The sequence below is a fragment of the Sceloporus occidentalis genome, unplaced genomic scaffold (assembly GCF_023333645.1).
Source record: "Sceloporus occidentalis isolate IW3139 unplaced genomic scaffold, rSceOcc1.0.p SCAF_8, whole genome shotgun sequence".
Lineage (NCBI taxonomy): Eukaryota > Metazoa > Chordata > Lepidosauria > Squamata > Phrynosomatidae > Sceloporus > Sceloporus occidentalis.
In genome coordinates this window covers 33,209,143-33,316,443 of record NW_028316988.1, presented here as the reverse complement: position 1 = coordinate 33,316,443, position 107,301 = coordinate 33,209,143, and the positions used below count along the sequence as shown (strand labels likewise).

The following is a 107,301-nucleotide window of genomic DNA, read 5'->3' as shown; positions in this document are numbered from 1 at the left end:
AGTTGCACAGTATTAGCAACCCTCTGGATTCTCTGGAAGAGAGAGCTAAGGATGCAGTTGAAGAAAGTGGACAGGAGGCTTTCTAGCAGAAGAAAGTACCTTCCCAAATGGCAAATGCCAGGACTCTTTGGAGTGGAGCCAAGTGGCATCAAACACAACTGCGCAATGTGGATGCACCCCGGGGCTGCAAATGGCGGCAGTTCCCTTCTTTCCTTCCAAAAGCAGCAGCCGGCGGTCGCTCAGGCGGGAAGGCACCCAGCCAAGGCACCAACATGCTGTTTATTGTCTATTACTTAAACATTAATCTTGTTTAAGGAGCCGGGGCAGTGAGACCAAGCAAGGGAAGGTTGCGATGCGGGGCAGGTGCCCCATGGCTGGCACTGGCTCCCAAAGGAAGGCTGGGCCCTCCTCCCTTTCCCCTACTTTCCAGAGGGCTTTATTGCCTCAATTAAAAAGCCCCATTGGATAATAGTTAACTTTAACTGCCTAGGCCCTGCGGCCGATGCCTCATGCGCCGGCGCCAGCTAGGAAACCCCCCTGGAATCAGAGACGCAGAGAGGGTTGACCCCTCCAAGAAGGCAATGGGGCATCACAGGGTGGTTTGGCATCTGGTGCCCATGGGATGAGTACCCCGTTGGCAATGGGATGTGTACCCTGCCGGCGAGGGTCTAGCAAGACCGTTTCCATGGGGCAAGGAGAAGGGTTTGGACCTCAGCCATTATAAAAGCGTTTTCAGGGGGGAATGTTTTGTAGGTAGTGGCAAAAATACTCTTCTACTAATTCATTTTAATTAGAAAGCATGTTGTGAGCCCAAGGTGTTCCCAACATGCAAAATAACTGTGTCAGCTCAATAACAGTGACTGGGTAATGAATGCGTCTTGTGCAAGTCATGCTGCTGCAATGCTCTGAACTGTTAACAAAGTCAAATGCATGGCGATTTCTCTGCAAACGCATGGAGCAACCTTCCACTTGAAATTCCTTCAAATGGATTACTTGCAAAAGCCAGGAGGAGGGAATTTGCTTTGAAGCATTGAACACTTTTGTGGTGTCAGCCCACGAGTGGAAGCCTAAATGCTCAGTCACAAGGCTAGAAACATGAGGACTGAAAGGAAAGTTCCTGGAGTGGGGGAAAGTATTTTTATGGGGGGGGGCGGCAAAGGATGGGAAGAATAAGGACTGAATTGTATTAGTCCTGAGCAGAGTAATGCCATTAAATCCATGGGATTTAACTACATGTTGACTCACTGTTCCACTGATCCACCATTCAGTGGGTCTACTCTATGTAAGCTGGCTGGCTCAGAGTCTCTTCCTTGGACTACAACTCCCAGGCTCCACTTGGGGGATTCTGGGAGTTGTCATCCCCCCAAAAAAGGAACTTTCCTGAGCCCTGGCCCTCATTACAACATTTCTGGCTGATGGGACAATTTGGAGTCGATGCGCGTTTCGGTTCCACAAGTCTCTGCATGCCCCAGACACCACCCAGACCTGATCCTTCCCCTTTTGCAAAGCATTTTGGTTTCTGTAATGAAATGATAATAATGCTAATCATCCTCCGCATTGTCTCCACTTCACAAAGAGAGTGAAAAATCAGGTTCTGGGTTGCACATTAATCATCATGGCTGACATGGGAGCTGCCTGGAGGCCTTTGGAGGAAGAGGAGGAGGAGGAAGATTGGGGGGGGGGGTGAGAGATGGCTATTGCTGATCGTGGGGGAAAGTGGGGTGAAGCCAGGTGAGTTGAGGGGGTGCAGGTGGGTGGCAGCCCTGGAAGCCAAAAAACAGGTCTGAGAGAAGCCAAATTGTCTGGGGTTGAAATAGGCTGAGAAGGATCTAGGAATCCAATGCTACGCTTATTTTCTTTTTGCATGCATACATTATTGTGGTTTTTTTGTGTTTTTTTGTTTTTTTGCATACATAGTTCCTAAATTTTGGGAACTCAAGTCAGCTCATAAGAAGACCAGAAAAGTAGCGGGGAAAATACAAATAAACACATAAAAAGGTTACACTGCTATTTATGCCCAACTTGACTTTGTTTTAAAAGGACAAGGTCAAGAAGCTGCAATGTTGGTTAACTACTAGGTCATCCTAGTAGTTTTTGGCCAGATTCTAGGTGCATATTGGATTACAAATCCCAGAATCCCTGGCTACTGACCCTGCTGTTTGGAGCTTCTGGGAGTTTAGGCTCCGCAACTATTAAGGACCTAAGTTGGGGGACCATGAATCCAGGGAACAACCAGAAATGACCAGGGAAGTGTTGTTGGAGCAAAATTCACCTGCCCCCAAATCCGGCAATGGCTTGGCTCCTCTGTTGCCTCCGCAAGAAGGAGGAAGCATCCCTGGACTCCTGCCAGTCCCTAGGATTTGCATGTCCTCTGAATCTGGAGTGAAGCAGGTTGGAGTCATGCCTCCTGAGTTAGCAATGTCGGCCCTTGGGTTTGCCTTGTGTTGAGCATCACTCAGGACTCACTTTCCCATCACGCCCTTTGCTACGGATGGAAGGGTGGACGGTGGGTCCCATGTCAATGGGGACAGTGCATCTGCTCCAGGTTTTATTCCAAAGCTCTCCCAAATAGGTTCAGCAGCTATTGTGATGTGTCTTCAAGCCATTTCCAACTTATAGCGACCTTAAGGGGAACCGATCACTTGGGTTTCTTGGCCATGTTTCTTTGGAGGAGGTTTGCCACCATGGCCTTCCTCTGAGGCTGAGACAGAGTGACTGAGCAAGGATTTGAACCCTGGTCTCCAGAGTCTTAGTCCAGTGCTCCAACCATGACACCACACTGGCTCCCTCTCTGTGTGCATTTTCCTCATTTGTTATACATGTTTGGATTCAGATGACACACTCAGAAAGACTGCGGTGGATGCTTAATGTCTCCTGCTCCAAAACATCCCATGTTCCTCTCCTTCAAACATCCCCAGGAACCTCTCCTGGCGACATTGCAAGCCCCTAAGTCGGAGGTTTGGGCCATGAAATCTCATGGCATAGGATAGTTGTCTTGAAGATTCCCAGAGGAAAGCTTTCCATTGAACTTTGCATCTGAAATTTAGACCAGCAAAAGTGCCAATGAGGACATGGTTGCTGCTGTGTGCTTGCAAGTCATTTCTGACTTATGGAGACCCTAAGGCAGCGGTTCTCAAGCTGTGGGTTGCGACCTCTTTGGAGGTCCAACAACCCTTTCATGGTGGCCATCTAAGACCATCTGAAAACACATATTTCCGTCGGTTTTAGGAACTGAGAGGGAAATAATCTTATGGTTGGGGGTCACCACAACATGAGGAACTGTATTAAAGGGTTGCGGCATTAGGATGGTTGAGAGCCACTGACCTCAGGGAACTGTATCATGGGGTTTCTTGGCAAGGTTTGTTTGGCGTGAGGGCTTGCCTTTCTTCTCCTTGGATCCTGAGAGAGTGTGACTTACCCAATTAAGTAAATAAGTAGGTTCCCATGAGTAAGTGGTCTCCTGGAGTCCTATTCCAACCCTGAAACCTGTGTCTACACCACAATGGCCCCCTTCACCTGTGACCCCAACAGCGGAGAGTATTCTTTCTGGATGGAGGTCCAGCACCTGGAGAGCTCCAAGGGCAGCTGCAGCAGAAAAACCAAAAAGAGCCCTTCTCCATTTGCCTCTCCTTCCCAGCCATGATTCCAGCTCCTTCTCCCAGCAAGATTCCAGCCAAGGACTCTTTCTTCGGATGCATCCCAAGATTTCACCCAGCTGTCGAGACAAAGGGCCCAGTAAGGTGCCGGCAAAACATTAGGAACAAACTCTTCTAGAACATGGCCACATAGCCCAACCCCCCCCCCCCAAAAAAAAAAAAAACCATGGATGCCGGCCATGATAGCCTTGATAAAGCTTCCAACCTCTTTGTCCTATCATTTGAATGAAAGAAAACTCAGCGTGAGTCAGCTCCAGCACCTTTGCTGCGTCTTTCCCCAAATTTAACAAGGCTCTTCATCTACAGGAAACGTGGCAGCAATAAATCAACTGGGGGAACATTAGTACCTTCGCATTTATTGGCATTTATGCGCAGGCAGATTGGAATGAGGTGTTTTGCTTCAGAGCCTTCCATCTCTGACCATTTTGCAGCTGGACCAAAAGCAAAGAGAGCCATGCAAACTGCCCACAGGAGTGCAAATAAGTTTTAAATAATTAATAATAAGAAGGGAGGCCTTTGGAGAAATGTGCCATGCTTCCCTGGCTGCTGAGTCACCTCTTTCACTTGGTGGGGCTTCAAACACATTCCTTTCAATGGAGATGTGAACACGATGGAGACCGAAGAAGACAGAAAAGGCCACTTGCAAAAATGAATTGGACAAGGATGCCGCTTGCAGCTGGCTTGGCAGCGTCTTGCCAAACATGAGAGTCATCTGCTTCCTTGAGTGAGGCATTTCATGATTAAAAAATGTTCTGCAATTGTGGCTTTTTCTCCCTCTTAATGCAGCTGCGGAGAAATCATGCTTTCTGTACAGAGAAGAGCAGCCCAGCACAGAAAGCGGTTGTTTCCTCCAGGAGCTGAGGAGGCAAAAGTCCATGGGTTTATGTGGGTCTGCCCTGGGGTCTTCAAGACCCCAGCCCCCTTTCTCTTGACACCATCATTTTTTGGCATTTCCCAATTTTGCACCATTTCCGCCTGTTCCAAAAGGATAAAGGCCTCTAGGCATTCCAGGTGGACAGTTCCTGAGTCTGCAAAGAAGGGACAGTTTAAGTAATTTAGGCTGCATCCGCACTGGAGAGATAACCTGGTTTGACACCACTTTAACTCTTTCTGGCTCAAGGCTATGGAATTCTGGGAGTTAGAGCATGTTGTGGGGTCCAGAGCGGAGCAGGGGGTCAGTTGTTTCCAAAGGAAAAGTTAATTCTCCCAAGCTTTGACGCATAGAAAATGTCTGTCTTCTCAAGCCACTTCTTAAGTCATACAGAAATGAAGTTGCAGGTTCAATGTTAATGAGGGTTGTTGGTGCACAAAGGCATAGGAAAGTGGTCTTTGCACATGGAGATGAAGTGTCAGATCCAGTTTGGCAATGAGACTGGCATGTGGGGAGAGGGATGGATGGATGTAGGGCACCCCTATGGAGATGGGGTCATAAAGTGTTGGAGTGCGCATAGTATTTATTTACTTATGGTATTTATACACCGCCTTTCAGCCCTAAAGGCTCTCATAGTGTGTAGTCTATGTGTAAAACACACACACACAGGTTCTGCTGTTTCCTCCTTCATGGGATGTGGACGATTGTGCAAGAATCCCGCACAAAGGCCTGGGGAGCAGCTGTCAGTCAGAGCATGGCAACGGAGAGAAAATATTTACCAAGGAAACGGATGGAGAAACCAAGCCGGGGAAAAGGAGTATCGGAGGGCAGAAGGAAGGGGGGCTCCAGCCTACTTTCACCCTTGGAGCTCCTCCTAACATACCCATGAAGGCTTGCTTTCCTCTGGGTTCAAAGTGTGTGGGGCTAGTTAAGCCTTTTCTTGCAAGAGGAGGAATAGTTTTGGCACACTATTTCTAAACCAAACAGTCGGTTCCAAGCACTTCTATGCAACTCTCTCTATGTCTCACACATATGCGCACACACATACCTTCTCCCACTTTCTGTCCCTGCTATTCTTTGGATGCATCCCTCTCTGCAAGGTGTTTCTTTATTGCCTTAATTGAAGCATGAGCATTTCCCCCTAGATTCTGGGTAAAGCATGCCTCGACATGCAACACCTTACAAAGCTCTGGTGCCACAACTCTTTGCATACTTTTAGCTTGGTTTTCCAAATGAAGCTTCTGTGATAAGAACAGTTTCTCACACGGGAGGCATCCCATGCAGAAACGGGATTTAAAATGGGATTTAAAACCCATTTGTCTGGGTACAAATAAAGTGAACAACAACAAATCTGGGGTTAGAGTTTTACAGACCCAAGTGCTGTGCCAACATACGAGGAGCATTTGGTGATACCAGGCGGAGGCAATGCTCCTATCCTTGGCTCTTACTACAACTTCTGTGCCAGGCATTTTTTCCCATTGAGATCAGCATTCCAGCAGCAAAGGCAACATTGAATAGAGGAGGAGGAGGACGGACAGGAGGAGTTAATCCAGGTAGTAACTAAACCATGGTTTGTGGGCAAAGGGTAGATATGCCTCCTGGCTATGCTAGATTCCTGCAAGATTCATTCCAGCTCTTTGGTTGGCTACCAAAGGACATTCCTGGGCTGCATTCACACTGGAGAAATAACTCAGTTTGGCACCGCTTCTCAGCATCCTGGCTGAAGGCTATGGAATTCTGGGAGTTGGAGTTCGTTGTGGGCCTGCCAGAATTCCATAGCCTTCAGCCAGGGTAGTTAAAGCGGTGCCAAACTGGGTTATTTCTCCACTGTGGATACAGCCCAGGAAAGTCCTTTGGTATCCAACTGTTCGTCCATTTGGCTCAGTAATGTCAATGCAAGTAGGAGAAGCTTAGGGGCCTTTCCCATAAAGAGGAATTGGACCTGGCATCCCTCCTTCCTGATCCAAAGTATGCGCTCCCAAGCTGCAATGGCCCATCCTCAAGCTGTCCATATCAACCATGTGCCCCGTGCATAAATGCACGTCCTCCGCAAAGCCTGGAGAAGCCACACAATGGCCGGGCTTAATGTGCCGCCTTTGTCCAACTCACATTAACCACGACACAGAGATAAGATGCAGCAGGTCACACGGTGCGCAGATTACGTCACGCTACAACTTCTTTGCTGAGCGTAGTTGAGTTCCACTTTTGCATGGCAGGATTATTCTCCTCCCTGTTCTCCCCCCTAAAACAACAACACCTCCTCATTTTACATAATGGCAAATGCATACATATCTCTGCATGCGCCACAAACTCTTTGCAAGTTTGGGCATGCTGCAGTACACAGGCGCATCCCAATGTGTGACGGAGGGGAAGGATCAGTTGAGCAGAAAGAGGAAATCCAGAGACTGGTAAGGGATGGATTGAATTCTTCAACAAGGCAAACGGGACTAAGTCAAAAGGAGGTTGAATTATCTCCCATCATACCTTCCCTGACCTCCACCTTGGGACATTCTGCCAGGGACAAAGAAGACCATGGGAAAGGCAGCAATTCTGATGGGTTTTGGCAGCAACAGGAGAAAAGACATTGAAATTATGGGCTGCATCAATAAGAATAGAGAGTCCCTATCAGGGGAAGATCTGACCCCAAGACAGGTCCTCCTTAGGGTCACCACAAGTTGGAAAAAGGCTAGAAGGCACATAACAAAAACAGCAAATGTAACTTTGCGATCACAGAGTTACACACTGGTTGCATAATGACAGCCCATTATAGTGTTTTAGAATTGAATGAGCTACCAAATGAATGCAAGCAGTATGCATCCATGTGCAACTGAATGCCATGCGCCATGCATTTGTGTGTAATGCACAACCGTGTGAAATCGCACCGCATGCACAACTCCACTTTTGCAACCTTGCGCTAAATGAATGCAGCCTTGGACAAAAATGCCCAACCAATGCTGAGAAGGAGCTTGTAAATGGGTAACACACCCATTAGGATTGTGGCCACAGTCTTGGGCAGTGTGTCATTTCCCAAACTTTCTTTTTTAGGAGGACTTTTATCCTGAACACAGCCGCAGAGAAAGTCATAGGGCCCAGCTGGACCGGAAACACAACACACACTTTTTTGTGTTGTTTGCAAGACAGTATTTATAATATTTGTCAGGCAGGTGATTCACAGGTGAGAGGTGGCAAACAGCAATAGATGTGTGTGTGTGCAATAAACAGAAGCTGTGCACCCAATCGATGGTGGCTTTGGCCTCAGGGTGCAACCGTTTCCTGATGCCCGGTGGGCCTTACCCTCCAATTCACCCGCCTGGCACCAAGGCGGCTCTGCAAACACACCAGTTCCTGTCAGTATCACAAAGCAACACCAAGGAGGCCTGATTGCAACTGTGGGAAAGGTGACGCTGCTTCTTAGCAGAAGGGAAGTCAGTGGCCAAACCCATGCCAGGGTTTAACCCCTCCGTGGCACTCAGGGCATCCTGGGCATGGAAAAGGGTAGCTCCCAGCAAGCCTTTCAGACATCTGTCTGACCTTCTCTGAACTGACGGAAATGGACCTTGCCGCACGAGCTGTATATGTGCTTTTATTAGTTCACCCTGTTGTGGTCTTTAAAAGGCTATTCCTAACCATTATCTATTGAAGGCCTCACATTCCCAGCCCTCCAACTGTTCTGACTTGGCAGAAACAGTCCCAACTAATCCTCTGCCATCCCACTTTTCCAGCTCCATTCGTCCTCCACATTTGCTGGGGTTAGGGGCACAGGACCCCCGTGAATGCGGGGAAACCACAAATAAGAAAAACACTTAATGCTGAAATTATCCCCATGTGATAAACTCCATAGGGTTATATCTGGGGCTGAGATTATATGCTTTGCCCAGTGGTTTTCCATGCCCAAATGAGGAACCAAACCCTGGTCTCCAGAGTCGTAGCCCAATGCGCAAGGCACTGCGCCATGCTGGCTCTTGTACATGATCTACGCACATGTTTCCAAAGTCTTTCCCCTCCCTCTTTGTTTTGTGAAGCAGAGCACAGACTCACAGATGGTCCAGATTTCTGTCTGCAAGCTGCATTTTTTTCAGCTGAAAAAGTGGAGGGGACAATGGAGGATATGGTTTACTGCCCTTGCCACATTGGGGCAATTGGAGGGTTTACTTCCAGGGGAATTCAGAGAAAGAAGTTGACCGTTAGCCTCCTGTTTGCAAAGAAAATGCTGGGTGTGTCTGGTGTGCATGTGTTAAAATTCCCCATTGATTTGGGGACCATGGGCACATTGGCTGCCAGCCTGCTGCGCATGAGTCTGGATGCCTCCTTCTCCTTTCCATCCTCCCTTCCTTGCCCAGCATGCCAGTCGAAGTCAAGTCCTGCCGCCAAGACAAATGTTATTAACCACGTTTTGCAGCTTCGTTGCTTTTAAAGAATTGTTTCCATGAGAAACCAGCTCAGCAAATACACCTCAGCTGCGGAAAAGGAGGAGGAGGAGGCCAGAGGTGAAAGGAATAATAGGCACATTCCAGCAACATGAGACACACACAGAGAGAGACACAGACACGCACATGAACAGCGTTAACTCTCCACTCGCCGCCACCGAACAAAGATGTTTACAAGTTTGGGATGCCGAGATTGCCTGGGTCTTTCTGACGCGTGTCTCTCAGTTTTGCCCAGAACGTGTCACGACAGGTCTGCCTCTGCAAGGCCTCCTCCCCTGCTTTCTCTCCTGGCAAAGTTACAGCCCTTCTCCAAAACATGGGCTAAAAATCTTCTTCAGTGGTGGAGCACTGTGGACCACTGACCATATTAAATCATCATATAATCCTAGAGCTGGAAGAGACCCCAAGGGACCATCCAGTCCAATCCCATTCTTCTGCCATGCAGGAACTCACAAGCAAAGCATCCCCATTGACAGATGGCCATCCAGCCTCTGTTTAAAAACCTCCAAAGGAGGAGACTCCATCACCTTCCAAGGCAGCAGCATTTTCCACCATTGAAAAGCTCTTGCCATCAGGAGGCTCAAGGCAACCCAGTAGTCTTCCACGGCTGAGCTAGGATTTGAACCCGACTTTCCCAGAGTATAGCCCTCTAACCTCTAGATCATGGCCTCATTCCCACTTACAAACAAAAGTGGTTTGTGATCCAAATTGATGGATCAATTCGAGAGCGGAGCGTGGTTCCCACTAGATTTGCCCCCATCGCATTTTTTCCCCATGTAAAATAACCCACTTGTGGTTCACATTCACTAATGAACCGGTTCAAAATGGAACCGCTCCATCCGGCTGAAGGGCAAATATAAATCAATTCCGATCCGCATCTGGTTCACAAACTTGCACAGAATTGATTTATTCAAAATGATGCGGATAACATCAGCATCAAAAAGATGTGGGTTAAATGGGTCTAGTGTGTGCTTTAGCGAATAGATTCAAGTGGGAACCAGGGTCATTTCAACCAGATCAAACCGATTTGCAATCCGGTTTAAAAGGTACCCATTGACCAATACGAGGGGGAGATTAATTAAGGTTTCCTGATAAGGACCGGCCCAATCGCTTCCAACTTTTCCTTTCATTTTCCAATGTAGATAGACAAGTCCCTCAGGCCAGGATGCTGGCTTTGGGGCAGGAGGATCTGGGCTGCCAGGTGAAAAGGCCTCTCCCGCTGCCCTCCTTCCATCCAGGTGACCAGTTTTGCATCCGATTCAAATCTGGTCCCAGAAGGGACCGCAGTCCCCTTCGTTTGCATCCGCTTTGGTTGCTCTGCTTCCCTCTCCCCTCCGACACTTTCCTCGCATCCAGAAAGCAGGAGAAAAACCCATTTTGGACAAGCTCAGACTTGGAGCCGCAGGGGAACTACTAATACGGGGGAGATTAGCGAATTGCAATGGCGGAAGTCCAGCTTATGCAACCGTCACTCACTTTGGGTGGTTTGGGTGGAGGTCTGGAATTATGGACAGTAGCAACCCCACAAGGACCCAAATATCCTTTCTGACGTATGGCAAACCCCATGAATTTCAGAGGGTTCTCATAGGCAAGGGATCCTCAGAGGTGGCTTTGCAAGTCCCTTCCTCTGAAATACAGCCCACGGTTGGTGGTCTCCCACCCAAATACTAACCAAGGCTGACCCTGCTTAGCTTAGTTTAGGCCCTGTGCCACATTGTGTGCGGTGTGTGTGTGCATTGAAATTGCCTCTTGACTTAATGCTGGCCCCATGAAACAGAGTTTTCTTAGGCAAGGAGCTTTTATTTGTGAGCCTCCTTGGGTCCCTCTCTGGGAGAAAGGCAGCATCAAAATGAAACATAAAAATATTTGCCAGTTCCTTCCTCTGAAATTCAGCTGATGTTGTTGTTAACATTGTGTGTCTTCACATCATTTCTGACTTAAGGTGAACCTATCATGGGGTTTTCTTGGCAAGATTTGTTCAAAGGAGGGTTGCCATTGTCATCCTTTGAGGCTGAGAGAGTGTGACTTATTGCCTAAGGTCACCTAATGGGTTTCATGGCTGAGCTGGGATTCGAACCCTGGTCACCAGAGTCATAGTCCAATGCTCAAACCATGACACCGCGCTGGCTCTCTGATACCATTGTACATGGCCGCATGTTGTGCAATGACGTACCTTGTGCCTTTCGTTGTGCACCGTCACATTTCTCTAAGGAGGTGGCATTGGGCAACTGGGCCCTGCTTCTTTTCCTCCTTCTCCTTCTTGAGCAATGATATAACAATCTGATAAATGGGGATGAAATCACTGTATTGACACAATGAGTAATATTTCCTAGTTACCTTTCTGGAGGACTCCCTTTGGGAGATGTTGTGCCCTTGTCTTCTTATCACTCCTAAAATGATCATCAATCCCAACCCTCTGCCCCCTCAAAAAGTCAATGCAATATGGCCCCCAGCCTCTGGAACGCGCTGCCCTTTGAGCTCCGCTCGGCCGCCTCCCTCACTCAGTTTAGGAAGGGGTTAAAAACATTCTTATTTGAGCAGGCTTACCCCTGACTCTCTGACCCCTGAAGTATTCTCTCCTCGCACCCTTCCTCAGCATGTTAGGCTGGCATGAGTGGTGCTTTTTATTGTATAAGGTTTTAATGTTATGTTTTTTGTGATTTTATATTGTTATGTGGAATGTTGGAAACCGCCTTGGTCTGAGAAAGGCGGTATATAAATAAAATTTTACTTACTTACAATACTAAACGGCAATTAGTTGCTTTTTAAACACTAACAAGCAAAGGAACAAAATGGTTTTAAAAAGTAATTTTCCAAGGTCTGATGAATCCAGGTGGGAACCGTGTGACCCTCCAAATGTTGTCAAGTGTCAGGTCCTGACTGGGGATGCTGGGCTTCAGAGTTGCGGTTCAGCAACATCTGGGCTGCATCCACACTGGAGAGATAACCTGGTTTGGCACCACTTTTTAGGATCCTGGCTAAAGGCTATGGGTTTCTGGGGGTTGGAGTTTGTTGTGGGGCCCAGAGCGGAGCAACTCCCAGAATCCCATAGCCTTGAGCCAGGAAAGAGTCAAAGCAGTGCCAAACCAGGTTATTTCTCCAGTGTGGATGCAGCCCTGGAGTGCTTCATGGTCCCCAGATCCTTTAATCCAGAGACTGCTGGGTTCTTAGACGGTGATGTCATCAGAGTGATGTCACAAGGGGCATCCCTGAAGGACATCCTGAAGCAAGATGCCTTGAGCATCAATTGCAGTTGCATGGGGGATGCCTTTCAAATATAAAATGCCAAGGCCGAGGGTAAATATATATCTATATATATATATCTACACACACACACACACACACACAAAGATGGCCCAGGCCTTGTGTGTGTGTCTGTGTGTCTTTTGGGGAGGAAGACTGTCTGGAGCCAGGCGAAAGAGGCAAAAGCAAAAATATAGTCAGCCCTCTACATTTGTGGGTTTGACTTTTGTGAATTTGATTATGCATGGATTTGGGTACTATGTTCTCTAGATCCTCCAGCAGAACCCTATTGGAAGTTGACCATAGAGTTGCGATGGATGACCTAGAGATCCCTAGAGAAAATACCTCTCTAGGCATTTGCAGCATGATTCTATGGTCAATGTCTGGTGAATGTTGGCCATAGAGTTCTCCTAAACAAACCAGTGTTTTTTTTCTTTGCATCTTTTCCACTTTTCTTTGGGGTCCTGTGTCCCTAAACCCAGCAAATGTGGAGGGACCACTGTGAACGCACAGGCAGCTTTTGTGCGCTATGTGTGAGTGTTGTTCTTCGAGGCTGGAGTCAAACCGTATCTGGGTTGAGTGGCATAATGGCTTTTCCAGTGTTTGCTTTCCCCAGATTTCGATGGGGGTTTCCAGGGCCGACTATCTTGGCACTTCACACCGGCCTCCCTTTCTCTCCTTTAGCTCCGCATCAACTCTGTCAATGATTTCTCAGCCTAAAAAAGAATCCTCTCTGATTTCATCCATGGAAGGAAAGCAACAGGCAAACGCTTTATCAGTCTGCAGATGCTGCTGCCGCAAAGGCACAACCTTGAGTCTATCAGCCGTCCGTGTCTTGGATTGTCGGAGGGAGCAGGAATACGTGAAGACATTATCTTTGCCTTGGAGAGCCTCTGTTGGCGCAGTAGAAACGTGCGCTCTGGACCCCACAACATTCTCCAACTCCCAGAATTCCATAGCCTTGAGCCAAGGCAATCAAAGCAGTGCCAAACCAGGTTACTTCTCCAGTGTGGATGCAGCCTGAGGTTGCTAATTCTCCAGTTTTGGAGGGCTCATTTCAAGCAAGAGGAAAGCCCTAGTGAAAGCCTCCAACTATAGTTTTCCAGCACATTTTAATGTCTAATATTTGTAACTTTTTCAATGGTTTGATTGGTTTTTGTCATACTCCTGAGTTGGTTTGACTGTTACACGATAACCTGGGTGTGTGTGTGCAATCTGATTTTTAACCTTGTTGCATCCTGGTTTGGGGTGAAGGGCCTGGGAATGAGCTAAATAGGCTTTCTGCTCATGAAATGTCAGCATTGCTTTGGGGAGAAATGTTAGGAAGTCCAACGACATAGGGTTGCCAGACTGAAAACTAAAAAGGGCTCCTCTCCTTTTGACCGTTGCACAGAAGGAGGGATTTCTGCAAGCGTTCCTTGTTACCAGCTCAAGCAACCATAGTTCTGCCTCTTTGATGGTTGCATAGAAAGAGGAATTTGTGCATCACTTGTTCCCTGGTTGTGCATCAAGCAACCCCGACTGAAATCCCCCTTAGAGGGAGAGGAGCCCTCCCCAGTTTTCCAACTGGCAACCCTACCAAAGAGCCATCCCCAAGTCCTGTGTGTCTGGCTGGCAGTGGGGAAACCTGTCCCGAGCGCATGGGAGGTCAACCCTATTTAAGTAAGTGGAAAGATTCTCCAGATAAGCCTGGGGCCACAACAATCCAGCACACTTGCCACCGAGCTGTTTACCCTGGAAGCACCTTGCAGGGAACTCTCGGCCCCCCTTCTCTGCTGGCTGCCTATGCGCGAACATGGCTGAAGGCCACAGGGCTCCAGCAGCCAGACCCACATCTCAGCCTCCACTTCTCACTTGTGTCTTGGGTGGCCTCAAGGAAGAAGGGCTTGGCCCTCCCATTGGCCAAAGCAGAGCCAGCTCCCTCCCCCATTGGCTCCCCAGGCCTGTCAGAGTGACATGTACCAGGTGAAAGCACCGCCCCCTTGAGGACAGGTGAAGCTTTTCTGCAACAATTTGGGATCCTTAAGGCTACAGAGCACCTGGATTCCTCAAGACCAGCCTCAAGACAAGGCATGCTTCGCAGTCCCTGAGCGCTTGCCACGCTGCCCCCCAAAAGGCCTGGTTTTCCTCCCCTGGTTTGGTTCTGCCACCCAGCAAAGTGGACTCAAGGGAGCCAGGCAGGATGAGCACCACTGGGATTGTCCTGAGCACCCCACTTCCGGACGAAAGCCCAGCCTTCACCCCCCTGAAGCCTGTCACAATGTCTAGGGAGGCCAACGAAGACCCGGCCGTCTTCGAAGACATGAAGCCCCCCGTTCGGATGCTGGAGAACCCACAGGATTTGGCACAGGTAAGCCGGCCCTTGGGATCCTCACGGCACCCAAATACTCTGGATTCGCTGGTGGCAAAATGGGAGGCTACTGTTCGGTCAGAGGGCTTCCTTTTAAGAGGTCTGACACTGTTCTCTTTCCAATTGGAAAGGTGGTGGTGATGAGTTGTGCAAAAGGTGTTGGGAAATGGAGGCCTCCCTTCGCATGAAGGTGTTGGGGGGTCACAGAAGTTTGCTAAGGAAGCAAGATATTATTCATGCCGGAACAGAAGATTGGGGTTTGTCTGGGATTGGGAAGGCAAAGATTTTTTAGGGTGCGTCAGTGAGACTGAGTGAGCCGTACATTTTCTTATGGAGAGAAACAATCCGCTGCGAAAAAAAGTTAGTTTGGCGAACCTCCGCTTTTGGCTTTGGCCTGTTTGAGCCCTTTTCAAAGTTTTGGGCAGAAGCAGTGTGCTTTGGGTAGGGCCAAAGAGGCACTTTCAGGGGAAGGCCAGACCGAATAAAGGGAATAAAGACAATGGTTCCAAAAGTCAGGCCTCCCTGAGTGCATTTTGGTGCTTTTGGAGCAAAAAAAGGTTTGGGAAGGGCTGCCTTCCTTTCTCCGCAAAGAGGAGGAAGGTGTTTTGGCCAAGTGCCCCGAGGGAGGAGGGCCTGGCTGGACGGAGAAGGGGGGCATTACGTGCCATTCTTGGGCTCTTGTTTTCCGAATCACCAGAATGGAATTCTCCTTGAGATTCTCCAGGTTTGGAGGCTTCCCTCTGAGCAGCAGAGGCAGCAAGGAGAGAGAGAGATAAAGGGCCGGATAAGGAGGGAAGGCAGACAGGCACCACATTGCTGCACACAAATGCATGCACACCCCACATGCGCTTCATTCAGGCAAGAAGAGATTCCTGTCCCTTCCTACTTTCATTCTTGCTGGGGAGGAAACAGAGAGCAAGCAAGACGGGGGGGGGGGGAGGTTGCAAAGGCCCAGCTCAGGGCCTGTAACTTTCCTGATTCCCTTGGCCTTGTAAATCAGTGTGCAATCTGAATTGATGGATCGATTCGACAGCGGAGCGTGGTTCCCAATACATTTGCCCCAATCACATTTTTTCCCCTGTAAAATAACCCACTTGTGGTTCACATTGATGAATGAATCGGTTCAAAATGGACCCACTCCAGTTGCTCAAAGGGCAAATTTAAATCACTTTCTATCCGCATCTGGTTCACACTTGTGCAGAATTGATTTATCCAAAATGACATGGAAAAAATCAGCACGTCAAAAAGATGCGGGTTAAATGGATCTAGCACATGCCCCCCCTCTCCGAATTGCTTTGGCGATTTGATTCAAGTGGGAATCAGGGTCATTTAAACCGGTTCAAACTGATTTGTGATCTGGTTTAAAAGGTAGCGGGAATCAGGCCCTTATGACCTCCGCATTGGTCTCCTCTTAAAATTTAGCCAAAATAGGGGTGGATGGCAGGTGGGATTGGTTCAAAGCAAGATGTTGGAGTGAGAAGAGGTCAAAGAGGGGATGGCTGCTCTCTCCACATGAAGAGAAATGGTGCCAAGTACATACCCTTCAACAATTCATGGCTGAAAAGCAGGACATGCATGTGGCCAAGCAACATCAGTGTGGTCAAGATGGTGCCCGTTATTAAAGAACGTGCAAGTTTGCAGAGGCTACAACAGTTTGCTTTTGCCTGAGCCTCCTAGGAAGGGCGGCATTAAGCCCCTTCTGATCCACTCCTCCTCTCCTCCTGTGATAATTGAGTATAAATTGCTTTTGCACTTTGAACTCAGTTTGCAGCCCTTGAAGGGCAAAAGGAGACAAGAGGGAGGAGGACAGAGAAACTGGGATGTTTTTAAAAGAGCTGAAAAATGAGATAACAGAGGAAAAACTGAGGCTGCCTCAGACAAAATGGGACCATTGGAAGTGCCAGAGGTTGGATGCATGGAGATGCTCCATGGGATTATGGCCACAGACAATCTCTCCTGGGCATCTGGCTCCAATGGGGTCAGGAGCTGGAGTTTATCCCACGGAGGCAAATTGCTGTGGTTGTGAAGGGGAGAAAAATCAAACTGATAAGCCCTATGGCAAGATGTCCCAGGAGAAGCAACTGGGAAGGGAGCAGCCACCGGTCAGCTGTAAGATACTGTGCAACCTCTCCTCTCCAAAATAATGGAAAGCCAACCTGAGGAAGGGCAGGGAGCCTTGCCAACCCTCTGGGTATATGGAGTTTATCACATGGGACAGATCTCATGCAGAAACTGAATTTAAACTAGAGGAATACAAAAAGTGGGTAGATTTTCAAATGAAGGAGAAAGATTGCGACATTAATCTGAACAGAAAGTTAGCAAAACCAGCTCCTTTTCACCTTTGCGAACTTCCCAAAGTAAAAAGGAGTAGGTTTTGTTGACTTTCAGTTTGGGTTAACGTTGTGTTTTTTTGCCTTTACACAAACATGTCTGAAAAACTACCCGCTAGGCCCATGTAGTAAGCTAGCAGCACATGGGAATGGCTTTCCATGCGATGGGAGAAATACTCCATATGCAGTAGGCACTCTCTACATTGTGGGTCTCATGAGTTGCAGATGTTGCCCCTTCCCATGCTTGCTTTTGGGCTCATGGCTTCCTTCTCCACCCAAAAGACCCAACAAAGGCCACCAAGGCTTGGGCTGGGCAGAAGGAGAAGGCAGACATTACAAGAGGAACCACCTCCTGCCCTCCATTTTGGGCATTCCAGGAAAGGCCTGCTGCAGCTCAGAGGGAGAAATGAAACTGACTCACACACAAATCCTCTCCGCTTGCAACTTTTCCCAAAGATAGCAAGATCATATCAGGGATCAAAATCCACCTCTCTATCTTGTTCTCCTTTTTAAAAAATGACATCCAGGATCATGTGGGCCCCACAGAAGAACATTGGCTCTTGGCTTCACGTGGGAAGAACCGATTCTTGTAGATGTCATATTCCCATTTCGGTGGATTCTTTCATTTGTGCATGTGTGTCTTTTTGTGGCTTGACATCTCAAAGTCTCCCTCCATTTTCTCTTTCTAAGGGGAAGCAGCACGTTGGTTAATGATTAACCTCAGGTGCCAAGGCTTCCTGGCGCCATTTTGTTGGCAGCGAACGCGGTAAAGTCAAGGAGCGGTGCCCATGCCAGGGCTGGGGCCAGAGGGTGGTTTGCAATTGACTTCCCAAAAGAAGGCAGTTTAAAAATCAGTGGCATTTTCGTCCCTTGCCCCACAATTTCTGTGAGACCCCCTTGTTCCTCTTTAGCCTGGCTGCAATGGAGGAAAGGAGCCCAACTCTCCCTATAGATGCCCTTCCCCGGTTCCTCCTGAGACCCTACGGATCGCAGACTCTCCGCTAAAGTAAATTTAATCCATTTATTCCCCAACTTTCACCTAAGATTAGATTTGGGGCAGATAAAAAAAGGACCATTTTAAAGAAGCAATTTAAAATAAACACCTGAATAAGCTTGCTTATTAAAAACAGCAAGAGGCATCATGATGTAGGGGTTTGACTGCAATCTGTGGAGACCAGGGTTCAAATCTTGGTTCGGCTATGGAAACCCATTGGGTGACTTTGGTCAAGTCACACTCTCTCAGCCTCAGAGGATGGCCATAGCAAGCTCCCCTCTGGAGAAACTTGCCAAGAAAAATAGGGTTGCCTTAGGGTCGCCATGAGTTGGAAATGATTTGAAGGCATGCTAGAATACCATTAAAAACAGCATGAATTTAAAAGCATCCAAAACACAAGAATGTGGATTAAAAACTAAGCACAAGACCCTTCTGCTGCAACATCTTAGTAGCCCCAAGCTTCTCTAAATAAGAAGGTCTTTGCCTACCTTTGGAAGAGGGTTCCACATTTTGGGTGCAGCCACAGAGAAGTCCCTCTCAATCACATCTTCTCCTTGTGATAATGGTGGGATTCAGAGAAAACCTTCCTCCAAGGATCCTAAAACTTACGTAGGGTTCCTACAAGGAGAGAAGGAAAAAGCAACACCTGTGCCTGGAGAAAGAGGCTGGAGACAGCAAAGAAATGGGCCAAAGTGGGCCCAGAACCTGTCCAAAACAATGTAGAAATAATGCAGTTTGGGAACACTTTAAGTGCCATGGCTCTATCTTACAGAATCCTGGGATTTGTAGCTTTGTGGGCCGAGAAGGCTAAAGACCTTATAAAACTAGAAATCTCAGGATCCCATAGGAGGGAGCTACATCACTTAAAGTGGCCTCGAACTGCATTTCTGAGCCCAAAAATAATGCAGGAGAGAGGGAAAATGGCTTTGTATGTTGATGCACAGAGAGGACACTGAGGGTGCATCCACACTGGAGACATAACCCCGGTTTGGCACCACTTTTCAGCATCCTGGCTCAAGGCTATGGAATTCTGGGAGTTGGAGTGTGTTGTGGGGCCCACAACAAATTCCAACTCCCAGAATTCCATAGCCTTGAGCCAGACAGAGTTAAAGCGGTGCCAAACCGGATTGTGTCTCCAGTGTGGATGCAGCCTGAGGCATCCTCTGGATGTGAAGGTGGCAAAGGGAGCTGCCGGCTGCCAGGATTTCCTGGAAGGCACAATGGAGAGCATCTCCAAAGCCAAGATCTCAGCCGGATTCGCTGGCGCCTTTGATCTCCGGAGGGAAGACTTGGCTTCACCTGCCAGGCCAGGTGATTTCTTGGGTGACTGACAGCCTGGGTTTGCGCTTACAACATGCATCTTGTTGGAGTCTCACTGAGGCAAGCGCCTTTCTTGGCTCTTCTGAGGTGCACTGTCTCTTACCTTTGGAAATCAAAGTGATATTAATTGACATTAATTGACTTCTCCTAAGTATAGTCTGTGTATTCTCGCAACTCCTGGAAACTTTCGGTTTGGAAGGAAAAGGCTAGAGCATATTTGGCCCTCTATATTCGCAGATTCTGCGTCCGCAGATTCAACCGTCTGAAAAACTCCAAAAGCAAACCTTGATTTTGCCATTTTATAAAAGGACTCCATTTTGCAATGCCATTGTATTTAATGGGACTTTAGTATGCATGGATTTTGGTACCCAAGGGGGGTCCTGGAACCAAACCCCAATGGATACCAAGGGTCCACTGTATGGCTTTCTTCTCAAACCACTGTTTCCTAAGGAAACTGGACTTTTGACCCGTCTCTCTATGGGCCCTCATTTTGTCCTTTGCAAATGGGCTTCCTGTGTGGTTCCACTGGAGATGATACAAAGAGGGCATTTGCATCCTTTCCAGAGAGGAGGAGGGGAAATGCAAACTGACCTATATATGTGTTGGCGGCGAGGAAACAAGGGGCTCCTCGAACAGTCATGCAGAAGCCTCTCTCTTACTGACTGTTGGCTTGACAGGAGAGTCCATCTCTTTGAAACCCAGGTTGGCTATGATATACACATCAATGCACAAGGCACATCAGTGTGGAAGAGCACCATATGTGCTCCGGTTCTGCGGCCTTGATACAAATACGCTCATTCCACTGATTGTAGGGGCATTTGGTTGCACATTCAGTGCTACAACATGACAATTCACCAATGAGGTGGTGTTCCACAGCTGCGGCATGAACGTAAAGCTATGCTCCATCTCCTTCATATGGGATCCAGTGTGTGTGTGTGTGTGTTGTGTGCCTTCAAGTCATTTCCAATTTATGGCCGCTCTAAGGTGGAGCTAACTAGTGAGAATGAATGTACTTTACTGGTGTTACATGTTCTGTTGTTGTTGCTTCTCCAGCCCAGCAAGGAGCAGCCGCTGGTGCCAACCCAACATGGCTGCCTCCAAGGGCCTCAGCGCTCTGTGCGCCATCGTTCTTTCAGAGCCGGTGGAGCTTCCTGGCCGCGCGCTTGCGTTCCTGACAACCTTTGTCCCCCTCCCACCTTAATCCCTTTTATGCGTCAGTTCCATGTTGGGACAGATATACCCACACACACATATATATCTATTTTTCTGTGATGGAATTGGCCAACCTTGGAGGGGAGCCAAGAAGGATGAGATCATGTACGGAGGACTCAGGTTCCCAACACTTTCACGCGGAAAGCAACACGTAGCCTTGTAGTAGAGGTTAACCCCTTCCTTCGTGGAGATTTCATCTTGCTCCTCTCTTAGAAGTCCATGGCCCCTTGGAACATGGCAACAAACCCCATGCAAGCAGTTCATTGCCCTCTTAGTGAGCACTCAGGCTGGTCTTGGAAGGATTGTGGCATGTACCCTTTCCATAAAAATCCTTTGAGGAAGGAAATGGGGAGATGATAAATGGAACAGAACAACTTGGAAGAGGGCAGAATGGATAAGGCGGCCCTCCGTTTTGGAGGTCCAGAACCTTTGAAGTCAACCAGGCGGTTCGAGGAGAGATTTCTGCCCTTTCCACCTCCATTTTCTGTGCCTGTATTTTACTATTTTCAGTGCAAAATAATTTTTTGAAACGCCTTTCTTGGGTCCTGGCATAGGATCCTAGAAGGGGTCCAAAGAACCAGTTTGGGAATGCAGGAATACACAGCTGAAGCACTCCCAAATGCATGGCTAATGAAAGGGGAAACCAAAGACTGTCATTACACCAGCCCCAGAAGTGTATTGGAGAGAAGGCGAAGGGGGCAGTCAGACTTCCGGGACTTCAACTCCCAAAATCCACTGAGGCGTTCACAGTCCAAGCAAAGGAACATGGCTAGGATCGGACTGGGACCACAACCATAACCAGCAACCTGAAAGGTCCAAGAATATTAGAAGATATAGTTGGATCTGAATTAATGGGGGTTACAATTTCAGAGGAGGAGAAGGCAGGGATGGCTGGTTGGTGGAGGTAAAAGAGACCATGAATCCACTTTGGGTTCTAGTCTGAACTTGAAGTGAGCTCTCCAATGTGCCACTGAAACCCATCATCCTCCACTATAACCCCAAAAAGGTTCAGGTTCACCACCTTGAATGTCTCCTTAAAGGTTCAGATGAAAGGGCAAAGGCAATTTTTGCCACCCTCCTGACATGGAAGATGGTGGAAAGAGGGTGTTAATGGCTAGCCGGGGGGCACCATCGGAGGGTCCTTTGCCCGCATACTCCTTCTGTGCCCCCCCTTTCCTCTGCCCATCTGGGTTGGTGGGTTTAGGGGTCTCAAGAAGGAAGAGAACGGACGAGAGACAGAAACTGGCTGAGCCTGAGGTCAATACCAAGACTGAATGATCAGAGAAGCAAATATTTGCCTTGGTCAATATTTTACCAGGGAGACAATAAAGATTGACATTGAGCCAAACAAGGCTGTAAGTACATTCTGTTTAAGAGCAGTATCTTTTTGAAGGAATGCGGGCAAAGAGGCCGAGGGCAGAGCTTTTTAATCGGTGCCTTTTCCTCTACATCGCTGGCAATTGCTTTTTGGGGTTGGTTTGGGGGTTTTGGAGCTTGAAAGCAACGCAAGGTTTCCTGTTGCTTTCCAATTAAGAAAAGGCGGAAGAGGGGAGTTTTCTGGCCCTGCAAGGCTGGGCTGTGTACCTTGGTCCCTCTCGCTATCTGCCTTCGGGGTTTGCTGCTATCAGGGCGATCAAAGGCTGGGATCTTCTATTATGTGGGATAATCCGTTAGGAATGTTTGGACAGGGAGGATCCTGGGTACAAGGAGTTACGCTGCTGGCACACTCATTGCAACCGGCCCTATGGCCAGAAAGACAGAAAGGAAGTACTAGGACCACCAAGAAAGAGAGGAAAAGGGCCAAGGTGGCCATGGCAGCCCAGACTTTCCAGGTCAGGAACATCCTGGGCCCTGAGATTTCAGAGCCAAACCCCAAAACCGAGGTTGATGTCACGGGGGACCGACCCGGATGGTGTCATTCCCCACAATGCATTAAACATCAACTGCAAACGCCCAGGATATGTCATTAGCATCACAGAGGCCAAGCCTCACGAAGGAGAAAACGTTTCTCTGGGTGGAAATTATGTTTTCCAAGCTCTGCCCTAGAAAACAAAACACACTTTCCCAAGCTCTGTTTTTAATGCTTTTGCAAACACTGCTTTTAAGGACTAATAATAATAATAATAATAATAGCATGGGACGGGAGGGTCAGGGAATGAAGGCATTCCTCTCTAATAAGAATTTTTCCTGTACAAATGAATTTTTCAACCTTCCAATATTCTAACATTGCAAATAGTTCACACCTAGAACCTGTGTTGCATTCCCTTGGTCACTCTTTGCCTACCCCCTTTTCACTGGTATTTTTATATGCTCAGCTGAACAGAATTCGTATTGAAGGCAATGTTCGACAGTGGAAGGAGCTGTTGCCTCAGAGGTCAGTGGAGTCTCCTTCCTTGGAGGATGGACGGCCATCTGTCACACAGAGGTTTTGGATGGCATATTCCTGCATGGCAGAATGGGGTTGGACTGGATGGTGCCTTGGGGTCTCTTCCAACTCTTAACACATAGCGCTCAAAGGGGTCCCAAGGGACACCATCCAAGCCTTCCTCCCTGGGACAGAAGGCCATCCAGTCTCTGCTTAAAAACCTCCAAAGAAGGAGACTCTACCAGCGTCCGTTGAGGCAGCTGCAGCATATTCTCTTCTTAAACAGCCCAAACCACCAGGAAGTCCTTCTTAACATTTCAGTGGAATCTCTTAGACCCTTCCTCCGGGTCTAAGAGAGATTCCCACCTCTTGGCCTCTTGAGCCGCTCTGTGTCAGGCTCTGAGCAAAGACCACCCTTTGCAAGAGCCAGGAGCAAGAAAGGCCAGAAATGCCAAGCTCCCCAGGCAAAGTGCTTCACTTCACGGCTGAGGTATGTGCGGCATTTGGATCCGGCTTCAAGGGTTCCTTGGAAGCGTTGCTCTTGTGTTAAACACACACACGCGCACACACACACACACAATCGGTCAGAACTGTTGCTCCTCTGCATGTTGGTGGTAGCAATGGGGGCCATTAGGGGCCCTTGGTCTTCCAAGCCCTGTACTGAACAGAAAACACATACACTCCCCAGCTCTGTTTTTAAAAGCCCTTTGCAAGCACTTGCAAGGAAACATGGAAGTTGTAGTCCAAAGGAATCTGACCCATTTACTTGAAAGAGTCTGCACTCACTGCTCCAAGAGGCCGAGAACACACAATTTGTGTGTGCAATTTCCAAGGCAGTGCTCTTGCTCTGAGATTCCTTCTCCTCACTCTGATATCCAAGGAGCTTACTGGAGACCCACTTGGAGTCATAATCCAGTTGCCAGTGCTATTGCATATGTTACTGAATTACTCTTTCCCCATCTCTCCCTCCCTCTCTCTTTTGCCATTTAGGCTCGCTCCGAAATGGACAAGTACCTCTCGGGCCAAGCACTGCCGGTGCTGGCCGTGCCAGACAAGAAGTACCGCCGGGAGAGTGCCTCCGTGGTGGACGAGTATTTCTCCACGGAGAAACCGTCCTCCATGCCCTACAGCGTGAACATCAACGTGATCCTGCCAGACACCACCCACCTGCGCACTGGTCTCTATCGGCCCACCAAGCCCCTGGCGCCTTTCCCTCAGATCAAAATGGAGCCGGGAACCTGCTTTGCGCAGCCTTGCTCCTCCGCGGCTGGAGGGGCCACCCAGACTCTTCCGGACTTCACCAGTGTCTTCAGCATGCCGCAGTCGGTGGCAACAAACAACATCTTTGTCAAGCAAGAGATGCCTTCTGAGATCCCACTGTCTTCCAGTCTGCTTTACCAGTTGCCAGTTGGCAGCGGTGGCAGCAGCGGAGAGATGACCACCATGGCCCACTCCACATGTGGCACCACCGCCATCAGCACCATCAATGGGGTGGCCATGTCCACCAGCAGCGGCTCCGGGCTGGACTCCCGACACGTCCGGCTGGGAGGGCAGGTCAAGCCGTTCCAGGTGGCGGCCTCCCCAGGGCAAAGTGGATTCAACATCCCTGGGGAATTCTACCCCGTGCCAGGGGTCAGTTTGCCCCCTTCGCCCCCCAACTCCCAGCCCGGGAGCCCCGAAAACCAGCCGGAGCTGATCAACACCATATCCCCTCCGCCTCCTTATGAGGCGGCCTTTGGACTGAAGCTGGCCCCAGCGCGCCAGATCCCAACGCTCCCCAACAGCATCGGGACCCTCGCCCAGGCGCACATCGTGATGCAGACACCTAAATACAACCGGAGGAATAACCCAGAGCTGGAGAAGAGACGGATCCATCATTGTGACTACCCAGGTAAGGAGGCCAGAGAAACCATCTCAGCTTGGTAGCGGAAAATTCAGGAGTGCTTTCATGCAAAGGAAGAATACAGTCAGCTCTCAGTAGCCATGGATTTTTTTATCCATGGATTCAAGTGTCTGCGGCTTGAAAATACTTTTTAAAATATATAAATTCCAAAAGCAAACTTTGAGCATCTGTGGATTTTGGTATCCATGGTGGTCCCTGGAACCAAATGCCAGTGGTATACCAAGGACCTGCTGTATATCATAACAACAGTAACAACAGTAATAAGGTTGGCACATTTGGGGTCCACTTGCCAGCCTTCTCACATTGATCCATCTTTTCTGTTCTTTGCAGGTTGCACAAAGGTTTACACCAAAAGTTCACACCTGAAAGCACACCAGAGGACTCACACCGGTAAGTGAGCATTTACAAATGAACAAAAGCGACGGTGAATTCATTTATAAGGGGAAACTTTTCCCAGCATGTTTTCTACGGGAGAATGCTTTTTAACCATGCAAGTTAGCACTGCTATCAAATCTGTTAAAAATATATTCCGATTTATTGCAAAAATCTGATTTTTTGCCCAATGGCAGAGCTGGCCCTGGCTGGGGCTCCCAGGTGGAAGGGAGGGCTTGAAGCTGGTTTGGAAGATTAGCATCATACAGATTGAGTCCCCCTTATCTGGCATTCTGAGCCTGAAGTAGTCCAGAATCCAAAATGGTCTCCATAAGCGGCTCAGATAGTGGCACCTTTGCTTTCTGAGGGTTCAAGCGTATATACTTTCTTTCAAACTTTGTTTAATAACTTTTGCAAAGTTATTAAAACATTGTGGATAAAATTACCTGAAACATAAATGAATGCCATGTTTAGGCTTGGTGCCATCTCCAAGATATCTCATTATGTATATGAAAATATTCCAAAATCCGAAAACATCCAAAACACTTCCGGTCCCAAGTATTTTGGATAACAAGAGAAACCCAGCCTGCAATACATAAAAAAACAACAGCAACCACATATTAAGCTATTGAATATTTTAAAAAGGTGAAGGTAAAATGATCTAAAACCATGTATGTATTCAGATTTTGGATGAAACCCTTTAATGTTGAAGCAGTCGCCTCGGGTAGTGTGTTTTCAGAGGTGTCAAAGAAGGGTGCCAGGTGCAAGACTGGTTCTAATGCCATGGTGCCAGTTGGTTAGCTGTTTTCACGCTGGTGTTTTATCAGTATGTTCCTTGTTCCCTCGTAAATCAGCTTTATAGCCACCGTCTTGGCCTTTGGGCTGTGCTTGGTTTTATTATTGTTGTTGTTATGCTTCAACCAAGCACAGCCAAGCAGCCAACGCTGGCAGCAGCCCCAGGAAGGAGTCTTCCTTCTGGGGAACAAGAAGGAAGAGAGGGTGGCATGGAGATTCATAGGAATACACTAGGCTCTGGACCAGGGCAATGATGGCCCATGGAGTGCCATGTGCCAACAGATGAAGCCATGCTCCTCCTTGCTGGGTCTCATAATTTTTCTTCCATGCATTTGAAGAAGACAGCAGAAAGTCACAAAGGATCCTCCTCTGAAATAAATCATTCTTAAAGATACTACAGTGGGCCTTTGGTATCTGCTGGACTTTGGTTCCAGGACCTCCTGTGAATACCAAAATCTGTGCATGCCTAAGTCCCATTAAATACAGTGGCATAGTAAAATGGTCTCCCTTCTATGAAATGGTAAAATCAAGCCTTGATTTTTGGAATATATATGATTACCGCACAAGGAACTAGTGATGGAATTGATGTGGCATTACAACCTATGGCTCCTCTCCTTTTCACATGACGTTGTCACTCATCCGTTGCTGATTAGCTGTTATACCATTATTATTGCATAATTGCGAATTGATGGGCATCTCTCGTTGCATGATAATAACAGTATAACAACAGATTGGCAACGGACGAGGGACAATGTTGTGCAAAAAAGGAGAGGAACCGTAGGTTGTCATTCCACTTCAGTTCCATTTCTTCATGTGTTAATCATAATATTTTCAAAGTGTGGATGATTGAATCCATGGATACAGAATTCATGAATGTGGGTACTGAATGGAAACTTCATTTGGGGGGAACAGATTTCTTATTGAGGGATACAATGTCCTAACCCCATCTTTTGTGGTTCCATCCCTTCATAGCTTTCTGACTTTGGGAACAAGAGTCAGAGCAAGAGGAAACCTTTTTCCCTTCCTAAGAGGGCCCCGCATGGAAATGCGCCAGTTTCTTGGCCTTGCCGCCTGGATGGGACACATTCTCCCAGAAGCGTCCTTTCCTGGAGGCAAGGCCTGTGGGTCTGCAGGGGGTCCCATTCCTCCTGGCTCCAGCAGCCTTGGGAGATTAAATATATAACCGGCCCGTCTGATGGCGGCTGGCGGGCCCATTGTCTGTGGCTGCCCTGCCATGTTGTCCGGGGGAAGGAGCCAATTTGGGGGACAATGGAAAGCATTCCGTTTCCATCCAGGAAACCAGTTTGGCCATTGTCTGGGAGAGAGCACTGACCCTACCTTGGACAATGGTGGGGCTGGCCTTTTGGTCGGTGTGCTGAAAATAAGCCCCAGGTGTAGCTCTGCCGAAGGAGAACCGGGGGGAGGCTGTAAAGTTCTCTGCAGCCGGCTCATAAATTGCTCAGAGATTCTTTTTTAAGGGGGTCATAAAATGCCATTTCACTGCCCAAGGCCAAGGCGCGCCTCGCCATTCTGGCCTGATCCGGACGCTGACCTGCTTTGCACCTGTTTGGGTGGACAGGAGCCCATTCCGGCCGCACCTGCCTGGGGATAGGTGTGTGCCTGCTTCCAGAGCATGAATGGATGTGTCCCTGAGGAACACATAGATTGGCCATGTGGGCTCATGCACAGCCAAGTTTGACCAGTAAGAGTCCAGTTCAGGGCCCTGACCAGTTAGAAAGCTGGCTGGATGAACCTAGTCTGGTTGCTCTTGGTCCAGCCTACCTTACAGGGTTACGCTGAGGATAACATAAGCAATTCCCTATACTCTACTGCATTCCACAGATGGAGCATGGAATACAAACACAAATATAAATTACATATGTTGATAGTGGGGCCTCTTGCTTGATACGTCTGCATTAAACTTACAGGGCAACCTGCCTTCGCACACCCTTTTACATCTCTACCAAGGGTGCTATCAAAATTAACACTAGCCCCTGGAAAAGTCACTGTTTTGGACAAACCCCCCCAGAACCCCCCAGCCTTTATGGCCTGCATCCATACCAGCCACCTTGAATCTCATTTTGGGAGAAAGGCAGGATATAAATTCCATAAATAAATAAATACTGTCACTGGTTGGCAGGTTCTTTCTTATTGATCGATCAGCTTCATTCGTATCCCCGCTTTCTCCCAGTGTGGGACCCAAGGCAGTTCTGGGAGATTAATAGTCCAAAAATGTAACTTTTCCAGGCTCTGAAAAAGGCACCATTAATAGGATCAACAAGGAGAGAGAAGATCCCAGAATCTTGCTAACTGTTTGGAACGGATAATGGAAATCTACCTGGTTTAGTAACCTCTGTCCCACCCCACCACCATTTGGAAAAATTGCCTCTTTTTGGACTATAGCTCCCAGAATCCTTCTGCTAGCATGGCCAAAATCCTACTAGCCATGCTGCCTAAGAGATTCTGGAAGTTATTGTTAAGTTAGGCTGGTCCTGCTGCCACAAGGTTGTGAGTTCAAACCCAAGGCTCCAAGGTTGACTCAGCCTCCCATCCTTTTGTAGGTCAGTAAAATGAGTCCTCAGCTTGTTGGGGGCAATAGGCTTATGCATTGTAAACCACTTAGTTCACTATAAAGCAATATAGAAATGTAAATGCTATTGCTACTGTCCCCAAATGTTACATCTCCATGCTCAGTTTTCACCCCAGAGAATGAACCTTCTCCTTCTAATCCATAGAGGACTGGAGGAGGAAATGCAAACATTTGGGTTTGCACACATTGGCTGCTTGCTCAGGCTTTGCAAAAGGGCCGCACCCAGACCCAGTCGGTTGCAATGGGGCCCCAGAGAGGAGTGTGTATATTTGTGTTTGTGTGTATGTGTCCCGGAAGCATGACAAGGCAAGGGTGCCACGCACAAATAAATCTGGCTTGAAAACATGTGAGCAAAAGCTGTGGAGACTTGGCTGCTTCTGCCGCCTCTTCCAACGGAGGAGCAAAGCAAGTGGGAATTTGGGCTGTGTGTCTCCCTCGCCAACTCTTTGCGTTCGTTGGCCAAGATTGCTGGGAAGTAATGAGTTGCGAAAACTCAGTTACGTAAAACTACATATCAAAAGTAGCACAACCGAGTGGGAACAAGGTTGTTTCACTGGTGCGAGAGGTAATGTGTTCTAGCACTTCCTCACATTACCTTGAAAGCGTTTTGACAAGAACGTTTCAAGTTTCACATTGGTATCTTATCAGCCCTAAAGTATGTTTTTACATAATGAGAATTAATAGAGAGGAACTAACAACAAGTAATGCCACAAAACATACCCAAGGGTAGCCATGTTGACCATGCAGCAAAGTACCAAAACATCAAAAGTCCACAAAACAGTGATAGCCTTATTGGGCTGACCCTATGTACACATGTAGTTTGTGCATTTGGTTAATCCAATAAAGGTGTGTGTGTGTGCGCATGTGCACACACACACACACACACACACACACACACACACACGGATTTAAGTAATGCCACAAGTTACTTTTAAAAGGTCACAGTGAATACGGACAATGACTTAATTCTCAAAGAACGTACTGTAAAAAGCAGCGAGGACAATCACAACCTTTCACCTGTTGCTCTGGTGCATCTCTACAGCCCTGGATTTGCTACGATTAACTTAGGAGCCCAGCCATTTATAACTTTAGTTACCGGCTTTTGTGTCACCGTTTTTACTAACTGTTCTAACTTTTCTACCTGTTCGCTGGATTAACATCAGTACTAAGAGGACAGATTTTCTTTCCTGGGGGGCAGGAGACGGTGATGCTGACCATTCCCAGTAAACACCTGCCACCTTTGGGAGCCTAATGGTTGTGTGCTTCCCAAGAGTTGAGGCGATGCATGGTGCCCTCCAACATCTGGCAGAGGAAAACAGATGTGGCCAAGCAATGCCAGAGTGTGGTTAAGGGGGCAAAAGGAACTAACATGGAAAAACAGTTGAGCTAGGAAAGGCTGGAGCAGTTTGCTTTTGCCTGAGCCGACAGGGAAGGACAAGATTCTTCCTTCTCCTTGTTATTGAGTCAATGGGGTTGAAATGACTTTTGCATTCTGAACTCATTTTGCAGCAATGGAAGTAAGCCGAGGGCAATGGGGGGAAGCATAGTTGGAGGGCATGCTGATGTCCTGATGGGTATCTCTTCTCCTCCTTCCCAGGGGAGAAGCCCTACAAATGCACATGGGATGGCTGCGACTGGCGCTTTGCCCGCTCGGACGAACTGACCCGGCATTACCGCAAGCACACCGGGGCCAAGCCCTTCAAGTGCCTGGCATGCGGCCGCTGCTTCTCCCGCTCGGACCACCTGGCTTTGCACATGAAGAGGCACCAGAACTGAAGAGGACATCCCACCCTCTCCTCCTCTTCCTCCGTCGCTCCCCTTTTGTACATAAGAACCTTGACGGCCCTGCGATCAAAGGCCACTCACACATCTGACTCTCCTGGCTTGGATTTGCTGATGCCACAAAAAATCCTGGGCAACATCATGGCTCTCAAAGAGAAATGAATGTCGCGGATGGGAAGCCTCCTTCTCCCAATTTTGTACTCCGGAGGAACGTGCTATTTATTTCTGCTTCTTTAAAACTATTGTCCCCTTTTAACTTCCTGGGAATAACCAGGCTCAGGACTTGCAGGATGGCAACCCTTCCATGCTTAGGGCCTGGGTCTGAAATTTGCCTCTTTGCTCCTTTTCTGCCAGAAGTGTGTAAACAATATCCCTGCTATGGTTTTTATCCATGGATACTACTGACTTTATATGAACCAGTTTGGAGGGTGGAGGAAATCCTTTGTTTTTGGTACTACAACACAGAGACCTAGAATGCACTGAGAGGCCACCCTCTTGACCCAAATGGACTCCTTTTGGGTTCTTCTACTGAAAAACTACTTATTCTCTTTCTTCTCTCCTGCTGGCTCCTCTCTTTTGCTGGGCCTAGATGTGGATTTTAAAGCCTCTGTGGGAAGGACTCATGGTTTGCCTTAATCCTTATGTAAGTCAGTCATTTGGATTGTGTCTCCCCTACCTCACAAATATAGGATCAGAAGGACGTTCTGCTGGCCCCACAAACCCCAAGGCAGACATGGGATGGAGTGGCCAGTCTGGCATCTTCTCAGGCCTTTCCAAAGTTTGCTACGGACAAGCTGACACTTCAAATTAAACAGCAGAAAAGAGAAGAGCAAAATCTTTCTAGTGAGAGGAACCACCTGGAAGGAGTGATCTTCGGAATGGGTTGAGGAAGCAGACTTGTGGGTCTCTTTTTGGCCTTTCTCTTGCAAAGGAGGACTGGGCCGCCAGCCCTCTCTGGGACACAATCTTTGCTTCTCATGCTTCGATTTTGACAAAGGGCTGCCTGTCCAGCTTTGCAGCTAAAGCATCCAGCAAGGATTGCGCATCATGACTATTGTTGTTACTGTTATGGGCCTTCAAGTCATTTCAGACTTTATGGTGGCCCTAAAGCAAACCCTATCACGGAGTTCTCTTGGCAAGATTGCCTTCAGGGGGGCCTCAAAACAAAAGGAGGTGCAACTCCCTGGACGGAGTGTGTCTCTTTGCTGTGTGGTGTGTGCCTATGAAGTTGCATGCTTTCATAATGTGATGTCTTCACAAATTGGCTGGGAAGGAGGGCAATAGAGTTGTGGGAGATGCCAAGCACACTTTCCATTTGCTTCAGTTAGAGTCACCCTGAAGCAAGCACTGAATCCGTTGGGAAGGGAGGGCTGCATGGAAACCTATGGGGCTGTGTGTGTTTTGTGCCAAAAAAGTCTTCCTTCTGCATCTCTTCTTCCATGCCAGATTGCACAGGAAGATAGGTGCAGGCTGCCTTCTCCCCCATTCTCCCCCCCCCCCCAATTTTTGGAGAAAAGGTGCCTTTGGTCTCCTCTTCGGTGACATCCTTACATCTTCTCAGATGCCCAATGAGTAATTTGAGCAGTTTTCATTGTGACAAAGTCTTGGGAAAAATGCAATGGATATTTGCAATTCAGGGCTTATTCTGTGCAAAATGTGTGTGTGTGTAATTATTTTGCACAAAAAGTAGTATTTTCTGTGCAGGAAACAAGGTCTTTTCTGTATAGAAAATAATATATCTGTGAAGATTTCTTATTTTACCTACAGAAAATGCTGCTTCTTTTGAAGAAAATGTTGCTGTCTGTGCAAAACTAAACCGAGGGTTTGGGTATCCCCTTTGGCTTCTTAGCTTGCCCCCCTCCTGCCCCAAAAGGCTGGGTGGGGTTTTGTATATAGAAATGATAACTGTACAGAGTTTTGTATATGCAAACCATAAAGGATAACGTTTCCCTTTTATATAAGTGTGTATGTATGTGCGTGTGTATGATATACCCACAAAAACAACACCTTCAGTGGGTGGAAAGTTTATATTTTGCTTCTAAGATGTAATTGCGTCGGCATTTTGTAATAAAACTCTAGCAATGACAGGGGAGCAACACGCATCCTTCCAAAGGCTGAGACCCCATTTTCTGCAGCAATCAAACCAAACAGTCCAGTTGCCCCTAATGCAGAAAGGGATACAGAAGGGCAACCTGGGGCCACTTTTGTGGCCCACAGATGTTAAAGCAATTTTTTTGTGTGCAAAAATGCCTCAAATGCCCACAAATTGTCTATAGGGAGTATGGGGCAGCATCTTTGCCACCCTTTATGCCCCTGAGGCTTTTTTCAGCAACAGGAGATGAACAGGAAGGGACTTCAGGGTCAATACTTGTTGCAAAAATAGGCATCTTTGGAATCTAAAGTAGCCAAAGGACTCTCCAAAATATGCTACCTAAAGGGAATTCAAGGGTACAGTGGAGATGTATGGTCCTCACAGGTTTCCTGGGTGTCCAGCCACCAATCACTGTCCTCATGGCATACATATTCCACCTAGAGGTCAATGGTAGGAACTTAGAATGGCTTAATATGTTTGCAATCTTACCTGGACAGGATGAACAGGTATGTTTAAGCTCCTCTTGGGCTGGCATCGAGCGTCCTGCAAGTCCATGGCTGTCAGGTCCAAAGGTGGAAGAGAAAGGAATAAAGTTAATCCCTTGCATTTGACAAAGAGCTCGGTGGCATCTGCAAGCTGTCCATATACACAACCCTTGAGCCATTGACTGCCCCTCCATCACACAAGGATTGTAGGGTCTTCCGGAGGAAGTCAAGGGGAGAATTGCATTTTGGAAATGAGTGCGAGAAAGAATCTCTCTCCCCAGATATATATATATATATATTAATTTTTAAAAAGACAAATAAAACACAAACAAAATGGCCTTGCTTCTTGTTCTCTGCAGGAGTTAAAACTCCACGTGAACGTTGTTTTTAGAACATATGTATATATATTTTATATCTCTATTTCTAAAATGGAATAAAATAAAACAGGTGCGTATCTCCACTGTGTTTGGAATCAAGTGTTACAGGTGGGGAATGCGACGTGTTTCCTGGAAATGGAGGGCACTGGGCAAAGTGGACAATGGGCAAAGGCCTGGCATGGCAGACCGGACCTTGCTTTTTTTGGGGGGGGAGCAATGTCTGTTGCAAGTTTGGGTTTCCATTGTTTTGGAAGAAAGATATCAAAGCTAAAACTGTTAGGAATCAGCTCTCTTGTAGCAGAGGAGCCTTCCTCAATCTGAGGTTACTGCCTCAAAATAAACAAAGCAGGTAGTTTCAGGTTACAAACTTAGACAAAAGTTTACTAATGGCTTTTGCATTTACATATGGAGAGCCTACATCCTAACTAGTGAAGGAAACTATTTTGTGGTTGTTGTTGTGTGCAAGTCATATCTGACCCTAAAGCAAATCTATATTTAATAGGGGAACTTTATAAGCTCAAGTAAAGCAGCCGAAAGGGCTTGGGCAACGAAAAGCAGGGGTCAAACCGAGAATCGGTCTCCAGACTGCAAATATTGCAAACCAATTATGGATTTCTTTGCAATGAATTTGCACCATCCACACAAGATGTACACATTCAAGAACTAACAATATAAAAGGTGGTAGCAGATAGCAACCGAAGGGGATTGCAGAGGGTTACCTGACCAGGTAACAAGCAACAGCTTTAAACCATTAAACCACTACGCTGCACTGGCATTTATACCTCCGTCCCATTTTCCAGGCTAAAACCCCTGCCCTTCGATTCCTTATTCCCAAATCTTGCACAACCGTCACAAAATGAAAGCTTGGGGGATTCCTCCCAGGACAATCCCCGCTCCACCCAAAATCCCCAGGCGATGAGACACGGGTTCAATGGCTCTGACTGGCATTGGCATCATTTCCGCGAAACTGGAGTCCTCTCACCCTCCGCTATTTGTCTGTTGCCTCAGCGACTCTAAGTCTACAAACAAACTCTTTGATTTCTTTAAAAGGAAAGGCAATTAACCTCATTATATCAAAGGTGGAAATTCCTGCAGAGAGAAGGGAGGGAGGAGGAGGCAATGAACCTGCACAGAGGCAGAGAGGGAATTCGCACTCGTTGCCTCTGTTACCTGCCCTTAAGTTGATTTCAACTTATGGCAGCCCTAGATGCTCATTTTGGTTCTGGTACCAGTCTCCATTTCCTCCATTCTGAAAAACTGAAATGCTCCTCTGACCTAAGGAACATTTACCAGCAACAGGACTGTTATTTTGCCATATCCCAGGCAGTTTGGCCCTATGCTCTACACACACAGAGCAAAAACACACAAACTACTTTGAAACTGAATTCCTTCCTCGTATTGAATCAAGTTCCTCAACCTTATCCTTTAGATGACATTTAAAATTATTAAAGATTGCTTGTGTATTAAATGGTCCCAATTGCTTCCCAAAAGGACCACACAGCAAACCAGAGACAAAGCAATGCAAGCATTAAAACAGGCCAAACCAAATATCAGATGTCTTGGCAAGGTAACCCAGCGTCCATCATCAGTTGTGCGGTTGTTTGGAAGACTGGCAATATGCAACATGCATCGCTTTATTAAGAAAACGCTTTTGGAAAATGCCTGGAAACACTATAAATTACCTTATGGCATGTACAGGACTGAAGTGACAACCATTTAAGGTGGCTTTGACTTGCCTTTTTGCAAAGCTTAACACAATGGTCCCTCTACATTCGCTGGGGTTAGGGATGAAGGACTGCCGTGAATGTGGAAAAACCACAAAGGGTTCTTTTTACCTAAGAGAACCCCTCTCTAGGAATCTCCAGGTCCTCCAGTGCAACTCTATGGCCAATAGCTGCCAGGGGTTGACCAAAGAATCACATCTGAGGACCTATAAACACCTAGAGAAGTGTTTCCTCTGGTAATGCCAAAGTCCTGAAGGACAACTCTATGGTCCATGACCAGCAGAGTTGCGTTGGAGGATTTAGAGATTCCTAGAGAGAATCATACTAATCAAAACCACAAATCATCAAATCTGCAAAAGCCAAAACCACAACGTGAATATAGTCCGCCCTCCATATCCATGGATATTTTTTATCCACAGATTCAAGCATCCACATCCACAGTATGGAATTACTTTAAAATATATAAAAATTCCCAAAAGGAAACCTTGATTTTGCCATTTCATACCAGGGACACCATTTCACTGCTACGCCATACTATTTAATGGGACTTGAGTATCCATGCATGGAAGGAACCCAGCGGATGCCAAGGGCTCCCTGTAGTTATTTTTCCAAGCCCAGGGCTCTCCTTATATTCAGGGAAGTCAGCTTTAGTACAGATCTATTTCACGTTCTGAAAAATTTGGCATCAGGAGAAGAAGCTTAACACAAAACCAAGACCTGCGCAGCAATTCCAAGTTTTCCAAAGCTTAGTCTTAGTGTCTATGAGTATCCGGCAGCACCCTCTGCTGGCAGAACTAAGTGTGCACTACACACACAACCAAAGGGACAGGCAAATGGTTGTGTGACCGACGGATAGAGTAGAAAATCAATGCCTTTGTTTCAAAGCACTGGGTGACATGTAAAAAATGTTTTGGCATTTAAAAAAAAATCACTGAATTTTATTATCTATTGTACAAAAGCTACATTTTGGTGCAAAAATAGGAGCTTTCGGGACAAAGCCAAAGTTTTGTACCTTTTTGCACCACAGAAAAGAAGTGGAGACCACATACCTCTGTAGATTTGCATCTTCTTCCACCACAGAAGAGCAAATACAGACCAGGTACTCCTGCAAATTCGCACCTTTGCAAAGAGCCAAGATAGTAAAGCATTGAAAAGTGCACAACATTTTCATAATTCAGCCCAGTGGGGAGAGGAAAACTGAAATTATTCCTTATGGGCAAGAATGAACAGGAGATTTACACTCCTAATCCTAGCCAAGCGCCAAGAAAAACCAAGCTAAGACTGGTTTGGACCTGTGGATCCCTTCCCTCAACCCCCAAATCTGACCCAAAAGCAGAATTGACCGTGCAAAGGATTAAGAGTAGTATGACATTGGTAAATGGAGATAAGCAGTTTCCCTGGGCTGAATTTGCAAGAGAGAGAAGATGAGAAGATACAACACACACGCAAAGGAGTTTTTGGAAAACCATGTTCATATTTGACTTCCCCAAAAGCAGGAAAAGGGGAGCAAAAAGAAAGTTTAAAAATCCCAACAGGTGTCTGTGATTCAAATGGGATCCCGGCAGTTCTTTGGACCTTCATTGTAAACCGAGTTCGAATGCTGTGCTTCCAAGGCTTCTGCCAGGATCCGGTTCCTCTCTGCAGAGGGATACGCAACCCACCCGCCCCGAAACACACTCCCAAATTCATTTCTGTGCAGGTCACCAAATTGGGAGAATCCATCCATTTTGTCCACCCCAAGATTGTACCCAGAATTTAGAAACCCACTGATACACGCCTCACATCTGAGTTGTTGTCACAGTTCTCCGTTCCGCAAAAGTCCTCCCTTTTTGTTTTCGCACCCCGCTTCCCATGGTTGTCATCCACCCCAAAACAAATGGTGTGCCCCCTTTTTGCAAACCACCCCCCAAAAAAACTAACAGGGAAAAATGCATCAGTCTGTAATGGGATCAGGCCCATCACAGGTTGAATGAGACCAAATTAAAAACAGTCATCCTCCCACCTCTCTCTCTCTCTCTTTCCACCTTGCATACATATCCACACACACACACTTCTCAAAGATCAATGGAATTTCATAGTTTTTTAAAAATGGGATCTTGCCGTCAAATTTGGCAACACAATTTGATGAAATCAAGTCTCTTCATAGTCAGGGGAAGGGGTACAAATGTCCGAAGTTGAAGGGTTTGCCTCTGCCTGCAAAAACCTATACTTGAATCAAGTCAGGCAAACCCCGTCCTGAATTTCTGGGCATCCAACGATGGATTGATTCCAAGCCCAATTTCCAATGCAGACTCTTGTTTCGGCACTTGTACATCAAAACTCAATTATGCTTTTCCCAAGTGCTTCGCAGTTCAATGGGATTGTTTTCGGTGCTCAGAGGAGGAAGCCTGAACTCCTCAAACGTCCCTGGGGTCAGCTATAGGGAGATACGGACCAGGTAACCACACAGAAAAGAGGTGGAGACCAAGCACCTCTGCAGATTTGCACCTTTTCCCACCGCAGAAGTGCAGATATGGACCAGGTACTCCTGCAAATCTGCACCTTTTTCCGCCAAAGAGAAACTAGGAGTAGGGTGAGGGCCAGGTTTCTTCACATCCATCTTTCTGCAGGAGCCATTGCCTGAGCCAAACAACGTCCATTCTAGCCAACAAGACATCCATCTGGCTTGGACCTCTGGAGACCCACCATCTGCCCCTCTGGTCAGACCCCCCACCCCACCCCTGCCCCACCATTGCCAGACATCCCCAAGAAAAGACACCTTCTTTGCCCCACGATGCAAAACTAAGAAGCCAACAGAAGGATGACCCTCTGGCTCATTTGGTGCAGTGGCAAGGACCAGGGTGGGAGGGGAGGCTCTTTCGATGCTGGCTCCATCCATTTGCAGCAAAGGCAAGAATCGGGCGAGGGTCCGACGGGGCACTGGGGGGCAGCTCTCCTCCTCCTCCAGTGGCCAGACTGGGGGGTGGACAGGACCAGGGTCAGCCTCCTCACATCATGATGTGCCTCCGGCGGTGCAGGGCCAAGTGGTCAGAGCGGGAGAAGCTGCGGTCACAGTCCGAGCAACGGAAAGGTTTGATGCCTGTGTGCTTGCGGAAATGCCGGGTCAGCTCATCGGAGCGGGCGAACTTCCAGGGGCAGCCCTCCCAGGTGCACTTGTAGGGCTTCTCTCCTGCAGAGAGGATGGCGATTGGTGAGGATTTATTTTTTGTTTTTCTTCTTATTAATATTCAGTTACACTCATCCTTCCACATTCGCTGGGTCAGGGGCAAAGGACCCCCATTGTGCTGGAGGAGCTACAAATGCCTAGCCGAGTGTTCTCTCTAGGAATCTCTTGGTCCTTCAGTGTAACTTTTTGTTAAAGCTGACCACAGAGCTGCGCTGGAGGACCTAGATGTTCCTAGAGAGAATGTATTAATCAAATCTGTGAATAATCAAATCTGCAAAAGTCAAAGGCACAAATGTAGAGGGACGAGTGTAATATAATATAACAATTAATATTATATATTTTATAATATGTATAATATAATGTAACAATTAATTAGCAACCCCTATTCCATCCATGAGGTCCTCCCCCACAGGTATCCTAGCAACCACCTCCATCCTCTGAACCCGGGAGTATCCTAGCAACGCCTTCCTCCCCGGCAACCCACACGTTCGCTTTGCTCTCCTTCGCTGAGTCCTTCATTCTTCCTCCACGTCGGAGGGAAAATAAACCTTTTGCAACTCAGTGGCTCCTTTTCTTGGCTTTTGAAGGTCAAACAGGCTGGTAGCCAAAAATGGGCTGAATTGCCCACTTGTGATTTAGGAAAGGCTCCCTGCTTACCTCTCCTGTCTGCATTTCTCTCTCAAAGGGCTGGGAAAGCCCTCTCCAGATGCTGTTGGACTGCAGCTCCCAGCAATACTCACCATTGCTGGGAGCTGTAGTCCAACCACAGCATTTGGAGGTTTAAATGATTCTGATCATGGACCTAAAATGTAGCAGGGCTCTTCTCTGTCTTTGGCCATGCGAGTGCCATTTGACTGCAGCTCCTATCATTCCCCACCATCGCTATCACACCTGATAGTCTATGCCACACAGTATGGGGTCCCTGATTACCTAGGACAGGCCTAGCAAGGAGGAGACCTTAAACCCAGGATTTGGGGCATCTGCAACTGTGGCCCTCTAAATAAATACTGTTGGGCTACAGCTTCCATCCTTCCTCACCTTTGGTTATGTTGGCTAGAGGCAGTGCAGTACATGAGCCCTAATTGTTTGGATCTCTGCCTTAACTGAGGGGCTTTGATTTCCAGGGGGAATAGGATGCACTGGAAAATGAGAGGCCTTTAAGCCAGAGGACCTGCTTCCCATGCACAAAATCCTGGGTTCAGTCCCTTGCAACACCAGTTTTTAAGGCTTCAAAGAAATGCCAGCTGGAAGTACAGGGTTTATCTGTTTTGCTAGATAAACCTAACACCTGACATGATGGATGCAAGAGCAGTGCAGAAGCCCTCGGGGTTACCTGGCTTCAAAGAAACATCTGGGAGCCTGGGAATGGTCTCTTAACACCAGGGGACCAAAGGAGTATTTGCAGCCCAGGTTATGGCCACCTATGCCTCCCCAATGCCACCCCCACAAACACACCTACCTGTGTGTATCCTTCTGTGTGCTTTCAAGTGTGAGCTCTTTGTGTAAACTTTATTGCAGCCGTCAAAGTCGCACTGGTGGATCCGCCGCTTCTTGAGGTCTGGGGAATCTGTCCATTGCATTCGGCTGGTCGAATGTCTGGCAAAGAGAAAAAGGGGGTCACAACCATGTCCCAAAGGCCTTGACCACTTTTTTATCCAGTTCCACTTCCCCACAACTTCCATGCAGCCACAACAAGGGTGTCACACACCAAGCATTTGCAAAACCCACAGAGAAAGGTCAATAACCAGAGTCCTGCAAGGCTCAGGTGGGGTTTTGAGTGTGAATCCTTGGCTTCCACCAGTATCCCAAATGCATGATCTCGGTTGCGGACTGTGAGGTGTAAGGAAGGGTGTGATCCAAAAAGCAGAACCCAAATCAATGGATTGAAGTTGCAAGAAAGGAGATTCCCACTAAACCTTATGGACTTTGAACCCAAATCAATGATCTGAAATTGCAAGAAAGGAGATTCCCTATAAACATTATGAAGTTTGAACCCAAATCAATGAGTTGAAATTGCAAGGAAGAAGATTCCCATTAAACATAAGGGAGTTTGAACCGAAATCCATGGACTGAAATTGCAAAAATAGGAGATTCCAACTAAGCTTTATGGGGAACGTCTCCTCTTTCGGGAGTTTTTTTTTTTTTTAAATCAGATTGGATGCCCACTTCTCAGTGTTATCTTAATGGTGGATTCCTGCATTGGAAAGAGGTTAGATTAGATGGCACCTGGGTCCCTTCAATTGGATCATTCTGCAAAAATGGATATGTGTGCAATGGTGTACATACTGCACCCAATACTTTGAAATTGCAAATGGAAGAGGGTTCCCTGTCTGAGGATACTTCTGAACTCTACCTCCTTCCTGATCATGAGAACTAGAAGCATGCCTTCAGCCTGAAAGAGAAGCCCATTTGGGCATAGCTAAATCCAGCTGTGGGTTTTGCACCCCAAATCCCTGCCAGTCCCAGACTCACTCTCTCTGGAGGTCCGGGAAGGACGGGGGGCCACTCTCTGAGGCACTGGTCTCACTGTCGCTGTTCCCATCAACGGAGCAGATGGAACCGGGGTCGACTTTCACTGCAGAGGAAATAGAGAGCCAGCAAATGAGAGGAAGGGCTGGCAGGCCAGGACGGCTCTTGGCAGGCTGCAAAATACCAGCAGATGGATGGGCAACCCAGCGCCAGCCAGCCATCCACAGCCATACAAGGCTCTGTTGTAGATGGCAAAAGCTAACACACATGCACACCCCACACCTTTCCCAAGTCCTCTTTGTCATCCTCAACAGTAAATCCAGTTTCCTTTAGTTACACCTAAAGTATTTTGTTTCAGATAGGGAGCAGAATGAAAGGAAAAAAGGGAATGCACCACTTCCGATTGCAACTGGGTAGTGTCATTTTCAAAGACTTCTTCTTTTCTTCTGTTTTTAAATTCCCTGCAAGAAAAAAGCTAGGAAAGAATATTCTATCTTGGCTGCCAAAGCATGAGGGCGAACACTAGTTATCAGTTTTTGGAAGCATCAAAGGAAGTCTTTGAAAATGGCATTCCTCAGCTGCAGTCCAAAGTATGCACAGACCAGAAGGACAACGGAGAGATTGGGAGCAGCCACCAAGAAGGCCCCTTCCTTCTCAAAATCTTTTAAATCTATGGTCAGTTTAGTTGTGTTTTAAACTCTTGTAGAATAATGCATTTTAAAGGTGTGTCTCTTTTAACTTTTGTAAGACACCAGGAGGCCAAGACTGGGAAGAAGGCGGAATTAAATCAATACATTAATTGTATTCATTTATTTCATTTGTATGCTGCCTTTCTCCCCAGAAGGATCTGAGGCAGATCACAGATAAAAACATTTAAAAAAGCATTTAAAATAAAGTTTAAAAGACTATAATTAAAAAAAATTAACCTGATGATGAATTCAAACCAGGGGAGCCAAGCTGCTTGTGTGTACACACTTATAAATTAAAAAATACACATACACACTAGTGGTCACAGCTTGAGATGACATAACTGCAAAGGAGGACCTCAAAGCGCCACAAAATGAGGAAATTCAAGGAAAAATGTAAGACATTACCCAACAAAAAGAGAGCTAGAAACACTCATATAAATGTAAATTCATGCTTCCTAGTCATACTGAGAATGGAGGATATTTTGGAATTCCTCCAGGACATAAGGTTGCAATGTAGGACATGTCCTGGAAAAGGAGGACATCTGGTCACCATGGGCCTGAGTCAACAGAAAGCAAAGCAACAGGGCCTCACCCATCCCGGTGTTTTTCCCATCGCCGCTGATCAGGGGCACTGTAATGGCCGCGGTGACACCGTCGCTGGGCATCGTGGTGTAGACCACAGGCAAGGACTGAACCACCACCGGGATGGTCTGGAGGTTGCCCATCTTGCTGGGCAGGTTGACCGAAGGGATGGTATGGATGACGTGGAGGATCTGCTGCCCACTGCTGCCTTGGGTGGAGGCAAGGATGGAGCCCGGCGAGAGGACGGCTGGGATGGCCGAGGAGGAGCCCAGCCCCGTGGGGGTCATGGAGACCAAGGGGGTTGGGATGGGTGGCGTGGCAAGCATGGGCGAGGAGCGGACGGAGGAAGGCAGTGAGGAAGACAAGGAGGAGGAAGAGGAGGAGGAGGAGGAGGGAGCCGGGTGCAGGGGAGGCTTGGCTTTGTTGAGGGACAAGTCCACCGGCTCGGCTTGGGGCTGGTTGCAATCGCTGGCCAGCAGCTCCTCAGGCGGCTCCGTCTTGATGTCGCTCAGCAGCACCGGAGGATCGATGGAGCTGCCCTCCAACAAGGACGAGGAACTCATCTTGGACAGAGCCCGGCCCTGGGCAAAGCCTGCAGCCTGCAGAATGAAAGAAGGAAAGAAAGAATGAATGAATGGAGCACATAAGAGATGTATAAACAAACTCAGAAGGCTGCACTCCTCAGGATGCCCACAATGGGGAGCTAGCAAAACACCCAGATTGGCCCCAATGATGGGAAACACTTTCTTGGGTTGCACCCGCACTGCAGGAATAATCCAGTTTGACACCACTTTAACTGTTACCTTACAATGCTATTGAATTCTAAGTACTGCAGTTTGCTGTGGCACCAGAGGTGGTTGAATGTCTCACAAAACTATAATTCCCAGTATTCCACATCAGTGAGCCATGGAAGTTGGACTGGTGTCACACTGGATTATTTTTGCAGCAGTTTAGGACTACAGCTCTCTGAACCCACCCACAGCCCTGGCCAAAGGAGTACTCTCAAAGCTGTAGTCCAAAAAAGAGGAACTTTCCCATGCTTTTGGAAGGGAAGATGAAACAAGGCTGGCGCATGATTTCTATTCAAGGCTTTGGGATGTGGGCTCATTGACTCCCTTCCCATACAAAACTGTATAAATTGATTTGACTTGTACATATACATACATACCCAATCCTATTATAAAGGGCATTTTATTTTTAATACTTTAATAATGTATGAACAGAAGGAAGGAAGGTGATCAGGGAATGGTAGAGACATAGCTCTCCTGACAGAAGACCCCCTTTTCCTAAGACTTTGCAAGAGAGGAGGAAGACAAAATGATGAAGCCAAGCCTCACCCTTAAAACAGCCCAGATTACAAATGTTAAAACAGCCGCAGCCACACCCTGCCAAGGACACTGGGAATTGTAGTGTGTGTTTGTTTTCCTTTGTCTCCAAAGGAATGCAGCAATGTTTAACAGAATCCTTTCCAGTCTCACCAGAGAAGAATTCTTACCAATCCGCCACAGTTAAGACTATTTGGGGAGGAATAAAACCCCCAGAGATTCGCACAAAGGAATCTAGTTGCACCTTTGAGACTCACTGATTTATTTTAGCAGGAGCTTCTCAGATTCCAATCCATTTCTTCAGATGCATTGCTTGAATTGTGGTTGTTATGAACACCGTCAAATTGACTCTGACTTATGGCAACCTAGGATATTCTTGGAAATATGTATCCAGATGAGGTTTGCCCTTGCCTTCCTCAGGCTGAGAGAGTGTGGCTTGCCTAGCTGGTGAGTTTCAAGCCACACTCTCTCAACCTCAGACTTTGTTGGAGTACAGCTCCCAGCATTCTGCAACAATGGCCATGATGCTTATGGATGTTGGGAGCTTCAGTCCAACAACATCCGATACCAGATAAATTCCAACCAGTGGTTCCCAAACACTGGTTCTCCAGGTGTTTTGGACTTCAGCTCTCAGAAGCCTCAGCCATCTTGGCCAATGGAATGGGATTCTGGGAGTTGAAGACAAAAACATCTGGAAGGCCAAAGTCTGGCTGCAGGGAGAAACAGATTGGACCTTAAGAGGAGATGTTGCCAAAACTGGGAGGGCAGTGTGCCTGAGCTCCAGAGGGAGGGTGCATTCTCTGCAGAGGTCCAAGAATGGGTCCAAAGGGCCCAGCCATGCCCAGGGATGAACCCCCACCCCCACCCCAGGGTGTTGCCCAGAGAGAAACAGCTTTTTGGAGCAACAACCTGTTCCCATCACCGCCAGGGTCTCTGGCATGGAGGGCATGGGAGGGAGGGTAGGTGCGTGGGATGCATCCAGAGACAGAGAATGCAGCCCAGGGGGTGCCCCCATCTCCAGTCCAAGGGGGAGGCCATGCTCAGCCCCAGGGCACAGATGCCAGGGCTGAGGGAAGAGGAATGCCAGCTGGCCCACTGCCTGGGAGAGCCATGCCAAGGGGTGGCCAAGGGGAAGAGGGGGCTACTCCTCAGCCAAATGGCCCTTTCTCTGTGTGTGTGGACTGTGGGATACATGAAACATTCAGCAATGGAAAAACAGAAGGGGTAGGCAATGCAACAACAGGCAAGACCCCTCCTTAAAAAATGTCCCAGCCCTGTGCATGCCACCCACCTCCCCCCATGCGCCTGCCCTGGCTCCTTCCCCACATGCCCTGGACGGGTGTTCCCATGGCACTCCCAGGACTGGGTCCAAGCTGCTCAGGCGCAAAACAGACTCGCCTTTGGCAGGACAGAGCCAGCTCCTTTCCCCCAGCCAAGATGGACAGATGGACGATGGACAACAGCCCTCCTTGTCCAGCCACCCACAGACTGGCAGACCTGGCTGGCTCCTTGCAGCCCTACCTGCCATCCTCTTCTTCCTTCCTTCCTTCCTTCCTTCCTTCCTTCCTTCCTTCCTTCCTTCCATCCATCCCCCCCCCCAACCTGTTGGACCAGCTTGCCATGCCTCTCCTCCATATCCTCTTCTGCTTCCCCATATTGCCCCATCTCCCTTTCCAATCTCCCCCCCCCCCCCAGGAGGGTTTGGAGACATATAGGAGAGCCCCCTTCCCTGCGACCCAGAGCCTGTCTCCAAGGTTTGAGGGGCATGGAAGGGGGCAGCCAGACCTCTCCTTCTTTCCCTTTTATCTGGTCCCAGCCATGTTCTTCCCAGAATTCCCCTAGCTAAACTCACTGAGTGTCCAGCCGTGTCCCTCCCAGGACCCTTCAGCCCTATCCTTCCCAGAATTCCCCAGCCTGGGAGTTGCCACTCAAAAAAGCAACACTTTTCCAGGTTTTGCTGAGGGGCAGAGCCTGGCACTGAAGCTGCTGCCTCAGCTAAAGGGAGGAGGAGGGTGTTTCTTCCTTTTTAAGGTGGGGAAGAGGGACAGATTTATGGCCTTTGCTTTAATGGCAAGCAGCCTAGGACTTTCCCAAGATAATAAAATGTCTGCCCACTCTCCCTCTGACCCCCCAATTGGGCAAGCTCTCTGGGGTCCACCTAAAACCCTTCCTGGGAACATAGAGACCACAGGATGTGGCAAATGATGCTCAGGTACCACATGCCCTAGTGACTGCAGCAATGGAGGGCAGTCAGCCCTGGACCACTTCCACCAAGACCTCTGGTGGGGAAAAAAAAAACAAAACCATTTTCCAGCAAGTAATTTGCCTTTGTCATTGCCATTGCCATTGCCCTCCTTTGAGGCTGAGAGAGTGTGGTGGGCCCAAGGTCACCCAGTGGGTTTACACGGGTCGTCATAAGCCAGAAATGGTTTAAAGGCACACAACAACAGCAGCAACCTTTGTAGTGGGAGGCTGAATTGTGAATTTTAAATTGTGAGTTTAAAGGCGGATTGCTTTAATATGTGTTCATCTTATTTGTCCTTTCAAATTGATATGCATTGCAATTGATGTTGTTTGTTAATTGTTATTGTTCCCTGCATCGATCCATGGGGAGAGGTGGGTAAGAAATACTAATACTAATACTAATAACAATAGGTTTAGCCTGTCTGTCCCTCCTGACACCAGGTAATAAACAATACTGTGTGCCACCCCAACTCTGCAGTGGCCTGAGGACCAGCCTCCCTGCATGGGAAGGAGACCCCCAAAACCTCCTTTTTGACAACTCAGCAACACAACCGGAGGCCTGGGTTGGAAAATGACCCAGTCAAGATGGCCCAGAAACAAGGACATGCAAATGAACTGTGATGCCTGAGCTGAATAGCTGCTCAAACTGGTCTTACCAGAAGGCAAAGGTCTCAGCTGCCCAAGGAAAGCAGGCTTCCTCCCACTAGAGGCTTGGGAAGTTACCTTTTTTGGACTACAACTCCCATGATCTTGGAGTAGTAGTCCAAATAAATAATAATAATAATAATTATAATAATTATAATAATAATAACCATTCCCTAATTCTCTCCTCTACCATCCTATCTGGGCACCCAGAGATCATGGAAACCATGCCAGAAGCGACTGATACAGGAAATGCCTGGAGCAACTGCCAAAGAGAAGAAGGGCATGGTGCCAAGTGAGGGGCAGGGAGGGCTACCCAAACTTTCCAAAGGAGGCAGGGAAAGGGGGACCCAGAGTTCCAGAAAGCTTCTCCATCTGAAACAAGGAGGATTGACAGCAAAGTGGATTCAGCCTCCCAGAATCCCTGAAATGTTGGAAAGGCAGCTACGCTGGGTTTACTCCAGAGCAAAGCAATGTTCTTGGCAAGTCCTATGGAATGTCCCTTCGGCCTGTTTCCCTTCTCAGGGCGGGTGGATGCGAACCAGAGCACCTGAAAAGACCATTTGGGTGCCTGTCTTGCTCCCTTTGGCAAAGTCAGATGGCAAATTGGCCCAGTGCCCACACTTTGGGGGTGGCCAAGCAGGAGTAGGTTCATGCACCCCCTTGCTATTCCCCTCCCTCAAACCCATTGCAAGCCATTTGGCCTAATTCAGCCAAGGCCAAAAATCTGCAGGAGGGAGGAGACTGTCCAGTCCACAAACACACCTCTTGGCCTGAGACGCCCACTCCTTCAGTGCCACACCAAGTGGGTGCTTAACTGCTTCAGTGCCAACCCCAAAACCCAAGGCTGCTGTGAGGGGTCTGACTTAGGGTCGCCATTAGTTGGAAATGACTTGAAGGTGCACAGCAACAACAACAACAACAGCAGCAGCACCACCACCACCAAGCAAGGCCTGCCTTTCTTCACAGGACTCTGTGGCTGTTTTGGTTTTGCTGAACCGAAGGAAGCTCAGAGAGTTAACTAGCAGCAAGAGAAGGGATTCTTCTGCAAAAGGAGGAATGCCAGCGCCATTCAAGTTCTGCTCCTCAAGGAACACATTCCTAGGCTGCACATTCTCTCCTTCTAAGCATATAGATGTACATATATGCCTTTGATGCTTGAAGGTCTCAGGGTCCTAGCGAAGAAAACAAAGCGGGTCATCCAGTCTGCAGCTTCGGAAGTTTGCATTCTGGGACTACAAGGGCCAGGATGCACCCGCCCTCCATGGCCAGGGCTGGACCCTGCAAGCCCATCATCCCCAGATCAGAGCCAAGCAAAACACTTGGTTCCAGGTTCTTCCTGATCCTGAGTCTCTGTGTGGGCTGCCTGCTTTGAGCAACAAAAATAAAGATTAGTCATTCTCCAGCGTGGGCAAAACATCCCAAACCAGAAGCAGCCTGGCCTCAAAATGCGACCCACAACTCCCAAGTCCCAAGAGGCACAAACTGAGGGAGGAACTGCAACTTCACTCCTTAGTTAGAAACCAATCAGTTGGCGGACTTCGATGCCATAGTTAGATAGATAGATAGATAGATAGATAGATAGATAGATAGATGCATGCTGTTGGCCTTGCTTCTGTTGGGAGAGAGTTGCCTCTGGTGGCAAGGGGCACAGCGTGGCCAGAGCTGAGGAAGGACTCCATGCCCCCAAAGGATCCAGTCAGGGTCCCCTGAAGAGAAGGGAGCCCTTGCCTGGCTGGAGTGGAGGGCCAGGGGCCCCGGAGTCATGCAGGGGAAGGCGAGACAGCCAGGAGCTGTCATTCCAAGGGGGGCTGCCTCCTGGCTGTGGGCTGGGCTGGAGGGCAAGGGGCCCCCGAGGCAGGCGATGATGGCTCCCAGGGCCGCTCCTTCCCAAAGCCCTGGGGGCCCGGGGGCCCTGCTCTTTCCCTCCTCGCGGGGCTCCACTCACCGGCCAGGAGGGCCCTTCCGAGGGCAGGATCATCCCGGCCAAGGCCAGTCCTCCGGGCGGGAGGTCGCCAAGGGAGGAAAGGGGTCGCCCCAAGGGCCGCCGGGGAGCCCTCCGGAGCAGCAGCGGACGACTCTCGCTCGCTCGCTCGCCCGCTCTTTCCCTCCTGGCTTCCTTCCTTCCTTCCCTCCTCCTGCGGCCAAAGCCTGCTGCTGCTGCTGCTGCTGTGCCCACTGGGCAGCCCCACCCGAGGGAGGGGGAAGGGGAGGGGGAGGGGGGGGAGGGCGCCCCGCCCCGCCCCTCCCTCCCTGCTCGGGCCCAAGAGGCCGAAGTAGGTCACCCGGAGAGCAGGAGGAGGAGGAGGAGGAGGAGGAGGAAGGCGGGGCAGCCCTGGCTCCTTCTTCCAGACCCACTCCGGCCTCTCAGAGCCTGAGTCTCTTGCTTCTTCCTTGTCTCTGCAAAGCAGGACTTGGGGGCAAAGAGGGGGCAGCCAAACTACTTTTTTGGGGAGACCCGTTTTAGGGGAGCAAAGGCAACCTCCACAAAGAGGAGGGCATTTTTGTGGGCCTCTTGACAGGGCCTGGTAAGCCCCCAAACACTTTCTGCTGGGCTCTTATCTATCTATGGTTCCCCCTCCGTCCTGGAAATGGGAGAGGAGGGAAGGAGTCCCTCGCCCCCTTCACTGCAGCAGCTTCCCCACTAAGCGCTAAGAAGTCACCCGAGAGACTCAAACTACAAGTCCCTCTCGTGGACAAGTCAAGGGCAGTTTTAGATATGATGACCCAGGGATAAGTCAAGGGTAAAACTTGGGGACATGTGACAAAGGATGTAAAGGATGGTGCAAAGGAAAGCAACGCCAAAGGACTTAGAGACTCCCAGTTGCCATAGCTGTTTGCACTGGCCCTAAGGCTAGAGGAATGAGAGCACAGACAGTCCTTCTTAAAAGACAAGAGAAAGGACTCAGGGAACATCGGAAGGAGTGGCTCTCAACCTGTGGGTCACAGCCCCTTTGGGGGTCAAGCGACCCTTTCACAAGGGTCACCTAAAAGCATCGGAAAACATGTATTTCCAGTGGTCTTAGGAACCGAGACACCCCCATTTTATGGCTGGGGTCACCACAACATGAGGATGTGTATTAAAGGGTTGCAGCATCAGGAAGGTTGAGACCCACTGATCTAAAGCATATACTCTATATAGTCACCGCTGGCAGAATCTCTTTTGCCAAGAAGTGGAGAAGTGATATCCCAGCCGCCCCATTGTTCAGTCAGTCCTGGACCCAGACTTGTGGGACCTCTCCTTCCATGCATTTGCAATGGCAAAATTGCAGTGAAGCTTTCCTAGAGATAATGTGGGAGGGAGAAAGAAAGAAAGAAAGAAAGAAAGAAAGAAAGAAAGAAAGAAGGATTGGGAGTGGTCTCCCATCCCACCCTCTGGGCCCAGTTCCTCTAGGGCTGGCCGGTGGGAAGAAGGGCCTCCTCCTGCTGCTCTGACCCACCCTCCCTGCCCTCCCAGTGCAAACAAAACCCTGAAGGGGCCCAGTCTGGGGAAGGTGGTTTGGGATGGGAGGAGAGGGGGAAAAGGGGGTGTCTGTCTGTCTATTGGGGCCCCATTGTTATTTATGGGCAGCCCAGGCAGCGGGTGACAGCTTGGCTATTCAGGAGAAAGAACAACCAAACAGGGCACCCCTCTCCAAATGCCTTGCCCACCATGGAGAGGGTACACTCTGGTGCCTCTCTCCCTTTTGGCTTTGAGACCAGCTGGGAAGAAGGAGGAAGAGGAGGACCAGGATGGTGGGGGTCATCTGTCAACCCTGAAGTGGGGGGGGGGGGGGCTTAAAGAGCTTGCCCCCCCCTTATCCCCTTCCTGGACTGGAGCCAGAGGCTGCCATCTGGGGCCGGCAATGGGGCACAGCTTTAGGGCCCAAGAGAGGAACACCAACGGCAACCATGCTCAGCTAACAAGAGCCAGTCCTTGCAGGGGGGGGGGGGGGTGTTTGGACAAAAGATTCTGCCCCAATGCAAAAAGGTTGCCCTGTGGGTCTTTTGCAAAGGAGATGGGAGTTCCGCATGGCCCCAGGCTGGCACACAACAGGGCATCTTCAACAAGGCTGTGGCGGCCATGCAGCTCAGATCCTACCACTCTCTTGGCAAGGCTGCAGAGAGCTAAGAGGATCTCTGGATGCAACAATTAGGATGTGTTGTTGTTGTTGTTGTCAGTGAGGAGGGAGTTGTGGGGACCAAACCAAAATAGATAATCTATGTAAATGGAAATATAAACCCATGCTTCTTAGTGATGCTCAAAATGGAGGACATTTTGGAACTCCTCCTGGAGAGAAAGCTGAAATGTAGCACATGTCCTGGAAAAGGAAGACATGCCTGGTCACTCTCAATGGCCTGTATGCCCTTCTGTCTTTTCTTTGCCATCTTGGGCAAATGCCCAGCACCCGATGGTGGACTCTGAAACTTAAAAATGTCCTTGGAAAAATCCAAGCACCCAGCTGGAAGCCCTGACCAGGCCAACCTTTTGAAGCCACTGAAGTAGAAGTGAGGAGCAAGAGCAGAGAAAGAGGGAGAAGGATCCTGGAGGCAAAAAAGAGCAGAGCAAGAGTGGCCACAGCACCCAGAGCAAAAACCAAGTGGGTGAGCCAAGGGAGGAAGAAGAGCCAAGCTCCCAAAGCCACCTCTTGCAGGACACTAGCCCCCCTCCGCCACAGTCTGGGAAAGAGCTGGGACTCCCCTCCCTGCCATGGGGGTCAAGAGGCCATTCTGGCACCCCCTGACCACCCAGCTGGACCCCGCCCCAGCCAGAGCCAATGGGCAGAGGGGCAGCGCCAGCCCTGGGGGCCTCCTCCCTCCCAAGGGCAGCCAGGAGGACAAAGCCAGGCGGATGGGACCAAAGCCCAGGCCTCTTCCGGCCTGGAAGGCTGCCCGGCGGGCCCCTGGCCAGAGAGAGGGAGGGAGGTGGCTGGCCATTAAGGGCGCCACACAGGAAGGACCTCGGAGGGACTGAGAGCCCCAAGGGCCCAAATCCAATGGGGCACAACAGCAGAAGCAGGGATTCCTGCTTGTCATAGGCTCCTGGAGCTGGAAGGGATCTGCAAAGGCCATCCATTCGTTCAACCCCCTTTCTGCCAAGTAGGAATACAGTGAAAGCACTCTCAAGACATGGCCTTCCAGCCTCTCTTTTAATTCCAACTCCCAGAATTCCATAGCCTTGAGCCAGGGCACTTAAAGTGGTGCCAAACCGGGTTATTTCTCCAGTGTGGATGCTGCCATCATTGTGTGGTGGCAGCTTGCAAGAGAAATCAATTCCCCTCTCCTCTGGGTTTGGGAGAAGTTACATTTTTTGGACTTGGGCTCATGAACCATGCTGGCTGAGGAGTTTTGGGGAGTCGCAATCCAAAAAGTTAAATGTCCAAAGCCTTTTCTTTTTGCTCCTGCTTTGGTTTTTGAGATAAAAGGCGGGGGTCTCTCCAACTCAGACACACACTTCCTGCAAAGCCACAAAAGACAGGAGCGTCAAAGGGTGTGCTTCCCTGTGAAGAAACTCGCTTCGCAGGTCCTGCCATTTCAGGATGTTGCCCAACAAGAGAGGAAAATATTCCACAGAGGTTGGCTCCCTTTAAGAGTCTTAAGAACCAGTCCGGCTCCATGGAGCAAGAAGGCAGGAGAAGCAAAGCTCTGCTTTTACTGGGCTGTTAAACTTATTTAATATGGGTGCAAGCTTTTGAGTTATGCAGAACTCTTTTTCTACCCATTTTTTCCTGCAGCAAACTAGGGTTAATTACTTGTCCTCCTATGAGAGGATGAAATGGTCAAGGAATTACATTTCTACCATCCCTGCATGATATATTAAAAGGAGGGACACCCTTCTCACAGCACAAGTGAGGACAGAAAGAGGGATCCCAATTGCCCTGGCATCCCTCAAAGGTCACAGCATGCCACCTGTTCATGCCACAGACAGAGGAAAAGAAGGAAGGAAGGTAGGTTGGTTTCCCTTTTCTTCCCCAGATATTAGGACAAACCTGACCCACCAAGAATCTCATCAGCTGTGATTCCAAGAGGCAGACTGGAATCCTGTGGGTGTCTTACATATGCATAAATTCCCCTATGGAAGTGGCTGGACATTTTTGTCCATTGCAAAAGGCCCACACTCAGTTCAGAAGCAGAGCTGTGCATGCTTCCCAAGTGCGCACAATTGCACATTTTCATGTTCATCTAAAGGCACACATGCATTCGGTTGTGCAACATCACCATTCATCAACAAGGTGGCATTGCACAACTGGCAATCAATTCGGTGACTGCAAAGTTGCCCTCCATCTCCATGATAGACAATGCTAGCCAATATCTTCCCAACGCTCAAATCCTAGGGAAGAATACATCCAGAGACCGGTGTAGGGAGTTGCTTTCTTCCCGATCAGGCTGCCAGCACCTCATGCCTAAATAGAAGCTGCTCCCCAACTTCCGTTTAATTGGCAATGCTAAGGATTGAACCCTGGGCCTCAGGTGTGCAAAAGGTTATTCCACTTCTGGGCATTTCCACCTCTTCCCCTTCCAACTCCAAGCTGGAGTGCGTTCCCATTAAAAAGTAGCCAAGGCATGAAATTCAACCTTTAATGCCACAACTGAAATGCCAGTCCAGATACGCATGCAGTTAACAAGTGCCCTCTGGGCATGTACAGAGTGCCCTGCCTAAGCAATCCCCAACTGCCGCCTGTCACTGAAGATAGAAAGGGAACCCACCAGGCACCTCTTTAAGAAGAATCGCTCGGGTTGCATGAGGAAACATTGTGAGCGCCCTTGTTTCTAAAAAGGAGAGCCACTCACTTCCTCCCCCTCCGCCCCCAAACACATTTCTAAAATGCCGCACCACTTCCGCTGGGAATCCAAACCCTGCTGAACTTCCTCCGCTCTTGCTCTGAGGTTACAAAGTGCAGCATTTCTGACGGCAGAATGGGGAGGAAGGGAGGCAGGGGCTGAGCTGGTTGCTGGTTGTCCCCCTCCCCACCTTTGTCCCGGCTGGACTTGGCCATTTAAGTCATTTCAGGCTGCACCCACACTGTAGAAATAATCCGGTTTGACACCACTTTCGCTGCCATGGCTCATTGCTATGGAATCCTGGGCACGGCAGTTCGTTGTGGGACCAGAGGACTTGAAGACACACAACAACAGAAGCCAAAGGTAACAGGAAAGACTTTTCTGCCTTTGCTAGAGACTAGACTCCCAGAATCCCCCAGTCAGGCATTCTGAGAGCTGAAATACAAGACATCCAAAGGACAGGTCCATGTATGAGGGTCACCCCACAATGAATGGTAGTGTGGACCTGTGTCTTCAAAGACTGAAGTGGGTTTGCTCAACACCTGGCATCTGATCCATGAAGAAAAAGAGTGTTTTATCATTATTACTGTACACTGCAAGGCAGATGTAAAATCATGAAATGTACTCAGCAGTCTCGGTTTGCAAAAGATTCTCTGAGATGCATTCATTTGCCAAATTTGCAGGGATTTAGAAGGACATGCCTGGCTCTGCTCTGGTGCCACAACAAACTGCCATGCCCAAGATCCCATAGCACTGAGCCATGGCAGTTAAAGTATGCCGCCTTTCTCCAAACCCAGGACCCAAAGCGGCTTCCGTAACAATAAATTAAAAATGTTTATAAAAGTTTGGAAACCATTTTAAAAACACACATTGAAACACTAACAGATAAAACATACATTAAAAACCTAAGCTTAAGCAGGGAGGTTTCCTTTGCTGGATCACCTGGTCCAGAACGGGAAATTTTTCCAAACTTGGGGAAAGAGTCGGATCCCATGCCACACTTCCTTTTGCACCGCCAGACTCCTCTGTGTGCCTCAGTTTCCCCCATTTGTAAGAAAAGAACACTGCTACTCACCTGCCTGCCTTTGCACCTTTCCAAGGGCTAGGAAACCAAGGTGTCCAACTTTGACGCCGCAGTTCCCCGGATGGTCAGCACCGGGCCCTTTGCTCCCCTTCCCAAAGCCTCTGGGGACCCATCTGTGAGGAGAAGTGAGGAAGGGTCATTCTTTCTTGCCAAGCAATTGCCCAGGTGAATAATTCCAAGTTTGGCAGGCACAAAGTCCCAGATCATCTCCCTTAAAAGGAATTTCTATCCCAATAGAATTTTTCTACTTCTATCCATCTGCAGGACAGAAAGAAATCTCTTTCCTATCACCAGGAAAGACATAGTTTGCGTCTTCTCCTTCCAGAACCATATCTGCATCTCCTGGCATTTCGATTATCATTAGGATTGTGCGTTACTTTTGTAACTGAGTGCAAATACATGGGATCGAGCTGTTAGTCTCACTAACAATGCTTCAGGGTTCAGAATGCATTCACACCTGAGGATATATCTATGTTGTTATCTCAGAATCATAGAGCTTGAAGGAACCCCAAAGGCCATCCAAGTCTAACTTTTCAACATGTATGGCAGGGCTCTACACTTCCCAGACTTTGCCCCTCCAGGTGTTTTGGACTCTAACTCCTAGAACTTCTAGCCAGTTTGGCCAAAAATTAGGAATTCTGGGAGCATCTGGAAGACCAAAGTTTGAGAACTACTGGATTATATGGTCCTTGGGTCCCTTTCAACAACTCCATCATTCTGTCTCAGTTTTCTTAGTGCAAAGAAGAGCATTTGTCTCTAAATTGTTGATGGAGTAGAATCATGGGGGGAAATAGTCATTTTGTGTTTTTACCTAAATATCAAGTAGATAAAACTAAAAATAAAAGCTTGGTCACAAGGAACTGGGAAGACCACCTCTGAGTATCCCTTGCCTATGAAAACCCTATGAGATTCTTAAGTTGACCGATTAAAGGCACACACACAACATCTCACTCTTAAAATAATACTAATTTGTGAGCTAAGGATGGGATGGGGAATTTCTCAGCCTCCATGTCTAAAGGAAACCCCATTCCAAAATAAAAAGATTAGGCCCAGAAGTGCTGATGGTTAAGACCAGCGCAAGGTCACCCCATTGCTCCCTTTTTAAAGATGGGCCTTTACTCCATTTTGGTGGAGCCTCGTCCTCCTCTGCCAAAGTTATTTCTTTCTCCTAGCCTCCATCGGTGGCTTTGCAAAAAGCCTGAGAAAAGCTGCACCGCCACAATCCCATCGCCATCGATCGCTTCCCTCTGTACATTACTTATCTCCTGCGGACATGAAATGTGACCTTTAAAGATTCCAAAACCGCAAGAGTTTGTTTGAAGGAAAGTCACAAAGGTTAAGCATCTCTCTCCATTTAAGTCCCTGGACTTGTTTGTCTTGCTTTTTAAAGGGAAAGTGACCAGCAAGGATTGGCCTTCCAACTTGGGGGTAAGTGGGGGGGTAGAAGAAGGCTGGAAGGTTTTTTGGGGGGATCCTCTACCAGATGCAAAAGGGTGCCCAATCCACTGGGGGCCCAATCCTACGCACCCACATTCCTGGAGAGGGCTGGCAAGGTCTAGAGGAAGGTGAGGGCTCTTTGGAGAAGCCGGCAAAGGGCTTGGAATTAATTGCAGACAGGCCAATAATCAGATTGCCAGGCAGGAACCGCCTTTCCCAGGAGACTCCAGCGGCGGCTGAGGAGGGGACCTCCCTTCCCTTCCTCTCCTGGAGGAGGAGAAGGAGAAAAATAAGGCAAGTCTACAGTGCTGGGGAATCATGGAAGGGGTGTGTGGGGTCCCTCTCCCCCCATCCTCCCACCCTGGCAACTGGTCAGTCAAGGGGCACCACTCTGGCAGGACTTCTTTGCATCCCTCGGTTTGCAAAATCAGGAAGAAAGCCCTTGCCAGCTGAAGGCAGGATAGGCTATGCAGTGCATGGAGAAGCAGGACAGTATGCACACCCACCACATGCATGTACACACAGACAGACAGACAGACAGACAGACAGACAGACACACCTCCAACAAGACTTCTTTGCATCACCTGAAAAGTCCTTGCCAGATGACGGCAGGATGGGCTACATTGTACATGAAGAAGGGGAGAGTGTGCACAACCATCACATGCATGCACACACAGAAAGAGAGAGACACACACACACACACACACACACACCCAGGCTGGCTTTTGTGTCCACACCTCCAGCAGGCCTTCTTTGCTTCCCCTAATTTGCAAAACCAGAAAAAAAGGCCATGCCAGCTGAAGGCAAGATGTGCTACAAAGTCCAAGGAGAGAGTGTGCACAATCATCACATGCATGCGCACACAAACACACAGACAAACAGCCCAGGCTGGCTTTTGTGTCCACACATCCATCAGGCCTTCTTTGCTCCCCTGTGTAGCAGGATGGGCTACACAGTGCAAGGAGGGGGAGGAGGCGAGTGTGCACACCCACCACTTGCATGCGCACACAGACACACACCCACACCCAGGCTGGCTTTTGTGTCCACACCTCCACCAGGAATTTCCTCCTGGGCCCCAGCAGCTCTGCCTCGCCCTCCTTTTGCCGGCAGAACAAGCCAGGAGGAGATGCTGTCAGGCAAGAACAGAGATGCTATTTTGAGGCCGGCGAGGAAGAAGAGGGAGGGCTGCTTGCTCTGTTGCCAAGGCAACCGCATCCACCCGGCAGCAGAGGAGCTGGTACTTGGCCCAAAGATGGTTGGCACCAAAGGCAACCAGTTGGGACCAGCAGCAGGAAGGAAAGGCCTTACACTCTCCTTCTCTTCCCTCCTTCCAGCCCCACCATTGCAAAGAGGGAAGCTGAGCCAGGCATGCCTGCAAGTAGGAATTGCTCCTCCTTGTGAAATCTGGCTCTGCTCCACTGCAGGGTCCTATGCATAAAAGGAAGGAGAGAGGAAGGTGGGGGTTTTTTGGTTGTGTCACCCCAAAATTTTACAACACCCCCACCTCAGTAACTCTGTCTCTGTTGGTTGGTAAAGGCCATTTACCTCAGCAGATGTTCAGAGGACACAGAATCATAGAGTTGGGAGAGACTCCAAGGGCCACCCAGTCCAACCTCCTTCTGTCATGCAGGAACTCACAGTCAAAGCAGTCCCATAGACAGATGGCCATCCAACCTCTCTTTAAAGACCTCCAAAGAAGGAGACTCCTATCACTCTCCAAGGAAACATCTTCCACTTTTGAACAGCTTTCACTGTCAGGAAGATCCTCCTAATGTTTAAGTGGGATCTCTTTTCTTGCAGTTTGCATCCATTGCCTTTAAAAATAACCAACAGACATGCATGCTTTTAATTTCCTTCCTGTGGTTTTTATGTTTGCAGAATTTGGTTACCTCTGATTGTTTTATATTCCATGAGGCATCTGAATTGAGCAATTATAACAGTTTAATGTCACTTTGACTGAATGACCCCATTCTGGGGATGCTGGGAATGGGAGGAAGAGAGGTAAACTGGGCCATTTTTAAAAGCAGCTGAAAAGGTGGGAAGACAGAGGAGTGATGGAGACCATCCCAACCTATCACAGCTGAAAAGGGAGAAAGGAGAGCAACACAGAAGTGCCTTTAAGGTGAACCAGCCTGCTTTAGCATGGAGCCATGGCAGTTAAAGTAATGTCAAACTGCACTGACTCTGCAGTGTGGCAGCAGCCTTTATTTCAAAGGAAGGAACTGACAAAAACCACCTCTGAGGAGACTTTGCCTAAGAAACCCCTACAGAAAATTCATGCGTTGGCCATAAGTCATCAGGCAACTTGAAGACCATTATTATTATGCAGTTTCGCATCGATGGCCATCTCTCATCAATGCAAAATTGCATGATGATAACAGTATAACAACGGATCAGCAACGGATGAGGGACGATGTTGTGTGTAAAGCCATCTTGAACCCCATTCTGGGAGAAAGGCAGGATATAAGCCCAATAAATAAATAAAGGCCACCGGGGCTGTCTTTCCAGTCCTCTCTCTCATGTAGAGCAGCTAGTGAAAATGCAATTTTAAAGGCAAAATTTTAGAAGTAAACCATCAAGATTGGTACCCGATATTTTATTTTGCATCCAGTGTTTAATACTGGGGTGTGTGTGCGTTTTAATAAAGAGAATCTGTTATACGTGTAACTGCACTGTTTACTGTTGCAACCATTATTGACTTTTCCCCAACCATCTAAACACACACAGAGAGAGATGTGCTGGTATCCTATTTCTGCTCCCCTTTCCCAGCCCATCCCCAGGCCTCAAAGTCATACCAGATTGACTGGAAATGTCTCCCCCAACCCCCAGTTTTGTTTCCAAACTCCTCGGAGGGACAGGAAGGGTGTGGGTGCTGCCAAAGCGGGTGCCTCCCTTCTCCTTCTCCTCCTCCCAGGCCACCCCACCCACTCCAGCCGCCTCCGCCTCTGCGCCAGCCCTTCCTTCCCTGCAGACCTCACCCAGGGCAGCAGCCCATGCCTCCGCACCCACCATCTGCACAACAGCCAAAGCCTCCTCCTCTGCCCCACACATCTCCCACAGCATTCCCACCACTGCCACCACCACGAAGCTGCAGACCGCTGGCCAAAGGAAAAAGGAAGTCAAAAGGTGCAGCAATGCGATCCCGTTCTTGCTCTAGTTGTTGCTTCCCAAAAACCAGATGTTCCAACTGTACACATTTCCCACATTTTTAACAAAAGGTCCAAACTAACCCAAAGTCTCCTTTGCTAGAAGTATAGTGTCTAGAGATCGAGGGAAGTAACAGTGCCACTCTTATTTTGTTTGTTTTTTTGTTTTTTTTATTTATATACCGCTGTTCCAAAGATCATAGCGGTGAACAGCAAGTAAGCTAATTAGCAAGTAAGCTAATTTGCCCCCAACAGTCTGAGTACTCATTTTAGCGACCTCGGAAGGATGCAAGCCTGAGTCGAGCTTGGGCCCTTTTGCTGGTCTTGAACTCGCAACCTTGTGGTTTCGAGTGAATGGCTGCAGTACAGGCATTTAACCACTGCGCCACCAGGGCTCCTTTTTTTACTTTGGTCAGGCCTCACCTGGAATAATCCTGTGTCTAGTTCTGGGCACCACAATTCAAAAAGGATCCTGACCAGCTGGAATGTATCTAAAATGGGAAGGGTCTGGAAAGCACCAAGTCCTATGATGCAACAGTTGGGTATGTTCAGCCTGGGGAAGAGAGGGTTAAGAGGTGATAGGATGACCCTGTTTAAATATTTGAAGGGGTGTCCTATTGAGGATGGAACAAGCTTATTTTCGGCTGCTCCAGAGACTAGGATGCAGAGCAATGGATGGAAGCTATAGGAAAAGAGATTCCACCTAAACATTAGGAAGAACCCCCCTGATGGTAAGAGCTATTTGACTGTGGAATATGCTGCCTTGGAGTGTGGTGGAGTCTCCTTCTTTGGAGGCTGTTGTTAAACAGAGGCTGGATGGACATCTGTTGGGGGTACTCTGGTTGTGCGTTCCTGCATGGTAGAAGGGGGTTGGACTGGCTGGCTCTTGGGGTCTCTTCCCACTCTAGGATTCTATGCTTTTGGCTCACATCCACCATCTGTGCCATTTGCATCACAGGAATCTTTTCTGTCAGACAGTGGGGATGGGCAACTGTGGAAAGCAAGGGGGCTGTGTTAGCCCTCAGAAGACCTTGCAGCCCCCCTCCACAAACCACCTGCTCCCACAAAAATAAAAGCAAAACCTTTCTACCTTCAAATACTCCAAACACTCTCCAGGGGACATGAGGGCATGCTTTTTGTCTTCTATTTGTCTTCCTGGGCCCCTAGATCAGGGGTAGGCAACCTATGGCCCACGGGCCGAATCCGGCCCGGCGAAGCCTTGGGACCGGCCCCAGCCTGGTCCTGCCGCTGATTGCCATCGGGGCCTTTGGCCTCTTGCGCGAGGGCAAGGGGCCTTTGGCCTATCAGGAGGAGGCGGGCAAGGGGGGGCAAGCGGTGGGCAAGGGGGGGCAAGCGGTGGGCAAGGGGGGCAAGCAGGGGCAAGGGGGGCAATTGTCTATAGAAGCCTCAGAAACATGCATTTATATTAACATTTTAAAAAAATTTTAAAAAGCATCCTCCTTTTGAAAATTTTGTCCTACATTTGTCCCGGTTATATATATATATATATATATATATATATATATATATATATATATATATTGCTTCGGCCCCCCAGTTGTCTGAGGGACAGCAACCCAGCCCCCGGGTCAAAAAGGTTGCCTACCCCTGCCCTAGATGATAGTTTTGAGGCCAAAATACGTTTTTGACAAGTTTTGCAAAATGTTTGCTTTGACCCTGGGTGTCAAATGGCTTGGGGAAGCTGCATATGGCCCACAGCCCACATTTTGCCCATCCCAGTCAATTTGAATCCTGATCCCAAAGCCCTACCTACCTGAAATGTTAAACATTGCCTTGACTGTTTTTCCCATTCTCCTGGGAATCCAGACAGCATTCAGTCAAGCTCCGGAGTTGAGAAGACCAGTGTCTTATATGCTCTCTGATCTGTGAGACCAGCAATTCCTTTCCCCAGCATGCCAGGGACTGTTTCTTCCCTGGAAATGCTCCGGGGACCAGCAACCAATGGCCCAGGGACTACCATGTTCCAGTAGCACTGTGAGAGGCAGTGAGTAACCTAAGGGTTACTACACACAGAGGAGCCAGGAGCTCCAAGAGGCTGCATGCCCAGTACCAGCACCCCCTTGGGTCATGCTGCCATGGGTCATGCCATCCCTGGGAGGGCTCTGCCAAAGGCACTGGCATGGGCAACACAGAGCCCAGAAGGGGAGAAAGGACACTCAAGAGTCCACTCCCTGGGGCCAAAGCAGCAGGGGCCATAGGACATTTGGCCCCAGAAGTAGGGCAGTTTCATGTTTTCACTTCCCAAGAGGGGCAAAGGGAGAAAAGGAAGCAGATGGAGGCCAGGTCAATGGGGCACACCCTTGAACCTATCCTGGCTGCTGGTGACACGCCAACAATCCTTCCCTGCTGTCCCCACCCAGCCTCAACTGTCTTCTTGACAAGGTGAAGAACTTGGAGCAAGGCAAGCTGAAAAGGCAGGGAGACTGATCCCGGCAGGAGTGGTGCATCAGGCGTGTCCCGCACCCACCTTCCCTGCAACCTCTCCTTAACCTCTGAGCACCCAGCCCCTGCCAAAACTGGAAAAACACAGCACTGTTCCTCCTCCTGCACCCCACCCACGGCCATTCCTCCTCCTCTGAGCTGGGTGTGCTCCCCAGGGCTGCCTTTGCATGCCAGGCCTTGCATGCCTGGCCTCCAGCATCCCCCTGTGGCACGTGGCTGGCTGTGTGGGCAGAAGCTTCCAGCTGGCAATGCCATCTGTGGGGATAGAGGGCAGGGAGAAAGGAAGCTGCACAAGTACAGAGAGAGGGGGGAGAGAGGAGACAAAGAGGCACATGGAGTCCCAAAGCTGGGAGGAGGAAGGCGGCGAGGCTCCCTAGAAGTGACCCATTTCTTTATTTCAGGAGGTTGGCACCCTGCTCCTAAAATACACGGGTGCAAGGAAGCCCCACAGACTTTAGCACCACTTTTCCTGCATGCTCAAGCTTGTGGCTTTGAAGAGGAGAATTATTCCATGGGGAGAAGAGAATGTCTTCTGAAGATACCCCATTTGCATGCACCCCTAATGACTGTACCATTGGCACCAGCAGGTAGCATCACACCTGCCTGGAAACGTAAACCTTTTGCACCCTTTGTGACATTTCCTCTCCTCTTCTGGACAATAGCAGAGAATTTTTGTTTTGCAGTAGACCAGATCACGTTTGATATTGGAAACTAAGCATGGTCAGTCCCAGTTAGTCCTTGGACGGGAGACTGCCAAGGAATACGGATGCCAACCTGGCACACCCCAGGAACGGCAACAAAGCAAAGGCCGCATGCATGGATCCTGCCTGCCCACAATCACAGCCAAGAGATGCCATCATCATATTGGGAAACCTGTTCCAAGCCCCACTCTCTCTTCAGCTTCAGAGCAGAGCTTGCAAGGCTTGGAAGCAGTAGCTCTGAAATGCAACATCGTGGCTGCAGGGGACACTTTGCTTGTGGTCCAAAAAGTGGACACCGGGCTGGGATTCTGGGAGTTGGGGGCCAAGGATGACCTTTCCCTGGTTCAGAGGTGTACTGCTTCCTTCTTAGGAGGCTCCACTCCTTTCCATCTCCAAAGTGGGTCAATGAAAGGAGGGATTTGGCAGCACATGGGTAGCAGTTGGTGAGATGGAGACCTTCTTGAGATGTCAGAGGGGTATTTAAGGACACCTGTTCCCTCACTGCAGGTTAGCCAATCTGAACCCAGCCTGATCTGGTTGCACTCGCCCCATTGACCGAATGCCCGTTCCCTCATGTGATGCCCATCTCAAAGTCCAAAGTGTGCCAACCGTTCTCAGCTGAAAACACAGTCAAGGGAGACAGAAGAGACCAGCAGAAGAACCTGAGCAGGAACCAGGGCACTCCTTTCCTCCCTTCCCAAAATCTGACAAGGCCTTCTTGCTGGTGTCCCCCAAGGTTGCAAATTCCTCTCCTTTCACACAATTGCCAGGAAAACAAGGAACACAAACAAAAATAAGAATATGCCCTGAATTTGGTAACTATAATATATTTAGCAATTGCATAGCCTACAATGGGAGCTATTTAAATCCATGGAAATTAAGTAGGTAGGGTTCTGAAATTCCAGTTTTTCTATTTGACAAATAAAGTCCCTGGTGTCCTTTATACAGGATGGTATGTCCGAAACCATAGGGGCCAGAAAATGACCCAAATACTGTAAATGGCTAATGGTTCATGGACAGAGTTATTAGCTGTAGCAATAGGTCTCTCCCAGGGGAAGCAAATCCCACTTTATGGATTTTTGGAAGTCTATGAAATGGTTTGGATGCCTTAATACAACTGTTGCCTAAGTATTTAAAATTTTTGAACAAACATAGTTGCAGTTCTATACGCTATCTAGTTACATGTGAACCATTATCTTACAGTTATGTTTATACTAGTTATAACATAGCCAGTCAAACTATATAATATGTTATAATTACATTGTTGTACAGGGCATCTATTAACAAGGTCATGCCAATTTGCTATAAAAGTAACTTTGTTGCAGTAGTAGGCTGCCAGATTGCTAATTGCATTATAAGAGAACGAAGAAGACAAAGGTGGATTTGTGCATTTGGACTGTTTTAATTATTTGTCATCCCTCCTGCAGCCATTAGGGCAGTGATTCCCAAACTTTTGTCTTCCAGGTGTTTGGGACTACATCTCCCAGAAGCCCCAGCCAGCTTGGCCAACATCCAGGAATTTTGCAAGCTGAGCATCAAAACATCTGGAGGACCAAAATTTGGGAATGATTGCATTAGAGATGTCTGTCCAAAACACACTGCAGAAATAATCCAGTTTGAGGTCACTTTAATTGCTCTGGCTCAATGCTAGGAAATCCTGGGAACCATAGTTTTGTGAGACACTGAGCCTCCTCTACCCAAAAGTTCTGGTGCCACAATAAACTACAGTTCCCAGGATTTCCTAGCACTGAGCCAGGGCAGTTGTTTTGGACCCAAGTTGTGATTTCTCTTTGGATGCTTCTTGCAGGAAGCCAGGACAGAATTTTATTTCGTTAACTGGTGCCAAGAAGCAGCTCCGCAGATGATGGTGTTCAGGTGAGGAGTTGAGGATCCATGTGGCACCACTCCAAACCTATGTCCCCCAGGCACCAATGCCAGCATATGGGCGGCATCTCTGCACCTGACAGGGAGCAAGGGGAACAATTATAAGCCTCAGCAGGCAGCAATGCAACCGGGCGCCTGGCTGGCAGCAGAGACCAGACGCTGTACTCAGCAATGGAGTTTGGCAGGTACCTGGCTGTGGTCCTGCAATGCGGAGGGAAAAACCGGAGAAGACTGACGTGGCAAAAAGAGGGAAAATGGAGGAGGAAAACACAGACCCATCTCTGGCCCACTGCTTTCCATGCATCAAGGACCCAGAATTTTTTGTAAGCCATTTAAAAAAGTAACTAGAGAAACTTAAATATAGGAATTGCACGAGGCAACAATGCAGGGAGGGCAGTATGGAAAATTCAACTTCTCTCTTTTGCTGGAGGTAGAAGGTATCCTTTTGCAAGACTGAAGAGCTGCTGTGCTGGAAAGAGGAAGGAAAGAGGGTTTTAAAATGGGGTTTAAAGTCATGCAGACTGCAAGTCCCAACATCCCTGGCCAGCACAGCCCAATGGTGAGACCTGCAACAACATTCAAAAGGTCACATAATCCCCTGGTTTAAAAGAAATAAGGAGCTGGAGATTTCAGACCAGGTAGAGCCAGCATGATGTAGTGGTTTCAATGTTGGACTACGACTCTAGAGACCAGGGTTCGAATCCCTGCTTGGCCATGGGAAGGCAATGGCCAACCTCCTCTGAACAAATCTTGCCAAGAAAACCCCTATGATAGGTTTGCCATAAATCAGAAAAGACTTGAAGGCACACAACAATGACAACAAAGCTAAAACAACACACTGGAGCCATGTTTTAACACAGTTTTTATGCAAACTTTCCCATTTCATATATCGCCATGCATCCAGGTACATCTCAGACCAGCTCCTTGCTATGTGGAGATCTCCTCCTCTGCATGGAGATGGACATGTTCTGGTTTTACTGGGACGAACTGGGGAAAAGGGAACCAGTGTGGATGGAAAGGGCACAGCATGAGCGTGAGCATCATTCACCTGCCTGAAATATTCATGGCTGAAAAGTGATCTGTTGGCAAGATAAGAACTTGTCAAAAAAGGAAAGAAAGCGCTGCTTAGTGGCTAGAGAAAGGGACAAGAGAGGGACCAAAGAGGGAGATTTATTAGACTGGTGTGGGCAACTGCAGCAGCTCTAGAGGGCATTTATTCATCGTTTTGCATCTGGGATTTGTGTGCTACATCAATAGAAGTATAGTGTCTAGATCAAGGGAAGTAATAGTGCCACTCTATTCTGCTTTGGCCAGGCCCCACCTGGAATACTGTGTCCAGTTCTGGGCACCACAATTCAAAAAGGATGTTGAGAAACTGGAGTATGTCCAAAGGAGGGCAACTAAAATGGCGAAGGGTCTGGAAACCATGCCCCATGAGGAATGATTTAGGGAGCTGAGGATGTTTAGCCTGGAGAAAAGAATATTAAGAGGTGATATGATAGCCCTGTTTAAATATTTGAAGGGATGTCATATTCAGGAGGGAGCAAGCTTGTTTTCTGCTGCTCCAGAGAATCAGACCCGAAGCAATGGATGCAAGCTCCAGGAAGAGATTCCACCTCAACATTAGGAGGAACTTCCTGACAGTAAGGGCTGTTCGACAGTGGAACAAACTCCCTTGGAGTGTAGTGGAGTCTCCCTCCTTGGAGGTCTTCAAACGGAGGCTGGATGGCCATCTGTCGGGAATGCTTTGATTGTGATTTCCTGCATGGCAGGGGGGTTGGACTTGTGGTCTCTTCCAACTCTATGATTCTATGCCCAAAATGCCCCCCCCCCCAAAAAAAGCCAGAAGTGTCTGAAAGTCCACTTTTCTTTCTGGAAAAAAATGTAATTTTATGTCTGCATTGAAGAGTGCAGAGGACCTTTTGCACTTGCTAGAGATACCTGACTCCTGAGAGGCAGTTCACCCATTTTGTCTGGCTAGAAAAGGGACAGAGGTCCCAAAGGGACCAAGGGCCACAGAAACAGGGCTGCATTGTTGCCCACCCCTGACCTAAAAGCTCCTGCCAAAATGAGGAATGCCCAAGGTAACCAGGGGGGTGGGGGCAGATTTCTGCACAAAAGGATTTGGCTTTTCATTTCTTGGACTCCAAACAAGTTCCTGGGCTCCAAACAGAGGCATCAGAACCCACCTGATCTTGGAAGCTAAGCAGGCTCAGCCTTGGTTAGTACTTGGATGGGATGTTTCATATGTACGTTTCATATACACCTTATACACAAAGCCTAAAGGAAGTTCTATACACAATGTTTTAAATAATCTTGTGCATGAAACAAAGCTTGTGTACACTGAACCATCAGAAAGTAAAGGTGTCACCTATGAAGAAAGTGTGAGATTATGGAGCATTTCAGAATTTGAGATAAAGGAGACTTAACCTGTACTATGTTTTAAAACTGTGTTAATACAAGGCTTTTTAACAGGACTGTTCAATGGTTTTTCAACCTTTGTATCAAACAGGTATTGGTTGTACTCTGTTTTTAATTGGATGCATGCTGCCTTGAGTCTCAATTCCAGGGGAAATGCTGGGTCTAAATTAAAACAGATAAATAAAGAGATCCATCTTCCATCCTAGCAGAGCCTTGCAAAACAGGAGTGACATGCAGCATGCCTCTGCAAGGACTGGGAGACCTGAGTCGGCCGCGCTCAGACACATGAATGCAGCCAAGATCCCATTTCAAATGTTCCAGGGCGGCTCAGCGCTGGCTTGGGGAACAAGATCCGGAGCCCAGCCTATGCTCAGCACCACCCTTGGGTCACTTCTCTCTCTCTTTTTCAATACACAGAGGTCATTTCGGTTATGGAAAAACAGCCAGAGCTGCCCAGTTGGCTGCAGGCAGGATGAAATCCTCAGCAAGGTTGTGGGTCAGGGGCTTCCAAGGGAGACGCAGGGGCCATTCACATGTTGTTTTTTAGTAAAACGATGCTAATCCAGGTTCACTTCTGGCTTGGATGGGGAAGGTGTTGGGGTCATGAGGAGGAACTGGTGCAACTGAGTCATTTGGATGGTCAATGTGTTTTTAGGTTGCATCAATAAAAGTATAGTGTCTAGATCAAGGGAAGTAATAGTGCCACTCTATTCTGCTTTGGTCAGACCTCACCTGGAATAACACTGTGTCCAGTTCTGGGCACCACAGTTCAAAAGGATGTTGAGAAACTGGAGCCATGGGTCCAAAGGAGGGCAACTAAAATGGTGAAGGGTCTGGAAACCATGACGTCCTATGAGGAGAGACTTAGGGAGCTGGGGATGTTTAGCCTGGAGAAGAGAAGGTTAAGAGGTGATATGATAGCCCTGTTTAAATACTTGAAGGGATGTCATATTCAGGAGGGAAGCTTGTTTTCTGCTGCTCCAGAGAACAGGAGACAATGGAGCAATGGATGCAAGCTCCAGGAGAAGAGATTCTAGCTCAACATTAGGAGGAACTTCCTGACAGTAAGGGCTGTTTGATAGTGTGATATACTTTTCTCAGAGTCTGGTGGAGTCTCCTTCTTTGGAGGTCTTTACACAGAGGCTGGATAGCCATCTGTCAATTGGGGTGTTTTGATTGAGAGTCCCTGCATGGCAGAAGGGGGGTTGGACTGGATGGCCCTTGGGGACTCTTCCAACACTATGATTCTATGAAACCACTTCTGAAATTTTAAAAGCAATAGGATTTAGGAATGCACTTTTTGCTTGCCTGCATCCAAGCCAAACCCAACCCAGGAAGGAGGCATGGCAGCATCGCCACCGCCCTCCCGAACCTCCCCATTCCCCCACACCGGCCGGCCGGCCTACATAGGCACACCCTCCCTGCTCACAGCTGTGACCTTCCGAGCATGTCACCACTCTGCCTCCTGGCACTGCAGGGAAGGAAAGCTGCTCTTAAAGAAGACGGAGGAGGAGGAGGAGAAAAACAGCAGAGACTGGAGAAGCAGCCAAGGGGTGGGGAGCAGAGTTTTCTTGCCACACAGAGTTTACATGGCTGAGAAAACTGGGCTTTCACATCCATGGGTGGAACAGGAATACAATCCTTTCTCCACCTCCTCAAAAAAAGGCATAAGACCCAGGCCCAAACCCAAGGAGAAGCTGCAGCTTGTATGACAACTGCAGAACAGCTGCAGCGCAGAGGGTGCCAGGTCCTGGGCAATGCCAGTTGAATGGAAAGGATTATGAGACCCCTCTGGGCCAAGGACAGTATAGTGGGCCCTTGGTATCTTTGGCTGGGATTTGGTTCAGGACCCCTGTGGATACCAAAATCTGTGGATGCTCAAGTCCTATTAAAAACAATGGCAGAGTGAAATGTTGTTCCTTATACAAAATGGCAAAATCAAAGTTTGCTTTTTGGAATTTATATAGTTTTACAATACTTTCAATCTGGGGATGCTTGAATAGGTGGATAAAAAATCTGTGAATATGCAGGGCCAACTGTAATGTGTCTTCCAGTCTGGGAGGGGAGCGGTCTGGATAGCCATTGGGGTCTTTTCCAACTCTTATATGACTCCCCGCAGTGCACACACCCTACACACATACCCCTACACACACCCAAAGCCATGCTAGAGAAATGCTACTTTCCATGCTACAACTTGTAGAACCTCTCCAGCCAGCAAGGCCAGTGGAGCTATATACAAGCAATCAATCCCTTGCCTTTTCAACCAGCCTGAGAGATCAAGGAAGCTTGTAAAAATTAAAAAACAGATACAGAATTACTTACAACACGGAAGAGTAAAACTGTAATTAAGTTATCCACAGACTCAGAGTTTGCAAAAGTGACCATTTGGGAATCTTAACTCTGACACTGCTAATAGCCATGATGCCGCTGTATCTGGCTCCGACGCAAGCCCTCTGGTCCTAGAACATGTCCAGCCAAGGAGACAAAACTCTGGGGCCACAGTCCCTGCTTGGAGGCCTCAAAAATCACGTTTGGTCATCTGAAACCCTCCCTGGGTAACCTGCCATGCCCTCTGAGCCCAGGCTATGCCACTCTCTGCCAGACAGAATTGCACAGAGGGGTCAGCTATGGGCCAGACCCCTCTTTAAATCTTGACCGGTGCAACTTGCCAGCTGCGGTGTCAGATTTTCTCACTAGTAGAAGAGCAAGTTCAGTGGGCAAGACAGAGTTGTCCCAAAAGGGTGCTATGGGGTAGTGCTGGGGGAACAGTGCTCAGTCAAGGGATTTGTGATCTATGCGGAGAGATGGAGTTCAGTTCTGACTGAGTGGCCACAGGTGCTCAGATCTGCAGAGATGGTCAAGCATTGGTTGGGCCAACAACCCTTCATGAGCACACCCACAAACTTTCTAGCACATGGAGGGAGCTGGGACCATGTTCCCTTGGGCACACAGGAGACACAACGCACTCCAGAAAAACACAACATCCTGTATCCTCAAAATAGCTATACCTTTATCAGGCCCACCAAAATGCATAAAATACATTTTGGGCCATTTTCCGAGCTCTGTTTGTAATGCCTTTGCAAGCACATCCTCCAAGAACACCTGGGAGTTGTTGTGTCCACCCCAAGAACATTTTCCAGGTTCTGCTTTGAACAGTAAATACAGTAGTTAACAGCAGCAACAAGGGACCAAGAACATAGAGAGGAATATCATTCTCAAAGCAGTTCTCTTGCTCTGAGGTTCCTCTCCCTCAAGGTGAGGACCAGAGAAGAGGGTCCAGGCCCTGACATCTTGTCCATTATGCCCCTGGCAGATGGAGACTTGCAACCCAGGCCTCCAAAGAAGCCAAGCAACAAGAAGGAACAACTGAAGGAAGGGAAGGCATGGCTGGCTCAGCCCTACAGCTGACTGACCGGAGGCCATTTGGGGTCATGGCGGTGCAGTAGCAAGAGGCTTAGTGGGGCCAGAAGAAAGAGACCAGCCCACCCCCAACCCACTAATCTCGGCCACCTTCCACCTTCTGTGAGTTCCCAGCATCTTCAGTATCTGAGAGATGGACAGCAAAGTTCTGGTCTGAACAGAACTCAGAAGGCCTGTTTATCCAAATGCAAAGGGGAAGCAGTACCATGCATGACAAAGCCCCCCCCCCCTTTTGGATTACAGCACCCAGAATCCCCCCAACTATGAAAAGCAGCACTATGCATGGAAAAAGTCCCTTTTTTGGATCCCCCCAACCATTACAGCCATGACACCTGGGAGATTCTGAGAACTAACTCCCAAAAGGAACATATCACATGCCATTCAGCCCCTCAGGAGAGGGGCTTCCACAGCTAACGGGGGGGGGGGGGGGCACAGTAGAGAAGCCCCTGTTTCCATTTCCTCACCTCTCCCACCCCCTTTGCTATTATGTGCCCCCCTTCCTTCCCAGTCTATGGAAGAGGCAAGTGAGAAACATGCACAGCATTTTGAGCTTCTCACTCCAGAATACAGAATGGGGACCCTTCAGGTGGACCTAGAGATTCCTAAAGAGAACATATTAACTGAATCTGTGAATAATCAAATCTGCAAAAGTGAAAGCTGCAAATGTGGAGGGGCAACTGTGCTATACATGCATCTGAGGAAGTAAATCTACGAAAGCTTATGCTACCAACTTCTCTCTTTCGGTGAGTCTCAACGGTGCTACAAGATCGCTTTGCAGATATACCTTTGAGCAAAAAGACCATGAGACCTAGAATCTTGCTCCCCGACCATGTTCATCTGGAAGGAAGCCTCTTTTCCATGAAATGCAGAGACTGGAGCAGCTGCTGCTTTGCCTGCCTGCCTCCATCCCTCTCTGGAGGCCCAGAAGAAAGGAGCCCTGGCATGCAGACTCAAAAGGGAGCCAGTCCCTTCCCACCCCCAACACAACAGACAACCTTCCCTTGGATCCTGCAGAGAACAAGAGGTCGATTCTCTTCCAAGATACCTACCACTCAGAGAGCTAAATAATTCCAGGGCTGCAAAAAGCAAAGCTCTGGGCTGGCAGGAAAACAGCCAAGGCAAGGGAGGTGGAAATCCAGCCCATTTGCACACATATCCTTTGAGCTGGAACCAACCCATCCGCACACACCCCAGAAGGTGGGATGGTTGCTTTCCCACTTAAAGATTCACACAGACAGTTTAGCAATAGCTGCATTAACTGTGTCCATGTCTTTGCTGTTTGGTTTGTTTGTTTTTTTTTAAATATTATTTTAAAGTATTTTGCTGTTTGGAACATTTTGGCCAAGGAACCGTGTGGCGACCAGAGGATGTTGGTGGAAGGCCAAGTGTGCAAAAGGGAGCCCTGGAAAAGAGAAAGCATGTGTGTGTGAAGAAGGAACAGGGCACAGAACTAACAACTGCTTAAAAATTGGGTGGCAGGAGAGTAAGCAGGCCCTCCAACATCTGGCTTAAATGCCTCTGTTTTAAAATTGCCTTTTACCACTAGATTCAGTTGTTGTTGTTGTTGTTGTTGTTGTGTGCTGTCAAGTCATTTCCAACTTATGGTTTTCTTGGCAAGGTTTCTTCAGAGGGAGTTGGCCTTTGCCCTCCTCTGAGGCTGAGAGAGTGTGACTTGCCCAAGGCCACTCAATAGGTTTCCACGGCCAAGTGGAGGTTTGAAGCCCTTTGAAATGACTGCTTCTAAGAACAATTACCTCTTGCTCTGTAAAGTCCACAGAGGTCAAAGCTTCAGTACTTTAGAGCAATTGATTCCCAAACTCTGGGCTTCCAGGTGTTTGGACGTCAGCTCCCAGAATCCCATACCACTGGCCAAGATGGCTGAGGCTTCTGGGAGCTGAAGTCCACAACATCTGGAAGAACAGAGTTTGCGAATAAATGCTTTAGAGGTCAGCAGGAAAAGAGGAAGACGGCTTTCCAGAAGGATAGACCATAGACCCTCCAAAAGACTCAATGTTTTTGCACACAAAAGGTCCCAGTTATGGCTAGGGATGGGGAAAATATCTTCCTTGGTCCCAGGAGATCCATTGCTAAGGTCATAATGGAGTAAGCATTGCATTTGTAGATGGGTCAGTGCTGCCTAAACTCATTTCAAAGCAGCCTGATGAATATTTCCTTGGAAGGGGAGGCATGAATGGGTTAAAAGGCTGCCTGGGGAGGATCCTGGTTGCCAAGGCCCAAAATGCAGCCCAGGGTGTGTCTCAGGCAGAGAAGAGCAATTCTGCGGCCAAGGAGCCGCTCAGCAGCTCTTGGGTGTCCTGGAGTCACAGAGCCGGCTGGGGAGCAAACAAGACGCCCGGCTTGCCAACCTCCTGCTCCAGGAGGTATCATTACCTGGACAGCTGAGCAGAGTTCAAATTACGTAGGCCGCGGCCCCTAGTGAGGTCCATAAGCCTCCACAGCCTGAGCCAGGAGCTTAGTGACCACTGGGTTGGGGTTGGCTGGCCCTTTTGCAGTCCCTTTCCTCCCTTCCTACAGGCCAAACTATGGACAGCAGCAGCAGCAGCAGAACTCATCCGGGGGAAGGGGCTTTGTACTCCCCCTGGACACTCAGCTGTCTCCCTGTCCTGCAGTTGTTGTTATTGTTGTTGTGTGCCTTCAAGTCATTTCCAACTTATGGCAACCCCAAAGTGAACCTATCATGGTTTTTTCTGGGGCTGAGAGTGTGTGATGCACCCAAGGTCATCCAGTGGGCTTCCGTGGCCAAGTGGGAAATTGAAACCTGATCTCCAGGGTTGTCGTCCAGTACTCAAACCACTACACCATGCTGCCCTGGCCTCTTGATTTGAGCCAAACCACCACAACTCAAGACACTTAGACCAGGGGCCAGGGGTCATCTGCTTCCATTGCCTTTCAATTGCTATTTCTGCAGGACCCTACGCTAGTGCTCACCTTCTTCTCTCCTCTTTGCCCAAAGCAACAGGTAGGGATGGTTAGATTGCAACTCCCAGCATTCCTCTCCATTGCTGGCTATAAGGCTGCTGGAAGTCCAACATCATTTGGAGGGCCAGACAATTCCCACTGCCGGTGTAGGAAAGCCTCTACTGCTATTATTTTATTTCCTTAACCAGACACTTAACAGCCTCCTGCAAAAATCAGCTCAGTGCCAACACTTCATTTGCCCTGGTGAAAAACGGGCATATATATGTGTGTGTGTATGTATATATATATATATATATATATATATATTCCCCACACCACACCAGCCAAATTGCCCCCGGGGGGATTCCATATCATAAAGCAATATGCTACATTAATATAGAGCAACTTGAGAACATTCAAGAGACTTCACACATAATCACTGCAATAAGTCTCCTGAACAATCCCGTAAAGTCATCATAAACTTCGCACCGGAGGCAGATCCAGGGGTTATGAGCCCCCCCCCCCCCGTTCCCTTAAGTGTCATCTTTGGGACCCTGAATGAGCCACAGTGGCTCCCTGCCTCCAGCCTTCCAGGTTGTGGGATTACAACTCCCAGAATCCCTGACTACACTATATGGGAGTTAGAAGAACCACTGAGTTGCAAGATCCAATTTTCCCAGGTCAAAGGGCAGTGAGTTCTCTCCAGGTTTTATTCCAGCCTTCAAAGGAACGCCATCCAAAGCGTTGAGCCCAAATAGTTTCAGGACCTTGGAAAGCAAGAGTGGATTGCTGCAACACATCTTGATTCCCTTTAAGTACTACAGTTTTACTCTGTGGAATCCTGGGACGTGTGGTTTGGTGAAATACTGTACTTAGAATCATGTGTCATGGACCAGACTTTGGAAAGTGGAGTTCTCCTCTAGCATATATTCCTAAATACCCCAATAAGCAACAGGTTCCAAGATTCTGTGGGGCAGACCCATGGAAGTTATAGTGGTATCAAACTGCTATAACTATGTAATGCATATGCTACTGTCTCCCACAGCTGCCCAACCCTTGGTAGCTGGTATTCAGTAGCACAGTGGCTCTGGACCTGGGAGTGACAGGGATTAACCATCCCACCTCCTTGCCACTGAAATGTCTATCATCCCCCATACATTTCTTTCTTCCCTTTTGAAAAGCATCTCAAACAGCAGCCACATCGGATGGGTGGCAAATGTGAAACGTCAGCTGGGGATTTCCGGGCTCCCAGCAGCTCTCTGCTCTCCCACCATTGGCGACCAAAAACGCAACTAACAGGTCTCTGAAAGGTCAGCACAAAACTTTCCCAGGAGATGTGAAACCCAGGCCAAAGAGGGAGAAAGAGAGACAGAATCGGGATTCTGCAGTGTGCAAAGCCAAGAAGCAGAGCTCTGGTTAAAAAGAAGCCTTCCCAAAACTTGGGGAAGAGAAGATGAAGACGTGAATTGATAGCTGTGCTTAAATATTGGAAGGGATGCCATACTGAAAAGGGAGCAAGCTTGTTTCCTGCTGCTCCAGAGAATAAGACAGGGAGTCTCAATGGATGCAAGCCTCAGGAAAAGAGATTCCATCTCAACAAGGAACTTCCTGAATGGCGGAGTCTCCTTCTTTGGAGCTTTTTAAAGCAGAGGCTGGATGGCAATTGTGTATTCCTATACAACAGAATGGTACAGGACCCTTGGGGTCTCCTTCAATCCTAGGATTCTATGGTTCAAAGGTCTCTTAGCATTTCTGAGGAGGCTGTAGATTTGCCTTTGGGCATTAACACTTCCTGGGCTAACAGGGATGCCTAGCAGTTAGCACCTCTACCTTTAACATGGAGGATAACCAACAATCCTCTAAAGCAGTGGTTCTCAGCCTTTGGGTCGCAACCCCTTTGGGGGTCAAACATATTTCCGATGGTCTTAGGAATTATTTTATGGTTGGGGGGTCACCACAACATGACAAACTATATTAAAGGATTGCGCCATTAGGAAGGTTGAGAACCACTGCTCTAAAATGACCCACATGGTACTCTGCCCCTTATCCTCTCTTTCTGCCATTCTCTCACCAACACAGCTGTCTTAGCCCCAACCATATTTGCCTTAGGGTTGTCATAAGTCAAAAATGACTTGGAGACACAAAACAACAACTGCACAGAGAGGCCAGGATTGCATTTGGGATCTTCCATTGGGCTAGAAAGAAAGCTGCCTCCATACTGAGTCAGACCCTTTGGTCCTCCGGGGAATTTGGACTTCAGCTTCCAGAAGCCTCAGCCAGCTTGGCCAACAGTCAGGGATTCTGGGAACTGAAGTCCAAAACATCTGGCGGACCAAAGTTTAGGAACCACTGCCTTAAGACCAGTTTCATTGGTTCTGACTGGAAGCCGCAGCAGCTTTCCAAGGGTTTCAACCCTACCTGGGGATCCCAGGAAATCCTCCCTGAGGGTCTCCCATCAGAGTTTTAACCAGGCTTGGCCCTGCTCAACTTTCAAAATCAAAACCGGATCAGATGCATGCAAGGTGGGATAATGGACTTCTACGGAGGAGGCACCAGAGACCATAATTAGAAGTGTCCTTCTTTGCTCATTTTGTTCTCAAACGAAGCAGCAATCAATTCCAGCAACAACAACAAAAAATTCTCACTGTAAGAAAACTCTCCCCAAACTGCTTAGTTTTCAAATACTATTCGCAATTTACGAGTTCTTTTGTGTTGTACGTTTGGGTTTTTTTGCGCAGAAAGCAGAATTTTCTGCACAGAAACTATTTCTGCACAAAAATATTACAGTCAGCACAGAAACTGCACTTTCCTGGACAGAAAATACTGTTTTCTGTGCAACAAAACGAAACAAACCCCAACGACACTCGTGTGCAAGTTTTGCACAGAATAAACCCCAAACTGCAAACATTCTGACACGTGAGAAGCACATATTTTAAAAAGATCTTCAAATTTTTGGTGCCACTGACTGCCTTGTGGCTGCATCCTATGCAATCGTGGCCTTGCAGTTTGGTGAGGCACCAGAGGAAATCTGGCAGAGAAGGCTAAAGACCTTAAGGAACTAGAGATCCCAGGTTTGCTTAGATGGATGATGGCACTGCTGTGGCATTTAAAAATGCGACCAAGGTGCTATAATAAAGGTGCAGCATAGAAGAGCTGTCCCTGCAAATGGTGCATGTGGCTTCTCTGCAGCTGCACCCTCCCTCCTGACCCCTCTCCTGATGGAATCAGCCCTATTTGAAGCTACAGGCAATGCAAGAGCACCTCTGGGCATGCACAGAAGGCACCATAGATTCTGAGTGGGGATGGGGCAAAACAAAATACAAAAAAGCCGAAAAAAGCACCAAAAGTTTTTTCGTAACCCGAAAAAACATTCGTAACCCGGAACAATAATTCCCTATGGGATTTTTTCGTATCCCGAAAATTTCGTAACCTGGGTATTTCGTATCCCGAGGTACCACTGTAAACTAACCTTCTCAAAATGTAGCCCCTTGTGAAAGCTTTCCTAGACTTCAGCCTACTTCCTCAGATGCATTTAGATATAATCATCATCATCATCATAATATGCAAAGGGATCTTGCAGCACCTTTTGAGACTCACTGCAAGAAAGAAGTTGGCAGCAGGAGCTTTCCTAGACTTCAGCCCCCTTCCTCAGATGCTTCTGGAAATGTTTCATCCCCCTTGGAGTGAGACCCCACCCAGCCCTCCAGCTGTTTCTTGGACTGCACCTCCCAGCATCCCCAGGGCTGCGAGGCATGCTGGGGTCTGCAGTCCAACTGCACCTAGAGCTGGCCAAAAGGGTCCCACCTGCCTTCCTTTCCCCAGGACCATTCTTGCCTCCTGTCATGGCCCCCTCCCCAACTGCGCTGTCAAGAGGCTTCAAAGCCACGCCCCTCCCCCGCCCCTGGTGGGCGTGGCCTCTCCTCCTCCTCCCCTCCCCGCCCCCCAGGAAGAGGCCCAGAGGCCCCCCCAGAAGAAGAGAGTCCCAAGGGAGGAAACGGGGGTCTCCCCAAAGGAGGGTCCGGGGCCCCCCAGAGGGGGGAGCTTTGGCCAAACCCCCTCCCCACCCCCAGGAAAGAGCAGCCTGAGGGGCAGGGAAGGGAAGGGGATGGAAGGGGAGCTCTGTGGAGGGTCCGCACCCCCGGAGAGCCCCCAAGATGGGCGGAGGAGGGCCAGGGGCAGCCAGAGAAGCCACGTCTCTCCCCTCAGAAGAAGCCCCCACCCCAGGTCCCCCTCAGAGCCCTCCCTTCTCCCAGGACTTACTTTGCACTCCTCCTCTTCCTCCTCCTTTGGGGGGGTCAGGAAAGAGGGGCTCCGGTTGCCTAGGGCTCCTCTTCCGCGTCCTTCTCTTCGTCCTCCTCCTGGGCTTCTTCCTTCCCTCTCTCTTTCCCTCCTTCTCCCTCTCTCTCTCCTTGCCCCCCCAAAGCAGCCCTGACCCCACCCAGCGGCTCCACCCAGCCTCGGGCTGTCAATCACCGGCCCTTCAAGGTGGGGGGGCTGCAAGAGAGGGAGAGGGAGGGGTCCAAGGGCTGGGCTGGGCTGGGCGCCTCCCCTTCTCCCCCTCCCCTCCTGCTTCAAAGTGGGGAGGGGGCCAGCCCTCTGCAGCAGAGCCACATTTGGGGTGGGGGAGGGGCTCCTCCCCTTCTTGCCCCGCCCTCTTGGGCGTGGCCCTAGGGGAGTGTGTCCTTGGCCCCCCATTGGCCCCCCAGGTGAGAGGGAGGGGAGGCCACGCCCACAGAGGACCCACCCCCTTTCCTCCCTCCCTCCCAAGGACTCCGCTGGACAAAGAGCCTCTGGCTGGCCAAGCCCAGACGCCGACACGTGTCTCCCGACCGTCGGAACGGGACCTCAGGCATCCCTGGGGCAAAGCGGGGGGTCTAACCCCAAGGGTAGTTCCGGGGGTACCTGGAAAGGGGACATGCCAGGGAGGCAGTGGGTCCCCTAGTTTTCTCCACCTGCTGCAGGAAGGAGAGGGGGCTGGGCTGGGCTGGAGAAAGGGAAGAAGAAAAAGGGGGTGCCCCAAAATCCCCCCCAAAGGATGGAGTGAAGCGTCCAAGCAAGGCTTCAGTTGCGCAGAAAGATGCATTGCAAGCCCTTGCAAATCTGGGTTTGCTCAAGCAACGAAAGAAAGAAGGGAGGAAGGATTGACTTTTATGGATCGCTGGAAGGAAGGGTGGGCCCCAGGTTAAGTTGCAGCCTCACCTGTCACCTGCAAAGGGGCGGGGCAAAGGAGGGGCGTGGCTTCCTCCCCTCCCACCTTTTGGATGATGAGGATGATGGATGGATGGAGAGGTCTTTGGGCGGAACCTGAGCTCCTGATGGTCAAAAGACCACTCAGCCACACCTGTCTCTGCTCTGCTATGATTCCGTTTGCCTTCCTTTCTGGTTTCTGGAGACCCTAAGAAGGCCAGCCTAGCCTGGGACTATTCTATATTCTGTTTTCTAGAATGTACGCCGCTGGCAGGTCCACCTTATTTTATTTTATTCTGTGTACAGTGCTGTGTGTAAACTTACAGCGCTCTATAAATAAAGTTTAATGCTAAATAAAATAACAATGCAAATAAATATTTATTTACTGAATCTTTATCCTGCTTCTTTCCCCAGTGCAAGACCCAAGTGGCTGACAGCATTCCTTCGAGCTTAGAGAAGCGGGAGACAATCAATGGGGGGCGAGGTCATTGCGCTAGATGAGTGTCAAGAGGCCACTTTGGGAGAAGGTCGCTTCTTCCTAGATGCCAGGGGTCAATCACTGCAGCCTTTCTTGCTGCAAACTACACATTTCCCAGAATCCCATAGCATGGGGTCTCCCTCCTTGGAGGTCTTTAAACAGAGGCTGGAGGGCCATCTCTTGGGGGTGCTTCGATTGTTAGTTCCTGCACGGCAGAATGGGGTTGGAATGGATGACTCTATCATTCCAAACCCCATAGCCCTCGCTGCTTGTGAATATTGGGCCTGCGCTATCATTTTGGCCAGATTCTGCTGCCAGTTTGGACCAGCTCTGTATTGACTTGGGTTGGCCAAACTTGTTTCCTAGAGACTGCCGAACCCAGTTCTGGTCCATCTCTTTGTTCTGAATGACATCCCTTCCTGACTAAGGAGGCTTAAGCGCAAAGGGATTGTGTGGGTCTCAGCTAGAAGTGTGCAACCGATCTGCCTCGGAGGGTTGTTGTCTCAGTAGATCCGCCACAAGATGGATGTGATGCTGTTTTTCTTGGGAGTGGAGGTGAATCCATTGGGAGGCAGGGGCAGCCATTTGAGAGGAGGGGGTTTCAGCAACTGGGGAGATGGTGGGCGAGAAAGGCAGGGGAGGGAGCTGGCAATGAGGTGCCAGGAAAGAGACGGTTGGCAGCTGCCTGCTGCTGCAGCAACAGGACCATGCCAACTATCAGTTGCTGTGGCAATGGGAAGCGTGACAGGTAAGTGCCAGCCCTGCTGTGCGGCCCCCTCCCACATTTGCCTCTCCCTTCCCAACCCATGGAGAGCCCCCTGCCACCTCTCCATCGTCACCCATCACCAATCCTGCCAGCTTCTCCATGGCAACTCCCAGCATGCCACACTGGCAGCTCCCAGTACAGCTTCCCTATGGAAACCAGCGTACCCCACCCACACCCCTGGCATCCTGTCCTCACCTCCCTTTGTGCAAAGCAGGGAAAGAGGATGGTAAAATGCCGGGGACCAGACAGAGACCCTGAAAAGGCAGGAATGGGGAAGAAAGAGTGGCCTGGCAGGCTTAGCGGGCCTAGAATCATAGAACCATAGAGCTGGAAGAGAGCCCAAGAGCTCCCCAGTCCAACCCTTTCCACTATGCAGGAATACACCATCAAAGCACCCTTGACCCATGACCACAAAGCCTCTGTTTAAAAACCTCCGAAGCCTAGCTTTGCCCTGGGCAATGGGGAGACTGAAGGAGGAAGGGGGATGCAAACCAGAAGCTGCTTTCCATGTTACTCCTCCCCACTATCTCTCCTGGTCTTTGCTTTGCTGTTCTTAAACCATCGATGCAGAATCCTGATGCCAATGCATTGCATTTGGAATTAGGAGGAGACAGCAAAGCTGCTAAAACAGATGGTCCTGGAGAAGGGTGCTGAGGATACTATTGACAACTAAGAAGTCAGACAAATGGGTCCTAGAATAGATCAACCCAGAAATCTCTCTGGAAGCCAAGATGACTAGACTAAGGCTGTCATACTTTGGCCACATCATGAGAAGGCACAACTTATTGGAAAAAACGAATGCTAGGAAAGGCGGAGGGAAGCAAAAAGAGAGGAAGGCCGCAGGCCAGATGGATGGATGGATCCTACAAAATAAAAATGTACATATCTGCATATGGTATGAATTTGCAGGTTTTTAGGGTCAATTGTTTTGACATAAATTTCTAGACCTATATACCTGAATATCTACAGTATACCTTTTATTCTGCGTCCCAAAAAAGAAAGCAACATTCCCAGCGCTTTGCCCATTTGCACAGGCTGACTTTGGGCAACGGCTTGCTTTTGATATTGCTTTATGGTGTCACATTTACCTTTGCAATTTTGTAAGCCACTTTGCTTGCCCAGAATGGAACAGCAGGGTATAAATGACAAATGCAAGAAGTCTATTTAGGGCAACCCAGCGTTCCAATGGGGATTTTTACAGTCTGTCCAGGCGCCTGGGCCTCTCCTCCTGCGCATAGTAAACAAGGCATCCTGCTGGCCTCTTCTTCCACCACACCCTTCTGTGCTCCACCCGGTTGCATGCATGCATGCGCGTCTGCATGAAGGGAGATTGCTGGGCCCCAGTTAAGGCTGGGCCAGGGAGGGGCAGCCAGGAACCCTGGTCTTGCTCTGACTATACATTTCTCCCAGCCTGAGAAAGCAAAGGGGGCTCACAGACAGGATGCAAGCCCCCTCCAGCCCTACCAATTGTATCTCCCAGGGCTACTGCCTCCATTAGGCACTGCTGCCGCTGCTCCTCCGCCTTCGTAGAATCATAGAGACCCCAAGAGCCATCCACTCCAACCCCTTTCTGCCATGCAAGAACTCTCAATCAAATAATCCCCATTGACAGATGGCCATCCAGCCTCCGTTCAGTGGGCCAGTTGTGGCCCTTGGGCCTGGATTTCTCCACCCGTGTCCTAGAGCCTGCCCTCAGGATCTCAGGTTGCCCAGCCTGAACTCCCAATTTCTGGTTGGGGCCCAGGTGGCAGTTTGCAGAAATGCAGGAAAGAAATCTGGATGTTTCAAAGGCTTGGTTTTTCCCTGCTGCACTCTGCTTTCCCTGTCAAGAGCAAGGGACCATCATGCCAGGTAGCATCTACAGGTGAGGGTAGGTGCAGAATGCATTTAAAAGATCATCCATCCCAGGACTGCTGTATGGCAACCTTCCTCCATCCTATTCCTGCAGTCCATTTGCCCTTGCATATGTCTGTCCTGGGAGGAAAGTGTAAGAGAGGAGGCTTTGCATGCCAGGTGTACCCACACAGTTCAGGGAGATGGCTAAGAAAGCAAAGCACAGATGGCTCTAGCGAGTGAGTCAAGCCACACGCCACTAAAGGAGCTGGAGAAAACAACCAATTCCTGACCCCAAATATGGTGATGAATTGAGTTTTGAGCATGAATCAAACGCCTAGCAAAAGGCACAGCTGTTCCTCTAGCCTGTCATAGAACAAACATCTCATTGCAGCCACTCTCCATCTCACAAGGCTGAACATTATCCAGGAGACCAGAAGAGATTTGGGGGTGAAGGAGGCAGTGGGTGTGAAGGGATGCATGCAAAGGGGAACTCCCCAAATTCTGGTGGTCCACCAGGATGGGAAGGACATCGCTGACAGCCAATCCAAAGGGGTTTCCATAGCAACTGATGTGCCCTTCCAAGATCTGCACTGCTGGGCAACAGATGGGTCAGGGAGCACATCATTGCAGAACATGCCTGGCTGGGAAGAGACGGCCATTGGTGGGCTCAGTGAACATCCCTACAGCCGCTGCCCCCTTGCCTCCAACCTCCACCCCCAAATCCCCATTGGAAAACAAGGGATTGCACAGGTGTGGGCAACTGCGTCAGAGCCAACCAAGGGGCCAATTTGTTATCCCTGGGACCCTCTGGGTGAGCCCCGCATTATTTAAAAGGTGAATTGCAATTCCCAAAGGCTTCTGGGAAAGGCAATTCATTGATGGGGGGCAGAGGGGTCATTAATGCACATGCAGTTTTCAGGGACCAACAGGAACTTTGAGGTTTCAGTTTGCCCCAGGAGTGCCGATACAGGAGGAAGGGGACCAAATTTTCCTTTTGTCCCCAAATCTCTAGCCCTGCAATAATAACTGCACAACCTTGAGAAGTAAGAGTTTAGGCCTCCAAAGCAAAGAGGCCAGACAAGGAAATGCAAAGACAGGAAAGAGATCTGGGTGTGAATGGTTTTCTAGGTCTCATTCTCTGCAAGGCTAGGGATTTGGAGGATGAAGGGAAACTTCATTTAGGGGGGCGGCAGAATCCTTATAGGGAATGGGCCCCAAATGCTAGACCCCAAAATGGGTTTTAAGGGTAAAAGGGCAAAGTGAGCCACAGCAGACCAAGGGTTGGGAATGTGGGGTCAACTTGGATTGGGATTCATCACAATGAGTTTAAATAGGCAAGAGTGAAATATGAGATCAGCCCCAAGAAGGAAAGGATGGTGAATGAACCTATGGACGGTTTAAGGGAAGAAAGGTTCCCTGAAGACACATGGATTGGGGGCAGGGCTGGGGGATATTTCTGTGCCACGGAATGATTTTTTGCAAGTACCCTTGGAAGAGAATCCAATTGGGAAAGCATTGGGCTCAAAGAAACAAGAGGTTGCACTACAGCACCTGGAAGCCTCCTCCCATCTTTTGTTGTGGCTCCTGTGGCCCTGTGTCCTTTTATCCAGGGAAAATGGGGAAATGCCTCCGGACATGGCATCCCAAGGCAGATACAGTTGCAGCAGGCAGGCAGGCTTGCCTCAGGATCCAAACCTCTGCTGTAAATCAACTCACTTCTTTGGCCCCACCAGCATCAGGAATGACTCCCCACCTTTTCAGACAGACTGAAGCCCCCTACCCTCCTGTTAACCAGGACAACTGACCACTCTTGCCAATTTTTTGGGAAAGAATAGTGAACCTAGAAGTAGACTGGTACATACCATCCATGGCCACAGGATGGCAGTGCAGCTTCAAAAACAGAGATTCTGGGAGTTGCAGTTGCAAAGGATAACACTTCCCAGCTCTGAGTCCTCCATCCATCCATCCATCCATCCATCCATCCATCCATCCATCCACTCATCTACTTCCATGTTCAATCATTTGGTGCAAGATGGACGCAGCAGAGGCAAGAACGCTTGACTGCTTCGCGGGAGAGGGAGTCCGGCAGAAATGTTGCACCTAAACGCAGAGGGACTGCCCAGTCTCTGCTCCTCATCAGCATTGCATTGGATAAAATACTTCTACCTGAAAAACAAAAAAGAGCCAGTGTTTGAGCATTGGACTCTGCAGGTCAGGATTCGAGTCCTCACTTTGGTCTAGTTTGCAGATGTGGTCTAAGAAATGTGACAACTGCCCACCAAGGGATCCATCTAGTGGATCCCATGCGAATCCTGCTCCTTGCTTGGAGGCCCAGCCATCCTGGTGGACTCTGTCTCTGGCCTGGGAGGAGGCGCAAGGGAAATGACCTTTGCACCCTGCCCTGCCATTGAGAAACCTCCAACCGCTGGGGCCCAGAGGAGTGGACCTTTCCCAAGTGGGTTAAAGGAAGATATACTGGAGGGAGTGGATGATGGATAGCAGCTCTCAGCAGCCCTGTGCCTTCACCTGGCGCAAGTGAAGCATCCTGGGAGGTGATGTCCAGGAACATCTGGAGGACCAGGCTTTGCACACCATAGATGTCCGCTGGAATCCTTTCAGTCTTCTCTATCGTTTTAAAACTTTGGTCTTCCAGATGTTTTGGGTTTCAACTCCCAGAAGCCCCAGGCAGCCAGTGTGAAGTTGGAGGCTTTCATGACCGGCATTCACTGTCCTTTTGTGGGTTTGGGGGGCTCTGTGGCCATGTTCTGGAAAGGTTTATTCCTGATGTTTCACCAGTGTTCTTTGAAGACGCCAGCTACAGATGCTGGCGAAACACCAGGAATAAACTCTTCCAGAATTCGGCCACAGAGCCCCCAAAACCCACAGAAAAACCATTCTGATTTTATTTTAGTAAAAGCTTGTCTGCAGTTTACACTTGTTCCTCCATATCTGCGGCTTTGATTATTCACTGATTTGATTAATACATTCTCTCTAGGAATATCTAGGTCCTCCAGCGCAACTCTGTGGTCAACTTTAACTAAAAGTTGCATTGAAGGATCTAGAAGTTCCTAGAGAGGACACTCCACTAGGCATTTGTAGCTCCTCCAGCACAACTCTATGGTCAGTGTCTGGCAGATGTTGACCATAGAGTTGCCCTGGAGGAGCTAGAGATTCCTAGAAAGAACACTCTACTAGGCCTTTGTAGCTCCTACAGTGTAGTCTTATGGTCAATGTCTGGCAGATGTTGACCATAGAATTGCACTGGAGGACCTAGAAATTCCTAGAGGACACTCCACTAGGCCTTTGAGCACGACTAAGCATACATTGACATTTTGTATGAGCCTTTTAAGCTTTGTATTTGGGAACATCCCAGCTTTTTCTCTTGAACGTCCATCATTTTGCAGTGCCTTGTCCTCCATTTTTATGCAGTTATGAGGACACCTGGTCACCCTGATGAGGCTGAGGCATATTTAATGATCAGCCATGAGTGAAACCAATGTTTATTAATGTTTATTAATCTCCATGCTGGAAAGGGTCCAGGTGCGAAACCTGCCCTGAGTCTCACTTGACGAGTTTGTTTGCTTTGTAGGTTCGACAATATGTCTGCGCAAACTTAGTTCTAGAAAGGCTTCTGCGCAGAAGGAGCTTTGTTTTGAAGCCTGCGGCCATTTGCCTCCCGGCTTCACCTCTTGGGATATTTTTGTTTTAGGTTTGGGTGGCCATCTTCTAGGACCATTTGGTGTAGTGGTTTGAGCATTGGATTACGAGTCTGGAAGAGCAGGGTTCAAATCCTGGCTAGGCTATGATGAAGGGAGCAGGGAGGCTCTGCTCAGGGACCAAACTTGATGGTCTCTTTTGGAGGAAAGCATTGGAACAAGTGGTCCAAGTGTTGGGTTAGGACTCTGGGAGAGCAGGGTTCGAATCCTGGCTGGGCCATGGAAACCCACTGAGTCACACTCTCTTGCCTCAGAGGATAGCAATGGCAAACCCCCTCTGAAGAAACTCCTTCCAAGGTCCATTTGTCCTGGCTGGTGTTTATGCTACCACTATGCCATCTCTGACCGGCTGCTTGGCAGATGAGCCCATCAGTGCCAGCCCCTGGAAAACCCACAAAGTGGACACTGGCCAGCTGCTAGCCCACTGGTCTTCTTAGCACCAGGATTGTAAGAACGAAGGGAAGGCAAGAGAGGCTCCATGGGTCTGAGCGAAGCAATCCATGCTGGAAAAGCTGAAGCCCTCCTTCCATGCCAGCTGCAGGGCTTCCTTTCAGTTCAAGGGCCTGAAGCAGTCCTGGCAATAAACACTTAGATTAGGCTCCTTGTATAGGAAGGACAAAGCTGAAGGCAGCAGGAACATCAAATTCTAAGGGAAAAGTGGCTTTTCCAAGGAAGCAAGGGGTTGTTTCCCTATTAACTTACTCTCAATAATAATAATAATGTTTATCCCGCCTCTCCAATGGGATCGAGGCGGCTTGCAACCACAATAAAAACCTACACTATAAATAAACCCCACTATTCCCTCTTTCCTTGCTCCGTGATGGTTTCTCTCGTTATGGGGACCAGCCTAACACAAGAGACAAGTCTGATGCGAGAATTGTGGCAAAAGCCTGGCCTGCTAATTGGAAGTGGCTGAAATAATTAGGATTCCGATTTCTCATGGCCCTAGACAGCAAACTGGGCTCATTTTGACACAAAACGAACCCAAGTACTGTATTGAGAGAAAGACCGAAGAGGGTAAAGAAAAGAAAAGGGCAGATATCTCATGCGCAAAGGAGGAATGAGATTTGCATTTGGTTGTTATTATTTTCTTGGTGGTGGAGGGGTGGGGATTGTTTAACTGTTTGTAACCTGCCTCAATCCATAGGGAGAGGCGGGCTAAAAATAATAATTATTACTATTATTAGATGAAGTTTGAAATGGCCTCCGTTCAGAGTCCCAGTCAGTCATTGCTCCCCTCTCGCATTAAAGGGCCCCAGGGGAAGGCCATTCCGATTCCTTGTTCACCCTTGTAACTACACAATATATTGTCTCCAACTTAGTTTGACTACATTTTAAATGGTATATATTTAATTTAACTATGTTGACTTTATTTTCTCCCCCAGAATTGAAGTGGCGCTGTAGCAAGAGTATGCATGTGTAAAAGCAGAACAGGGAACTACAGCAAATAGGTAAAAACAGAGCTAGGCAAGAGTCCGGTCTCTTGTTTTCCCAGCATCACATAAGGACAACCCAGAACCGAAAGCCAGCAGGAGGTCTAAATATCCCTGGAGAACCATCTTTCCACAATGGAGGGCTGCAGGTCCCTATCAGAAGAGACACTACACTTGCCCCAAACCGCAACAAGTCCTTATGAAGGAAAGGGGAGACGACAGACAGACATACTTCCAGAGCTCTAGAAATGTCAAGTCCCTGGTAACAAAATTTATTGTCATGATTGAAGAGAAGAAGCAGCTTTATAAAGGTATTCTAATCATGTGTTGATAAAATAGTAAATATCCCATCTTTGTCATATTTCATCATGTGGAATAGAGTGGGACCTCAGGAAAAAGGCTTTGCTGTCTGTGAGATCAGGCTGGGGCACAGACCCTCCCCAGTTGCTGCCGGAAGCAGTTCCAGAAGGTCCGCAGCGTTTCCCGATGTCTCCCGGCGGATTGGCATCTGACGCCAGGAGGAAAAAAGAGCAAGATTGTGGTGGGAAAGCAGCACACGCATTTCAAAGCCCACAAAACAGACACCCACCGTGTATGAGGGAGAGAGACCCTCCCCAGAATCAAGAGCAGTTCCTTCGGCCCCAGAAGGGGCTCAGCGCACAAGCAGGCTGTGCTTTGGGCCGTCCACTCTCTCCAGCTTCTCAAAATGCTTCCTGGCGTTGCGGATGTTGATCAGCGTTGCTGCAGAAGCTGAAAGAGAGGAGAATGTAAGAGCAGCAGCACACTTGGTGTGGCATCAAACAACAGGGCCAGGAGAGCAGAACTGGCCTGGTTGAAATGGGCAAACTGGGACAGCAATCCTGCCTCTGGTTGCCCCCCAAGCAAGGCAAACTAATTTCCAACCTCAGAGGAGGCTCTCCTTGCCTTTGCTGCTGCTCCTTAATAATCACAAAAGGCCAAGCACAAACTATGAGGTGCTTCTATCCGGACCAAGGCTGCAGAGGAGAGGCCAAACACATTTGAACTTACGTATGGAAGGATCCGACATGACAACCATTACGTAAGTGTTCGATGTAAAGATGTCGATGAAGGCGGCAAAGTTGGAATTCCTGACCTCCATGCTCTGGAACGATGCAGCTAACTTACTAGAAGTGGAACAAAGGAAGAACATCAGTCAGCCAGCGATCAACACACTCCCTTCATTCTCTGGCTATAGCCACCACATCTACTTGCAGTGATTCACTAGCCCTGGCTTCCCATTTCTCTCCAAGGAGATGCAACCCCTCAGTGCCAGTGCCAGGCTCAGCCAAGACCACTGTGGAAGGAAGACGACCAGGACAGGATGGGCATGTCCACAGACTGTGTGGCTCTCATTTTTAAAAAATGACCATTTGTTGTTTCAAAGTACTATTATTGTTATTTCATTAGTTTTTATCCTGCCTTTTAACACTAGTATATACAAGGTGGTTTTAAAAAATTGTAAAACACATAAAGATAAAAGTTCAACCCACAAAAAGCACACAAAAGTTAATATATAGTTAAAAAGAGTGCTTTGGGCCATAGTGACATAAAGTGCCAAGCTGTTGTAATATTCAAAGGCCTGGTCATGTTTGTCTTGAGATGTAAAGGATGAAGCAAAGGAAAACTATGCCAAGGAATGCCGCCATTTTCCCAGCCAGGCATTCAAAAAGGCCAAAGTGGTGCCGCAGCAGAGAAAGCAGAATGGGTCAATGTCAGGGATGATGGGAGTTGTAGCTCTTCACCTCTGGCTCGAACTCACCACCTTGTTACGCACCGGCGCTGACCAGTTTTGGCCAGTGGTTAAAGCTTTGCTCTAAAGCAGCAGAGTTACAGAGAATAGGCTGAAGACCCTGACAAACTCTCCAAGCCTTCTCACTCTTGCTTCCACAGAAGTCTTCCCACTTCTTCAGGATCCAGCTGGCTCTTGTATCTTCACTCAAGACACCAGACAACTCAGTAGTCTTATATAAAAGATCTACTTTATTCTACTATATACAGCTCCAAAACTATCCAATACAACTCCTCACTACTACCCACTGCTACTACCCACACAATACATTAGGATTCATAGCCATTATTATAGTCCTTGGATAATACCACCCACTCTTGTCAGTTTCCACCCAGTGGGCGTGTACATCCATTCTCATTGGTTCTCTTGTTTCTACCCAGAATTAATGATTTCATCATCTCAGCCTTGACCATTTAACAATTCTCAGGTGTGTTCAATTATCCACTTTACATTTCTGTCCTTGGCATTCAGGACTTGTTAATTACATTACCTTATACACCTGTGTGGCTCTTAATTGCTTCTGCTGAGTCACCCTGACTCTCACATACATGTTTTATTTCATTCACTGTATGTCCCATGTTGCTTTTTCCTTAACAGTCAATGCTCCCTTTAGATTCTGCCAAGACAGACTAAGCCCTCGCCTTTCGCCACTCCACTCAAAGAGGCAGGGATGGTTCCTCTTTCTGGCAGGAGTTAAGGTACAGTACTTACACTGACCTGTGGGTGAATCAGCCCAGGCTTTTGGGGTTGATTTGTTAACTAAAAGGTTTAGACTTATACATGAGTATATATAGTAAGTGATGTGTTGAAAATGGCTGAGAGCAGGGAATCCTGGGAGCAGATGGCTGAGAGACTGAATGGTATTGGAAAAAGGACACTGAGTTTGTCAGGGCAGAGAAGGGGATTAGTTAGGCTCAGGACAGCTAGGATTAGGAGGAGGCAGGAAAAGCATGAGAGGTGTTAGTGCCAATTAGGATTTAGATGCATTACGTAAGAAGCAACAACAACTGAGCCTTCAGGCCCTGAAACCATAAGCTTCTGTCTGCCAAATAATCTTTAACTGTATGTTGAACTTCTATTTAATAAATGATTCCTGTATTATACACCTGTGTCTCTGAGGCAGGTGCTACAAGTGGGCATCTGTAGGGGCAGCAACAGTGCAAGAGCAGTGGTGTCCAGTGGTGAGATTGCAGGAATGAAAGTGCACAGTGCTATCCAGATGTGCCAGACTACAACTCCCATAATCAGTAGCCAGTGTAGCCACTGGAAGAGGAATAATGAAGACACTTTCAAAATCAGTCCTGGGAGAGAGGACACTATCATGGACACAGGTCTCAAACCCAGTGGGTTAGATTAAGACATAGACACACACACAGATTCCCCCTGAAGCACAAGGAAGACACCTTACATCAGTCAGACCAAGAGTCCCACACAAGGGATGAGCTCACCTGCAGCTCAGCTTGAATTGTTTAATGATGTTGCTGATTTTCTCAAATCTGTGGATATCGCGCTGCTCTTTACACTGATAGTGGGAAATGACCTGTGGGAAGAGGCGTTGCCAAAGAAAAGAGGAAGCCAGCATTAGTTCCACAACCAGAACAGAAGCAAAATGCAACCAGCGTGTTAAGGCTCTCAGCCTCTGGGAGGAGACACAGAGAACGAGGGAAGGCACTGGGGACATCAGACATCTCAGGGTACCAAGAGAGCCCATAAAACTGCCCGTAGGAGGGAGAATAGGGAAACCCCATGGGGTCACAATCCAGGCCGTGGGAGGCAGGAACTCAGCATTCATCCCAGCAAGCCTCCTTTGAAAGAAAGCTCTGGCTCCCCACATCCGCCTGCTAGCAGTCTGGGAACCCAACACAGTTCTGGAGCCAGAGATGGCCCAGGCTCTGCAGGTGATGAACAGCAGCCTCAGGATTCGAGGGGAAGATCTCAAAGCATACCCTCAGCTAGGCCCTTCTCACAAAGCCTTCTCTGCCAAATGGGAAGAGAAGAACAAAATTTTACATTTCTGACAAAGAGTTCCTCTCCTATTTATTAAGCCAGGGTTCATGAACCCTCAAGAGCCCAATGGACAGATTTTGGAGGATCTACAAATTTCTGACTGCAATCTAGCATTTCTTTCAATTAAGAACAAGCCATAGGAATACTAGCAGGATCTGTGATTTTGTCACCAACAGAAATTGCAGATATTTTTGTAATACACTACAGCTGTTGAAAATTTTCTATAGATATCATTTACACTCATTGTTACTTTGAAATTCCTGTATTTATTAGACCTGCTTGTAAAGGTGACCAGAGGCGTCATAAAACAGCCAAGGGGTCCATGGGATAGAAAAAGTGAAGAACCCCTGTTATTAAGCACTTTACAGGGGACAAACAATGACTCTTTAAACCACAACAATCCTCTGCTGGGGCTCCATGGGTACTGGAACAGAACATCCCAGGCGAGATCCCCAATTCTCTTACTCGCTCTTACCAGGAAAGTGGCTCTTTCGAAGAGAAGAACTTCATCAGCTTCGATGATCTGGGCAAAGTTCCTGAGGTTCATCTCCAGCTGCTGGACATTGGGAATCAGTTGGTAGACTATGCTGGACCAAGCCTGGCCAAAGAGAAAGCCCAAGCAACAGCTCAGTGCCTGGCATCCGCACACTACACTTTCACTGGGTATGACAGGAGTGCCACAAGGAAATCTGCCATGCCCTCCTAAAAATCCCGCTTGGCACCTCAACTCTGCCGCCCCAGTAACTGTAATATCAGATTTTCACTGCAAATGAGTATTTTGTTCTTAGTAGGCCTTTGTGGGGGAATCTGAACCCAGGTTTACTCAGTCCAAGTCCACAATTGCACCAGGATGGGCAACTTACAGCCCGCCCAGCAGCTTTTGGTCTTTCGCTTCTATAGCCCTTTCCAGTACAGCCTTTGGTGAAGCATTATGGGAGCCAGAGTGTAAAAATATCTGAGGGACCTTTGCTCATCCCTACCCTACAACCCAACTAGCTCTACAACACATGAAGGGGAGACAATCCAGCCAAAGTTGGAGAGAGGGTGACAGAGAAGCACAAACCTTGTAGAGTGTTTCGTCCCAAATGGATGTCCTAAAGCAGGCACACTCCAGCGGGCGGGACAGGCGCTTCAGGTCTTCCTCCCGCTCTTTGAAGATCTAGAGGAAGGGAAGGAAAAGATGTGACACACAGCCAAACATCCCTAAGCAGAGGAGAATTCTTCCTGGCAGAGTTGCTTAGTGCCCTCTTTGGAAACCAAGAAAAGAGCTTCGTGGCAACAGGACATGCCTTTTGGGAGTGGGATGGGGGGCATTTTCCAAAGGGATGCCCTCTGCTGAGAGGACCAGCAGGAGACTGCATGGGGAAATGGGCAGCAGCCATCTGGAAGTGGATCACATCCTACTCTACAAACAAGAGCTTGGGGAAGTTACTTCTTTGGACCACAACTCCAAGAAGCCAAGTTCTTTGCCAAGATCACATTTTCTGCAAGGGAGAGATTTAAGCAGTTTAGCTCCATTAGTGCATACAAATCTTGGCAGACAAGGCAGAACTTCTAAAAAGACTAATAGTAGCACCGAAAAAGGCCAGAAGCAGCCATGAGTTTTACACAAGGGAATAATCCAGATGCCTTGGCAAATGCAGCAATAGCAGTCTGGCCACCACCTGCACTTTGAGGGCTGTGTGGATCCAGAGGAAGAGGGGAAAGGGTAGCCTTGGATGATTCCAAAGAACAAGTGGTAACAAAGATGACTCTTGGAGAGAAAAACAGGAGAATCCCCACAGGCCTGAGGGCCAGACATGCCACCCAGAGCTGCTCTGCCTGGGCCTAGAGCCCCTCACCAAGTCGCGCTGGTCCTCCTGCACCAAATCCATCTTGTGCACGAGGCAGAAGATCTTGGCATCGGAGGAGTTCTGTAGGATGGCCTCTAAGCAAGACTGGTAGTAGTGCATGTCCTTCTCCAACTCCCGGCTTTCCACATCGAAAACGTAGATCAGGACCTCCACGTTGCGGAAGATGTTGTCCCGCTGGCTGGTGAAGTAGTTCTCCATGAAGGTGTCCTGCCTGGGAAGGGAAGGAATCAGAGCTGTTCAGGGCCAATCATGAAGCAAAAGGCAAAAGAGGGCTCCATCTTTTTCTTATAGCAGTGCTCACCTCCCCAAATATTCTAGGTGAGAGTGCTGTCTCTGCCTGGCTACTGGCCCCAAAACTGCAGTGTTCAAGGCTCTTAAGAAGACCTTTTTAAGAAGGCCTCAGCCTCAACCTGGCTTAAGCATTGCTTGTGCCAATGATGTCTCCTCCTCTTCCACCCAACTGTCCTAGACATTTTAGGCCTCCTTTCACTATGCCCACCCTTTTGAACATCTTAAAACATGTGAGAAGTACCTACCCACCACAGTCCCATAGGTTTAACACCAGGTTGCCCAGAAATCGAACGTGTGAGTGTTCCACATCAACTGCAAAACATCAAGAGAGGAGGAACCCGGTCAATATGCTGCAGGAGCACAAAAAAGGGGTAACGGAGCACAGCTGAATATGGCCTTAATAAAGAGGAGTGAAGCAGAAGTGAGGGGCTCAGTTTATCACCATCATCCAGACAACTTCTGCTTGGGGTTTCAGAAAGAACTCTGACAGTTTGCCTAGATTTAGGCACATAAGGATGTGAAAGGAAACAACCCACACTCCTTTGGAGTGTAATGGAATCTCCCTCCTTGGAGGTCTTTAAGCAGAGGCTGGGTGGCCATCTGTCAGTGGGGATGCTTTGATCTGGATTTCCTGTATGGCAGAATGGGGTTGGACTGGATGGCCCTTCTTGGGTCTCTTCCAACTCTATGATTGTGACCCCTGCTGCAGCAGAAGCAGACCCCTCCAAGACCAAATCTTACTTGTAGCTCCGAGGCGCCGCGTGTCCCGTGCGATGTAGTTTGCGAAAATAATGGACCTCATGCTGGTCTTGCCAGACCCACTTTTCCCCATCAGCAGCACCTGGATGGAGGGCAGAGAGGGAGAGCAGATGTCAATATATATTGTGCAAGATTGCTTCTTGGTCCTTTCCCTACATCAGTCCAAACAGGAGACACGGCTTACCTTCTTCTTCATGGCTGTGTTCGGCATCCCACACCTGAGAGAGGAGGAGAAAGAGCGTTTTTGTGGCAGACTCCCAGTGGTTAGAGCAAAGTATTAGAGGAGAATTTGACTAATCTGTATCAGCTATTTTGATGATAAAGACCCAGATGTCAGGTAAATGGTGGGAGTTAATTTAAATAATTTGGATGTTGGAGCTATACTTTGTGAAATTGCTGAATAACTTATATATATATATATATATATATATATGTTATGCTAATCTGAAAAAGAGAGTTGTGAATATGTTTTTGTTAATTAATGAAACAAGGAGGCTAGGGAATATTTTATTATTGTTTACATAATAGTTATTTGGTTGGTGTTACTCGCCTCAATCCTCAAATAAATAATAATAATAATAATAATTTTAAAAGAACCTAAAATGTATTTCATTCTTTTAATAAACCGCTGTGATCGCTGGAATAGCGGTATAGAAATAAAATTTTATTATTATTATTATTAGCTAACATTGTAATGATTTAATTCCTTTCTAATGCATCTCTTCTCTATGCATTGTTCTTTTAATATGTGAAGCCGCACTGAGTCCCAGTTCTCCTGGTCTGTCCGCTGCAGATACGCTGGACTACAGCCCCCATCATCCACAGCCAGTGACAAGGACTGTACATAAGTGACAAGGAACACATCCGAAGGGGAACCAGGTTGAGAGAAGCCAGGATCCAGAAAGAAGACTTGGAGGCACAACAAAAACAACAACAACAACAATTTACAGCGCTTTATAAATAAAGGTTAATAATAATAATAATAATAACAACAAACTCCACCCCACTATGGAATCCTGGGATTTGTAGTTCCACAAGGCCTTCTGCGTCCCACTGGGTCATTCCTCCTCCAGTGTAGATGGACCCTGACTCTCCTTCCCAGCCAAGTGGTCAGTTCAATGGACCTCTGGAGGTCCCACCCCAAAAAGATGATTCCCTCCTCCGTCCCCAGCGCCTCACCTCTGGCTCTGAACCGGCCCGGCAACGGCGGAGAAGAGAGGAAGGGGGCAGCAGCAGGAGCCGCGGAGCCGGAGGCCGAACCTGGCTCCCTCCTCCCTAGGCCTCAAAGAGCCTCGGCCTCGCGTAGTCCGCTCGCCCGGCGAAGGCGCGCCTCTCCGGCCTGGAGCAGAACTGCCCAGCCCTCCGCAGCGCCTCCGGGTGACGGTCACGTGAGCGCGGCGCCTCGCCCTCCTCTCTCCCCCGCCCGGAGCCGATCAGGTGACTCGTTGGCCACAGAGAGAGACAGAAGATGCCTAGAGCGACCATACGCAGGACACGCCTCCTGCGGTGACGCCGCGGCGGCCATGTTGCGTAAGGGCAAATTTGCCCATTCAGACTCCAGTAACTGTAGAAAGGGCATTTCTCCTGCTACTTCCGAGTAAACCCAATGCAACACCGTCTCCCTGTGCATGTTTACTCAGGGGTAAGCCTCCTGGCTGGGTTGCATGCAAAGCTCGGGAAACAGAGCTGCTTTTTTAACTTCAATTTTTATTTTTTTGGATTGCAACTCCCAGAATCCCCCACTTGGGGTGGTAACACCGCCTAAAATAGCCATGGGTCAGTCTGGTTGGGGATTCTGGGAACTGCAGTCCACAAAAAGCAAGCTAAAGTGCTCCAGTTTGACGCTAGACACGTGTAGGTGGGAATGCAATTGTTGTGGGGGCCCTGCGTGTGTGTGATTTGCTCCGGGTTTCAGTCCGAACTTTCAGGGTCGTTGGGCGTGTCTAAGGTACATTGCACTGCTCTCTGGAGGCTCCACGGAGTTCCTAGCTGACCCCCCCCTTAAAGCATGTATGCCATCCTAAGCAGTATTGGGGGGGGGTCAGCCTGCGGTGGAGAATTTACTTTCTCCAATTAGTTACTCCTATGATTTTCCTCTTTTAGAACTATTTCAGCAATGGAAGGCAAAACTGCACTAAATATTGCACAAGAAACATGTGCAAGGAAAATATAGTTCTGCCTATGACCTCCCATATGGTCTAGCGGTTAGGATTCCTGGTTTTCACCCAGGCGGCCCGGGTTCGACTCCCGGTATGGGAAGTTCGGCTTTTTAAGATCTATTTCCTATTTGCCTCTATATTTTCTTTTTAAATTAAACCCAGTTGGACCCCCGGAATAAACCATTTCTATTGCATCGCAAAAAAGGCAGGGTTTCCTGCGCCTTCAAGGCGAAACTTGTCCATTTCCAAAGCAGGAAAGCAGCCAAGGCGGTTGCAGAGGAAGCCTCTGGCCAGCAGGAGTCGCTGCGGCGCCGTTTGGAAAACCCAGATGGACTATAGCCCTTTCCCAGCCTTTTTAATCAACTCCTATTACAGTATTTAATTAACTCCTATTATTACTCCAGTAATTCCATATTGCTGTCTGCCTGCGAGTTACTTTTGGCTGATGGGTTTTTTTCTCGGCAAGTTTCTTCAGAGGGTTAGGGTTTTTGTTTTTTGCCATGGCAATCCTTATTATTATTATTATTATTATTATTATATGCCACCCTTCTCTCCAAAACTGGGAGTCAGGGCTGCTTACAACATTAAAAAACAGTACAATTAAAAACATACAAAATTAGAATTAAATTACCGCAATAAGTAAAACATATATTAAAACCTCAAATACTTTTTTAAAAAGATGTTTAAAATACATTAAAGCAATATAATAAATATATTATTTAATTAACTAAAGTGCCATTAAAATTTAAGTGGTCCTGGTGCCCCATTGGAGGGAGAGCAAGAGGGCCCCTGCGCATGTGCAGAGAACCTTCCCTTTAGAAGGGTTCCATTCACAAAAACCATCGCCCCGCCCACCTGTCAGAGTTTGCTCGCGGAGCCACGCCCATATGCCGCTGATTGGCCGAGAGCGCAGGGAGGGGCGTGGCCTAGAGAACAAAATTCCCAGGGCGCTCGAAGATCCTCCAAAGCTGGATGAACTCTCTGCCTCTTTGGAAGTAGTTCAGAAAGGAACGAGGGCGGTCCGTTACTTTCAGCGTTACCCTGTAACAGGAGAGAGGTTATGGAGAACCGAGCCCAGAGAGAGACAGGTCAGCACCAGAGTTATTTATTATTATTATTATTGCCATTATATGTTAATATTTTGATATTATTAATATTTTGGGGGACTGCAACACCCATAATGCCTCTCGGCTGGGATTCTGGGTGTTGCAGTCCCAAAGGAAAAAAGAATGAACTTCCCCAAACTATGTAAGCATGTGCCTTTATGGGCAAATTATCCTGATCAATACCCTTGAAGAGTTAATTGATGCTAAATTACATCCAGACCTCTTAAATTGGGTTAATTGCAACTAATGCACAGCTGTTAAGTTGCATTTCGCATCAGTCAATGGGTAAAGCTGCATTTGCCCCATCAGTAAAGGAAATAGGTGAACCAAATTTAGCCCCAGTTCTGGGTTAATTGTCGCACTAAATTCTGGGCACATTATTACGCCTCTTGAGCCTTCTGCCGGTGGTTCTGGTGCTTTCCCAAAGGGCCAAGCAAGAGGGCTCCGCGTGCGCATTCGCACATGCGTGTGTGTCCATGTGTGCACCACCAAAAGGGAAATGAGCGCATAGAGGCCCCATTGTCTGTGGGCACATCCTCTCCTCCCTTGCGGCGCAAACAAGGAGATGGAGAGATAAGCAAACAGGCAGCTGGCCTCCAAAGATGAGTTTGCTCCAACATTGAATAATGTGGGCTTCCAGATGTTGTCGCATGGCAACACCCAGTATTCCCCAACGCCAGGAGTTAAGGGGCTGCTGGGAGGTGCAGTTATATCATAGAATATCATAGAGTCGGAAGAGACCCCAAGAAGGGCCCTGATCCAGTCTAACCCTATTCTTCTGCCATGCAGGAACTCTCCATCAAAGCAGCCCCAGTGACAGATGGCCATCCAGCCTCTGCTTAATATGTGGAGGGGCCCATTAGTACTGGAGGCTTTTGGGGGATCCCTGTGTCTTCGGGGGCGGGGGGGGATATCCATGCCTCTGGGCTGCCTGGTGCCAAGGCTTCCTTTCCACTGGCCTTGCATGTGCTCCCTGGTTGTGCCGGCCTGAGTTCAGGGCCTTGGACGGAGGGAGATAGTGGGCTGAGCAAATATTTGGGTTCCCCTTCTTTTCCTCCTTTCAATCAGCCAATCGACAGTCCCAGCCATTGAGCCTTCTTCTGCTCAAAGGCATTCATAGAATTAGTGGGATCAAGTGGGATGTTTAAAGCATATCCAGCTCCCTAAATCTCTCCTTTTGGGGTTTTATGGTTTCCAGACCTTCCACTGGTTTCGGCCGCCCTCCTCTGGACAAGGCTTGATGGGTTGCCTTTGCTGTTTAACTGGAGTTAGGTGCTCTGCCATCCTTCTCTGGGACTTCTCTAGCCATTTGTCCCAAACCCAAAGGCTGCTGGGCAGGAGATGGAGGTTGGTCAAACCATGAGGCTTCTTTCATGATAGGTTCGCCTTTTAGGGTCCCCATAGTTAGCAGTGACTTGAAGGCACACAGCATCAGATGCTTCTTTCAAAGTCTGGTCTTCTGCAAAGGGACCATTCTCTGTTTTCCATGCTTGGTCAGAGAAGGCTCCGATTGACCACCTTCCCAAACTGGACACACCTTGGTTGCCCAGGTAGGGTCAGCCCTGGTTAAAGCCGGGGCAGGTGGGCAGCTGGAGGGAATGCCCAAGAGTTTCCAGGCAGAGCTGGATGCGAATCCTAGCTAAAACCCTGCTGCTGCTACTGCCAGTCAGAGCTGAATGGGGAGGACCAAGGGCTTGACCGTCTTCCCTTTGCAGGGCTGTCCATTGAGTCCCTGGATGACCTCCTGATGGAGTTTGACCAAGTGGTCCAGGACTTTGACAAAGGTGCGCCTTCCCAGTACGAGCATCACCTGGCAGAGCTCAAGAGGCAGACCCTGCCCAGCGCCTACGACAGCGGCATCGACGATTCGGAAAGTGAGTGGGGATGCTGGGCTTTACTTCCACTGGCGGAACCACAAAGAGGGTGGAAGGTGGAGGTGGAAACTGCCATCGCATCGCTTTCCTCTCTCTTGCTCCCCGCTCCCCAATTCTTCCTCTGCTCTTGGTCTTTGTGTCCCAAACTGCAGTTTTTGGCATAATGCAAACTACCAGCAGCTGGTAGTTTATGTGTGTTGGGATAGAGGAGCGAATTTGTTCCATTTTTCAGTCCAAACTTTAAAAGACCAAGGCACTGGGTCCTTTGCCTTCCAAAACAGCATTTTGGATAGTTCTTTTAAAGTTTGGGCTAAAAAAAAACACAGGGCAGGTTCATTGCCCCCCATGCCCATTAATGCAGCCTTGGTGGCAGAGCAGCGGGCACCAATGGGCAGCGGCAGGAGAAGCAGCAAGACCTACCTGACCCGGATGGTCCACCTGTGCACCAAGAGATAGGCTTCAGGGAAGGTGACCCTGGCTACCGATGGTGAGCGCTACTCAGGTGTCCCTTGGCTCTTCTCCTACAGGTAGCAGTGCTTCTCCTGGGAGCAGCCTGAACACCAGCGAGGAAGACCTGAATACGCCAAACACACTGACCACAACGTCATCTTACTCTAAAGGTAAGGCTTGGACGGCCAGTGGGAGGTAATAGTTTGATTGTTGGAATAGGAGACTAGGGTTCGAATCCTGGCTCAGCCACAAAAACCAAGTGGGTGATCTTGGGCAAGTCACACTCTCTCAGCCTCAGAGCATGGCAATGGCAAAGTCCCTCTGAAGAAGCCTTGCCAAGAAAATCCTATGATAGGTTTGCCTTATGGTCTCCGTAAGCCAGAAATGGCTTGAAGGCACACAGCAGCAACAAATGGCTCAGAGAGTCTGATGTCTGAGGCAGGGTTGGGATTCAGTGGGTTTCCACACATGGTTGGACCACAATTCCCAGTATCCCCAATGGGAGGACTTATGGGAACTGGAGTCCACAGCGTCTAGAGAACCCTGCTTCTTGGTGTCCAAAGGCCAGAAGGTGGCCGGGTGTCCCTTCATTTCAAAGGGGTCTACCCTATTTGAGGGCTAGAAAGCCTTTCCTTTTACATAGACCGAACAAGCGTGCCCCCAAATGCCTTGTGTGTGTGTGTTAAAGACAGAAATACATCCATCATGTGATTTATTAATGTGGACAACGTGTTGGTTTTACAGGGAAAACACATGGCTGAGTTAAACTGAAATCAATACTCGCATTTTGGTAGAACGCCAGTTTATTAATCGTACTTTCTGGTCGTGTCTCAAAAATCCTGATATGCCTCTTATTGTGACTCTCAAAGCCTTGGGAGCATTTGTGGGGAATTCCTTTGGTTCCAGGAGGGGAAAGTTTTGCACTTTTGGAGAAGTTCAGGGCCACTTTCCACTTAGAAAACGCAGCATATTTCAGTTCAGACTTCTTCTTGAGCGATGCTTTGAACCTCTTGGAATAAGGAAAACACAGAAATGGTGTCATCTGGAAGAAGGGTGCGGCTGTCGGGGGAAACCCAGTGGGCCACGTTTGGCCCCAGTTTAAGGAACTGCCTCAGAGCAAAGAGAGAAGTTCTCCATACTTGGTCTCCTCTATTTCTGGCATCTTTAGTCATCCTCTGTTGCTGCGAAGATGGCTTCTGTGGTTCCAAAATACACATCTCTGTGTGGTGTCATAAGGCATTGCAGTGTGTCATGAAATCCTGGCCACTGCCACCAGAGTCACTGGTCAGAATCCATCATCATGAGATAGGGTTTTAAAATAAAACTTGTTTACCACCTTTAATCTTCAGACACTGGTGGAATCATGTGCCTTCCAGAGGTGGCTGGACTGCAACTCCCATCAGTCCTTGCCAGCTTCAACTCTTACTGTAAGAGGTAAAGGGGAAAAGGTTGAATGTACATGGTCCCTTGGTCTCCACTGGGATTTAATTCCAGGACCCCCATGGATACCATAATCCATGGATGCTCAAGTCCCATTATATATAATGGGCTGTTGTTGTTATTTACAATGGGCCCTTGAAACCCGCTGGTATACAGGACCCTCTGTGGATACTAAACTCTGTAGAAGCTCAAGTCCCATTATATACAATGGCATAGGAAAAGGTATCCCTTATATAAAAGGGCAAAAGCAAGGTTTTGATCTTGAGCGAAGGCAATTAACCCGTTCCTAATTTTATCCCGTAGCCAAGCTTGGAGACACGCAGGAATTGGAGGCCTTCATAGCCGACTTGGACAAAGTGCTGGAAGGTGGGTCTCTCGGAGCTTTGTGGGGCATGGAGAAGAAGGGGTCCCTTGGGGCTCTTTAGGGCCAGGGGCAACTCCCTTGTCCCTGCTTTTGGCCACTTCCGGCTGTGGTGTCTCACAAGTGGCTCTCTATTTTCTCTCTATTGGGTGAAACAAAAACACATCCATTAACATCATTCTGTAATGTCTTTGGGGTGGATTTGTATGAACCAGGGGCCACAAAAGGCTTTGGGGTGATTCTGTAGGAACCAAGGGCAATAAAACCAACCTCGGAGGGCCACAAGTCTCCTCTGGCCCTAGTTTGTCCCCCTCAGCTCTGGGCAGAAGTCCTGCAAGGCTGGATTGAAAAGGAGAGAGGCTGAGATGCCATGGCTTCCCCTGCTCTATTTACATCATGGACATTTTGTTTCCCAATTCTTCTCCTCCTTTCTTTTGCAGAGATGTGAGTTGCGTGGCTCCTTTCTTCGTGTCCCGAGGCCTGTCCTGCTTGCCACACCGTCTCCCTTGACCCATGGGACGATCGGGACGAACAGAGCAGAGCCACACAGACCACACTGGCCTTTCCCTGCTCCGTTTTCCTGCCGGAAAAGTGGGTCGAAGCTGGTTCCTCTGCTTGGGAGTCTTTTTGGCCACCTTTGTGGCTTCTCCAGCCGTGGCATTTTGACCCTCACCAACAATCCCAGCTGCAAACGTCAGGGACCTTGTGGGACTATTCTCAACGCACATCGTGCCGCTTTCTGGACTCTCTGTTTGCCGTCCGGTTATTCTTTAAAACTTAATCATAGAATGATAGAGTTGGAAGAGAATCCAAGGAGCCATCCAGTCCAACCCAGTTGTGCCATGCAGGAACTCTCAATCAAAGCATCCCTGAGACAGATGTCCACCCAGTCTCTGTTTAAAAGCCTCCAAAGGAGACACCACCAAACTCTGAGGGAGCATTGTCTTCCACTTTCAAACAGTTCTTGGAGACATGAACGTGTTTTTAAAACACATACATTTTATTTTTAAAAAATGGAAATGCACACCAGTCCTTTCCTCTTGGAAAGGTTGCAAAGCTGTGCAGCGCCAAGGGAAAACCTTTGCGCATTTCTGCGGACGGATGGATAGTATTTAGGGACAGGTCAAGCCAGACCAAGAAAACCACAGCGTCTCTTTCCATCCACCCGAAATTGAGGGAGAGGCAGCTGATGCAAAAACTGCTGAGTTCTCCAAGTGCTTTTCAAAATGTCATCCATGTGCAATTAGCTTACAATCGTCAACTGTTTAGACACTGTTACTTCAGTATGAAGCGGTATATAAATGAAGCTGTTTGTTTTGTAGAGGCATGCGCTCCATCGGTCACACAGACGTGAAGCTCCCATGTTCCTGAGAAGTCTCCCAGCGCATCTCTTCATTCCCTCTGTTGGCATGAACAGGGAAGGTCTGTCATTAGGGTGTTTGTGGGCGCGTGCACCCCCTCCAACCCTCCATGCCAGTTAATAAGTCTTGGCTCAGGCCTTAGTAACTTCTCGCTTCATGGCTGCTGTTCTCATGTAAATACTGTAAAATACTATGGATGCGTTTCGCTCTTGTTGTATGGTTTTTTGTATGGAACTATTTAAATAAATGGAGCTTTTGCAAAGAGTCTGCCCTTGTGGGTCTCTAGTCTTCACAGAACGTGTTGCATTCAATGGGATCGGCCTGAACCCAGTGGTGGGAACAACGCTGCCTTCCAGCTGTCGTTGGACTGCAACTCCCAGCATTGTCTATATTGATGGGATTTGCAATCCAGCAACATCTGGAGACCCATGTCATTCCCACAATGTTCTGCCCGCTATTAGAGCTGGCCTGGAAAGTAAATGTTTCTGTGTGTGTATATACAGCTGGCCTTCTGCATCCATGGGTTTTTTTATCCATAGACTCAACCATTCATAGCTTGAAAATACCCCAAAAATATATAAATTCCCAAAAGCAAAGCTTGATTTTGCCATTTTATATAAGGGGCACTATTTTACCATGCCATTGTATTTAATGGCACTTGACCCTCCATGGGTTTTGGCATCCATGGAGGATCCTGGAACCAAAGCCCAGCCAAGGATGCCAACCAAGGGTCCACTGTATGTGCCTTCAGGTCGCCAGTTGACTTATGGTGACCCCATGAATTTCAAAGAGTTTTCTTAAGCAAGGAATCATCAGAGGTGGTTTTGCCAGTTAATTCCTCAGAAATAGAGCCTCCAGCAACTAGTATTTATTGGCAGTCTCCAATCCAAGTCCTAACCAGGGCTGACCATCCTCAGATTCCAAGATCAGATGGGATCTGGTGCCTTTGTTTGGAGCCCAGGAATCTCTGAGTGCAGGACCTGATGGGAACCCTCAAGTCCTTTCGTATAGAAATCTGCCCCCAGTTACCCTGGGCATTCCTCATTTTGGCAGGATCCTTTAGGTCAGGATGGGCAAAGGGCAGCCTTGGAGTCCCATCTGTATCTGGCCCTGCTTAGCCTCCAAGATCAGGAGGGATCTGGTGCCTTTTGGGGTCTTCAGCATACCCTCTGACATTTCACAGATGAAAAATGGATCATGTGCAGCCAAGCAAGATCTTATAGTGTGGCCAAGTTTGCAAAAAGGAAGGCAGGCCAGAAGAGTTTTGCAGCAGTTTGCTTTTGCTTGAGCCGACTGCGCAGGAAGAGAGGCTGTTCCCTCTTCTCCCTTTGCATCAATGAAACTCTTTTTGCACTTTGAACTCATTTTGCAGCAGTTTAAGTAAATTGAGGATGAAAGGAGAAAGAGAGAAGAGAGAAGCTGGAGATGTGGAGAGAGAGAAGAAGAACTGGGGCAGTCGGAGGGTATGGAAAAGAGTGCAAGAGGATGGAGTGAGGCATGGGCTTCTGGCTCCGGGGCTGAGCCTCTCCATGGCTGGCCTTGCAAGGCTTCATGCTTGCCTTGAGGTGAGCCACTTCCTTTCCGAATGAAGTCAGCTTTTCCAGAAGGCATCTGATGCTCACGAGAGACGCCACGTGCGCCAAGCAGTCGCTGAGCAACCGCCAAAATTGTAGCGAATACACTGCAGGGTGTAAAACCCCAAAATGTGGGGTGGGAACGGTGCTCTGCCCATGTGGCAAAATGCTGGCGCAGCATCTTGTCTGGCAATGCAGGCGGTTGACTTAGAAGCCCAGGGTTGGAAGGGACCACAGAAGGCACCTGGCCCAACGCCTTTGGCCCACGCAGGGCTCCACAAGTGAAGCCTCCCTGAGAGCAGCATGGGATTAACATGTTTAAAAAATAATGATTAATTCCTGCCCCAGTGCATGGCATTGTCTTGCTCCTGAGAGAACCCTTGGCTCTGGCTGAAGCTGAGTGCGAAGAGGAGGCTCCTCAGCTCTTGGCACAGCTGCCATGGTTGAACAGGGCGCATCTACATTACAGAAATAATGCAGTTTGGCACCACTTTAAGTGTTGTAGCTCCATCCTATGGGATCCTGGGGTTTGTAGTTTTGCAAGGTCTTTCGCCTTCTCTGTTCAAAAGTGGTGGTGCCGCACAAAAACTACAGATTCCAGGATCCTGTAGGATGGCGTCATGGCAGTTAAAAGTGGTACTAAACTGCATTTACTTCTACAGTGCACATGCACCCCAGGACACTCTCACAAAGGATGCAACGACACCACTAGCCTTCCTCTCCTGGGATGGTTCCAGGCAATCCTATCTGAAGCCCTTTGCAATGTATGTGTGTGTCTTGTGGGGGAGACCCATGGCAACTGCTGAGAAGACAACATGCCCTTGTTGTTGCCACACATAGAATATGTTGTCTGGGTGGGACACCATCACCGCCAGAACCACCGCCTTCAGGGTTTTGTGGTTTTTGACTCCCTGTCTGAGTATGATGTTTGCCGTCTGTTTCTCTCGGTTGCTCTTTGGCTTTGCTCCGCAGTGCATTGCATCAGGAAGGAAACGGAGCGCTGCGCGTGGTTTCTGTTTCTTCTTCTTTCTGCATCTGCTGACCCTTCTGGACTTTGAAATCATGTGCTTTTTTAAACTCCTATTAATAGCTCAGGAATGTAAAAGCGCACGATTTTCAAAAGTTGAATGAGTAAGAGCTGGAGAGCTGGGTCTTGGGCAACATTCTCTCAGCCTCAGGGGAAGGCAATGGCAAACCCTCTCTGAACAAACCTTGCCAAGACGATAATCGCTTTGCCTTGGGGTCACCATAAGTCAAAAGCGACTTGAAGGCACACCCAATATTGTCTAACATTTGTGTCGTTTTCAATACCTTTGCCAATGGAGCTTCAAAGGCTTGCCAGATGCATAATGTGCATTTTGGTTGTCCCAATAGTGGTATCACAGTTTTGTGGGTTTTGAATGATAACATACTTTGTCCTATGGCCAACATGGCTGCCCCACCCTGGATATGTCTCAAGGCTTTTTCTTAACACCTTTGGGCTTTAACTGATTGTGTCCATATTTGCACATATGCAAGGCTTTAAATAGCCCCAAACTGGTCTCATTTTAACCTTCTGTTATCGCTACCATTGCAATGGCCGAATGATGTAAGGAGGTGAGTCACATTCCTTGTGAAGCGATGACTTTCTCCCTCGATGTTGTGCAGCTGAGTCACTGGTCAAGATAGCTTTCTTCTTCTTCATGACTTCAAATGATCTCTTGATTTATAAGATCCCTCTCTGGCCAGCGGAGCTTCAAAAGCTTGCATCGTGCATTTTGCTTGGCCCAATAAAGATATCAGCCAAGCCATGTAAACCCACTGGGTGACTTTGGGAAAGTCCCACTTTCTCAGCCTCAGAGGGTTTTCAATGGCAAACCCCCTCGGAAGAAACTTGCCATGGAAACCCCATAATAGGTTTGCCTTAGGGTTGGCAGAAGTGGGAAACAACTTGACGGCGCACAACGAAAGAAGTATGGCTGTTTTGTGGGTTTGGGGTGTTATTAGGCAGCAACCAAGTCCAGCGCACTCTGCTCCAGAGGAGAACAGAAAGGCTGCCCTCCTGAACCCACAACTGGGGAACGGGGAAATTGTGTGTTGTAAGTGGAGGAAATGTGCCCTGTCCCACTCCTTTGGTGCTGTCCCCATACAAGGCTGCTATAGGAAACTCAAGACCAGGGCAAAGGTTTCCCTTTCTTTTGTCTTTTGGGTGAGCAAGTTGTTCCACACAGAATCATGCAATGCATTTAAGTTCCTCTCCCTGTTTTGGGAAGGAGAAGAGAAAGCATGGCTGCACCAAAGGACCTTCTTCCTTCTCTCCTTTTGTTTTGGGATGGCTCTTTTCGCCACGCGCCCAAAATGTCCCTCCGTGGCAGAGAACGCAACCTGAAAAGGGGAAACCCACCCTGGGATTTCCACAGCTCCCAACTTCATTTTGCAAGAAATAGAAAGTGGAGGACAAGCCCTTTTCCTTGCAAAGTGTGCACTTCTAGACATCGGCCAGCTGGGGATTTCCAAGTTTTTGTGGTTGTTGTTGTGTGCCTTCCAGTCGTTTCCAATGTATGGAGACTCTATCAGGGGGTTTTCTTGGCAAGGTTTGTCCAATGGGGGTTTGCATTGCCATCCTCTGAAGCTGAGAAAGTGTCCCTTTGTTAGGAAGGATCAAATTAGGGGAATTATACAAGAAGCGTGTCCTAACAATGCACGCAGCGGGATCGTGTCCCTATGTGTATACCAGAGGTCATGTAGTCCAACCCCAAGCGACAGAGACTCGGATGCCAATGAGTTGCAATAAAAATATAAAACGTTTATTAAAACCACACAACAAAGTGGATCACACACACACACACACACACACACACACACTCAATACTAAAGCAAGGGAGGGGTGAGTTTGGGAGTAAAGGAGAAAGGATAGAGGCACCGTTGGGATATTTACCTTAGGAGTCTTCTCCAATGCGACGGATACGAGTGATGGGGGAAGATGAGATATGGCCATGAGAACGGGGAAAGGAAGCGGTGACTGTGGTGGCTAGGAGCTGAGTTCCGGTGGGCAAGGCTAACAAGAGGCCCGAGAGACAGTGAGCTTTTGGCTTAGCTTGAGTGATTTCAGCGGAGCCCAAGGCTCAAGGATCGCCAGGTTTGGAACTCAAAGCTCAACAAGCCCGGCTTGGAACTTCTGCTCTACAAGGGCTGGAATCGGGGTCCTTTTATACCCCTGAACGTATCCTCAGGCTATGGTTACCTGGTGAACAAAGGTCTTGATGGTTATCTTTTGTCTAAAGGATACACAAAGAAGAGGTCTGGCACCTTTCAGGGGAAGACAAATATCTAGATGGCAGAGCTGTTAAGACAATCACTCGCTCATTGAGAAGGAGGCTACCTCTATTGTCCTCTCTTCTTTGGGTAGCTTGCGAAACTTGTAGGGCAACTCCCAGAACTGCTTGCTTAAGGTTTTAAAATGTACCTTTTTTCCTGTGGCCAAGCCTAGCAAGCTTGCTGGTTACATGGTCAGCTCGCCTTTGGGATAATGGCGGCTTGCGATGGGGTCAGTCAGGGGTCATGATTTTTGATCGCTTGGCACCCAAAATTTATATAAAACCAAACTTGGTAACACCTTGCCCAAGGTTTTTATGCCTGAGAGGGATTCGAACCCTGGCCTCATACTGCAATGCTCAAGCCACTACTATGCCATGCTTCCTCTCTGCCTTTATTATTCTTTCCAAGTGGAGTATTTGTGTGTATCATTTTATAGCTTCTTCTCGTCCAGCGCAAACATGGGTGCCTTGTTTGTTCTACAAATTGGTTATATGGCTTAACTGTTATGAGAGTGCTTTGTTTTTTGATACTGTACTTAATATAAACCAATTTTAAAACTTATTTAACTAAGAGCCCTATTCCATCAGCCAGGGACCATGTTGGCTTGCGGGGTCTGAGTGTGACAGACCCAGAAGGGACTTTCCCAGCTCTTGGCCAGAATGGACTCCCTTCTCTAGTCTGGAAGGAGGTTTGTGTTGCTGAGCTTTTCCAAACTCTGGCTGTTGTTGTCGTTCTCCTCCTCTTCTTCCTCTTCTGGAGGGTGATTTCACCCCCAAAGCATCCGGGACGCTGGGGTTTGTGGCTGCGTCTGCACACGCATGCACCCCTCCATCACTTCCGCGCATTGTTTGCTGGCCTTTGTGCGGAGACAGACCGGGGTTTGGATCCTGGGAATCAGACATAAAAGAGAACATCACTGTTTGGGGCAGTATTCCAGTGCCAAGGCATGGACTCTGTTGTCCTCCAGTTGTCTCCCAGTTTGCACAGATGGAAACTGGGACACGCGTAGCCAAGGAGCATCAGTCCGGGGGGGGGGGGGGGAGGCAAAAGGAAGAAGAAGAAGAGAGAAGTCAAGAAAGGGGCAGCATGGGACAGTGGTGTCTGAGTGCTGGACTATGACTCTGGAGACTCAGCCATGAAACCCAATGGATGACCCAGGGCAAGTCACACTCTCTCAGCCTCAGAGGATGGCCATGGCAAACCCCCTCTGATGAAACATGTCAACCAAACCCCATTATAGGTTTGCCTTAGGGTTGCCATAAGTCAGAAAAGACTTGAAAACACACAACCACAACAACTGG

The 107,301-nt window shown here is 48.5% G+C and overlaps 4 protein-coding genes and 1 non-coding gene across 13 annotated transcripts; 3 read left to right on the top strand and 2 right to left on the bottom strand.

Moving 5' to 3' along the window:
• Positions 1–1,966: 1,966 nt before the first annotated feature.
• LOC149308614 (Krueppel-like factor 8) lies at positions 1,967–76,815 on the bottom strand. 5 transcript variants are annotated; one of them, XM_089536122.1, is made up of 8 exons: positions 76,503–76,815; positions 53,843–53,964; positions 41,805–42,393; positions 40,527–40,629; positions 39,514–39,650; positions 32,792–32,859; positions 25,490–25,629; positions 24,610–25,033 (listed from the first exon to the last, which is right to left on the bottom strand). In XM_089536122.1, exons 3-8 carry the CDS (start codon positions 42,355–42,357, stop codon positions 25,015–25,017), a joined length of 1,020 nt encoding a protein of 339 aa, XP_089392248.1. In that variant the 5' UTR covers positions 42,358–42,393; positions 53,843–53,964; positions 76,503–76,815; the 3' UTR covers positions 24,610–25,014. The 5 variants fall into 5 exon arrangements, with proteins under 5 accessions (XP_089392249.1, XP_089392248.1, XP_089392246.1 ...); XM_089536123.1 differs by lacking the exons at positions 24,610–25,033; positions 25,490–25,629; positions 53,843–53,964; positions 76,503–76,815 and adding exons at positions 1,967–3,715; positions 18,360–18,489; positions 47,954–48,123; XM_089536120.1 differs by lacking the exons at positions 53,843–53,964; positions 76,503–76,815 and adding an exon at positions 47,954–48,123.
• LOC149308615 (Krueppel-like factor 5) lies at positions 14,313–38,565 on the top strand. 3 transcript variants are annotated; one of them, XM_089536118.1, is made up of 4 exons: positions 14,313–14,547; positions 23,759–24,659; positions 25,002–25,061; positions 30,026–33,250. In XM_089536118.1, exons 1-4 carry the CDS (start codon positions 14,380–14,382, stop codon positions 30,202–30,204), a joined length of 1,308 nt encoding a protein of 435 aa, XP_089392244.1. In that variant the 5' UTR covers positions 14,313–14,379; the 3' UTR covers positions 30,205–33,250. The 3 variants fall into 3 exon arrangements, with proteins under 3 accessions (XP_089392244.1, XP_089392243.1, XP_089392242.1); XM_089536117.1 differs by lacking the exons at positions 14,313–14,547; positions 30,026–33,250 and adding exons at positions 22,134–22,235; positions 38,467–38,565; XM_089536116.1 differs by lacking the exon at positions 14,313–14,547 and adding an exon at positions 22,134–22,235.
• A 5,687-nt stretch (positions 76,816–82,502) lies between the features above and the next one.
• On the bottom strand, positions 82,503–93,812 carry LOC149308613 (ras-related GTP-binding protein A). 3 transcript variants are annotated; one of them, XR_016282170.1, is made up of 11 exons: positions 93,558–93,812; positions 92,563–92,596; positions 92,361–92,460; positions 91,865–91,931; positions 91,317–91,539; positions 90,539–90,634; positions 89,951–90,073; positions 88,917–89,008; positions 86,688–86,803; positions 86,248–86,408; positions 82,503–82,675 (listed from the first exon to the last, which is right to left on the bottom strand). XR_016282170.1 is itself a non-coding variant. In XM_089536113.1 (10 exons), the coding sequence occupies exons 2-10, from the start codon at positions 92,587–92,589 to the stop codon at positions 86,311–86,313; spliced, it is 942 nt and encodes a 313-aa protein (XP_089392239.1). In that variant the 5' UTR covers positions 92,590–92,596; positions 93,558–93,812; the 3' UTR covers positions 85,905–86,310. The 3 variants fall into 3 exon arrangements, 1 of the variants encoding a protein (XP_089392239.1); XR_016282169.1 differs by lacking the exon at positions 82,503–82,675 and adding an exon at positions 85,905–86,166; XM_089536113.1 differs by lacking the exon at positions 82,503–82,675 and having other exon boundaries at positions 85,905–86,408.
• Positions 93,813–94,565: 753 nt separating this feature from the next.
• Positions 94,566–94,637, top strand: TRNAE-UUC (transfer RNA glutamic acid (anticodon UUC)). Its single transcript has one exon. It is a non-coding gene; the product is annotated as a tRNA-Glu (tRNA).
• Positions 94,638–95,515: 878 nt separating this feature from the next.
• On the top strand, positions 95,516–101,388 carry LOC149308611 (regulator of cell cycle RGCC-like). Its single transcript, XM_089536112.1, has 5 exons — positions 95,516–95,625; positions 97,359–97,517; positions 98,045–98,137; positions 99,711–99,773; positions 100,209–101,388. Exons 1-5 carry the CDS (start codon positions 95,598–95,600, stop codon positions 100,214–100,216), a joined length of 351 nt encoding a protein of 116 aa, XP_089392238.1. The 5' UTR covers positions 95,516–95,597; the 3' UTR covers positions 100,217–101,388.
• The last annotated feature ends 5,913 nt before the right edge of the window (positions 101,389–107,301 follow it).

What these genes read in the sequence shown, in the direction of transcription:
- LOC149308615 (XM_089536118.1), top strand. Translation starts at nt 14,380, where the DNA reads ATGAGCACCACTGGGATTGTCCTGAGCACCCCACTTCCGGACGAAAGC. An exon ending in CCATCATTGTGACTACCCAG is followed by an intron (nt 24,660 to 25,001) that starts GTAAGGAGGCCA and finishes TGTTCTTTGCAG; the next exon opens with GTTGCACAAAGGTTTACACC. An exon ending in ACACCAGAGGACTCACACCG is followed by an intron (nt 25,062 to 30,025) that starts GTAAGTGAGCAT and finishes CCTCCTTCCCAG; the next exon opens with GGGAGAAGCCCTACAAATGC.
- LOC149308614 (XM_089536120.1), bottom strand. Translation starts at nt 47,986, where the DNA reads ATGATCCTGCCCTCGGAAGGGCCCTCCTGGCCG. An exon ending in CGGAAGGGCCCTCCTGGCCG is followed by an intron (nt 42,394 to 47,953) that starts GTGAGTGGAGCC and finishes TTCATTCTGCAG; the next exon opens with GCTGCAGGCTTTGCCCAGGG. An exon ending in TACCTGTTCATCCTGTCCAG is followed by an intron (nt 25,630 to 32,791) that starts GTAAGATTGCAA and finishes TATGTATTGCAG; the next exon opens with GCTGGGTTTCTCTTGTTATC.
- LOC149308611 (XM_089536112.1), top strand. Translation starts at nt 95,598, where the DNA reads ATGGAGAACCGAGCCCAGAGAGAGACAG. An exon ending in CCGAGCCCAGAGAGAGACAG is followed by an intron (nt 95,626 to 97,358) that starts GTCAGCACCAGA and finishes TTCCCTTTGCAG; the next exon opens with GGCTGTCCATTGAGTCCCTG. An exon ending in CGGCATCGACGATTCGGAAA is followed by an intron (nt 97,518 to 98,044) that starts GTGAGTGGGGAT and finishes CTTCTCCTACAG; the next exon opens with GTAGCAGTGCTTCTCCTGGG.
- LOC149308613 (XM_089536113.1), bottom strand. Translation starts at nt 92,589, where the DNA reads ATGCCGAACACAGCCATGAAGAAGAAG. An exon ending in ACACAGCCATGAAGAAGAAG is followed by an intron (nt 92,461 to 92,562) that starts GTAAGCCGTGTC and finishes CCCTCCATCCAG; the next exon opens with GTGCTGCTGATGGGGAAAAG. An exon ending in GGGACGAAACACTCTACAAG is followed by an intron (nt 90,074 to 90,538) that starts GTTTGTGCTTCT and finishes CTCTTTGGCCAG; the next exon opens with GCTTGGTCCAGCATAGTCTA.